At 44.2% G+C, this 144,179-nt stretch overlaps 1 protein-coding gene across 1 annotated transcript; it reads right to left on the bottom strand.

Annotated features, from left to right (window-relative positions):
• Nucleotides 1–59,766: 59,766 nt before the first annotated feature.
• Nucleotides 59,767–105,810, bottom strand: NOX1 (NADPH oxidase 1). Its single transcript, XM_040405796.1, has 13 exons — nt 105,665–105,810; nt 101,691–101,786; nt 92,674–92,784; nt 86,644–86,728; nt 85,120–85,262; nt 79,939–80,120; nt 76,609–76,774; nt 75,903–75,995; nt 70,857–71,092; nt 70,590–70,752; nt 63,882–64,028; nt 61,554–61,678; nt 59,767–60,424 (listed from the first exon to the last, which is right to left on the bottom strand). The coding sequence occupies exons 1-13, from the start codon at nt 105,707–105,709 to the stop codon at nt 60,298–60,300; spliced, it is 1,719 nt and encodes a 572-aa protein (XP_040261730.1). The 5' UTR covers nt 105,710–105,810; the 3' UTR covers nt 59,767–60,297.
• Between the last annotated feature and the right edge of the window lie 38,369 nt (nt 105,811–144,179).

The raw sequence follows: 144,179 nt of genomic DNA, 5'->3' as shown, positions 1-144,179 counted from the left end.
GATTACAAAGATACTAATTTTATATAGTTTTTTGAAGTTTTAACAAATTTTTTTAAAATAAAAATCCTGTTTCTGAAAGTCATATTTTTTTTTTTTTTTCTGGCGATGATCTTGTGTGGGGGCTCATTTATTTTTAACACTTATAGGTGCAAAATACTTTTTGACTGCAGTTATTGTAAGGCAAGGTGACAAAAATGGCTTTTCTTGCAGTTTTTTTTTATGTCTTTTTATTGGAGCTTTTCAAATATGTGATACAAGTATAACATTTGACAGTCAGGCACATATCACAGTGAATGAGACATGTGGAGAATAATCTCCATAAAAAATAAACACAAACGTATTGAAAAAATGAAAACATTGAACATAATAAAATAATATAAAAGAACAATATAAGTACAATAAGGCCCCTTTCACACGGGCGAGTATTCCGCGCGGATGCGATGCGTGAGTTGAACGCATTGCACCCGCACTGAATCCTGACTCATTCATTTCTATGGGGCTGTGCACACGAGCAGTGATTTTCACGCATCACTTGTGCGTTGCGTGAAAATCGCAGCATGCTCCTCATTGTGCTTTTTTCACGTAACTCAGGCCCCATAGAAATGAATGGGGTTGCGTGAAAATCGCAAGCAAGTGCAGATGCAGTGCGATTTTCACACCCGGTTGCTAGGTGACGATCGGGATGTTGACCCGATCATTATTATTTTCCCTTATAACATGGTTATAAGGGAAAATAATAGCATTCTTAATTCAGAATGCATAGTAAAATAGGGCTGGAGGGGTTAAAAAAATTAATAAAAAAATTAAACTCACCTTAATCCACTTGCTCGCGCAGCCCGGCTTCTCTTCTGTGTTCTTTTTTGCTGTGTGCAGGAAAAGGACCTGTGGTGACGTCACTCCGGTCATCACATGGTCCGTCACATGATCTTTTACCATGGTGATGGATCATGTGATGGAGCATGTGATGACCGGAGTGACGTCACCACAGGTCCTTTTCCTGCACACAGCAAAAAAGAAGACAGAAGAGATGCCAAGCTGCGCGAGCAAGTGGATTAAGGTGAGTTTAATTATTTTTTATTTATTTTTTAACCCCTCCAGCGCTATTGTACTATGCATTCTGTATTCAGAATGCTATTATTTTCCCTTATAACCATGTTATAAGGGAAAATAATACAATCTACAGAACACCGATCCCAAGCCCAAACTTCTGTGAAGAAGTTCGGGTTTGGGTACCAAACATGCGCGATTTTTCTCACGCGAGTGCAAAACGCATTACAATGTTTTGCACTCGCGCGGAAAAATCGTGCATGTTCCCGCAACGCACCCGCACCTTTTCTCGCAACGCCCGTGTGAAAGAGGCCTAAGGATGTCTTTCATTCCACTGTTCTTATCCCCACCTCGCCCCTACAAAGAACCTGATTCAGTCCCCCAGGGTCTCCTTTATTCCTCCAAGAGATAACACTGAACCAAAGATGCGTGTCCAAATACCCCGATTCCCTGTCCAACCCACCAGAGTCAGTCCTCCATCTTCCACTGACCTAAGGTATTCCTCAGAGTCTTAATTTGCCTAACGAACCTTGAAAATCAACCTGGCAGTACCTTTCCGTATATCTAAATGCAGTCATCAGATCCTGTATTTCCGCCTCTGTGTAGTATGATTCAATAAAGGTTTCCCACTTATGAAATAAATACTTTGTTTTTCATGATGTCTTTCTGCCTCTGTAAGGTCTATTGTAATTAGCTTTCTCATTAGCAAAAAGACTACCAAAAGAATAACATGTATTATCTTAGGAAAGGCAATCCTTCCTTAGCCCCTTCAGTAGGTCTATATTGGTGGAATAACAGGGTTTGGGGCATATATGGCAAATCTATTTTCCAGATGCCTTGTATGTATGTAATAATATAATGCTAGAAGTCTATTGACCGTGTGAACATCTAAACCCCATGCCATAGGTCAGTGAAAGGTAAATTACATTTAGGATAGGCCAGTCTATCAGGGAAGTGTGGTGACGGAGAGATATTAAACCCATAAAGCGCTGAGTGAATGAGTTTAAAATAGGTTTCCCGCCGTCTCTCATTGATCACGTTTTTACGTATTTTGCCCCATACCTCAGTGATCTTGGGGTCTCGGATTAGTTCTAACTTGCCAGGGGATGAAAAGTTTTTTTAAATTTATATTCAGAAAGTGGTTTTGTATCCCATTGTAAAGCGTAGAGATAGTTACCCTATGTGTATCTGGGCCAATTATGTCATCTAGAGGGTGTGTATGTACTTCAGAAGAAATGTTGAGGGCTCTTGAAGTGCATAACCCATAGAGTTGAAGATTATAAAGGAAAAGGGCATCTTCTAAGAGAAATTTCGACTTAATCTCCCCTGGAGTTAGCCATCTACCCAAGTCCTTGTCCATAAGATCCCTGGTCTGTCGCAATCCACATTCCTGCCATCTATTGATCACTCTGTGTGGCTATTCCTGCTGTCCTTCAGGATGTTACCAAAATGGCATATATTTGGATATTAAAAAAGGTAATTTAAATATTTATATGAAGAAACGGGCACTCAAGTCATGGGGAGTTGCATGAAAAAAGTTTATATAAACATATCACTATAACATTAAAATTAACATTTAAAACATAGCATTTAAAACAAATCAAATCAACATTCGAATATAAATCGATGTTATAATCGACTCTTGAGAATAATATTCAAACAATATTGATTGAAATATTCAAAAGGATCGGTTGTTAAGAGCATCGATTGTTGGGAAAACCACAAAAAATCGAGTGATAGGAAAAAAGGGGGGGAATCGTAACAAAGTCCTCCAGGTGTTATTCCCAATGGTAGCATATATGACCACTTATACTTCCTTTGTTAGGATATGTAACCATTCGTAGCTTCATCTAAACAAATAAACGAACATATGGATAGAAACAAGCAGTCTCTTTACCGTGTCTTCGCCACTTCCCAGTGTTTTTTATTCAGCGAGACAAACCGCACGCTTGATCAGCGATAATTTATTTTTCCAATAGTCCGATATAATTGTAGGTTTCGGTAGCGTATCAAGCGAAACTTACGAGTGGTAATCCCGTATATTCGGAGGGTAATTGCGTACCTGGTGGCGTCTCACGTGGAGTCCCGTGTGGTTTCTGTACGTCACCTATTTACGAATTACAGCGCGCTGTTTCTTTCAGATTATATCATCCGTAATTGCTGTAGTCAAATTGCCATACGCGTTTCGAGGTTTACACACCTCTTCTTCAGTGGCTTTTTATATAGTTTTAAAGGGTTTGGTTCAAACATCCATTGGTCCAGATTTAACTAAGAGGAGTGGTTTTCAGCAGTTTCAGCTGCTTTATAATGTGGTTCTTCCCATCTCATTAGTTGACATTTTAAAACAGGTGTTAATTTAAAATACATATATTAGTTAAAAATAAAAGTAAAATAAAATATTAATTGAAAATAATATCCAGACAGTATTATAGGAAGGAGATAGGTATAATATAGAAATGGAAAAGAATATACAGTACAGACCAAAAGTTTGGACACACCTTCTCATTCAAAGAGTTTTCTTTATTTTCATGACTATGAAGGCATCAAAACTATGAATTAACACATGTGGAATTATATACATAACAAACAAGTGTGAAACAACTGAAAATATGTCATATTCTAGGTTCTTCAAAGTAGCCACCTTTTGCTTTGATTACTGCTTTGCACACTCTTGGCATTCTCTTGATGAGCTTCAAGAGGTAGTCACCTGAAATGGTCTTCCAACAGTCTTGAAGGAGTTCCCAGAGATGCTTAGCACTTGTTGGCACTTTTACCTTCACTCTGCGGTCCAGCTCACCCCAAACCATCTCGATTGGGTTCAGGTCCGGTGACTGTGGAGGCCAGGTCATCTGGTGCAGCACCCCATCACTCTCCTTCATGGTCAAATAGCCCTTACTTTCAAAGTTTTCCCAATTTTTCGGCTGACTGACTGACCTTCATTTCTTAAAGTAATGATGGCCACTCGTTTTTCTTTACTTAGCTGCTTTTTTCTTGCCATAATACAAATTCTAACAGTCTATTCAGTAGGACTATCAGCTGTGTATCCACCTGACTTCTCCTCAACGCAACTGATGGTCCCAACCCCATTTATAAGGCAAGAAATCCCACTTATTAAACCTGACAGGGCACACCTGTGAAGTGAAAACCATTTCAGGAGACTACCTCTTGAAGTTCATCAAGAGAATGCCAAGAGTGTGCAAAGCAGTAATCAAAGCAAAAGGTGGCTACTTTGAAGAACCTAGAATATGACATATTTTCAGTTGTTTCACACTTGTTTGTTATGTATATAATCCCACATTTGTTAATTCATAGTTTTGATGCCTTCAGTGTGAATCTACAATTTTCATAGTCATGAAAATAAAGAAAACTCTTTGAATGAGAAGGTGTGTCCAAACTTTTGGTCTGTACTGTATATATATACATATATATGAAATGTGAGAAATGACAGAAAAACCGCATCAGGGGTGTATATGGGATATCTGTGCGGTTAATATACTACTTAGTTTTTCAACTAGTACGATCTAATATTTCGCATCATATATTGATTGCTTCCTTTCAAGTCTTTTCTCACTGACTTTTCCCTCAAAGCATTTCAAATAATAAGTAAAATATTATACTACATCCTCCACATCCTCAATATATTATTCGAAGACGTAATGAAACACCTAGCAAAGGTTTCCATCTCAATTGGAGCCGGAAGTAACATAAAACGCACAGAAAAACGCACCAAAACCGCAATTGCGATATTCAAATAATTCGGATGTATCTCTATCTCATCATTCTGGACTACCTTAGGCATAATTGCCAACCATTCTTAGAGGAATATAATCGATTCTCCCCAGGAAGTCTTTTTAGAGCCTTATCTATTGAAAAATTCCTTCGAAAGAATTCCCTCGAAGGAATTAACTCGAGAGGTCCTTCTCGAAGAAATTATGAAAAAATTCCCTCTCGGACATCCTCTCGAAAATCTTCTCAGGTTTTCCTGAAAAAAAAAAAAAACTTTCGAGTTTTCTACTAGATGATACATACTCCAAGGCTTTTTTAAAACTTTTATGAGATATATTTCCAAACAGGGGTGTTCGGATTGACTAAGTAGACAGGGGCCTGGGACCCCTCCCCCGAGAAAGCATGGAGGTGCTGACACTCCATGCTTTAAATATTTTCCTCATCTCTTTCCATGCTACTATTGTATCTCGCAACAATACTTATGATTTAACCCAAGTGGGGAGTTTAGCATATCTTGTGTGTAACAGTGCCTTTAATTCCCATCTACCCTCTAATATATTCTGGAAATTTACGCCCCTATCTGGTTTACACAACATGAGCTTTTTTACAGATATTCTTGGACGTTTCCCTGTGCATATGAATTTCCGGAAAGCTGACTGTAGTTTGTTGACATCGGTGTGCTTCAGTAAGAGGGGTAAAGTTTGCAGTGGGTAAAGCAATCTGGGAAAGCTGATCATTTTTGTCAAATGGCTGCGACCTAGAAAAGTTTGGGGCAAATTCTGCCATTTTTGTAACTCTGAAAATATCGTATGCACCAAGGGGGGATAATTTAAGGTATATATGGATTCAGGACATTTCCCAGTTTTGCATCCCATGTAATTGATGCGGTTAGCTGGTAAGGTGAGAGGGATTCATCAGGATGAGAATTTAGATTGGGAGATTCCAGTGCCTAAACTTAACAGTTCGCTTTTTTGAGTGTTTACTCGATAACCCAAGAAGCTTCCAAATTGAGCGATAAAACCAAAAAGCTTTTGCAGGTGTTGGGGGTTATTCAAAAATGGATTTGATACTCACCAATAATGTATTCCAGTTTGACCAACAGTGGTACCGCCAGGTATTGGGTACAGCGATGGGCACGCCAGTGTCGTGTACGTTCGCTAACCTATACCTGGCGGCAGGGGCGGACTGAGAACCCTCAGGGCCCCCGGGCAAAATAAATCAAGGGCCCCCTTACAGGCCCCACCCATGTTCTGCTGCAAGCCGCACCCTTGTCCCGCCTCCATTCACCGCCTCCAGCCACACCCTACACAATCTTTAATAAGATTTCAAAGTTAAAGTGACACAAAAGGCACCCAGACCACTTCAGCTCATTGAAGTGGTCTGGGTACAGTGTCCCTTTTGCAAATCAAACTGCAATGTTATAGAGAAACTGCATTGTTTACGTTCCAGCAATAAGTCGGCCTCTAGTCGCTGGCAGCCACCTGAGGGCTTACTGGATTAAAACAGACCTTTGGTCTGGTATCTGACGCTGGACGTCCTCACACCCTGCATGATGATCTCCAGGGTCCAATTTTTCCCCATAGGAAAGCATTGATTCAATGCTCTCATATGGGGTGATTTAATCTCAGCGTCCATTAGTGAGCCTCTGTTAGAAGCAGTGTGGGCATAACTACTGTGAAGGGGGCACATATCTGGGCATAACTACTGTGAAGGGGGAACATATCTGGGCATAACTACTGTGAAAGGGGGGGAGGCCCTTCACAGTAGTTATTAATCCCTTTCAGCAGTCTCCCCTTCAGTGAATGGGGACTGCTGAAAGGGGTTAATAACTACTGTGAAGGGCCTAGCCGTCTGGGCAACCCCACAGATCATCCCCCCACCCACCTTGTACTTGTTCCACTGATCCGCTACTTGCGGGCTACATGGGCATGAGTTCAGTCACTTCGGTGCGCAATCCCATCCTGAGGCGCGTGATCCCGCGAGACCTGTGACCTACAGCGGCAGGTCTTGCGGGATCACGCGCTGCAGGACGGGATTGGCCACCGAAGTGACTCAACTCATTCTTGCGCAGCCCACAAGTAGCGGAACAATTACAAGAGGGGTGGGGAATAGCCAAATAAAAAAATATTTTGAACCAAAAGGTGTTATGGGGGATCTGTGGATGGCACTGTTGTGGGGGGATCTGTGGATGACACACTGTTATGGGGGCTCTGTGGATGACACACTGTTATGGGGGCTCTGTGGATGACACACTGTTATGGGGGCTCTGTGGATGACACACTGTTATGGGGGCTCTGTGGATGACACACTGTTGTGGGGGGGGGGCTCTGTGGATGACACACTGTTGTGGGGGGGGCTCTGTGGATGACACACTGTTATGGGGGCTCTGTGGATGACACACTGTTATGGGGGCTCTGTGGATGACACACTGTTGTGGGGGGGCGCTCTGTGGATGACACACTGTTGTGGGGGGGGCTCTGTGGATGACACACTGTTGTGGGGGGGGGGCTCTGTGGATGACACACTGTTGTGGGGGGGGGCTCTGTGGATGACACACTGTTGTGGGGGGGATCTGTGGATGACACATATATAGCAGCATATACAGTGTCATCCACAGATCCCCCATAACAGTGTCCCTGTGAGTGAACGATCCCCAATACACTGCGCATGCGCGAAAAAGACGACTTGGCGCAGGCGCAGTAGAGGTTAACAAGATGCAAACAAAAATAAAGGTTAACAAAATGCAAATATCTAGACCTCTTCAGCACCTCTGTGACGTGTAACTGACAGTATTATGTCTATATCGTGGAAAATAGTTTTAAGGAAATGAAATAAAGATTTAAAATGTTATATTAGTCAGCAGTTCAAGCTAGACGTAATGCAAAACTATCTCCCACGATATAGACATAATACTGTCAAGTAAACGGAACACCGGCATCTGGTGTTGTAATGGCAGCGGGGCCCGGTGCAGTCACTGTATTCTATTACACCGGGCCCCGCTCACTGTAATACTAATATTCCGATGTGAACAACTTGAAATCCTCTGCTATCCTCTCCCTCTCTGTACTCACAAACTCAGTAGCAGGCCGGGCGGCAGCGCAACTCACTGACGTCACGCGCCTGCTCCTCCCACTTTATGAATGAAGTAGGAGGAACAGGCGCGTGACGTCAGTGAGTTGCGCTGCCGCCCGGCCTGCTACTGAGTTTTAGAGATGGGAAGTGAACCGTAGGTCTGGAGGGACTCGCTCCTGGAAAACACAGCTCTGCTGCAGTGGAGCAGACTGATGTAATTACACTGTATAGTTATTGCAGGGATTTAGATAATGGTCTAAGAGTTTATTAGTTAAAAGAATCAAATGAGTCAGAGACTGTGTCACCAAGTCCCTGCCAGGCTTCCTGCTCTGCTACATTGCTGCAAGCACCCTGTACACACACAGCTCTGCTACATTGCTGCAAGCACCCTGTACACACACAGCTCTGCTACATTGCTGCAAGCACCCTGTACACACACAGCTCTGCTACATTGCTGCAAGCACACTGTACACACACAGCACTGCTATATGCAATACTATACCACCCTCCCGGACGGACTTGTCGGGAGACAGGGAGCCGCAGAGCAGGAAGCCTGGTAGGGACTCGGTGACACAGTCTCTGACTCATTCGATTCTTTTAACTAATAAACTCAGACGATTCTCTGAGTCCCTGCGACTCCCCCTGTGCTGTGAGTCAGTGCTGGTTGCCTCTGATTGGTTGGAGGGTGGGGAGGGGCGGGGCTAGCTTCCACTGTCGGCTCCTATTACACTGCCTGCTGCTGCCTCTATGCTACTGAGGTTGTGAGTACGGAGAGGGAGAGGATCGCAGGGGATTTTCAAGTTGTTCACATAGGAATATTACTATTACAGTGAGCGGGGCCCGGTGTTATGTTATTCTGGGGCGGGCCCCCATCCCGGCCGGGCCCTCGGACCATGTCCGAAGTGCCCGACCGGTCAGTCCGCCCCTGCCTGGCGGTATTTGAGGAGACCTACGTCTTCTCTGTGGATAATCCCTTTCTGAGATATATCCACTTGTTCCTACGCTATGTCGATGATGTATTCCTGGTCTGGTCGGGCAGCGAGGAGGTTTGTCAGCGATTTGTACAGTATCTTAATTGCACCAAACAGATGAATATGAAGTTTACTTTGAACTTTGGCAGTGACTTGCTGGACTTTTTAGACGTGCGAGTCACCACCGTGGATGGTGCCTTATGTACGACTGGTTTTCGTAAGCCCACTGCTACCAACTCGCTGCTCCACCAGACCAGTTTCCACCCCGCTGCGGTTAAGGATGCAGTCCCCTTTGGGCAGTTCATCCTGCTCCGCAGAAATAAGCACTGACAGTGGTTATTTTCGTCAAGCTCACCAGTTGAAGGAGCGATTCTTAGAGGGGGGTTACCCGTGGAGGGACGTTCTTGCAGCATTGCATCGGGCTGGCAATTACACTCCTCACAACCTCTTGGCTGAACGAATCAGGGAACGTGAAGGTGACAGGTTTGCCTTTACATTCAAGTTTAGCCCTGCCGCTGATATAGTGAAACAGGCAGTTTTGAATAATTGGGACCTGCTAAAGGGCGATTCTAGCTTTGGGGACTTGATATCTAGGAGGCCTTTAATAACCTTTAAGAGATGTCATACCCTTAAAGACAAACTAGTTCACAGTGTGGTCAAGCAATCGAAACGAATGGATTGGCTACAAAGCAACAAGCCAGTGGGGAATCATAAATGTGGGACATGTTCCTTTTGCCCCCGTAACTCACAAAGTAAGATTCTGCATTTAGGAGGTGTTATACATAAGGTAACATAGTAACATAGTAACATAGTACATAAGGCCGAAAAAAGACATTTGTCCATCCTGTTATCCTGCAAGTTGATCCAGAGTAAGGCAAAAAAAAAAAACTGTGAGGTAGAAGCCAATTTTCCCAACTTTAGGGGAATAAAAAATTCCTTCCCGACTCCAATCAGGCAATCAGAATAACTCCCTGGATCAACGACCCCTCTCTAGTAGCTATAGCCTGTAATATTATTACGCTCCAGAAATACATCCAGGCCCCTCTTGAATTCCTTTATTGTACTCACCATCACCACCTCCTCAGGCAGAGAGTTCCATAGTCTCACTGCTCTTACCGTAAAGAATCCTCTTCTATGTTTGTGTACAAACCTTCTTTCCTCCAGATACAGAGGATGTCCCCTCATCACAGTCACAGTCCTGGGGATAAATAGATGATGGGAGAGATCTCTGTACTGACCCCTGATATATTTATACATATTAATTAGATCTCCCCTCAGTCGTCTTTTTTCTAAAGTGAATAACCCTAATTTTGATAATCTTTCAGGGTACTGTAGTTGCCCCATTCCAGTTATTACTTTAGTTGCCCTCGTCTGGACCTTCTCCAGCTCTGCTATGTCTGCCTTGTTTACAGGAGCCCAGAACTGTACACAGTACTCCATGTGTGGTCTGACTAGCGATTTGTAAAGTGGTAGGACTATGTTCTTCATCACATGCCGTACACCTTTTGTAGTGTACGCCATAGTCTGTGTATGCCAAATGTTCTACATTGGGAAAACCATTAGACCACATTTTGAGCCGGTACGTGAGCACCTCGGCTCGATTAGAACTGGTCGAGGTTCTCCCCACCTTGTGGAACATGCATGTGCCGCACATGGTGGGGATCCGCAATGCCTCTCTTTTGCGGGCATAGAGGCAGTGGGGCCCATCCCTAGGGGTGGTGACCGCCACCGTCTCTTGCTGCAGCGGGAGGCATGGTGGATCATAAAAAACAATGCTACTGGCCCCCATGGCTTAAATGACAAAAATGATATGGCAGTGTTTTTATAACTCCGCTATTGGGACACTTACTTGCCTACTCCGTCTTTCCGCTCCTACTCCCATGTCTGTGCCCGTCTTCTCACTAGTCACTTGTTACTATTTTTGGCTATATTAGTGCCTGTATGTATCGATATGCTCATATACACATGTGTCCTTTTCTCAATGTGGTTTTACTTTGTTTCTGTTTATACATGGAGCGTCCTGCCGTCACTATGGTGATGGTCGGGGTGACGCCTATTAGTAGCACGTTCGGTGCGCAGAGACGTCATAGCGGTCCGATGAAGCGCTAGTCCAGCGCGAAACGGCCGTCACCGCCGATCCCCTGCCTGTTCTGTTTGTCTTTGCTTATGAAGGAATAAAGCCTGGAAGTTTTATTAGCAACTTGGTGAGTGCCACATTTATCCTCTCACTTATCACTGCCCTTATTCAAAAATAGGTTTACATCATCTGCAAATAAAGCAATCTTTGCTTCTCTATGACCTATTTGGATTCAACTGTAGTCTTCTAAGTATCGTACCATGGGTTCTAAGGCTTAGTCAAATAAAAGGGGAGAGAGGGGACACCCTTTCATTAAGGAAAAAGGTTCCGATAGGAAGCCCGGTAAATGGATTCTAGCGGTCAGATTAGAATAGATCCTTCTTAGGTAGTTATGAAAAGGTCCCATTACATTCATTACATCCAGATGGAAGGGTAGTGGGACCCATTGTATTCAAGGAAGAAATGTGGCGGGGAAAAAATCCTGAATGATCGTGATCAGCGATCACTTAAACGTTTGGGGAAATCGATTCGAAGTAAAACAGTAGAACTCAGGGCTATGTTTAATAGTGAAAGTAAGAGCATTGCCACACACACAATGCAAAGGGATTGGGACTGAACAGCTGTATAGCCGTAAGAAAACCACTAATCAGTGAGGCAAACCAGAAAAAAAGGCTTCAATTTGCTAGGGAGCATAAAGATTGGATTCTGGAGCAATAGAAGAAGGTCATGTGGTCTGATGAGTCCAGATTTACCCTGTTCCAGAGTGATGGGCGCATCAGGGTAAGAAGAGAGGCAGATGAAGTGATGCACGCATCATGCCTAGTGCCTACTGTACAAGCCTGTGGGGGCAGTGCTATGATCTGGGGTTGCTGCAGTTGGTCAGGTCTAGGTTCAGCAACAGTATGTGCTCCAAGAATGAGGTTAGCTGACTACCTGAACATACTGAATGACCAGGTTATTCCATCAATGGGTTTTTTCTTCCCTGATGGCACGGGCATATTCCAAGATGACAATGCCAGGATTCATCTGGCTCAAATTGTGAAAGAGTGGTTCAGGGAGCATGAGACGTCATTTTTACACATGGATTGGCCACCACAGAGTCCAGACCTTAACCCCATTGAGAATCTTTGGGATGTGCTGGAGAAGGCTTTGCGCAGCAGTCATACTCTACCATCATCAATGCAAGATCTTGGTGAAAAATTAATGCAACACTGGATGGAAATAAATCTTGTGACATTGCAGAAGCTTATCGAAACAATGCCACAGCGAATGCCTGCCGTAATCAAAGCTAAAGGCGGTCCAACCAAATATTAGAGTGTGTGACCTTTTTTTTTTGGGTGGCGACTTTCTATGGGGACAGGCAGTGTATAATCTCAACCTCCAGGATATATATTTTGAAAAGTAATGGACTAGGATTGGTGAGTGTGAAAAATGGGAGTAACCTCTACCATCAGTTTATTTTTATTTTTTTTCTTTCCAGATCATAATATTAATACATAAACCAATATTAGTCACATCGGTATGCCTAGTATGACAATCATAAACATCATTATAATAAAATTTTACACATCATCCTAAGTACACCCCTGCGATAATATGAATAATAACTATATCAACCCCCCCCCCCCCCCATTGGCTGTCGTCCACTCCATTCATTGAAGTATAGAATAATATCAGTATTAAATATAGCTATGTAGTTCTGCGTGCAACTCTCCGTTTCCTTTCAATATCCTCATATACTCTAATTTGTTGAAGATATAAACCCCACTCCCTTGTCGAGGGCGGGGAGACAGAGCCCCAATACTTTATCAATATAGCTTTAGCCACCATCAATCCCCGCATCCAAATCCGTCTGACCTGGGGCGGGACTTCCACTTCTGACCCATAATCTCCAAAGATCACTATCAAAATCCCCGGGTTATAGTTCATTGAACACTCCTTTTGTAGGGTAGAGAGAACCTCATCCCAATATTTTCTTATTTTACTGCAGCTCCAAAGCAAATGGACATAGTTTGCGTTAACATATCCACATTTAGAGCAGCAACAATCCCGGTCTTTATTTTGGGGGAATTTTCCTTGGGTTTTGGGCGTATAATACAGTCTATGGAGGATCTTAAATTGAATTAAACTATGCGCACTGGAAACTGTCGCCTTTCTCATGTTCCTATAAATAGTAGACCACTGTAGTGGGGGGCAATTCAGCTCTTGCTCCCACTTGCTTGGGCTTTTGAAAGTGTTACAGTTGCCAGTGCCATTCAGAGTTTAGCATATAATCTAGATAACTTCACCTTTTCATACTTCTGAGCGTCACAAAAATCAAAAAATATATTCTCTCGTGGGAAAATGCGACCCCTATTCCTAGAGGCTTCAAATATATGTTTCAAACGTGTATACATAAATAAATCTAATGGTGAACTATCAGTAAAACCAAATTCCAAAAGTGATTTAAAACGACCCAAATAAAAAAGGTGAGACACCCTGTTGATACCATTACGTAACCAATAACCAAAATCGGTAATTTTGAAGAATTCCTCCAGCCCCCTGTTCTCCCACAAAGGGGTGAAAACAAACGGACCGGAAACTTTAAGGATCTCCTTCAGTCTGTTCCACACCCTCTGTAGTGAGCAGGGGATCAGCAAGGACCTCCTCATTCCCATAAACCCAGTCTCCAAACATGCAAAGATATTCTTTATTGGTTTATCAAAAACTTTAGTCAAATATCGTGAAAGTAAACTCTCTTTTGAATAACAACAACGCTGACTCTGTGCACATAAATAATAACCTTGAAAAAAAGGTAATGACAGCCCACCATCTGCCTCCGACAACCATAGATATCTCTGCTTTATACGGACCCTCTTCCTTCCCCAAATTAGATCGTTGATCAAAGTCTCCAGTCTATGTAAGAAGATATCATCGATCCAGATGGGGGAGGCGCACAACGGGAACAAAACTATCGGTAAAATAATCATCTTAATCAGTGCTATTCGATCCGTCTGTGCCAGTATCAATTTCCGCCAAGCGCTGATTTTGGCCCTGACTTTATTCAAAACCGGGGCCAAATTAAGCTCATAAAACCTATTTATAGGAACCCCAATCTTAACCCCCAAATAATCCAAGGTATCATTAGGGACCAAAACACGAACTCGCTTCCCCTCATCTACAGCTTTCCGGTTCAGTGGGAGGAGCGATGACTTTGTCCAGTTGATTCTATAGCCTGATAGTTTACCATAGTCTTCTATTACCTCTATCACATAGGGGAGAATTTTTCATCCCTGGTCCAGGAACAGAATCACATCATCGGCATATAAGCTTATTTTATCGCTCACTCCCGCCACCCCGAAGCCATCTATACGACTATCTAAGCGAATCCGACAAGCCAACGGTTCAATAAAAAGAGCGAAGAGGAGAGGAGACAGGGGACAACCCTGTCTCATCCCTCTCTGCATCATAACAGGGGAAGAACTAATACCGTTGACACTGATACATGCAACTGGGTGTTCATATAGCATTTGGGTCATGTAACGGACCGTTTCAGCAGACAAGGGGTTAAAATCCGTTCAGGCGATAAGCCCCTTTCTGAGAGACCGGCACAGCTACTGCAGAACACCCAACTCCCGAACTGGATACAAAGTAGCACTCCAAACTGGAACCTCACGAATAGCTGCTAGCAGACGAACAGGAATCAGCTTACACTCCTGGCAATCAGTCTCTAACAGCATACAGCGGATCCTCCCAATAACGAGACAAGGCTCCGTGTTGAGGGTCAAGCAGTGGTCTGAGGTGCTGGCACACCCAGCCTGGTTTTTATTACAGTTGTTGCAAATACAGGTCCGCCCACAGGGGTTTGAAATACAGCCAATCAATATGTTACAACACATACAATGTAAGTACACGCCCCTAGGGGACCAGAAGGAAGACTTGTGACATAGGACAGATATGCAGCACTGTAGGATACACAGAGACAATACATCCCCACAATGCATCATGGTTTCCTCCTCTCTGCCCTGGAGACACCCGAGGCGTAATCCAATTATCTCTCAAGACAAAGAGAAGTCACCAATACACATGTGCAGACAATAGGACAGACATCACCCTTTAAACACACAATGGGACAATGGCACAATAGAAACACACCCAGCATTTTCCTCCCAAGCTGACAAGTTACACTTAATATAAAGTGTTACAACTTTGTGAGTTTACATTGGCCATACATATAACTTACATCAATTTAAACAGTATAACTTGGGGACAAACCTATCCAAAATTCACTTGAATAGGTTCAGGGGTTTAAAAGTTAGTATATGGCCCATAATCCTGGGGCAAGAGGCCAGCAGCCAGGCCTCTCCAAAACCCAGTGGCGAGGTTGGTTTCGCCACACATCTCCCCCCCCCCCCAGGGAAGACTAACCAGATACCTGACCTCACGCCGGTCGGTACCTGAGTTAGTCTGGCAGCCCACCCACAACCCAATACTGGACCTGTTGCATTTGGTAGCCTGTCTCTGTCCAGTGAGTCCACCAAGGTTATGTTGGAAGCTGGTACTCCCGGTCTCTGTGTTGCTCCCTGGCTTAGAGTCTGGTTGTTGGAGGGGGAGACTGACTGTCTCTACCCCCTGTGCTGTAGGTGCAGAGACCACGGTCCCATCTGCACTGTTGTGGGGGTTACTGTCTCCCCCTGGTGCGTTAAGCTGCCGCTGGGGAGAGGGGGTAACGAGCTCCTCTCCCATACATACTTCCAGCCGCTGGGGAGGGCGACCGACCGTCTCCGCTCCCAATACAGTGTCCTGCTGCTGGGGAAAGGAGACTGGGCTCTCTATTCCCTGCTGGACACTCTGCCACTGGGGAATGGAGACTGGGCTCCCAATTCCCAAAAAATCACTCTGCTGCTGGGGGGCAGGAACAACTACCTCTGCCCCCTGTAACTCAGCCTGCCGCTGGGGAGGGAGGATGCTGCTCTCCTCTCCCTGCATTTCACACTGCCTTCCCGGCATATCACTCTGTTGCTGGGGGGCATGAACAACTACCTCTGCCCCCTGTAACTCACACTGCCGCTGGGGAGGGAGGACGCTGCTCTCCTCTCCCTGCACTTCACACTGCCGCTGGGGAATGGACACTGGGCTCCCAATTCCCTGCACTTCACACTGCCGCTGGGGAGGGAGGACGTTGCTCTCCTCTCCCTGCACTTCACACTGCCGCTGCGGAATGGAGACTGGGCTCCCAATTCCCTGCAATTCACACTGCCGCTGGGGAATGGAGACTGGGCTCCCAATTCCCTGCTGGACACTCTGCCGCTGGGGAGAGGAGACTGAGCTCTCTCTATCCCGCAACTGTAACTTCCGGTGGAGGTCCACCCAACGTGGCAGCTGATCATCACCTTCTGCCCGGTATAGTAGGGTCTTGAACACTAGACTCCTCACGAACTTCACGTATTTCTCAGCTGGATTGGGTCCGAAGAAGTTCAGCCGCAACCACATCATACGGTCAAATTCCTCCACAGAGTATCTGTACTCCACTGCTGGTTCCATCCTGGTGCTTTTAGGGTCGCTGTACTGAGACATGCGTTGCCCTTAAGTTGTACAATCCAAAGAAATGGTGTCTCCTGTAGCTGTCCTTCTGGCTGTAGGAACGATCCCGCTGCTTGCCACCAATGTAACGGACCGTTTCAGCAGACAAGGGGTTAAAATCCGTTCAGGCGATAAGCCCCTTTCTGAGAGACCGGCACAGCTACTGCAGAACACCCAACTCCCGAACTGGATACAAAGTAGCACTCCAAACTGGAACCTCACGAATAGCTGCTAGCAGACGAACAGGAATCAGCTTACACGCCTGGCAATCAGTCCCTAACAGCATACAGCGGATCCCCCCAATAACGAGACAAGGCTCCGTGTTGAGGGTCAAGCAGTGGTCTGAGGTGCTGGCACACCCAGCCTGGTTTTTATTACAGTTGTTGCAAATACAGGTCCGCCCACAGGGGTTTGAAATACAGCCAATCAATATGTTACAACACATACAATGTAAGTACACGCCCCTAGGGGACCAGAAGGAAGACTTGTGACATAGGACAGATATGCAGCACTGTAGGATACACAGAGACAATACATCCCCACAATGCATCATGGTTTCCTCCTCTCTGCCCTGGAGACACCCGAGGCGTAATCCAATTATCTCTCAAGACAAAGAGAAGTCACCAATACACATGTGCAGACAATAGGACAGACATCACCCTTTAAACACACAATGGGACAATGGCACAATAGAAACACACCCAGCATTTTCCTCCCAAGCTGACAAGTTACACTTATTATAAATTGTTACAACTTTGTGAGTTTACATTGGCCATACATATAACTTACATCAATTTAAACAGTATAACTTGGGGACAAACCTATCCAAAATTCACTTGAATAGGTTCAGGGGTTTAAAAGTTAGTATATGGCCCATAATCCTGGGGCAAGAGGCCAGCAGCCAGGCCTCTCCAAAACCCAGTGGCGAGGTTGGTTTCGCCACAGGTCATTTCCAGAAACAAATTCCCAAGGCCAAAATGGGACATCGTAGCCCACAAAAAAGGCCACTCCATCCTGTCAAACGCCTTCGCGGCGTCTAAGGACAGAATGGAGTGGTCCATACTGCCCCCAACAGACAAATTCAAATCAACCCTATATAGACTCATCTGTATTTGGCGTCCCGGGATAAAGCCCGTCTGATTGGGGTGTGCCAGACACGCTATAACCCTCTTCAGACGATTAGCCAAGATTTTTGCGAAAATCTTATAGTCCGTATTTAGGAGTGATATGGGTCTATATGACCCCATATCACATGGATCCTTCTCCTTTTTTAAGACCAAGATAATCACTGCCTCTCCAAATGATGGAGGTAAAGAGCCGGAAGCGCGGGATTCATTCAAAACTAACAGCAGGATCGGCAAGAGTGATTTGGCGTGGTATCTATATAATTCAAACGGCAATCCGTCTGGCCCGGGAGCTGAATTATATTTTAGGGAGGAAAGAGTCGCCTGGAGTTCCTCCAAAAGAATGGGGGAGTCCAACATCTCTCTATCTTGAACAGATAACTGGGGGAGCTCTGATTTTTGAAGATATTGATCCATGTCAGTACGGCTGAACATAGACTCAGATTTATAAAGGGTAGAATAATATCTCACAAATTCCTCCCTTATCTCCTCTGCAGATCTCACCCCAGCACCCTGTGAGTTCCTAATTTCCCTTATACTAGTAGCCTCTCTCTGGTTGGCCACCAAACGAGCCAAAAACCTGCCCGTTTTACCAGATTCGCAAAAACGATTCTGGCCTTGGAATAGGAGCTTATGTTGTGCTTTTTTATAGAGGAGCGTCTTAAGCTGTAAATTAGCCTCCTTTAACTGATTGATGTATTGCTCCGTGTGGGAGTCAATTAATGCGGCGCGTAAACTCCTTATTGAGTCTGTCAGTTGTTGCTCCCTGCGCCGTACTTCCATTCTAAACCTATTAATTTTACTGAAATATAAGCCCCTTATATGGGCCTTCAAAGAGTCCCACACATAATGAATATGTGTTGAGCCTACATTGAAGCCCCAGAATTCCTGAATATCCTGGTCTAATCGGGATTGCTCCCCTATCACATCAAGCCAATGCGGGTTCAATTTAAAGGTTCTTCCTGTAGTTGGAGCATCCGCAAACACAACAAGAACTGGGGTGTGATCCGAGATTCCATGGGGTTCATACCTCATTCTCAGGACGCGACCGCACAAATCCCAACTTGCAAAGGCCAGATCTATACGGGACATTGACCCGTATGACTGGCTAAAACATGAAAAGATTTTTTTATTGCTATAGAGGTGGCGCCAGATATCAACCAGCGCCAGCTCCTGGCACACAGCAGTCAAAGGGGATCCAGTGCGGCCGCGCCCAGAAAGCGGAGAGAACCGGTCCAACTCAGAATCAGGTACTGCATTAAAGTCACCTGCCACTAATAACGCACATTGATTTTTTGTGGATATATATTTGGCTAACTGTAAAAAAAACGTTGCTTTAAATGGTGGAGGAATGTAAAAAAAAGCCAATATGACCTCCTGCCCTTTCCAATACCCATGGAGGAATACATATCTCCCTTCTTTATCAATCATACTATCTAATGGTTGATACTACATCCCGCAATGAATATATACGCTGACACCTCTTGCATAAGAAGAGTAGCAAGCGTGGTACTCAAGAGAAGCCCATTTCCTTTTTAGTGTATAGATCCTATCTAATGTAGCGTGGGTCTCCAATAGTACCACAATCGCAGGCAGATGGCGAACCACAAGATCAAATACCACCGTCCTCTTCACTCTGTCTCCCAGCCTCCTCACATTCCAGAATAGAATGTTACACAACATATCCTATGAATGAAGGTATTTCCAAGTCCCCCATCTTAACAGAGAGGCACGCATATCTACAAAGCGAACGACGGCAGCCAATCCCTCCCTTAAACCCACCCCCGAAAAACCCCCCTACATGGTTGACAAGGCATTTCACAATACTCATCAACCTCTCTCCTTCGACCAAACCTCCCCCCCGCCACCTCCCCTCATTAACCTCCCTCCTCACCACCTTTCCATACTATTTCATAGGCGCCTTGAATCCAACCATTGCACCGCCTCCGTCTGTGTGGAAAAGAAACGCACAAAATTATTATATACCACTCTCAGTTTAGCGGGATATAGCATTGAATACTTAATCTTAGCTGCAATCAATCTTTTTTTCACATAAAAAAAAGATCTTCTTTTATTTTGGGTCTCTCGCGAGAAATCGGGAAAAATCAATATCAGATTACCATCAAATTGTATGTCCGTTACTTCTCTTTTACGTCTAAGAACCTAGTCCCGATCCTTTGAGCAAACAAATTTTGCCAGGATTGCCCTGGGAGGGGCCCCTGGAGGAGGTTTTTTGAAGGGGATTCTATGGGCCCTTTCCACACAGAAGGTAGATACATCATAATCTGGGCCCAAACTTTCTACCAACCACTTCTGAATGAAATTCGACGGGTTATCCTGTTCTACCCCTTCTGGGAACCCTACTAACCGCAGGTTATATCTACGAGACCTATCCTCCAGCTCTACCACTTTCCTTCTTAACCAAGCGCGGTCTTCATCTACCTCTTCTAGTCTGTTCTTTAATACACCATTCTCTACAGTGACCAAGTTGACTGCAGACTCCAATTCCTTCACCTTTAGTCTCAACTTCGTCATTTCGTCTCTTATTATGGTGACGTCACCTTGTACTACTGCGAGGGAGGAGGCCAACTCTGCCACCAAAGTACTAGTAGCATTTACTACTACCATCTGGGTTAGTCTCCAGATATCCGGTAAACCAGTGGTTTCTAGAAAGACAGGTAGTATTTTATCTCTTGCTCTGGTTTTCGTTTTCCCTTGCTCTCCACCTGACCTGTCTTCCCTGATCGTCATGATAGAATTCATGTCCTCTCCCACAATTTTCGCTATCGTATTATCATTTTGAGGTATTTGCCCCAGTTCCTGAAAGAATCCTCTATTATTTTCATTTGGCCCATAGATACAGTAGATGCCAATTGGTTCCCCTCCTACTCCGAGTCATGTGATACAAGCTTAAAAGGGAAATTTGTGTGGATCGCCCCTGACCCAGAGATTTCCTCATCCTAAAAAATCTCTCTCTACTAAGTGGGTTTCCTGCAATAATGCAATGTCCGGATGAAGATGTTTTAGATGTCACAGAATCTGGGACCGTTAAATTGGGGATCTACGTCCCTTCACATTCCATGAGATCTTTCGCATAGCGCATAGGGAGGGAGACAGGGTCGGGGCATGACTTCAGGCAAGTCCCAATCAGAAATACATCGTGTAATCGGCGCAAGAAGGAGCAATGCAAACACATCCTGTATAAGATAGAGAACAATAAGTAACATAAAAACTAAACTGAAAAGAAACATAAGACAATTGACATCTATAGTGAAAATTCTCACATTTCCACATAGTGATGCTATGGACTTCTCTTTTTTCGGGGAGTATGAGGTCACTTCAAGCCCCCACCCCCACCCCACCAACTTCTGATTATGCAGCACAGGTGTCCTACCAAACTGAAAACATGACCCTCAGGACGCAGGGCTGTTACAAGAGTATTACAGTAGACTAAGTACCCCAATATAGTATAAATTGGATTTTAAAACAAAACAGGCAACGATATGGCTAAATGATAGCATGTGCTTCCTGTTGTAAGTTGACATTTCTGCTTAGTCCGGTGATTTGGGTCTTCTTTCCCGCCTAGTAGGAGGCTGGCTGCGTTTGGAGGATTTTCATTTTGGAGAATGATGGGTCTCAAAACCCATGGACTTGGACTGCTGTGGAGATCGGCGATCTTGTCTGTTATCACCATTTGCTGACTTTTGAATGGATGGTAGTGCTTTTTCTGCCTCATTTTCTGATGTGTAGGATGAGACCCTGCAATCATCATTATAGATCCGCAAAGTTGCAGTATTTTGTAATTGGAACTGTGTCCTTATTCAATATAAAAATGTGCAGACTGTACTGAAGGCTCTTCTTTTCCTTGCCACTTCTGCAGAGAAGTTCTAAAACAGTAAGAGCTTCGCCCCTACCATATCCAAAGGAACAGTGCATTTGCGATAAGCTTTCAAGATAGATGTTTTATCGTTGAAGTCTAGAAACCTCATGATGACTTGCCTGGGGCGCTGGTTGCCTTAATCCGAACATGGTCCTCGAAGGCGAGGGTGTGCTCTCTCTATTCAGCAGGTGCGGTTAATACCGAGGGCAGCCAGGAGGTCTGTTTCACATAGAGAGTGTAGATCTTTTCGAAGAATGGATTCTGGTAGACCTATTATGCGTAGATTATTTCTGTGGGTACGATTTTCAATGTCGTCTACTTTATCATTTTCACTGATCCCTGTGCGCAGGCGGTTGCGTAAGGCGTCATAGTCATCTACCAAGAAAGACATTCTCTGCTCCAAACTGTCAATTCTTTCAGCATTTTGTTCTGTTTCTGCTTGTCGGCGAGATAAAGAGGCCTGCAAAGTCTTTTTTGTATGTCAGGGGCAAGGTGTTTTGCCACTTCCAACGCCAAGAGTTTGTGATCTATGGAAGTAGTTGTTTCATATCTCTCAGTAGGTGGATAGGGAGTGGTGCCTATTTTGTCTAATTGCGTTTCTTGGATTATTGTACAGTCGTGGCCAAAAGTTTTGAGAATTACATAAATATTGGAAATTGGAAAAGTTGCTGCTTAATTTTTTATAATAGCAATTTGCATATACTCCAGAATGTTATGAAGAGTGATCAGATGAATTGCATAGTCCTTCTTTGCCATGAAAATTAACTTAATCCCAAAAAAAACTTTCTACTGCATTTCATTGCTGTCATTAAAGGACCTGCTGAGATCATTTCAGTAATCGTCTTATTAACTCAGGTGAGAATGTTGACGAGCACACGGCTGGAGATCATTATGTCAGGCTGATTGGGTTAAAATGGCAGACTTGACATGTTAAAAGGAGGGTGATGCTTGAAATCATTGTTCTTCCATTGTTAACCATGGTGACCTGCAAAGAAACGAGTGCAGCCATCATTGCGTTGCATAAAAATGGCTTCACAGGCAAGGATATTGTGGCTACTAAGATTGCACCTCAATCAACCATTTATAGGATCATCAAGAACTTCAGGGAAAGAGGTTCAATTCTTGTTAAGAAGGCTTCAGGGCGTCCAAGAAAGTCCAGCAAGCGCCAGGATCCTCTCCTAAAGAGGATTCAGCTGCGGGATCGGAGTGCCACCAGTGCAGAGCTTGCTCAGGAATGGCAGCAGGCAGGTGTGAGCGCATCTGCACGCACAGTGAGGCGAAGTCTTTTGGAAGATGGCCTGGTGTCAAGAAGGGCAGCAAAGAAGCCACTTCTCTCCAAAAAAAAACATCAGGGACAGATTGATCTTCTGCAGAAAGTATGGTGAATGGACTGCTGAGGACTGGGGCAAAGTCATATTCTTCGATGAAGCCTCTTTCCGATTGTTTGGGGCATCTGGAAAAAGGCTTGTCCGGAGAAGAAAAGGTGAGCGCTACCATCAGTCCTGTGTCATGCCAACAGTAAAGCATCCTGAGACCATTCATGTGTGGGGTTGCTTCTCATCCAAGGGAGTGGGCTCACTCACAATTTTGCCCAAAAACACAGTCATGAATAAAGAATGGTACCAAAACACCCTCCAACAGCAACTTCTTCCAACAGTCCAACAACAGTTTGGTGAAGAACAATGCATTTTCCAGCACGATGGAGCACCGTGCCATAAGGCAAAAGTGATAACTAAGTGGCTCGGGGACCAAAACGTTGACATTTTGGGTCCATGGCCTGGAAACTCCCCAGATCTTAATCCCATTGAGAACTTGTGGTCAATCCTCAAGAGGTGGGTGGACAAAAAAACCCCCACTAATTCTGACAAACTCCAAGAAGTGATTATGAAAGAATGGGTTGCTATCAGTCAGGAATTGGCCCAGAAGTTGATTGAGAGCATGCCCAGTCGAATTGCAGAGGTCCTGAAAAAGAAGGGCCAACACTGCAAATACTGACTCTTTGCATAAATGTCATGTAATTGTCGATAAAAGCCTTTGAAACGTATGAAGTGCGTGTAATTATATTTCACTACATCACAGAAACAACTGAAACAAAGATCTAAAAGCAGTTTAGCAGCGAACTTTGTGAAAACTAATATTTGTGTCATTCTCAAAACTTTTGGCCACGACTGTACTGCTCATGTTATATTCCAAGATATTAGCAATATGATCAGATTCAGGTAGTTCTAGGTTATGGTTCCCTTCCTCCGGTTTTTGACTGGTGCGCAACACATAATGGTCCATAATTTATGTGCACGGCCGGGCTGTTGTGAAAGAAAATAACACTGAGCCGATGTATATTCACTGTATTAACCCCTTCCTGCCCAGCGCCGTTATAGTACGGCGCAGCGGGACGTGACTTGCCGTCCAGCGCAGTCATACGCAATCCAAAATCATACCAATCAAACCATTATCTCATCCTGCAAAAAATGAGACCCTACCTAAGACAATCACCCAACAAAATTTAAAAACTATGGCTCTCAGACTATGGAGACACTAAAACATGATTTTTTTTGTTTTAAAAATATCATTGTGTAAAACTTAAATAAAAAAAAAGTATACATATGCTCTATAAAAAATATCACATGACCTAATCCCTCAGGTGAACACCGTAAATAAAATAAAATAAAAAGTGTGTCAAAAAAGCCATTTTTTGTCACCTTACATCACAAAAAGCGTAATGCCAAGCGATCAAAAAGTCATATGCACACTAAAATAGTACCAATCAAACCGTCATCTCATACCGAAAAAAATAAGCCCCTACATAAGACAGTCCCCCCAAAAATAAAAAAAACTATGGCTTTCAGAAAATGGAGACACTAAAAAAGATTTTTTTTCAAAATTGCTTTATGTAAAACTGAAACAAACAATCATATTTAGTATTGTCACGTCTGTAACAAGCTGCTCTATAAAAATACCACATGATCTAACCTGTCAGATGAACATTGTGAATAACAAAAAATAAAAACTGTGCCAAAACAGCTATTTTGTTACCTTGCCTCACAAAAAGTGTAATATAGAGCAGCCAAAAATAATATGTACCCTAAAATAGTACCAACAAAACTGCCACCTATCCCTTAATTTCGAAAATGGGGTCATTTTATTGGAGTTTCTACTCTAGGGGTGCATCAGGGGGTCTTCAAATGTGGCAGGTTTATGTGTTTCTATACATCATTATATTTCTAGTATCTCTCCATAAGCATCCTTAGAGACTATCTCATTAGTCTAACTTATTATATTGGATATAGGGCAAATTTAGGGGTGCAATAGGTTTAGGTACGGGGACAGGGCACCCCCACCATTAGGAGGTATCCTTGGGCTGAGTAAGCCATAGGGTCATAACTAGGGACAAATTCTTGACCCCTTTTACATCAATGACCCATATACCCCCACCAGCATTGCTTATATACCTCCCCTTGCATTTTTACCCTTGATGGAAAAAACGTCATTATTTTTTGTTTTTCTGTGGAAGTATCTGGCACGGTATTAGTCTGTGTAAGTGATTCACACTAGGGCTGTTTCGGCCTATTACCCATCTATGAAATTAAAGGTATTTTTAACTGAGCACATTTAACTTAGATATGGGTTTCAAATGTGGCATGGAACTTAAAATTATCCCAGTGAAATCTGCCCTCTAAAACCATATGGCGTTCCTTTCCTTCCGCGCCCTGCCGTGTGCTCGTACAGCAGTTTACAGAAACACCCCATATGTGGTCGTAAACTACCGAATCAAGGCAATAAATATTGAATTTTGTTTGGCAGTTAACCCTTGCTTTGGGAAATTTTTACAATGGATTAAAAATGTAATTTTTTGTAGTTGTAAATCGATGTATACTGTAAAATTTTTATAAAAACTATAAAAAAAATAACTTGATTTGCTACTGGAAAAAAGGGCTTTAAATGGAAAATCTGCCCAAAAAGTGAAATTCTGAAATGTGATCTCCATTTTCCATTAATTCTTGTGGAATACCTAAAGGGTAAACAAAGTTTGTAAAATCAGTTTTGAATACCTTGAGGCGTGTAGTTTCTAAAATGGGGTCATTTTTGGGTGGTTTCTATTATGTAAGCATCACAAAGTGACTTCAGACCTGAACTCAGGGCCGGGCCGACACAGAGGCTGGGGAGGGTTGGGTGGATGTCTGATTAATATCAAACATACATATCTAAATGGCGCGAGGAGGGGGGGGGGGCGCACTTGGGCAGCTCAGCCTCTGTTGGTGGTCGACTTTGTCCCAGCCCTGCCTGAACTTCTAAGCCTTCTAACGTCCCCAAAAAATAAAATGTCATTTTCAAAATGATCCAAACATGAAGTAGACATATGGGAAATGTAAAGTAATAACTATTTTTGGAGGTATCACTATCTAATTTTTTTGGGTAAATTTTTATTTATTTTTTTATAAAAATTTAATATTTTGACAGAATTTTACCACTATCATGAAGTACAATATGTGACGAGAAAACAATCTCAGAATGGCCTGGATAAGTAAAAGCGTTTTAACGTTATTACCACATAAAGTGACACATTTCAGATCTACAAAAAATGGTCTGGGCAGGAAGGTGAAAACTGGCTCGGGGTTGAAAGGGTTAACCGCCTTGTATGCAGAAATATCATTCAGATTGTCCTCCAGAGGAGAGCAGACAGTTATACAGTCTGTTCTATATTAGGTAGTAGGAAGACACCGTATGGCCAGTTCTGGTATTGCAGTTCGTGATTACGCTTGTAAGGAGTGTAATCAGTCAGGAGTATTGGCTGCAGAATCTGAAGCTTCTGGCTACAAATGCCACTATCAATCCCCAGGACTAGTTCCTGAGACGTGTTGGTGAGCTCTGAGTTTACCTCCTGTCTTTCCTTCACAGTGGGCTGAGGGCTACCATGCGCTGAAGCAGGACAAGATGATGGCCTTTGTGTGGCTGGTTTTACACAAAAAAGTTTGTTTCACCATTTTCTGAAAGTCATATTGTTTCATATGTATCATTTTGGGGTACATGCAACTTTTTGATCTCTCACTACACTTTTGTGAGGTGAGGTAACTAAAAAATGGTTGTTCTGGCACCGGTTTTATTATTTTATGGCATTCACCTAATGGGATATTTCATGTAATACTTTTATAGAGCAGACCTAATATTTAGTTTAGCATTTTTTTTTTTTTTTTTGTTTTATACAATAAAAAGTTGTTTTTGCCCCTTTTTATTTATTTATTTTTATGGCGCTCACCTGAGGGCCGTATCATGTAAAATATTTATAGAGCCAGATGTTACAAATGCAGCAATACCAAATATGTGTATTTTTTCTTTATATTTTTTTTCCCATTGCAAATGGTGGCTTGATGAAGAGTTAGGCCGGGTTCACATCCCTGTTTAATTTTTCATTCTGATTTGTCAGAAGAACAGAAAAATAAAGAAAAAAAAAATGGATAATGTATTTTAAGCATACATTTTAGCCATCTCTGTCGGATATCCGTTATTTTGGATGGAAAAAAAGTCCTGCATGCAGGATCTCAGACAGAAACTGCTGGAAGGCAGTTATCCTATAAGTCAATGTTCAATCTTTTAAACAGGCCTTCAGACATAAGTTAGGATTGTACTGAAACCAGTGATTTGCAGACAACAGTTTCGGGGTGATTGCCCCTCACCGATGCAGAGGAGAAGTGCCTTAGTCAGTAGGTGGCAGTAGAGGCACAGCTTTCTTCTCTGGAAAGAGAGCTAATCTAATAGCAATAAGACAAAACAGGCCTAATTGTAAAAACTCCAGAAAATCTAGCACAAATATGTGAGTCACTGCCTACACATTTCAGGCAAAGTTGTTGCCCTTAATCAGAGCAATTCATTCCAAAAAGCCTGTTTTGCTTTATAGCTATCGGATGCTGGAATCCTCTTTTCTTCTAGTTGCAAAAAATAGTACATGTAAGCATAGAGGAAGGTCTAATGCACAGGACCAGGTTACGACTCCAGTTCTTCAGCGAGCTGTACTATGGCACTCAAACCACTGAAAGGGCCCCTACAGTACCAGCATATGCCTCTGTTTCCATGCAGAGGGATACATCGTTTTCTTTTTATGATTCCAAGTTCCAATTATATCAGTTCGGCAGGATAAAGAGGGCAGAATAGCTCTATTCATATGGCATTCAACAGATCATGATATGACAGCACACATATGACATGGTGTGCTGCTGTATTGGCTACATGTGTATGAGGCCTAGGTGTTCAAATAAAAAATTTTGAAAACCGTGTGAATATTCCTATGGCCGAACTTCAACAAGAAATGTGATTTATTACGAAGTACTTCGAATCGCATTTCATTGTATGTAGCGAGTGCAATGATGGGGAACGTCGATCGTGCTGTTCCTGTCATGGAACCCCTCAGATGCCGCATTCAACGCTGATCGCAGCATCTGAGAGTCACATTGAGGCCTTTCAGGGGTTAAAAAAAAGTACATACGTCATCCGTTTGACGCCTCACCGCGTCCACCCAACATGATGACATGGTGACGTCATCAAGTCAGCATACTTGAGATTTGGTGCGCTTTGTACAATCAAGATGGCCACGACGGCCTCTCCGTGATCAAATGGATGAGGGGAATATGTTCTATATTATCGTTACCACGAAGCGCGAGGAAATTCGCCTTCATGACTAATCAAATTTTTCCTTAAATTCGGATTGAAGTCCAATTCGTTAACTTTAATTCAATCAACACTAGTCTTAATCACACAACAGTATTCTTGCCAAAATCAGGAACGGAACCTATTGAGAAAAAGTAAAATGGAAAGATTTGCATTCTGTTGTTTGAGCTAACTTCTGATTTTGGTTAGCAATACCGATAAAACTACTGATGTGAATACTGTCATGTGAAAGAGGCCTTAAAGGGGTTGTCCGGCCATATGCTGTATATTGATGACCTGTTGTTGGGATCAACTGTTTGAAGAAGAGCGCCTCTTCCTGTTCATTACACTGCAATTCGTCTTTGGGAGCCAATGCGTAGTGTAAAAATCAGGATCCATAAGAGCGCCACCTCCTTGTCAAACAACTGATCGGTGGGGGTGCCAGTTGTCAGACACCCATTGATCTGATATTGATGACCTATCCTGACAATAGGTCATCAATATATATTGTTGAACATCCCCTTTAAGGTGCAAAAATCCGATGTGATTTTACCGCAAATTATCACTGTTTTGCCATACAGTTTTTTGTTGTTTTGCTTATATAACTGAAGCCATTGGTTTCAATGTAAATACCTTCATAGGTGTGTTCTGGTTTGAATTGGCAGTTTCAGTATGCAGTAGAAAAAGATGTTTTCTCGATCTAATGAGACTATCCTATGCACAGGATATACACTCACCTAAAGAATTATTAGAAACACCTGTTCTATTTCTCATTAATGCAATTATCTAGTCAACCAATCACATGGCAGTTGCTTCAATGCATTTAGGGGGGGTGGTCCTGGTCAAGACAATCTCCTGAACTCCAAACTGAATGTCAGAATGGGAAAGAAAGGTGATTTAAGCAATTTTGAGCGTGGCATGGTTGTTGGTGGCAGACGGGCCGGTCTGAGTATTTCACAATCTGCTCAGTTACTGGGATTTTCACGCACAACCATTTCTAGGGTTTACAAAGAATGGTGTGAAAAGGGAGAAACATCCAGTATGCGGCAGTCCTGTGGGCAAAAATGCCTTGTAGATGCTAGAGGTCAGAGGAGAATGGGCCGACTGATTCAAGCTGATAGAAGAGCAACGTTGACTGAAATAACCACTCGTTACAACCGAGGTATGCAGCAAAGCATTTGTGAAGCCACAACATGCACAACCTTGAGGTGGATGGGCTACAACAGCAGAAGGCCCCACCGGGTACCACTCATCTCCACTACAAATGGGAAAAAGAGGCTACAATTTGCACGAGCTCACCAAAATTGGACTGTTGAAGACTGGAAAAATGTTGCCTGGTCTGATGAGTCTCGATTTCTGTTGAGACATTCAAATGGTAGAGTCCGAATTTGGCGTAAACAGAATGAGAACATGTATCCATCCTCTGATGGCTACTTCCAGCAGGATAATGCACCATGTCACAAAGCTCGAATCATTTCAAATTGGTTTCTTTGAAAATTCTCTTTTTATTGAAAAATATATCGAAAATACATACTACAACATTATGCAGTGACATATACAAAGTGGTTGATATCGTACATTGCTTTGAGTATACATAACAGCTTGAAGGACTGTAGATATGGACCTAAACAGAATTCCGTATATAAATAACAGGACAATACTAATTTCCTATTTTTCACATATAGACAGAATAATCCTATCCCATTATACAAGTATTATGCAAAGGTTACAGATGCATCTTACCAGTACATTAAGGTCTTGTAGTATGACTGGTGAACATAATGACGCAGAAATAGAGGAAAAAGGGGAGGGGAAGGATATGGGGATAGGGACAAGGAATAGGAGGGAGGGAAGGATAAAGAGGAATAACCAAAAACAACAATCCATCCATGACACTCGTTCGCATGCAGCATATTAGATATCTAAAGTGCATATTGAATGTATTCATATTCACAGGTATTATTTTATCAGTGACTCAGACATGGTCCAGAACGCGTACCATTAATGTGCATATATACCCTCTACCAGTGAGCTCATAATGTACCACTGCTAGAAGACCCGTGTGCCGTCTGACTATTCGGAGGGTCATCCCTAAACATGAGCCAGGGTGTCCAAAGCTTCCCATATTTATTGTGATTCCTGTCCTCCCAACTCGCCAGCTCCTCCATGCGACAGATATGGTCCACCTTGTTCAGCCATGCCTCCACAGTGGGGGGTTCTGTGCGCAACCAGTGCTGCGGGATGAGCAGTCTGGCAGCCTGGAGTAATTGGGTGGTTAAGCATCTTTTTGAGGGAGAGAAAGAGGGAGTCGGGAGCCACAGGAGCACAAGAGTAGGGGGCACCTCCACAACTACATGTGTTATTTTCTGAATAGTGGATAAGACCCCTTCCCAGAATGGACGGATCCTAGGACAAGACCAGAAGATGTGAGACAGAGTACCTGTATCTTCCAAACACCTCCAGCATTTATCGTCCTGTCTCATACCCCTGATAAACATTTGCTTTGGAGTCATATACCACTGGGTAAGGACTTTGTATGTGTGTTCCTGTATCCTGGTACACCTTGAGAAACCGTGGGAGTGCGCATGTATTCGCATAATGTCAGTTTCATTCAGATCCACCTCAAGTTCAGCAGCCCAATGCCTCAGGTATTGCGGTGTTCCAGGGGAGCGGGGGTTAACCAAAGCCAGGTAACACAGGGAGATCAGTTTACGTGGGATGGACTCAAATGTTAAAAGTTTCTCAAACCAAGACTGTGTAGGTTTATGTCTATTACTCTCTATTAGTGGTCTGGATACTGAGTTAAGTTCAATCAGTTCTAGAAAATTACACTTTTTTTATAAGGTTGTGTAATGGGTGTTGATCAGATAGGTCACCCGAGGTCGCCCCCAGGAATTCCTCTGTTGTGAACTTGCGTAGTCTATGCCAGGTCGTTGCTATTTGTTTAGTATTTGGCCGTATAGTGAAAGGAAGAAGATCCGCTGGCATAGATGGAGAGGGGTTATTTAGAAGGTTAAGTTTGCCATTTAACTGTTGAATTACTGAAGCGGTTCCCCTAAGCAGAACTTGCGACCTAAGATTAGAAGTAGTAAGACCCCATAGGCCCGCCCTCTAAACAGGTGAGAGTTGGGCAAGTTCTAAGTCGCATCCCCAAGTCTGGTATTTAGTGGCATGTAGCTGAATCCATCTTTTTAAATGAATCGCCTGATAGTATAGGTGTGCGTCTGGTAACCCAACCCCCCCCGTGCTCCTCCACTGTATCAGCCTGCTATGGGCCAATCTAGCGGATTTCCCACCCCAAAGGAATGTTCTAAATAACCTCCTGACCTGGCAAAAGAAGGACATAGGGATAAAAACGGGCAACATTTGCATCACATAAAGGAGCCTGGGCATTATGAAGGCCTTCAGAAGGTTCTTTCTACCCATCCAAGAGACATATGGGATTTTAAGCGAGTGAAGCTGCTTCTGTACATCATTCAATAGGGGTTTAAAGTTCAAACTGAAAGTTTGGTCCAAATCTGCTGGTAATTTAATTCCTAAGTAGGAAAGATGAGAACCCTGCCAGATAAACGGGGTTGTGCCTTTTAAAGAGGAAATCATTTTGCTTGGCGCTGAGACGTTCATCGCCTCTGACTTCGTATAATTAACTTTAAAGTTAGAGATCCTCCCATATACAGTTGCAAGAAAAAGTATGTGAACCCTTTGGAATGATATGGATTTCTGCACAAATTGGTCATAAAATGTGATCTGATCTTCATCTAAGTCACAACAATAGACAACCACAGTCTGCTTAAACTAATAACACACAAAGAACTAAATGTTACCATGTTTTTATTGAACACACCATGTAAACACTCACAGTGCAGGTGGAAAAAGTATGTGAACCCCTAGACTAATGAGATCTCCAAGAGCTAATTGGAGTAAGGTATCAGCCAACTGGAGTCCAATCAATGAGATGAGATTGGAGGTGTTGGTTACAGCTGCCCTGCCCTATAAAAAACACACACCAGTTCTGGGTTTGCTTTTCACAAGAAGCATTGCCTGATGTGAATGATGCCTTGCACAAAAGAGCTCTCAGAAGACCTACGATTAAGAATTGTTGACTTGCATAAAGCTGGAATGGGTTATAAAAGTATCTCCAAAAGCCTTGCTGTTCATCAGTCCACGGTAAGACAAGTTTGTCTATAAATGGAGAAAGTTCAGCACTGCTGCTACTCTACCTAGGAGTGTCCGTCCTTAAAGTTGACTGCAAGAGCACAGCGCAGACTGCTCAATGAGGTGAAGAAGAATCCTAGAGTGTCAGCTAAAGACTTACAAAAGTCTGTGGCATATGCTAACATCACTGTTAGCGAATCTACGATACGTAAAACACTAAACAAGAATGGATTTCATGGGAGGATACCACAGAGGAAGCCACTGCTGTCCAAAAAAAACATTGCTGCACTTTTACAGTTTGCACAAGAGCACCTGGATGTTCCACAGCAGTACTGGCAAAATATTCTGTGGACAGATGAAACCGAAGTTGAGTTGTTTGGAAGAAACACACAACACTATGTATGGAGAAAAAGAGGCACAGCACACCAACATCAAAACCTCATCCCAACTGTGAAGTATGGTGGTGGGGGCATCATGGTTTGGGGCTGCTTTGCTGCGTCAGGGCCTTAACGGATTGCTATTATCGAAGGAAAAATTAATTCCCAAGTTTATCAAGACATTTTGCAGGAGAACTTAAGGCCATCTGTCCACCAGCTGAAGCTCAACAGAAGATGGGTGTTGCAACAGGACAATGACCCAAAGCATAGAAGTAAATCAACAACAGAATGGCTTAAACAGAAGAAAATACGCCTTCTGGAGTGGCCCAGTCAGAGTCCTGACCTCAACCCGATTGAGATGCTGTGGCATGACCTCAAGAAAGCGATTCACACTAGACATCCCAAGAATATTGCTCAACTGAAACAGTTTTGTAAAGAGGAATGGTCAAGAATTACTCCTGACCGTTGTGCACGTCTGATCTGCAACTACAGGAAACGTTTGGTTGAAGTTATTGCTGCCAAAGGAGGTTCAACCAGTTATTAAATCCAAGGGTTCACATACTTTTTCCACTTGCACTGTGAATGTTTACATGGTGTGTTCAATAAAAACATGGTAACATTTAATTCTTTGTGTGTTATTAGTTTAAGCAGACTGTGATTGTCTATTGTTGTGACTTAGATGAAGATCAGATCACATTTTATGACCAATTTGTGCAGAAATCCATATAATTCCAAAGGGTTCACATACTTTTTCTTGCAACTGTAATTCGAAAAGGGATAGAAGATGCGGAAAGGCCTCGACAGGGTTTGTGAGCATAACCAGTAGGTCATCCGCATAAGCGGCATTTATAAATTCTACAGAACTATCCCTAATTTTGAGACCCTTTATACCGGGGTGTTCTCTTATAGCTTGCAATAATGTCTCCATTACCATGACGTACAGTGTAGGTGACAGAGGACAGCCTTGATGAGTCCCATTTGTAATCGGGAACGATTGGGATAATGTACCATTTACCCTTATACGTGCACTAGGTTCATGGTAGAGGGACATGATGGCATTTTGGAATTGCTCTGGAACGCCAAGTTTATGTAGGGTTTTCCTCATGTAGCTCCAGCTTACCCTGTCAAAGGCCTTTTCCGCATCCACACCCAAAAGGACCAGTGAGGCCTTCTCTTTCTTAGCTAATTGCATTGCTGAGAGAACCCTACAGGAGTTTTGATTTCCCTCTCATCCAGGCACAAACCCGGCTTGGTCCGGATGAATTAGTTTCGGCAGAAGGGGAGCAAGGCGGGAAGCCAGCAACTTTGCCCATACTTTAACGTCTACGTTGAGAAGCGATATCGGCCTATAACTGCCGCATTGGTTAGGATCTTTACCTGCTTTTGGGAGAATTGTGACCGTCGCTTCCAGGGATTGCCTATGGAGAACAGAACCATTTAATAGGGAATTACACCAAGTGGTCATACGAGGGGTTAGGACAGATGATAATTTTTTATAATACCCCACAGAAAACCCATCAGGTCCAGGGCATTTCCCCATTGGCATGGAGCTCAGAATATTTGATATTTCTTCTATTGTGACTGGGGCAAGGAGTTGTTCCCTATCTTTGGTCTCCAGTTTGGGCAGATTGAGGTTCCTTAAGAACTTGTCAGCAGCCTCCTCTATATTAGCTTCTGTGTCTTCATCTGGGCATTTGAGCCCATAAAGCTGACTATAGAACTTATGGAATTCTTTCGCAATATCTGAAGTTTTGTGTAATAGCCTGCCATCTTTATCTTTAATTCCAGCTATATAGGAAGTATCTTTTTTCTGCTTAAGGAGCGAAGCCATAAGCCTCGTCCCCTTGTCTCCATGAGCATAAAAACGGAACTGGGCATATTGGTAGGATTTGGCCTGGTGATAGTTAAGGTGATCTTTTAATTTTTTCCTAGTTAGTGTTAGTTCTTGTTGGGCCTCTATAGTTTTGGATTTTTTGTGCAGAGATTCTAAAGCTGAGATCTTCTCTAGTAATGTATGAAATCTTTTTTGTCTTTCCTTCTTTTTCCGACTACCCAAGGCAATCAGCTCCCCTCTGATGACCGCCTTATGCGTCTCCCAGACAGTAGTGACAGAAACGTCATCCGTGGTGTTCTCCCTAAAGAAGTGTTGTAATTTAGCTTCTAGATCTCTCATTCCCTCCACGTTGTCCAGCAGAGTTTCATTTAATCTCCATTGTCGAGATTGCTGAGGTAATTCAGAGAACACCACGGATGTTGTGACAGGAGCATGATCTGATACTGTCATAGGATCAATGGTGGAGTTACTCACCAGTTCAGAATGGGCATCCGAAATAAAAATATAGTCTAGCCTGGAATAGACCTTATGCGCAGCTGAAAAAAATGTGTAATCTAAGTCAGTGGGATGAGTCAGGCGCCAAGTGTCCAGTAAATGGGCCCTTGCTAGATGTTTATTAATCCTGCCAATAGCCGCTTGAGTCAACTGTGAGGAATGATCTGAAGCGTCTACTAGTGGGTTTAAGGCCACATTAAGATCCCCCCCCATTAAACAAATGCCTTCTGCAAAGGAAGTAAATTTAGTCAATGTAGTCTTCAACCATAGGCTCTGACCCCGGTTAGGACTGTATAGACTTGCCAGTGTTACCAGCACGGTCCCTATTTTACCTTTTACGAACATAAAACGTCCCTCTGGGTCAATCAAGGATGAGACAAGGGAGAAAGGAACCCTCCTGGATATGGCAATCCCCGCACCCCTGGAAGCCTTGGCATGAGAGCTGATGAACCACTGATTAAAGTAGGACTGGGAGAGTTTAGGAACATGGCCTAGCTTAAGGTGTAACTCTTGGAAAAAACAGACATCTGTGCGTCTCTTCTTTAGCAGTCTGATTACCTGTGAGCGCTTTTGGGGGGTATTAAAACCCCATACATTAAATGAGGTGCAGTTAACTGCAGCCATCAGTGTAAAAATATACACATGTGCTTGCAAATAGTGACATACGTGAGCATGGACAGGGAAACAGGGGAAACAAACAGGGTAACGCCTTGTCTTGGACAAGGCCCTTTGATCCCTTTAGCCAGAATTTTGTTAATAAAAGCAAAATATGTAGTCCTGCAAGCAAAAGGGGGTCAAAGGAAATAAAAGAACTCCATGCGGGAGCACAGGAACCACCGGTGACAAGGTGGGAGCAGGCTGACATACTCAGTGTCAGACAGTACTGCTCCTGGCCACAAATCAGGGTTCCCCACACCCACAAAGTGTGCTGAAATTAGTATGCATATGTGAACATAGCACTTTCTTAACCGCCTGAAAGAATCTGGCTATACATATCAGGGAATCACAATATAGTGTATGCACCTACTAACTGACAACCTGAGAGAATGCATTACTTATTTAACCTCTATGGTAATCGCCCATAACAACATTAAGTGAATGCAGCTTTCCACCCTCCACTTAGGGAGCAATGACTTCCCTCATCTTAAATGCGCTCCTATAACATATTGAACATTAACTGAGGAGCCTGCAATTTAAACAACCCACATACAACCTGTGGAGAGTGTTCAAGTAATTCTTTGCTTTGCTCCTGAGCCTTTTCTTGATGGCACCTTCAACCATCTGGAACTATCATGGAGTTCTGGGAGCGGGACGCCAGTGTCCGCTGAGGGCAGCCATGATGGGACATCTTGTGGCGTGGTGTTGAGCAGCTCCCATGCCGCCGGCAGATCACTGGGGGTCCGGATCGTGCACCTCTTTCGTTCCCTGGAAAATGTGAGGCCAAATGGAAAAAGCCACTTAAAGGGGATCTTTCTCTGGCGCAGAATCTCGGTGACAGGGCGCAGGATTCTTCTTTTATTCAGGGTTGAGGGCGCGAGATCCTGGAATAGCAGAATCTTGGCTCCATCATGCTTTAGATCTCCCTTCTCCCTGGCCGCTTTAAAAATCGCAGCGGTATCTACATACCGCAAGAGACCGCAGACCACATCACGAGGGGGTTCTCCCTCCCTGGGTTTAGGTCGCAGAGAGCGATGGATGCGCTCGATTGTGACTGCAGATGCACCTTCAGGGCCCAGCAGGGATGTGAAAATGGCGGACGCTGCTGCAGGGAGCTCTTCATGTGACACTGCTTCTGGCAAGCCTCTGAAGCGCACATTTTTGCGCCTGCTTCTATTTTCCTGATCTTCAATCAGGGCATATGCATGATCCAGAGAAGACAGTAAGCAGAGCTATTATCACCCAGCACTCGGGCGTAATCCAGGATGGCCCCCTGTGTATTTTCGAGCCTCTCAACTCTATGGCCTATGTGTTTAATGTCCTCCTTTATTTCAGTGAGCTCCTGCATCACTGGCTGTATCACTGACAGGAGCGCTTGTTGCAAGAACCTCTTTGAAATAGGTTCAGCAGCTTCAGCCTGTGATCCCTGAGAGCCCTCAGTAGCCGGGCTGTCTGCTCTTTCAGCCTCCTCCACGCTGTCATCAGGGTCAGGCGGCGCCATCTTAGGTCTCTCTGTCAGACCGCTTGTTAAAGTATTTCTCCATCTCAGAGGGACCCCGATCTTGCTTGAGGGGTTCAGGTCTTTCTTTGGGCAGGTATTTGCCGATTTTCCCCATATTTGTGCAGTTAAGAAGCGAAATAAACCACTTTGTGAGGCAAAGAAGAGGAGAGCTCTCCTCACATGCAGCCGATCAGGAAGCCGGTCAAGCTCCGCCCCCTTCAAATTGGTTTCTTGAACATGACATTGAGTTCACTGTACTAAAATGGCCCCCACAGTCACCAGATCTCAACCCAATAGAGCATCTTTGGGATGTGGTGGAACGGGAGCTTCTTGCCCTGGATGTGCATCCCTCAAATCTCCATCAACTGCAAGATGCTATCCTATCAATATGGGCCAACATTTCTAAAGAATGCTATCAGCACCTTGTGGAATCAATGCCACGTAGAATTAAGGCAGTTCTGAAGGCAAAAGGGGGTCCAACACCGTATTAGTATGGTGTTCCTAATAATTCTTTAGGTGAGTGTATACCAGTGCTGATAACTGGGGAGCGGGAGTGTCTCAGACTACAATATGCACAATGTGCATTGGTGGTCTGAGACACTCTGGTCTGTTACCAGCACTGGTACATCTGCACTGTGAATAAGGTAATCTGATTAACTGGCAGCCATTTTAGATATGAAGAAGGGGTATCAAATACACAATGGGCATCATTTATCAAAGACCGTCAATTTACCCGGTTCTCTGATACCCCATGCACTGCTGGACGATGCGCCTAATTTTCTAGCGTAAAGACGCCGCGTGTGCCTACGTTTAGGCGTACAAATGTTTAAAAAGGTGCGTAACGGGCCTGTGTGACTTTTTACACCAAAAACTAGTGTAAGGCGTCTTAATAAATGTCCCCCAATAAGGTAACAGAAGGGCACAAGGTTCACTAACTATGTATTCTCCAGCTAATGTTAACCTTGTATGTAAAACCGTAGGGTTAATTTAACACCTTGACTGGGTGATTTTTGTTTTTTACTCACAGCTTTCCTAAAGCTATAACTTTTTTATTTCACCATTTACATAGCCGTATGAGGGCTTGTTTTTTGTGGGACAAGTTGCACTTTCTAAAAAAAAAAAAAACACAATTCCACAATTTATTTTCATTTTAATACTGAAAAAAAATATCCACATTTTGTAATAATCTATTTTTTTCTTTGCATCGCCATATCTGACCCTCATAACTTTTTTTATGTGTACGGAGCTGTGTGAGGGCTCATTTTTGCAGGGCAATCTGCAATTTTCATTGATACTATTCTGGGGTATGTATGACTTTTGGGGTGATGTTTCGTTTGCTGTATGGGATAAATATTTTTATATTTTAATAATACAAGCGTTTCCACACGAGGTGACGTCTATGATGTTTATTTTTTAATTGCTTATGTTTTTTTATATTTAAAAAAAAATAATTTATAATTTTTTTTACACTTTTTAATAGTTCTTTTAGAGAACTTTAACAAGCAAGATTGCTTTTCTCATAGACTCCAATGCATCAGCATTGGAGTCTATGTGAATTTTACTACTTTCCTATGGAGCTCTGCCACGGGCAGGGGCTCCATTGGTACTAATGTGTGGCAGCCTAATTTCATTCAGGAGGACTCAGGCTGCCATGTGAGATTGTGAAACATTTTTTTTGAACACTGTTTATATTAAAAAGAAAAAATGTGGGTGATTGAGTCAGCACAACCCTGTATGGGTTTTGCACATATACAAACGCAAAATACAAATGCAATAGCACTCTGCAACCAGCATTCTGCCCTGCCTCTATGCTGGATGAGGCATTGGTGTACATTTTGGCCAAAGCGTAATAAGCCACTCACCACATCAAGGTCGTCTCTATGGAGTGGTCCCTAACACTAGTTCCTACCTGTTTATGGGCCATGACAGCCACACAAAGTCCAGGGAGCGCAGGTACAGCATGCACACCATGCACACTCTGCTTTTAACCCCGTCCGGTGGCATTACAGCTTTCATCGGATCCAGGGATGCAAGTACCAACATGCATGCTGAGCCCACTATATACTTCTCCTGGAGCCAAATGGCTACTGGTAGGTGCTATATAAGCAGACTCAGTTTTAAACTGACTTTAAAACCAGCCTCCAGGCGTCACGACCGCTATCCCAGCAGCAGTCGTGTCGCACCAGACGGAGGGGGAAGGGGGACCCTTATCTACGGATGGGAAATAGAATGGCCACCCCTGACTAACCCTAAGCTGGCACCTGTCTGCCCTGATACCCTAGACGGGGTGTGAACCCGTGCGGCGAGCAGAATGCCTAAACCCTCAGTCACCCTAACAAGACTAGACTGGGGAAAGGCCGATGGGAGCACTAGTCACCATCACTCACGTCTAGGAGAACAACAGGGGAAGACAGCAACAAACAAACAATCTATAGCAGAGATAGACTTATCCAGTCACAAGCAGAGAAGGCGATCCCAAACACGACAGTCCACGCCGGACAAGAGCTCCAAAGCAACACCGTCAAACGATCTCCTTCCAAGGTCAGAATAGCACTGGAAGTAAGGACTATATCTGGCAATGACTGCAAGTGAAACTGAAACTAATATAGTAGCTGGGAATGGCAGACAGGACTCACCTGAGAAGGATGCCTACAAACTCCCAGTCAGGACAAAAAGGTTCACAAGGCAAAACCCGGATGACATACCCTGAACCACGGAGCAAACTCACAAGCTATCGCGAGTAGCAAGTCGCTGCGACCTCCTCCTCCCAGACCTGTCTGGATCAGTCACAGTCATGACAGTACCCCCCTTTCTACGAGGGGCCCCCGGACCCTCAAGACCAGGCCACTCCGGATGGGAGCTATGAAAAGCCCTTATGAGTCTGTCCGCTTTTATCTCTGATGCTGGAACCCACATTCTCTCTTCGGAACCATAACCTCTCCAGTGCACCAGGTACTGAAGAGAGCGGCGAACATATCGTGAATCAACAATCTTTTCTATCTGAAACTCAAGACTGCCATCAGCAACCACCGGTGGAGGCGGTAGTGGTAATGGTTCAGGAGGTTTTACATATCTTTTAAGCAGAGATCTGTGGAAGACATTATGGATCGTTAGAGTCTGAGGTAGCTCCAGACGAAAAGCCACCGGGTTAATGATCTTAATTACCCTATAAGGACCAATAAATCTCGGACCTAATTTCCACGAGGGAACCTTCAACTTGATATTTCTGGTAGACAACCACACCAAGTCATTCACCCCAAGGTCCGGACCTTAAGAGCGCTTCCTATCAGCCACACATTTGTATCTACCACCAATTCTCTTCAAACTTTCTTGCACACTCTGCCACACTGAAGAAAGTGAAGACGCAAATCGTTCCTCCTCGGGAATCCCAGACAGCCCCCCCTCACTAAACGTACAAAACTGAGGATGGAAACCATACGCACCAAAAAATGGTGACTTATCGGTGGATTCTTGACGACGATTATTAATGGCAAACTCGGCTAACGGTAAATAAGATGACCATTCCTCCTGATTTTCGGAAACAAAGCATCTCAAATATGTCTCTAGGTTTTGATTGGTACGTTCAGTCTGACCGTTGGATTGTGGATGGAAAGATGAAGAAAACGACAGATGAACCCCTAAACGAGAACAAAAAGCTTTCCAAATTTTAGAAACAAATTGGGTACCACGATCCGAAACAATATCGGAAGGGACCCCGTGAAGCTTCACGATGTGGTCAATAAAAACCTGAGCCAGTGTGTTAGCATTAGGCAATGCGGCAAGAGCAATAAAGTGCACCATTTTACTGAATCTGTCAACAACTACAAGAATAACAGTCTTCCCCGCTGATACTGGTAGATCCGTAATGAAATCCATTGATAGGTGCGTCCAAGGCCTGTTGGGGATGGCCAGAGGTAAAAGACGCCCTGCCGGACGAGTATGATCTACCTTAGAACGAGCACAGGTAGCACATGCAGACACAAAATTCAACACCTCCTGGCGCCACTTAGGCCACCAGAACCGACGAGACACTAACTCAGAGGTTGCCCTACTACCTGGGTGTCCTGCCAGTGTGGAGTTATGGTGTTCTTTTAGTATCTCCAGGCGTAAATTTTCTGGCACAAACAGTTTACCCGAGGGGCAGGAGGCCGGGGCGTCCCCCTGAGCTTCCAACACCCTCCCCTCCAAACCTGAGTGTAATGCAGAGACCACCACCCCTTTTGCAAAATGGGCTCTGGTACATCAACATCACCCCCTCCACGAAAACTTCGGGACAATGCATCCGCCTTAGTATTTTTTGCCCCCGGACGATAGGTTATTACAAAATTAAACCTAGTAAAAAATAACGACCACCGAGCCTGTCTAGGAGTGAGACGTTTAGCAGACTCCAGATATAATAAGTTTTTGTGATCAGTAATCACCGTGACGGGATGAACCGCCCCCTCCAAAAAATGACGCCACTCCTCAAAAGCCAACTTAATAGCCAAAAGTTCCCTGTTGCCAATATCATAGTTCCTTTCTGCAGTAGACAATTTCTTCGAAAAGAAAGCACACGGACGCCATTCACTAGGGGACGGGCCCTGAGATAGTACCGCTCCCACCCCCACCTCTGATGCGTCAACCTCTACAATAAAAGGAAGCGAGACATCTGGCTGTACGAGAATAGCGGCCGAGGTGAATCTCTCCTTCAGAGATGTAAAGGCAGTTTTGGCTGCATGTGACCATTTGGAAAAATCGGATCCCTTTCGGGTCATGTCCGTCAGTGGTTTGACCACCAAGGAATAGTTCTTTATAAACTTTCTATAAAAATTGGCAAACCCCAAGAAGCGTTGCAATGCCTTCAGGTTCTCAGGCAGATCCCAGTCCATAATCGCCCGGACTTTCTCTGGATCCATGCGGAAACCTGAATCTGACAACACATACCCCAGAAATGGCAGTTCTTTTACGGCGAACACACATTTCTCTAATTTAGCAAACAATTTGTTGGCCCTTAATATCTGCAGCACTTGTCTCACATGGATCTTATATGTATCCAGATCCGGGGAATAGACCAGAATGTCATCAAGATATATCACAACAAATCTCCCGATAAGGTGACTAAAAATATTGTTGACAAAATGTTGGAACACCGCAGGCGCATTAGTAAGACCAAATGGCATGACCAGATTTTCATAATGCCCTTCCGGAGTATTAAAAGCCGTTTTCCACTCATCCCCCTCTTTGATGCGAACCAGGTTATAGGCTCCTCTGAGATCCATTTTGGAGAACCATTTAGCACCAGCAACCTGATTAAAGAGGTCGGGAATGAGAGGAAGAGGATAGGGATCTCGGATAGTTATCCGGTTTAATTCCCGGAAATCCAGGCAATGACGCAGGCCCCCATCTTTCTTTTTTTTTTTTTTTAAATCAAATCGTTTTTATTGAATCAATAAATACAGAGTATTACAATAATCAATATGCTGTTTTTTCTTGCTTTATCCACCATGTGGAGTCAGAGTACAACAGTAACCGTACAAATATCAACACACAGTTTTATCCAGTATCTGTACACAGCGTGTACACATGTTAAAACAAATATTTGAAACAAAGAATTATAAATATCTAAACCCCCCCAAAAACCCTCCCCCCCCCCCCCCACCTAACCCTAACACCCCCCTCCCTGACAACTAGTCTTGACCTTCACGAGCCTAAATGACCACGTGGGTATGAGATAGCCAATCACTCCACATTTTATCAAACTTTTGAGGACACCCTCTCTTCACATACACCCCTTTTTCAAGTATCATCATGTCATGCACCTTTCATTCAAACTCACTCAGTGTAGGCGGACTTCCCTGAATCCACCTCATAGCCACCAGTTTCCTGGCCACATATAGCAACCTCCCCACAGCTACCTTGACCAATTCAGTCCCTCCAATCTCAGACACATATCCCAATATACACACCTTAGGGTCTTTTTGGATTCCCAATGTCATTCTGCTATTAATCATATTTCTTACATCCTCCCAATAATTACCAATTACTGGACAAGACTACAGCATATGTAACAAATCCGCACCATCTTCCATACACTTTGGACACTTGTCATCAATTCTTACTCCAACCTTTTTTAGAAACACCGGTGTTTTGTACACTCTATGTATAATAAATAGTTGGGACAGTTTGCCCTGTTCGCTCAAGGACACTTTGGGGACCCCTTCCAATATATCTTCCCACTTATCTTTAGACATAACCCCCACGTCAGCCTCCCATTTTTTCATTCTTGAGAGCGGAAACCCCTCCAGGAATTTTTCCAGTAAAAGAGCATACACCTGTGATATCAACCCTCTTTTTCCTCCCCCTGTCGGGAGAACAAGCTTATGAACCACCTCCATTTGAGCTATCTCACATCCTTTCCGCAGTGTGACCTCAAGGGCATGCCTCATTTGGAGATATTTATAGAACCACCCCCTAGGAATATTAAATTCCTGCTGCAAGTTTTGAAATGACTTACATATCTTGTCCTCAATTAATTGGCCAATTCTCGTCACTCCATAAGTTTCCCAGTTCCTAAGTCCTGGTATGGCAAAAAATTCGGGCAACAGATGATTCTTTCCAATAGGGGAAAGTTCACTGATTCCACCTACACCTCTTAGCTGCTTCACCTTTTCCCAAACTTTTTTCATAAGTTCAATAAGAGGGAGTTTTTCCCTCCCAGCATGCATTCCTGAGCCTTCCAGAATGCCTATGAGGTCCCAACTGCCCAACCAATGCTGCAATATCTGCCCTGTCATATCCGAAGCTTGTAAATCAATCCATCCCTTGAAATGCTGACATTGGGAAGCCAGAAAGTAGATCCATGCATTAGGGACAGCCAGGCCCCCTTCCGACTTAGGATATTGCAATGTCTCCAGTTTAATCCTAGCCTGCCCATATTTCCAAATAAGATCCCTAAATATAGAATGAATTTTCTTGAATCTATTCAGGGGGATCCATACGGGAGCATTATTCAGTACATAAAGCAACTGGGGCATCATAACCATTTTTAAAAGGTTAACTCTACCTACCACCGAAAGAAAGAGTCTACACCATGATCTCACTTTAAGCCTGAAAGTAGCCAGCAATGGGGACAGATTAAGATCTTCAAAATCCGATAGTCTCGGTGTTATATATAGTCCCAGATATTTAAATTTATCCACCCAAGGCACCAGGCTATCTACTTGTCTGCCTGACAGGGCCTGCCCATCTATTGGCATCAAAGAGGATTTTTGCCAATTTATCTGAAGTCCAGAGAAGCCACCAAATCTGTCAATCAATGCCATGGCCGCATCCAGGGACGCACCAGTATCGCCCATAAAAAGCAGAGTGTCATCAGCGTACATAGCCACTTTATTGTGCAGCCCACCGTATCTAAACCCCTCTATATTTGTTGATAAACGGATATGCGCCGCAAGCGGCTCTATTGCGAGAGCAAACAATAAGGGCGATAATGGGCATCCCTGCCTGGTGCCCCTGGCAAGAGCAAAACAATCTGACAACCCTCCATTAGCTCTAATTCTCGCCTTAGGACTAGAGTATAGGACCTTTACCCACTGAATGAACCGCGCTCCAAAACCCATAGTTTTCAAGACCCCCACAGGTAGCTCCATTCCACACTATCAAACGCCTTGGCGGCGTCAAGAGCAAGCAAAGCCCTATCTCCACAATTATCCGCCGGGATATTTAAACTAGCATATAGCCTACGGAGATTGATAGCCGTCGATTTCCCAGGCATAAAACCCATCTGATCCGGGTGTACTATAGTCAGAATTACTTTGGACAGCCTGTTCGCCAACACCTTCGCCAAGAGCTTAACATCAGCCGTGAGGAGCGAAATTGGTCTGTAGGAGTCCGGTATTTTAGAATCCTTCCCAGGTTTAGGTATAACCACAATTATAGCTTCCTGCATCGAATGTGGTAACGAACCTGCTTCCAACGAGTGCTCAAGCACCTTAAGTAATTCAGGAAGTAATATCCCTTGCAGCTTTTTATACACCTCTACTGTGAGGCCATCAGCTCCAGGCGCCTTACCATTCGCCATACCCCCAAGCGCAGCCTCCAGTTCCTCCAGTGAAATCGGCTCTTCCAGCCTTACTCTATCCTCCTCTGACAGCACCGTTAACTGTGCCTCCCCTAGGAATTCATTAAGAGCCTCAGAACTAGAGCCGGTGGAAGCATATAGAGATACATAAAAGCTTTTTAGAATATCTAATATTCCTTTCGTGTCCTGGCTACTATTCCCCCTGTCATCTCTCATTTCCTGAATACAAGAGGAGCCTCTCTGAGCCTTTGATACCACCGACAACAGATGACCCACCTTCTCACCTTCTTCAAAGGATCTCTGACGATAAAAACTTCTCTTTGTCTCTGCGGCCTGCACTAAATGACACCTCAGCTGCTCCTGAGCTACCGCCAGCGCCTCACTATTAATCAGGGTGGGGAATCTACCAAACTCTCTCTCCGCCTCAGCCACCAGTACATGCGCCTTAACATCCGCCTCCCTAGACCTAGATTTATGCTTGTTAATTTCTTTAATCAAGACTCCCCTCAGGAATGCTTTCATGGCGTCCCAAACACCCGGTACCGAGGCCGTCCCTGTATTGATAGCAAAAAATTCCTTAATTTCAAGAGAGATACCGGACAGATCACCCAACACATTTAGCCAATGTGAGTTACATTTCCACAGCCTCGGTCCCTGTCTGAGCACCCCCAGGCACAAGTCTATCTGCACCAAAGAATGGTCAGACAACGACCGAGGATGATAGACAACATCCCTAACCAGTGGCAGCATTATATCATTAACAAGGGCCAAATCAATACGCGATAACGAATGGTGCGCGGCAGATCTGCACGAGAATTCACGCTTATCAGGGTTACGCAATCTCCATACATCATGCACACCTATTTCCCCCATAATATTTCTGAGAGCCACACTCCCCGGTAAACCCCCTGCTCCTTCCACCCGGCATCTATCTAGGGAGTCATTCAGCGTGCAATTAAAGTCCCCAACCAATAGCCACGGCAGCCCAGGGAAGTCCGCCACAAAGTCCATAATCTCTCTTATCAATGGGGATGCAAACGGTGGAGGCACGTACACAGATACCAGCACCACCTGTATTCCATCCACCTTACACACAACACACACATATCTACCATCCGCGTCCACACATTCCTGCATATGTTCATACCTAATGCTACTATGCACAATCATACTAACCCCTCTAGAATGAGAAGAATGGGTTGAATGTAACGCATATGTCACCCAATTTTTATTCATCCAGTGTAGATTTTCTCCAATCAGATGCGTTTCCTGAAGACAACATATAGCCAGTGGAAACCGCCCCAAGTATTGAAAAGCACACTGTCTCTTTCGTGCATCTGCCATTCCTCTCACATTCCAACTTAAAACTCTAATCACCTGTGACATGATAGAACTTCAGACCATACTTGGATCTCACACCCCACTCTAACTTCCTCAGCTCATATTTCAAGACCATATCTCTTCCCCCTAACTCACTACCCATCCACCCACCCCCCTCCCCCCCTTTCCCAATCAGATTTCTATAACTGGGGAACATTGTCCCTTTGATATCAACCTCACACATTAAAACAGGGCCATCTGAGAGCAACTTACCCCCCAACATAGAATAATCATAACAGATTATAACAACATCCCTCAGGTAGAGAATCCTCCCCACATCTGAGAAATACATTTTCACTCTCAGCAACCTACTCCCTCCACAGGATCTACCTTGTGGTAGCATTACATAATACACTTCTTAACTGGTGCAACATTTATAGCAACCTTAGAGTGCAAATGCAAATATAAAGTGAACATAAGAAACTATATCTTAGCCTCCTTCAAGTGTCTAGGGCCCCACTTCTCAATTGTCGCTCGTGGATGTCCAGCCACTGCGCCGCCTCCTCCGGATCTTCAAAAAATCTGGTGGATCCCAATGCCACCACACGCAGTTTAGCAGGAAACAACATAGCATATTGAACTTGTAGACTTCTCAGCCTTTTCTTTATGTCCATAAATCTGCTTCTCCTCCGCTGCGCTTCATTAGAATAATCCGGAAATATGGACACTTTCACCCCATTCAGGACCATCTCCACATTGTCCCTTGATTGCCGCAGGATAGTGTCCCGGTCTTTAAAATGCAGGATCTTCGCCAGTATAGGACGAGGAGGTCTACCTGGCGGAAGCGGCCGCATGGGGACTCTGTGCGCCCGCTCCACCGCATATAGGGAAGATAGACCTTTCTCATGAAATAACTGATACAACCATTTCTCGACAAACTCTGTAGCGTTATCCCCCTCCGTCTTTTCTGGCATTCCCACAATCCGCAGGTTGTTCCTTCTGGACCTGTTCTCCAGATCATCTGTTTTGGCATATAAAGCAGCTATGTCCTTAGCAGTTGTTTTTGCCGCCATTTGCAGAGGCCGAACATCATCCTCTATGGTGGACACCCTCTTCTCCAATTCAGAGGTGCGCTCAGATATCTTGTGTAGGTCGTGCCTAATTATAGACACATCTGACCTCAGGCTACCAACTTGCACAGAGAGCACCTTCAGGGTACTGTTACAGCTGGCCACAGCTGCCATAATATCTTTTAACGTGGGCTCTTCATTAGCCGCAGCTTTGGGGCCTACCGCGCTTTTAGCTGGCCGAGCAGGGGTCAATGGCGGCCAATCCACCGCATCCAGGGCCTCCCCATCTAGGGATCCGTCCTCTTGTTCAGAAGAGATATGCTCGTCTGTCTCCTTTGCCTCTGCCCAGTCGCCCACACCGCTATCAGCGCGGGCAAACTTGCTTAGCTTTGCGGCCGCACTCTGGCTCAGTTTGGACTGTAAGGCCGGCCCCTCTTCCTCCTCGGCGTCATGTTGGCTCACCTCTGGCCTGTCAGATCGCGGCCCCTTGCTGGATTTTCTCGGCATGTCGGAGCTCTCAGAATCACCCCCGCACTCTCCGGTCTCCTCTCACCCACCAGGTAAGATAAAATAATCGAGTCAGACGTTGCTACCACACTAATGATCAGGATGCCGGCAGGAGCTGTGAGCGGTGCGACTTACTCCATGCGCTCTCAGGCCACACGCCCCCATCTTTCTTTTTAACGAAAAAGAACCCTGCAGCCACGGGTGAAGAAGAGGGTCTGATGTGTCCCTTAGCCAAACTCTCCGAAATATAATCTTGCATAGCCTTCCTCTCTGGGCCGGAAAGATTGTATAACCGGGTTTTAGGTAGTTTTGCCCCAGGTAATAGATTAATCGGGCAATCATATGGACGATGAGATGGTAACCCCTGACAACCCTTCTCAGAGAACACATCCATAAAATCTGACAGAAAGGCAGGTAAAGATGTTACAGAGAGTGTAGAGCACCTACTACTCAAGCAGTTGTCCTTACAATGTTCACTCCACTCCACAATCTCCCCGGCCTGCCAATCCACCACTGGATTGTGAGTCACCAGCCAGGGAAGCCCCAATACCATAGGAGCCGGAAGACCGTCCAGGACATAACAAGAGATATGCTCTTTATGGAGGTCCCCTACCTGCAGATGGATATTATGGATGATCTGAGTTAACTCTCTCTGAGTAAGAGGGGAGGAGTCGATGGCAAAAACAGGAATAGTTCTGCGTACCGGTTCCGGAGAAAAACCCAGAGCCTGAGCAAACCGTGAGCAAACCAAGTTGACCCCCGCCCCACTGTCCAAAAAGACGGAACAGATCTCAGTCTTATTGCCCGCCTCAACGGTACCGGACAACAAAAACTGAGACATGCGTATGGGGGAAACGAATACGCCCAGACTGTTATCCTCCGCACAATCTGGGGACTCTAGTTTTCCGGCGGCTCCTTTGTTTGTGGTCTTTTGGGTTCTGAGGGACAAACCTTTACAAAATGACCCCTCCCCCCACAACGAAAACAAACCTCTGACCTACGGCGGAACTTAGGAGGATTCATCCGTCTAGTGGCGCCCCCTATTTGCATTGGTTCGACTGGATCATAACAAACCGATCCCTGGCCTATAGAGGCCTCCGTAAAATTTACTAGTCTCTCCCTGAGTCGTCTGTCGATTCTTATGGACAGAGACACAGTAGCCTCAAGAGACCTAGGGACCTCGTATACCGCCAGCGCGTCTTTTAATTTTTCAGATAACCCCTGGCAGAACTGACTCCTAAGGGCCGAGTCGTTCCATAATGTATCAGTAGCCCACCTACGGAATTCGGAACAATATAGTTCAGCAGACCGGTTCTCTTGCCGAAGTCTACGTAGCTTAGACTCAGCCAGTGAGACCCTGTCTGGCTCATCATAATATATACGAGACCCAGGGCTTCAAAAAACTCCTCCACTGATCGGAATGCCACAGAGTCTGATGGTAGGGAGAAAGCCCAAGCCTGCGGATCTCCTTGAAGGAGAGAAATTACAATGCCCACCCGTTGTTCCTCACCGCCGGAGGATCTAGGGCGTAACCTGAAGAACAATTTGCAAGCTTCTCTGAAGGTTACAAATTGGTCTCTCCCTCCTGAGAACCTATCAGGTAAAGCCACTTTTGGCTCAAGAGTACCTTGGTTTCCCGTAGCAACGGTGGAACCCAAGGATTGCTGCTGCTGCTGCACCACTGTTGCTTTTAATCCTGCCACTTCAAGGGATAACCCCTGTAATTGTTTCGCCAAAACCGTAACCGGATCCATAGTGGAACAGAAAAATACCAAGCAAAACAGCAAGCAAAAAAAAAGGAAATGTCATTTTTTTTTTTTTTTTAAAAGGCCAGATATACTGTCACGACCGCTATCCCAGCAGCAGTCGTGTCGCACCAGATGGAGGGGGAAGGGGGACCCTTATCTATGGATGGGAAATAGAATGGCCACCCCTGACTAACCCTAAGCTGGCACCTGTCTGCCCTGATACCCTAGACGGGGTGTGAACCCGTGCGGCGAGCAGGATGCCTAAACCCTCAGTCACCCTAACAAGACTAGACTGGGGAAAGGCCGATGGGAGCACTAGTCACCATCACTCACGTCTAGGAGAACAACAGGGGAAGACAGCAACAAACAAACAATCTATAGCAGAGATAGACTTATCCAGTCACGAGCAGAGAAGGCGATCCCAAACACGACAGTCCACGCCGGACAAGAGCTCCACAGCAACACCGTCAAACGATCTCCTTCCAAGGTCAATATAGCACTGGAAGTAAGGACTATATCTGGCAATGACTGAAAGTGAAACTGAAACTAATATAGTAGCTGGGAGTGGCAGACAGGACTCACCTGAGAAGGATGCCTACAAACTCCCAGTCAGGACAAAAAGGTTCACAAGGCAAAACCCTGATGACATACCCTGAACCACGGAGCAAACTCACAAGCTATCGCGAGAAGCAAGTCGCTGCGACCTCCTCCTCCCAGACCTGTCTGGATCAGTCACAGTCGTGACACCAGGACAGATTGACTGGTCAGGTGTGTATGACTGCATGGAGATCGCCACGCCTCCAATATATGCTACAAAGAAAAAATGTGGGTGATTGAGTCAGCACAACCCTGTATGCAGGTGCACATCGCTATGGCGAAATACATATACAAACGCAAAATACAAATGCAATAGCACTCTGCAACTAGCATTCTGCCCTGCCTCTATGCTGGATGAGGCATTGGTGTACATTTTGGCCAAAGCGTAATAAGCCACTCACCACGTCAAGGTCGCCTCTATGGAGTGGTCCCTAACACTAGTTCCTACCTGTTCATGGGCCATGACAGCCACACAAAGTCCAGGGAATGCAGGTGCAGCTGGTGTTGGTACTTGCATCCCTGGATCCGATGAAAGCTGTAATGGCACTGGACGGGGTTAAAAGCAGAGTGTGCTTGGCGTGCATGCTGCACCTGCATTCCCTGGACTTTGTGTGGCTGTCATGGCCCATAAACAGGTAGGAACTAGTGTTAGGGACCACTCCATAGAGGCGACCTTGACGTGGTGAGTGGCTTATTACGCTTTGGCCAAAATGTACACCAATGCCTCATCCAGCATAGAGGCAGGGCAGAATGCTGGTTGCAGAGTGCTATTGCATTTGTGTTCTTTTCTTTGTATATGTATTTCGCCATAGCGATGTGCACCTGCATACAGGGTTGTGCTGACTCAATCACCCACATTTTTTCTTTGTAGTATATATTGGAGGCGTGGCGATCTCCATGCAGTCATGCACACCTAACCAGTCAATCTGTCCTGGAGGCTGGTTTTAAAGTCAGTATAAAATTGAGTCTGCTTATATAGCACCTACCAGTAGCCATTTGGCTCCAGGAGAAGTATATAGTGGGCTCAGCATGCATGTTGGTACTTGCATCCCTGGATCCGATGAAAGCTGTAATGGCACCGGACGGGGTTAAAAGCAGAGTGTGCTTGGCGTGCATGCTGCACCTGCATTCCCTGGACTTTGTGTGGCTGTCATGGCCCATAAACAGGTAGGTGTTAGGGACCACTCCATAGAGGCGACCTTGACGTGGTGAGTGGCTTATTACGCTTTGGCCAAAATGTACACCAATGCCTCATCCAGCATAGAGGCAGGGCAGAATGCTGGTTGCAGAGTGGTATTGCATTTGTATTTTACTGTTTATATTAAGTTTAACATCAAGACTGTCATTCTGCATTTTGGCCACAAGATGCTGCTGTTTCTTAATACAGCTAAACAGGTTGCAGTAATTGAATATTCATAAGAGGTGGAGTTGGACTGAGCAAGAAGAAACAGGAAGCAGGAGAGCAGGCATCTTGCAAGGACTGAGTGTGAAACAGAATCTGCTCGCATCCAGGCGTCAGATCGTCCTAGAGTGTCAGGAGCTGCAGCTGAGTGAGGCTGATCACCGTCCAAGACAGATCCTGTCCATAGGAAAAGGATTGTTTTCCGGAAAGGCTAATAAGAGCTGAGGAACGGAGCGCTGCCTATCCTGCAGGACCTCATGTTTGCTGGACAGACTTGGTGTTCGGTTAAAAGTCATCATCGGATGAAGAACAGACTGAGGTCGGTAAGAGCGTGCACGCACCACATTGCAGATTGGCACCTAAGAGACTGAGAACAGGCCTGTAGTTAGATAGGGTCTCTGTATCAGGCTAAAAAGTGCAGGACAGGTGTCTCAGCCGCAGGCTGGGTGTATGTAAATTTATTGCCTTGTCTCCTCATATTTGGGAGTGTGTTCATCACTGTGTTTTCAGTAAAAATTCTGTTTTGCAATAGCTGGTGTCAGAGTTGGTTTCCTTGTTCGTGACTTCGCTGTATTCTGGGGAGCCCTCCCCTGGTTCACGGCTTACAGCCGCACACTCCATCTGGCTTCTCGAAACCCTCACTAAGGGGAACCAATGCACGGTCGGGAGCACCATGCCAGAGGTAATGGCATGCTATGTATACTAATAATGGCACTGAGCATCGATGTTAATTATGCTGAGAAGCAGTTATTAGATCAAAGCATAACATGAGGAGGTGTGCTCCAGGTTCATTCTTATTTTTGGATATTTTATAGTTCCTTTCCTTTTTTTGCTCTCGGGTATTAGCACTCCTCCCATTCGACCCAGGTGATTTTAATTAGCAGGAGACTGAAATACGTCTGCCTAATATCCTTGGAGGGAGGTCACTGAGACGTCTCGTTTTTCCAGAAATTATTTGCATAACTCAAAGTCAGAGGTTCTATTTAAAAAGAGAAGGAGCATTGTAGGTACAAAAACAAGCACATCTGGTTGTCAGATGCATTCGCGCTGTACCATCACCTCACTGGCCACAAAAATACCCTGTAGCTGTGTATAAGATCATGCTCACAATTTTGAGTAGGGGGGGGGGGGGGTGCACAGATTATATGGAAAAGACATGGTGGGTGGGTGTCAGGAGAATGATTTTGAATTAAGAACTTTAAGTGTATTTGTAAACTTGTCATTGTTGGAGCAAATAAATGTAACAATTATGGTAATACATATACATATCTTTATTAAAAGCACACAAAAATGTACAATAGTTAAGATTAGTTTTTATTTTACAAATGTGAGAGGAATAAGCAGCAAAATAATAATAAGCACAAATCATTGTGACCTAGACTGACAGAGCAAAGTCTGACTCTCGTTTATACCTGGGTGTGGAGAAATAAATACGCCATTACGACTGTAGTAAGAAATCCGGCATTTGTTATTTTATTTGTTCATGGCAGTATGTTTCCTTAAGGATGGTTCAGCACACAATTTTATGGTAGTTTTTGTGCAAGTTTTTGAGCCAAAGCCTCAAATCTAGTGCCGCCTCACTGTCCGCTTTCCTGGGCTGCAGCCATGATCTATTGTTGTGGCGGCAGTGGTGATATCTCATATATCATGGAGCCAATGATTGGCTTCAGCTGTGTACTGCACAAGACCCTGACGCCAGTGATTGGCTGCAGTGGTATACTGGATGTCACCCCTGCAGACTGGGGAAAAGGACAGATTGATGGCGCTGGATCAGAGGGGGCTCGGGCAGATAAGTTTTTCATTATTGTATAATATAATGGTATGATTATATATTTATATTTAACTTTTTTTTTTAATGTATTTTTTAGTATATTTTTTAATATGTTCCTCATGAGGTTATAAGAGACATCTGGAGGACATTCACTCTTCATAATTTATTTTTTATTTTGCAATTTCCTCTGTAAATCAAGCGTCTATAAGAGCCCCATTTACATGTGAAAACAAATCCAATGGTGAAATTTGTCACTGGCAGAGCAATCGGGGTCACATGATTACCGGGGCCATTGCCGCTTCCTCTATACACTACATAGAGCTCATGAGTGCTATGTAGGCTGGACAAGAGAAGACAGAAGTTATGAACCGGCAACATACATCTAGAATTTCCCGGGATTAAAGCCCAGGTGATGCTCAAGTAGGGCACTTGGTCATTGTTAGGTTAATGCTGACATTTAGAGAGGTATTCCAGTTTCAGCAAATAAATGTTTTTTCTTTTGTATGATGTCCAACAAACTGTCCGTATCAGTTCCTTGTGGTTTTTGAGATTTCTGTTTGCTGACATTTAAAAGGAATTTTTATAGTTTATTCCTAAGGGACAAGAGTCTGTTCTGGTCACGTGGTGGACACACAGGTACATGGCTCATTAGAAGGCACAGCTCTGATACACAAGTACAGTATGTATATCAGGCCTGCACCTGTCAAACACGCAGGTTCCGATTGAATGACAGCAATCAGAGATCTTGACCATGCTGTCCATTATACACTGCGTGCAGAATTATTAGGCAAATGAGTATTTTGACCACATCATCCTCTTTATGCATGTTGTCTTACTCCAAGCTGTATAGGCTCGAAAGCCTACTACCAATTAAGCATATTAGGTGATGTGCATCTCTGTAATGAGAAGGGGTGTGGTCTAATGACATCAACACCCTATATTAGGTGTGCATAATTATTAGGCAACTTCCTTTCCTTTGGCAAAATGGGTCAAAAGAAGGACTTGACAGGCTCAGAAAAGTCAAAAATAGTGAGATATCTTGCAGAGGGATGCAGTACTCTTAAAATTGCAAAGCTTCTGAAGCGTGATCATCGAACAATCAAGCGTTTCATTCAAAATAGTCAACAGGGTCGCAAGAAGCGTGTGGAAAAACCAAGGCGCAAAATAACTGCCCATGAACTGAGAAAATTCAAGCGTGCAGCTGCCAAGATGCCACTTGCCACCAGTTTGGCCATATTTCAGAGCTGCAACATCACTGGAGTGCCCAAAAGCACAAGGTGTGCAATACTCAGAGACATGGCCAAGGTAAGAAAGGCTGAAAGACGACCACCACTGAACAAGACACACAAGCTGAAACGTCAAGACTGGGCCAAGAAATATCTCAAGACTGATTTTTCTAAGGTTTTATGGACTGATGAAATGAGAGTGAGTCTTGATGGGCCAGATGGATGGGCCCGTGGCTGGATTGGTAAAGGGCAGAGAGCTCCAGTCCGACTCAGACGCCAGCAAGGTGGAGGTGGAGTACTGGTTTGGGCTGGTATCATCAAAGATGAGCTTGTGGGGCCTTTTCGGGTTAAGGATGGAGTCAAGCTCAACTCCCAGTCCTACTGCCAGTTTCTGCAAGACACCTTCTTCAAGCAGTGGTACAGGAAGAAGTCTGCATCCTTCAAGAAAAACATGATTTTCATGCAGGACAATGCTCCATCACACGCGTCCAAGTACTCCACAGCGTGGCTGGCAAGAAAGGGTATAAAAGAAGAAAATCTAATGACATGGCCTCCTTGTTCACCTGATCTGAACCCCATTGAGAACCTGTGGTCCATCATCAAATGTGAGATTTACAAGGAGCGAAAACAGTACACCTCTCTGAACAGTGTCTGGGAGGCTGTGGTTGCTGCTGCACGCAATGTTGATGGTGAACAGATCAAAACACTGACAGAATCCATGGATGGTAGGCTTTTGAGTGTCCTTGCAAAGAAAGGTGGCTATATTGGTCACTGATTTGTTTTTGTTTTGTTTTTGAATGTCAGAAATGTATATTTGTGAATGTTGAGATGTTATATTGGTTTCACTGGTAAAAATAAATAATTGAAATGGGTATATATTTGTTTTTTGTTAAGTTGCCTAATAATTATGCACAGTAATAGTCACCTGCACACACAGATATCCCCCTAAAATAGCTAAAACTAAAAACAAACTAAAAACTACTTCCAAAAATATTCAGCTTTGATATTAATGAGTTTTTTGGGTTCATTGAGAACATGGTTGTTGTTCAATAATAAAATTAATCCTCAAAAATACAACTTGCCTAATAATTCTGCACTCCCTGTACAATACACACATGGACAAAATTGTTGGTACCCTTCGGTTAAACCACAATGGTCACTGGAATAACTAATGAAACTGGCCTGCACCAAAAAGATCATACCCCTAAAAAAAGATTGAAAATAACTAAGGCTGGGTTCACATCGCTGTTTTGTTTTCTGTTCTTTTGAACTGTCAGTAGAGCAGAAAAACAGATTCTGTATTTTAAGCATCCATTATGCACATTTTGTATGTGTTTTAGGCTACTTTCACACGTTTTTGTTGGATCCGGCAGGGCTCAGCAAAAACAATTCCATTATAATAATACAACCATCTGCATCCGTATGAAAGGATCCGGTTGTATTATCTGTAACATTGCCAAGACAGATCCGTCATGAACTCCATTGAAACTCAATAGGGGATGGATCCGTTTTCTATTGTGTCAGAGAAAATGTATTCGTCCCCATTGACTTGCATTGTGGGCCATGATGGATCCATCTTGCTCCGCATCCCATGACGAAAAGCAAACCGCAGCATGCTGTGGTTTGCTCTCCGGTATGAGAACGCAACCAAACGTAATGGAATGCATTTTGGAGCATTCCGTTCTGTTCAGTTACGTTTTGTCCCCATTGACAATGAATAGGGACAAAACGGAAATGTTTTTTCCGGCATTGAGACCCTATGACGGATCTCAATACCGGAAAATAGAAACGCTAATGTGAAAGTAGCCTTAGCCATTTCTGCCTGAGATCCGTTAATTTAGATGGAAAAATGTGTATAATGGATGCTTAAAATACAGGACCCATTTTTTTTCTGCTCTTCTGACTGATCAGAAGAACGGAAAACCAAATGGTGATGTTGATCCAGCCTAAGGTGCGTCCTATGATTAGCCATAACAAGTGTCTTCAAACTTGTAATCAGTCACTCTGCCTGATATTTATGTTTTTTTATTTTGATTGAATACACCTTTATTGCAATCAAATCCTCAAGCATACATACTTAGTACTGTGACGCAGTGCAGGCCATGAGACAGTACAATAAATAATCACAATTGTCTTTCATAGCATGGTATTGTTATGTAAAGCACAGGCAAAGATATTCAGGTTTCTACAGTTGCACATAATATTCAGAAGTTTAAGGTCTATGGGACTGTAGCCAACCTCCCTGAACCTGGCTTCAAGAGGAAAATTGATGACAAATTGAAGAGACAGATAATACAAATAGTAACCAAAGAGCCCAGAACAACTTCCAAAGAGATTAGTGGTGAACTCCAAAGTCAAGCTACATTAGTGTCCGATCGCACCATCCATCACTGTCTTAGCAAAAGCTGACTTAATGACCAAGGAGGAAACCTTTGTTGAAAGCAAATCATAATAAGACAAGACTGGAATTTGCTTACAGACAAGCCACAAAGCTTCTGGGAGAATGACCTTTGGATGGATGAGACAAAACTGGAGCTTTATGGTAAGTCACATCAGCTTTATGTTCACAGATGCAAAAATGAAGCATACAAAGAAAAGAACATTATACCTACTGTGAAACATGGAGGAGGCTCGGTTATGTTTTGGGGCTGCTTTACTGCATCTAGCCCAGGGTGTCTTAAATCTGTGCAGGGTACAATGAAATATCAAGGCATTCTGGAGCAAAATGTGCTGCTCAGTGTCAGAAAGCTTGGTCTCAGTCACAGGTCATGGGTCCTCCAACAAGATCACCCAAAACACAATGACCCAAAACACACAGCTAAAAAGATGCAAGAATGGCTAAGAGCAAAGCATTTGACTATTCTGCAGTGGCTTTCTATGAGCCCTGATCTAAATCCTATTGGACATGTGTGTAAGGAGATGAAACATGCCGTCTGGAGAAGGTGCACTTCAAACCTGAGACGGCTGGAGCAGTTTGCTCATGAGGAGTGGACCAAAATACCTGTGGACAGGTGCAAAATCTCATTGAGAGTTACAGAAATCACTTGATTCCACTGTTTCCTTCAAAAGGATGTGCAACAAAATATTATAGTTAGGGGTTTCACCGTTTTTATCCAGGCCAGTTTCATTAGTTTGTTTTATAAGTTATTCTGTTGAACCACAATTCAAAAGCAATGTCTGATTGTCATTAGTTGATTTTCAGTAATTTTTTACTTTTGTCAATTTCAAGTTATTTCAGTGGCGATGGTGGGTTCTTTCTTTCTTTAATGGAAGGGTAACAGTAATTTGGTTCACGTCTGTATTTGCTGAAGCAGGATGGGCCACATATGTGACTTATACAGTTGCATATAAAAGTATACACAGGTACACCTTCTTTTTTCATCCCCACGGAGCTGCATCATGTTGCCACAGAAGCAAGAAGGTGCAGTTTGTATGTACAGTCCAGAGCAGTTTGCATTTGTGAAGAGGGGAAAGCTGTTAAGGTGTCACCTCGTTTTAGCTTATAGAGATGCGGACATGTCCGGCTAGATCGCCGCTAGCATGTCCGCAATATACCTGTCCCATAGGGCCCTGTCCTTGTATTGTGTTTAAAAAAAGATTTTATATATATGTAAATGATCCTGGTAAGGAGCCCAAGGGGCTGTACGAACCTTCCTGGAGCCCAGCCATGCCCCCCTGTGAAGGAGCCCAGCACCGCCTGCGTCCTCCGAATCTACTCCTTGGCTGGGCTCCAAGAAGGTTAGTGCAGCCCCTTTGGCACCTTACCAGGGTCATTTACAGACAGGTATATTGCGGACATGCTAGCGGCGATCTAGCCGTGCATGTCCGCATCTCTATAGGGTAAAACGAGGTGACAGAATCCCTTTAACTACAGTGCTGCCCCCTCTAACATACTGCAAACAGCCTCCTGAGTCCAGAGTCTTCATCGGCCTCATTGTTGATATGGGCCTGACTAATAGCTGCCCATTATGTTAAAACAGCACAGCAGTCTGGTCTGTGAACTTCTGTGCAACTTTGGGTTTTGACAGCAGGGTAATGGGAGCAGTAGAAAAAAACTGTTATCTAGACTAATAATTGCAGTACTATTCATGTAGTATTGCAAATAATACTTCCAAATTGTGGTGACAGATTCCCTTTAACATTCTCATAAGTTCCTGTTGGGAAAATGTATGCCAGGCGAATATATCTTTGGCATGTGTTCCAGCTACTAAATAGCATACCCCGCACAAAAAACACACAAACGTCTTTATTTTTTTTTTACCATATATGACAGTAGGATCCAACAGAACCAGATTTTCACTGTGTCTGATGTAGATGTTAAACCCTCCATAACATTGTGCCTATAAATATATATTTTTTCACCCCTCAACTAACGTAGTGGAACGGTTATGTATTACCCACGCATTAAAGGGAATGTATCACCTATATTTGTGTTTAATAATTAAAGCCATATATTGATACATAATCTTTTTTTATTTTCTGGTTGTAGATTTTTCATTCTATTTTCAGTACATGATAATGGAGAAAGTCATATTGCCTAAGGCTACTTTCACACTTGCGTTCAGAGCGGATCCGTCTGGTATCTGCACAGACGGATCCGCACCTTTAAATGCAAACGCTGGTATGCGTTCAGTACGGATCCGTCTGCATAACTAAGTAAAAAAAAGTCTAAGTCTAAGTGTAAGTCAAACGGATTTGTCCTGACTTACGTTGAAAGTCAATGGGGGACGGACCCGTTTACAATTGCACCAATATTGTGTCAATGTAAACGGATCAGTCCCCTTTGACTTACATTGTAAGTCAGGACGGATCCGTTTGGCTCCGAACCGCCAGACACCAAAACGCTGCAAGCAGCGTTTTAATATCCGCCTCCTGAGCGGAATGGAGGCGGAACTGAGCCAAACTGATGCATTCTGAACGGACCCGAAGTTGGGGCCGCGGAACGGAAGTGCGGATGCGGAAAGCACACTGTGTGCTGTCCGCATCTTTTCCGGCCCCATTGAAAATTAATGGGTCCGCACCCGTTCCGCATAATTGCGGAACGGATTCAGACCATTCAACGGACGTCTGAGTGGAGCCTAACAAACACTTGATTTCAATAATACGTAGATGCTCTGATGACATATCCCCTTCAAGATTGTGACACTGCATTTTACCCTACCGCCAAGGAAATTTTCAAAGAAAATGGAAGGAAGAAGATACCAGCAGAAATATTTTATATACGCTTCTATAAGAAACATCATTCACCAGTTCAAGGTGTCATGTTGCTGGAACTGGAACAGGAAACGCTTCCCATGATAAACTTAGTGATAATGATCGCACTGATTAATGTCAGTACATGAACATTAAGTCATTCTGTGCGCTATTTACAGCTTGTACATTGACCGGTAATAATATACAGTATCTTGCTTGATATGACCTCACTGTCATGAGTTTTACTTTTCACAGTCTTTGTAAGTGTAAGCCAATAATGCTACGCTTCAGAAATTTTCCTTATTAAAGTAGAATTGCACTTTCCTGGGGTCCATGCTAGAGTATTGATGGCAGCATTGTTGCAGAGTCTTAGCGAGTACTTGAGGGCCACAAAGGAAAACGCCCACTGTAGACCTGTAAGATAAATATATGGCAATAAGTCTCTGGGTAGAAGTTCAGACAATTGTCAGGGTTATAGCATTCAGAGGGCAGCACATTATTGTTTGTGACCCAATGAAGTACAACATCACTGATGAGCTGATGTTATCTTCCTTCAATCCTAACATATTCATAATAAATGTAGTAAAGGAACTTCAGCACCAGAATCTTTTCAGCTTAAAGAGGACCTTTCACCTTGAAAAACATCTCACTGCACTTACTATTATCCCTGGGCACCGCTTCCTTCTCCCGTTATCCCCTCCGGTATCTTTACTCACTAAGTTATAGTAGGCGGAGTCTGCCCTTGTCCTGTGGGCGTCTCCTTCTCCTAGGCTGTAGCGCTGGCCAATCACAGCGCACAGCTCACAGCCTGGGAGAAAAAAACCTCCCAGGCTGTGAGCTGTGATTGGCCAGCGCTGCAGCCTAGGAGAAGGAGACGCCCACAGGACAAGGGCAGACACCGCCTACTATAACTTAGTGAGTAAAGGTACTGGAGGGCATAACGGGAGAACGGAGCGGCGCCCAGGGATAATAGTAACTGCAGTGAGATCCCCGGGCGCCGCTCTCCATGGCAGCATACTTAGTTCACAATGTTTTTCAAGGTGAAAGGTCCTCTTTAATGGTGCATTTTATTTGGCAAAAAGATGTTTAGCAATTGTAACGTTTGGGCTGACAGGCCTTCATCAGACTATTGCCACAGAGCAGACCAGAAGGGAGGAAAGGAGAAAGAAGAGTGCACTGGGAAATGCTCCTAAACATATATATATATACTGTATACTGTATCAGGCTGACAGACAAAAGAATGTCCTTGTGGCATCCACATTATGTCTGTATACCTTTGTCAGCTTTCTGCACCTTTCTATGTAGCTGGGAACTGCATAAAAAACTATAAAAAGCCACAGAAGATTTTCCTGAAGGTGCTCTATGGATCACTGCGACAATGTTATGTGCCGAGGAGCTGGAAATCTCATACATTTAGCACAATGAAGAATTGCAGCTGTGAGTGGACTTTTTCAAAACTGATCAAAATTCGAGCTTCACTTTAAAAACGTGACTAAATAACCTTATTACATTAACTTTAGTGTTTTTACTTTGCTCAACAAACCTGGGATGGGACTCTGCCACGTTTGAAAATTCATTCTCCCAATAGGGTCGCCCATAACTGGTTTTTTGCTTTAATCCTGTAACTGCATCAGTTGCCTCATCAAAGTTAATAATGGCGTGACCAGCCTGGGGAGATAAACATCACATATTATTGCCTGTCTCAGATAACAAATAATCAGCTTAAAAGGCTTCTTTGAGACCCCGAAAAAAAGGAGCCAAGAGTGTTATGAAATAAAAACTAGCAATACTCACCCGCTCAATCCTCTGTTAATCCAGCACCGGTGACCCCAGTGGTCTGTGCTTAAGGCGCTGCGGCCATGATGTGCCCAACTACGCCAGGTGACTGCAGTCACCAAACACTGACCTCAACGGTCACATTGGGTACATGAATACTACAGTAATATTGGAGCACCGGAATGGCAGGTCTTAATTGAACATTGCTTCTTCTTTTTTTTTTACAACATTCCCTGCCTACAGCTCAATTTCTTGGAAGATCCCTTTAATACAACAGCAAGGCAATGAAACCTGAACATAAAACTTCAGTGCTTAAACATGCATCCCACCAGTGGGAACACATTCAAGGCCTGACTATGTATCTATCAGTGGTATCTGTGATACCCAATGTGGAAGCTTCATGAGCAATATGCTATTTCATGATATTAATGAAAAGGATGGAGCTTTTCACTATTACAGTATATGCAAAGAGTATTCATTTATTATGTCTACACAGACAAAATACATGAGCCACCACCTGTTGGTAATGCTTAAAGGGGCTACAATCAAAGGCAGTAGCTCCATGTGTGATATATTCACGATCTGATTCAGAGCCGCACTTTGGTTCCGCTCTTATGACCAACACACTTCACTCGGTCGTGTCTTTTTTGTTTAACAATTATTCGTGAGAAATAAATGATACTCACTCTATCTTTATCCTTTATATATACTGCATGGCTACAATGCCTCCTTTTCAGAGCGCTGAACTGATTTCTATACCATGCTGCGCAACGTTTCGGGGGTTACGCATTAGTAAGGGGGCATTACCCCCGAAACATCACTCAGCATGGGATAGAAATTAGAAAAAGGTGCCATTGTAGCCATGCAGTATATATAAAGGATAAAGATATGGAAAGTGCAACTGGAGTATCATTTATTTCTCACAAATAATTGTTAAACAAAAAAGACACAACCGAGCGAAGTGTGTTGGTAATGCTTAAAGGGGGTTACCTCTTTCATATCATGTAATGCTTAAAGGGGGTTACCTCTTTGATATCATGTAATGCTTAAAGGGGGTTACCTCTTTGATATCATGTAATGCTTCATGTTAATTGTGCTTTACATGTTAATCACAGCTTTACATTCCTACTTAAAGGGAACCTGTCATCAACTTTATGCTGACCTCCCTGAGGGCAGCATAAAATAGTGACAGAAATGATGATGTCAGCGGTGTGTCACTTATGAGCTAAAAGTAAGAGGTTGCTGAGAACCAGCTTTATAATCATTACAGCCCAGGCCTTGAAAAGAGTCAAATCTACCTGAGAAGAGTCCTGGTTATTCATAATCTCCTGCTCTCTCACCCATCTGCTGATGATTGGCAGTTCTCTCCTAGAGAGAAAGGGAGAAAACTCGGTAGAAGACTGTCAGCCATCAGCAGGTGGGCAGGAGAGCAGGAATCCATGAATAACCAGGACTCTTCTCAGGTGGCCGTGACTCTTTTCCAGGTCCAGTCTGCAATAATTGTGATGTTGGTTCTCGGCCACTACTTACTTTTAACTTATAAATGACAGACCGCTGAAATCAACTCACCTGTCTCGACTTTATGCTGCCGTTAGTATGGGCAAAATAAAGTTCATGACAGGTTACCTTTAATAAAAGTCACTGGGCACTTGCCACTTTCTGAAAAAGGGGAATGCTCAGGACTGGTGTGGGCCGGGCCATCACCCCCAGCACACTTGCTCTCATTTATCCCAGTCTACGGGCATAAATAGAAATCTACTCTAGCCGGGAGGATGCGCCTAATTTATAATAAGGCCTGCACCTTGTCATAAATTAGGTGCATCTTCCAGCGCAGGTGATAAATAACCCCCAATGTTGTACAACTTTTTCTTTCTCATAGGAAACACTCTGGAAGTAGTAATACCTTGTTTTTACCGTGGTTGACGGGTTACCTAATGTAGCTGTGGGGCTCTAACCTACAAGTTTTTCAATTAGCTTTACAACTTTGTATATGATCATTCTTGTCACATTGCGTGTACAATGGTTGTTTTTAAAAAAAATATATGAGGGTTTATTACAGTTTGGCAACATGTATGAGATTTAACAAGGTACATACTATGCTGCTGTCCCAGCTGGTCAAAAAGAGTCGATAATTAAGAAATCCATCTTTTCCTGAGTTGATCATCTCCTGTTCCAGGGAACGCAACAGATCAGCAAACCAGGCAAAAGCTCCAGTCTCACGACAGATCCAGTAGAAAAAAATCTGCAAATGTAAAGTTTATATTCTCACTTTTTCAGTCAAATAATGTCCGGTTTTTCTACTCCACTTGCTTATAGGTGGTTATTCACCTTGGGTGACTTTTTTTTCAGACCCCCAGCATGGCTGGACCCATGGTGGTAATCATACTTCATCAGCATTGGTTTTGACACAGGTCATGTGACCACTGCAGTCAATGACTTGCCACAACATTGACATGTCACCTATACGGCACGGGATCCTGTGATGTGCCGCATAGGGGACACTTCACATTATTCTTTTGGATGCACACCTAAAGTTTTTAACATGGATGGCTAAATAAACTTTGACATTTTAAGCTTGTTTTGGGCCTTAGTGACCAAGCAACTTTTAATTGTATTCCAAGAGCTATATCTTTTTATTTTTCCAATGTAGCCATATAAGAGCTTGTTTTTTTCCAGAACAAGTTGTAGTTTTTAAAGGTACCATTTTGGGATACACATTGATTAACCTTTATTAACTCTTTCTAGGTAGAAAAAAAACAGCAATTCCTGCCTTGTCACAATAGAAATCCTTTTGTTTAAAAAAATATATATGGTTTTACATCGCTGCATACTATTTTTTGGGTACCGAATATAATACTTTTATTTCAGTTTTTTATTTTATGGAGTTCAACGTGTGGGATAAATTACATTAACATTCTTTAGTTCCATTTGTTACAAATGCAGCAATACCATGTATGTGGAGGAGTTTTTATTTTTTTTCCATTGAAAAGCATTTTTTCATGGAAAAAGGTTGATTTTTATTTTTTTACTTTAAGACTTTTTTTTAATTTTTTTTATTTTAGTTAAATCTTTAAATCTTACTTTTGATCACTGGATTGGTCAAAATCATATTGGTAAGTGTTCAACACCCAGCATACCCACCAATCAGCTTTTTCGGGAAGCTGCATTGTCAGAAACTATAAACAGCATCCCACTTCAGAAACTACATTTTTATATGGTAAATGCAATTTTGCATATTTATGCACTAGCTGTTAATAGGCCATATTCACAGCCACCATTAGATGGGACTGGTGTCACCCTCTCTATATAGAGAGGAGGAACATAATAGAGTGGAATTAGTCTAGTCTTAGCCAATGAAGAGAACAGATGCAAAATGTGATAGCTGACCAGCTATAGTGTGATAGAAACCAGCCCTGGATTGGGCGTCAGCCAGGGGCAGGCCAAAAAAGAAAAAAGAGAGAGAAAGATGCAGAGTCAAAATTCTGTTGAATTGCATTACAAGAAGCATATAGATTCTACAGCCACATTTTTCAGTAGTTTAATGGATTTAGGCCCTAAGTTTAGAAAAGGCAGAAATTCGCATATGCCCAATGTTCCACATCCCACTGAGGACATTGTAGAAATCTAAATTGTGAGTACAACAGCTTGTTCAAAAAAAGGTACAGGGCATGTGGTGACATTGTACCAGAGAAAGTGTGCACCCTCATTCCTGGATGCTTTTGCAAATGTCAGCTACAGTAATGCAGTGTTAGGCCTCATGCACACGTTTTTCCGTGATCCGTGACCGTTTTTTCGTCCGTGGGTCTTCCTTGATTTTTGGAGGATCCACGGACATGAAAAAAAAGTCGCTTTGGTGTCCGCCTGGCCATGCGGAGCCAAACGGATCCGTCCTGAATTACAATGCAAGTCAATGGGGACGGATCCGTTTGACGTTGACACAATATGGTGCAATTTCAAACGGATCCATCCCCCATTGACTTTCAATGTAAAGTCAGGAGTTAAGTTACCATAGGATCTGAGTTTTCTCCAATCCGATGGTATATTTTAACTTGAAGCGTCCCCATCACCATGGGAACGCCTCTATGTTAAAATATACCATCGGATTTGAGTTACATCGTGAAACTCAGATCCGACAGTATATTCTAACACAGAGGCGTTCCCATAGTGATGGGGACGCTTCTAGTTAGAATATACTAAGAACTGTGTACATGACTGCCCCCTGCTGCCTGGCAGCACCCGATCTCTTACAGGGGGCTGTGATCAGCACAATTAACCCTTCAGGTGCCGCACCTGAAGGGGTTAATTGTGCGTATCATAGCCCCCTGTAAGAGATCAGGGGCTGCCAGGCAGCAGGGGGCAGACCCCCCTCCCTCCCCAGTTTGAATATCATTGGTGGCCAGTGTGCGGCCCCCCCCGGCCCCCCCTCTATTGTAATATCATTGGTGGCCAGTGTGCGCCCCCCCTCCCCCTCTATTGTAATATCATTGGTGGCCAGTGTGCGCCCCCCCCCCCCGCCCCCCCTCTATTGTAATATCATTGGTGGCCAGTGTGCGGCCTCTGTCGGCCCCCCTCCCCCCCTCTATTGTAATTTCATTGGTGGCCAGTGTGCGGCCTCCCCTCTCCCCCCCCCCTTCCCGATCATTGGTGGCAGCAGAGAGTTCCGATCGGAGTCCCAGTTTAATCGCTCTGGGGCTCCGATCGGTAACCTGTTGATCAGTTAGGAAGCCAGCAGTGGGGAAGCCAGTGGCAAGAAGGTAGGAAGTCCTTCACAATGTTGTTAGTGATCCAGGTCTGGATATGTGGACAGAGTCCTCAGATGCAATGGAGCTAGCAGGGTGCGCACTCCATTAGTGGAACACCCTGCTTAGCACCTGTCTTCTATTTAAGGCCTGGAGGTAAGTGGGCGGAGTCACAGGATGGCCCAGCGGCCACTGCGTTCCACGCTGGAGCGCAAGCCAGCGTAACAACACAGGCGGTTGCTGCGTTCCACGCTGGAACGCAAGCCAGCGTATCATCGCAGACGGCCGGTGCGTTCCACGCTGGAGCGCAAGCCAGCGTATCGTCACAGGGAGCCGCTGCGATCCAGGCTGTACTGTTACATAACCATGGCAACCAGGACGCTACTGCAGGCCTGGTTGCCATGGTTACTTAGCAATATTACAATATTAGAAGCATCATACTTACCTGCTGGCTGCTGCTCTGTCTGTGACCGGCCGGGAGCTCCTCCTACTGGTAAGTGACAGGTCTGTGCGGCGCATTGCTTAATGATCTGTCACTTACCAGTAGGAGGAGCTCCCGGCCGGTCACAGACAGCGCATGATGCTTCTAATATTGTAATATTGCTAAGTAACCATGGCAACCAGGCCTGCAGTAGCGTCCTGGTTGCCATGGTTACCGATCGGAGCCCCAGAGCGATTAAACTGGGACTCCGATCGGAACTCTCCGCTGCCACCAATGATCGGGGGGGGGGAGAGAGGGGAGGCCGCACACTGGCCACCAATGATATTAATACAATAGGGGGGGCGGGGGGGCCGCACACTGGCCACCAATGATATTACAATAGAGGGGGGGGCGGGGGAGGCCGCACACTGGCCACCAATGATATTACAATAGGGGGGGCCGCACACTGGCCACCAATGATATTCAAACTGGGGAGGGAGGGGGTCTGCCCCCTGCTGCCTGGCAACCCCTGATCTCTTATAGGGGGCTATGATATGCACAATTAACCCCTCAGGTGCAGCACCTGAGGGGTAAATTGTGCGGATCACAGCCCCCTGTAAGAGATCGGGTGCTGCCAGGCAGCAGGGGGCAGTCATGTACACAGTTCGTAGTATATTCTAACTAGAAGCGTCCCCATCACTATGGGAACGCCTCTGTGTTAGAATATACTGTCGGATTTGAGTTTTCACAAAGTGAAAACTCATCTCTGAAAAAGCTTTTATGCAGACGGATCTTCGGATCCGTCTGCATGAAAGTAACCTACGGCCACGGATCACGGACGCGGATGCCAATCTTGTGTGCATCCGTGTTCCTTCACGGACCCATTGACTTGAATGGGTCCGTGAACCGTTGTCCGTCAAAAAAATAGGACAGGTCATATTTTTTTGACGGACAGGAAACACGGATCACGGATGTGGCTGCAAAACGGTGCATTTTCCGATTTTTCCACGGACCCATTGAAAGTCAATGGGTCCGCGAGAAAAAACGGAAAACGGCACAGCGGCCACGGATGCACACAACGGTCGCGTGCATGAGGCCTTAGGAGAATTTCTTTAAAGAGACATTTTAGCCTATGAACTACCTGTGCAGTTGTGAAACCTGTAAAAATGGTGGAACATGCATTTGTGTAGCATCTGCAAGTCCACAGCCGCAGCTTAGTGATAAGTGCTCTGCCTTGCATGTAGAGATCCTACGTTCAAGTCCCAAGAGAGACTTATATGTTTTTTTTCTCGTCATTTTTTCCCTCTCATTTAATCCTTAATAAAAGGATGCACTATAAAAAATTTATATAATAATAATAATAGGCCAAACTACAGTGGATATAAAAAGTCTACACACCCCTGTAAAAATGTCAGGTTTCTGTGATGCAAAAATATGTGACAAAGATAAATCATTTCAGAACTTTTTCCACCTTTAATGTGACCTATAAAGTGTACCACTCAATTGAAAAACAAACTGAAATCTTTTAGGTGGAGGGAAGAAAACAAAAAAACTAAAATAATGTGGTTGCATAAGTGTGCACACCCTCTTATAACTGGGGATGTAGCTGTGTTCAGAATTAAGCAATCACATTCAAAATCATGTTAAATAGGAGTCAGCATACACCTGCCATCATTTAAAGTGCCTCTGATTAACCCCAAATAAAGTTCAGCTGCTCTAGTTGGTCTTTCCTGAAATTTTCGTAGTCGCATCCCACAGCAAAAGCCATGGTCCACAGAGAGCTTCCAAAGCATCAGAGGGATCTCATTGTTAAAAGGTATCAGTCAGGAGAAGGGTACAAAAGAATTTCCAAGGCATTAGATATACCATGGAACACAGTGAAGACAGTCCTCATCAAGTGGAGAAAATATGGCACAACAGTGACATTACCAAGAACTGGACGTCCCTCCAAAATTGATGAAAAGACGAGAAGAAAACTGGTCAAGGAGGCTACCAAGAGGTCTACAGCAACATTAAAGGAGCTGCAGGAATATCTGGCAAGTACTGGCTGTGTGGTACATGTGACAACAATCCCCTGTATTGTTCATATGTCTGGGCTATGGGGTAGAGTGGCAAGACGAATTATTATTTTTTTTTTTATGAAGAAAAACTTCCAAGCCAGGCTACATTTTGCAAAAACACATCTGAAATCTCCCAAAAGCATGTGGGAAAAGGTGTTATGGTCTGATGAAACCAAGGTTGAACTTTTTTGTCCATAATCCCAAAAGATATGTTTGGCGCAAAAACAACACTGCACATCACTAAAAGAACACCATACCGACAGTGAAGCATGGTGGTGGCAGCATCATGTTTTGGGGCTGTTTTTCTTCAGCTGAAACTGGGGCCTTAGTTAAGCGAGAGGGAATTATGAACAGTTCCAAATACCAGTCAATGAAGAGGAACTTCATCTTTCAGCATGACAATGACCCAAAGCATACATCCAAATCAGCAAAAGAATGGCTTCACCAGAAGAAGATTAAAGTTTTGGAATGGCCCAGCCAGAGCCCAGACCTGAATCCGATTGAAAATCTGTGGGGTGATCTGAAAAGGGCTGTGCACAGGAGATGCCCTCGCAATCTGACAGATTTGGAGTGTTTTTGCAAAGAATAGTGGGCAAATCTTGCCAAGTCAAAATGTGCTATGCTGATAGACTCATACTCAAAAAGAGTGCTGTAATAAAATCAAAAGGTGCTTCAACAAAGTATTAGTTTAAGGCTGTGCACACTTATGCAACCATATTATGCAATCATATTATTTTATTTTTATATTATTTCAGTTTGTTTTCAATTGAGTTGTACAGTTTATAGGTTAAAGGTGGAAAACATTCTGAAATGATTTATCTTTGTCTAATATTTTTACATCACAGAAACCTGACATTTTAACAGGGGTGTGTAAATCCACTGTATATTGAGAAAAATGATTTTTTTTTTATTCTTAGAATCCTAAAACTTATTACTGGTTTATTCACTGGCACAATATATGATTATAAAGAAACCAGCAACGCAAATTAGCTTCTAGGCATAAAAAATGTATTCTCAAAATGATAAGGATATAGACTTTTATTATTGGTTAAATGAGGAAGAAAAAAAAATATGAAAGTCTCTCCCAAGAAACCTAGGATCTCTACATGCAAGGCTGAACACTTATCACTAAGCTACTTTCCACATACAGAAGAATGTTTTTTCTATACTTAGAAAGATATACATATACATATTACTGATGTCTTTATAGTCATATATTGTGCCTATGAATAAAGCAGTAATTTGTATATTAGCTTTCTAAGTACATCCTAATCTGGTAAGTGGTGTATATGATATGTACATGGTAGGAAACAGCTCTAGGACACAGTTCTGCATGCTGATGTCTAGCCCTGTCAATCAATGGGAGAGGGGAGTGTGCAGAGCACAGGGGGTGTTACAAAAAAGTGCTCCAAGGATTCATCCCTGCCTCCTTTTGCTCCAAGATGCTCATTTGCGAGTGAATGAAAATGCAGATATCTCTGCAGCTGTTAAGCATATAGACAATAGAAAGGATTGATCCTGCAGACAGAGCCTCTTTAAGTATCTGAAAAACTGTATGGGAATCTGAGAAAATAAAAAATTACCTTTTTTGTTTTCAAGCGGTGATCTTCATTTTGAAACTTGTACCAGATGGATTTTAAGATTGAGGCAAATGGTGTAACACCAATGCCAGCACCAACCAGCATGCTGACTTCATACGTAAAAACATCTTCACTTGCTGTTCCAAATGGGCCATCTACCTGAAGGCTGATTTAAAAAATGTAAATTGTTGATTTGAAAAATGTAAATTGTTGATTTGACTCTCAAGAAGCACATAACTACTAAATAACTATTATATATAACAAGCTTACCGTGCGGGGTTATCAGCTGTCTCTTGAAAAACCTTAATAACATTATCAGTCCAGTCCCCTGCGGATCGAATATGCACAGAAAACATGTCTTCTTCGGGGGCAGATGTGAGAGTAAAAGGGTGCCACTCCAATCGGGAGACTGAAGGACAGTTAATGAAGATGTACTGACCAACTTCCATCTTAAATCCCCTTTTCTGCATTTGGATTTCAAGCACCTTAGAAGGATGGCTGACCGTCTAGAAATAGAAAAAATTCTCATTGTACAGTAATGAAATCTTTCAGTGGTTTCCCACATAATCATTCATTTCTTAAGGTCCTTTTACATGGGACAAAAGAGGTGCAGATTATCAGGAAGGAAGCTTCCTTCCCAACAATCTGGTGGTGGTGGAGGAGGTGCGCTGCATTTACAGGCAGTGATCTCCTCCAGGATACATGGATGAGGGATCGCTAATGCCATCGCTCTTCCCCATACTGACTTGTTGTTTGCTGGCAGCAGATCATGTTTACATGACACGATCTGCTACCAGCAAACGATGACTTTTGTGTCTTTACAAACGACCGCATTACCCGATGAACGAGCATTTTGCTTGTTCATCGGCGGTACATTTACACCTCCAGATAATTGCTAATGAAATGAGCGTTCCTATATGAACACTCGTTAGTGATTTTCTTTAAAATTCTTGTCCCTCTCCGAATGAAACAACATCAGTCCACCATTACATTCTCTAATGTAGGACTGACGGAGTTCTGTCTCTAGGACATGAGCTGTTGCCATCACCTTTTGTGAATGGTGGATCCTGTGTTATATACAATGCATTTCCAAGGTCTTCAGACTATTTAACTTTTTTCAAATTTTATTATGTTGTGGTATTGTGCTAAAAATGAAAAAAAAAAATGATTTTTTTCTCATCAGTCTGCACTCTTTAACTCATAATGGCAAAGTGAAAATAAAATGGTTGAAATCATTGCTAATTTATTGAAAAGGAAAAACAAAAATATTGCATTGACATAAGTATTCTGACCCTTTACTCTTTACACCTGGATAGAGGGATTTTTGCCATTTGTCTCTGCAGATCTGTTCAAGCTCTTTTAGGTTGGATGGGGCCCCTTGGTGGACAGCCATTTTTAAGTCTCTCCAGAGATGTTAGATTAGGTTCAAGTCAGGGCTCGGGCCCGGCCACTCAAGGGCATTCACAAAGTTGTCCCTAAGCCATTCCTGTGTTGTCTTAGCTGTGTGCTTAGGGTCATCATCTTGTTGGAAGATCTGAGGTCCAGAGCCCTCATATTTTTATTAAAGGGGTTGTCTCACTTCAGTTAGTGGCCTTTATAATGTAGAGAAAGTTAATACAAGCCACTTACTGATATACTGGTATTATCCATTTTGCTTCCTTTGCTGGCTGGATTAATTTTTCCATCACATTATACACTGCTCGTTTTCATGGTTAAAGACCACCCTGCAATCCATCAATGGTGGTTGTGCTTGCAGACTATAGGAAAAAGCACTAGTCTATGTGCGCTCCTATGGTCCCTCCCGGCCACCAGAGGGGCTGTTGATTTTTCCTATAGTGTGCAAGCACGACCACCACTGATGGATTGCAGGGTGGACTGTAGCTATGGAAACAAGCAGTGTATAATGTGATGGAAAATTGAATCCAGCCAGCAAAGGAAGCAATATGGACAATCACAATACATCAGTAAGTGGCTTGTACACTGCGTGCAGAATTATTAGGCAAATTAGTATTTTGACCACATCATCCTCTTTATGCATGTTGTCTTGAAAAACCACACATAATTCATACACAGGCAGGGAATAACTCCTTAAGCCACCATAATATAACTGTTCGTCATGGATAGGATTAAGCCTCTATGACATACAGTGACATCAGGATGTTTGATTGTGTGAACACAGAAGCTGTGCCCGCATGATCACAGGTGGAGCCCAGCACTGACTAACAGCCAGGTTCCCAGTGTAATGGTAGGGATGGGAAATAACTCTGATCCTGGCCAGTTAACCCATAAATGCTGCAATAAATAGCGACCGCTTTATCTTGAAAGTCCCTTTGTCCCCACCTCCACCTTATGGGGTGCTGATGCATTGCTATGGCAGACGGTGGTCCCTAGATCTGCAATGACTGTATGCCTATTAGCCTGTTAGTCTGACAGTGATAGGCTATAATGCATGTAAGTTATACCAATCCATCATAAAAGCAATGACTGCATTGTGATGGCTGCTAGTGGGACTAAAAAAATTTGGAACTAAAAGTGAATGATGTTTATTGAAATGAAAACAAAAATCCAAAAAAGGTGGTTTTAATTTGTAAAAGTTTAAAAACATCCACACATGTATGGTATCGCCATGTTTGTCACATGTTTGCCATGTTATTTAAACTGCATGGAGATTGTAAAAAAAAAACACCCCCCCCCAAAAAAAAAATTATTTAAAAATATTATTAATAATAAAAATAAACATATTTGTTATTGCTGTAATCATACTGGCCCTTCATTGAAGAATGATGGGGAAAAACTAGATTTTTTTTTATTTAAACAGGAGGCTGCACAAAAAAAAGTAACAAAAATGTGAAAAACCAAAAACATTCCTGTGGTATTAACTCCTTAATAGGCTTCATACTTCGTAAGGGGTTAAAACAACAACGGGAAAAACATGACCCCAACAATTGGTAGAGTGAAGAGACCACTCACATGGCATAATGACAATTTCACAGTGGGGAATTTATCATTTACATTGTTTTTGGTGTCAGTTTTAAGACTTTGGTTTGTTTTGCTGTGCCAAATTTATTAAGTGTCTAACAGGTGTGATTGCTTGAATTTTTCGATCTCACATTTTTGCATTATGGGATATTTCTATGCTATGCTTTACTTATTCTCCCACCTATTTATGGGAAGTGGTAACTAATTTAGCTAGCCATGATTAAGAATGCAGGTGGGGGTTCTTATGCTATGCTATCAACTGTCTTATTTTTAATCAAGAGGAAATAAAATAAATTCACTTTCTAGCTCTAGCACTTTCTAGGTGAACACGCAAGCAAAATAATGCAATGTCAAAATATAGGAGGCTACATCAGAACAGAGTCAAGTGCAAAAGCAAAAATACAGAGAATAACATTTCTGTAGGTCCATATGATTGTTCAGGGGAGCCTATACTCACCTACAGGAGCATTACTCATTCTTGGTTTTTGTATGTTTGCTTGTGCACTTTTCTGACGTAGCCTTCCATCTTTTGATACTGTATTATTTTGCTTGCTTGTTCACTGTTATATAGGAATTTAGCATAGGACACTGGACGATTGTCAATGGTTTTTTGTATACATTGTGATTTTTGCTCCTGTAGCCTGTGAAATCTCATCCATGCCATGTGAGTAGTCTCTTCACTGTATCAATAGTCAGTGTCATGTGTTTTTTGTGTATTTTCAAAATATTTTAATGATTTGTCTAAGAATTATTTGTTTTTCAATAAGGCTGGATCCACATCACATTTTTTTTCCATCTGTTCAACGTATATGGAATGTAGGATGTCTTTGTGGTACATGTGGTTCGCTGCCGCCATCCTCCATTGTATGCATTTTTGCTGGGGATTGCTGTTAGCAATGGACCACAGGTGCAGGATTTGCTCCCCCGGTTAGAAATGCGCAACAGCATATGGGGTTTTGAGCATTTTCTGCCTTAAGACCACTTTAGGCCTATTGCACACGACCGTATGGCTTTTTCAGTGTTTTGCGGTCCGTTTTTCATGGATCCGTTGTTCCGTTTTTTGTTTCCGTTTTTGTTCTGTTTTTCCGTTCCGTTTTTCAGTTCCGTTTTTCCGTATGCCATATACAGTATACAGTAATTACATAGATAAAATTGGGCTAGGCATAACATTTTCAATAGATGGTTCAGCAAAAAACGGAACGGAAACGGAAGACATACGGATGCATTTCCGTATGTGTTCCATTTTTTTTGACTTGAATGGAGCCACGGAACGTGATTTGCGGGCAATAATAGGACATGTTCTATGTTAAAACGGAACGGAAAAACGGAAATACAGAAACGGAATAAATACGGAGTACATTCCGTTTTTTTCGCGGAACCATTGAAATGAATGGTTCCATATACGGACCGTATACGGAATGCAAAAAACGGCCAGTAAACGGGGAAAAAAAACGGCCGTGTGCAGGAGGCCTTATTCTGTTATTTTCTTTGTACATGTACTTCTGGAGGTGTGGCAACACCAGGTTTGAATGTGCCTTGATTTTGATCTATGGGTAACCAATGACGCCGTGCGCTCCTGCTGTCAGCAGGAATCCAGCCCGGCATGCCACGGAGCGCTCTCGGCCGTGGAACACGGCCGTGTGCATTCGGCCTTAATGGATGGCAAAAACATGATGTGAACCCACCCAAAGACTGTTTTTATATCTTGGAGGAACAGCTTTGTATTAAATTTCCTAGATCCTTTGGTTTAATACATGCTGGCTGAACCTTTATATATTACTTATAGTCCCCACCTCATCAATGTATTGTCTCATGAAAAATCAAAAAGATATCAAAAACAGTTAATTTATGTTTAGCATAAAAAACTTAACTTAAACAATCTAAAAATCTTGGCCATGCCCCCTGAATGCTGTAAAATAAAAAATAATGGTATACTTTCCTCTGTCTCCGCACGGCCAGTCCGATCTTCCTGCTTGTTTCCAGACTGCAGCTGTGATATACTTCTCCACGTCATTTCTGCAGACTGGAAACAAGCAGTGGCAGGATGACTGGGACAGAGGCACAGAAGATGGCACTGGAGAATGAGCTAAGTAAACCATCATTTTACAGCATTCGGGGGCATTGCCAAGATTTTTAATAAATTCTCCCCTTTGGGGCTCTGCGTCAGAAATATAGGGCTCAGATCATTGTAAAGATATAAAGTATTAGGAAATTAATCAGCACATAATGTTCTAGATGCAAATAAAATAGTATTAAAAGATGGACATTGATTTACAGCTAGGGATGTGAACGTCAGATGTACAGGTACTTACAGTGTGCAGATACAATTACACCTACCTTTATAACAACAACTCTCTGCTGGGAGCGATAAAACCTTAGAAACCTTTCAAGTATATATATTATAATTGGAGCTATAATCCACTTCCATGTCTAGAGTAAAAAAACATAAAACATGATTTTAAGTTGATATTTTTGCCACAAATGCTAAATGTTTTATGATATCTGAATTATGTAATAACACTATTACTAAGATATATTGTATACCTATCTATACACAGCACAGCACTCTGCTGTAGGCAAAGTATTGTAATTCAATTCAGAATATAAAAAAATGTAAAAAAATCAGCGCTAATGACTCAAGCACAATCCCATGTTCTGTATCTATGTTGTAAGGAACTGTAATGTGGTCCCTATGTACTGGTATGACCCCTTACTGTACCTCAGTTGACCTTTTTTCCTCACAGAATCCCTGAGATACAATAAACAGGTGCACGCCCTACCATATACTGCTTAGCAGAGATATTCTCCCATACAGGGGTAGCCGACTCATAGTATACAATGTACAGGGCCAGGAAATATAGTGTGCAGTTAGCATTTACTGCTGCCTCCCCCGCAATAATTTGCATTAATAACCAACAGTACTTGTTGATGTTTAAACCCCTTTTCTTGTACTTTGATTTGTGTAGATATTGCAAAATTATTTGTATTCAAATTAAATATATAAGACACAATTGAGAAGTCCAACCACTTTGCATTACTTTACCATTGGATCATTGCCTTCGAAGCTAGGCATAAAACAATCATCATCATCATCATCATCTTCATCACCGTCTCTACCTTTTTTTTCCTTCCAAACAGTGTATTTATCATGGCAGTCATCATAACTGTCACTTTTAAGACTGTCGTTGGTCTGGCCTCTAACTATGCGACTGCAAATAAAACCGTAATGTTAGAGAAAAAAATGATGTAGCAGAGGAAGAAATAAAGCAATGAAACAGGTTGCCGTATTATTTTTAGACGCACTATGTAAAGTATATGTTAATCTTCCAAATACAGAGATGTGCCGAAAACGATGTACAGTATTTACACATTTAGATCAAGGTATATTGAAAATTTACAACTACAAATTCTTTCATGGAAATATCATATCAATAACATGTATATTTATTTATGCAAAAACGTGGCAGAAAATCTGACAAAAGCAGGACAGTGTTATTACCAGATTCCCTTATAATCATACAGTATCAGACTGGCCCACGGGGAAACAATGGATTCCCCCGGTAGGCCCCTAGTTCCCCACCCCATGCATAAATGGCATATGGCTTAACAGACTGATTGTACTACATACTGAGAGGCAGCCTACAGCATCTCAACCAGCGTAGGCCTCCATATAAAAAACTTAGGTAGATTATTTAAGAGACTAGCCAGTTTATTACAGACACATCAGGTGGCTGAGATGACTTGTAAGAACAGAGGTAGTCTACAAAGTACCCTCTTTCCCCTGGGACTATCCTTCTCAAAATCATTCAGGGACCCCTATAATCAATCACCTTGACCATCTTGCTGCTGTCTGAGCAGGTAGCATTTGGATGTAGTTGTACAGTGGGCCCCTAGTATGAACTGGCATCCCAATCCTACACTGTAATCATATAATGAAATAACCAGTGTTGAGTGCGGTGGGTCACTGTAACAGCTGATCAGTGGAGGTGCTGGGACTTGGATCCCTAGGGATGTGCTGATAACGACCTATCATGAGGATACGCCATCATTATCTTTTCTAGGATAACCCCTTTAAGTTTACTGTCCACTAAAATTCCTAGGTCCTTTTCCATGTCAGTGTTACCCAGTGTTTTACCAATAAGAATGTACTGGTAACTTGTATTTTTCCTTCCCATGTGCATAACTCATAAAGGACTTAAGGGACTATATACAGGAGTATGTGACTATAAATAATATGAAAGTGATAACCAACATGGGTTTACCAAAGACTAACCTGATTTGTTTTTATGAGGAGGTGGACAGGGGGGCGGCTGTGGCTGTAGTGTTTTTGGATTTTGCAAAGGCTTTTGATATTATCCCTCATATATGTTTAATAGGTAAAGTAAGGTCTATAGGCTTGGAAAGTATAGTCTGTAATTGGATTGAAAACTGGCTGAAGGACCGTGTCCAGAGAGTTGTGGTCAGTGATTCCTTTTCAAAATGGTCCGGGGTTATAAGTGGTGTACCCCAAGGTTCAGTGCTGGGCCCTTTATTATTTAATTAATTTATTAATGATATTGAGGATGGGATTAATAGCACCATATCTATTTTTTCTGATGACACTAAGCTATGTAGTACTGTGCAGTCTATGGAAGATGTCCATAAACTACAAGCTGACTTGAACACTCAGTGATTGGGCATCAACTTGGCAAATGAGGTTCAATGTGGACAAATGTAAAGTTATGCATCTTGGTAGTAATAATCTCTGTGCTTCATATGTCCTAGGGGATGTAACACTCGGAGAGTCACTTATAGAGAAAGATTTGGATGTCCTTGTGAATGGTAGATTAAATTACAGCATACAATGTCAATCAGCTGCTTCTAAGGCCACCAGGATATTGTCATGCATTAAACGAGGCATGGACTCGCGGGGCAGGTATTTAATACTACCACTTTACAAAGCATTGGTGTGGCCTCATGTGGAATATGCAGTTCAGTTCTGGGCACCAGTCCATAGAAAGGACACACTGAAGCTGGAAAAAGTACAGAGGAGAGTGACTAAAATGATAAGGGGCATGGAGTGTCTTAGTTTTGAAGAAAGATTAAAATAATTTAATTTATTTAGTCTTGAGAAGAGACGTCTAAGGGGGTACGTGATTAACCTATACAAATATATACAGTAAATGGGCCATACAAAAAATACAGTGAAAAGCTGTTCCCTATAAAATGCGCTCAAAAGACAAGGGGTCACTGCCTCCGACTGGAGAAGAAAAAGTTCAGTCTCCAGAAGCGTCAAAGCTTCTTTACTGTAAGAACTGTGAAGCTGTGGAATAGACTTCCTCAGGACGTGGTCACAACAGGAACAGTAGACAGTTTCAAAAAGGGTTTAGACGAATTCTTAAAAGTAAAAAACATTAATGCTTATAAAAAAATGTGTAGAAATCTAAGTCTCACTTCATTCTGGGATTCGCGTCCCCACCTATCCCTTGGTTGAACTTGATGGATGGATGTCTTTTTTCAACCGTATTAACTATGTAACTATGTAACTTAATATTTATCAGTGATAAACCACTTCTCTGACCAAACCTCCCAAAGCTTACTGTCTTCTGTTGTGTTTACACAGTTTAGTATTGTCAGCAAAAAATGACTGTGTAATCCTTCTGCAATATCATTTATAAATATATTAAAGAGAATAGGGCCCAATAGTGACCCCTGTGGTACCCCACTAGTGACTCAATCTGAGTGGGAACCGTTAATAACCACCCTCTGTTTTCTATCACTGAGCCAGTTACTTACCCACAGCCACACACATTCATAAACCCATGGTTATGCACACTTATACAGGATAGCATCTTTTAGAAAGTCTTCAAATATTTTACCCAGTTTAAACTTAGGCCTATAGGTCTGTAATCAGGCTCACTTTTCTGTGGTTGATATGCTAATAGATGAATACGTTGACAACCGCAGTCTCCACCACCCAGTGTGAACCTGAGCCTCTCTCCATGGTAAAAGACAACAATCAAACGTTTGTAGCTTGATCCTGCAGTCATACTCCCTTCTATCTGTCCCCTACACCCTGCTAACCTAATGAATGTAAGGATGGACTGACAGATTATTATTTTTTGCAGTTTGTTAACATGGAGACACATAAGTCTGCATAGGGGCTGTAGACACAACATTGTATGATACTAATCAAGACTATTTGCTGTTACATTTTTTTTTTTTTTTTAATGCTTTAGTGCAAGAATAAAAATGGCTGCAGAGGTGGGCTAAGTATTTACATAGAGAGGGGGTGTTCTGGGAAACATAGGGAAAAATACGAGTGGAAATTGAAACAATCTGGATATAAATGTCAACATAACAGATGTAGACTAATTGCTGAATGAATACTCACCCAGCTCCATGAATCAAAAGGCCAGCAAAGAAGATAATAAATAGGTGGTGGGTGTACCAGAAAACTTCAAAATAGCACCTGCGGATAAACTCAGTAGATGATGTGATCATTAATATCAGTGCTAGCGTGATCACCACGCCTGTTACACCAGCAATGGAAGTGAAAGCAAAATAAGATGGTGTCTGTGAAGAAGAGAGAAGAAAAACATATTGTGACTTATATGTGCAAAATGCTTGGAAGACTGCAATGACTTGTGCTAGCATCTGCATTGTAAGATTAAAAAAAAGTTACAAAAACATTCTCTATTGGTGTGCAGTGTTTGTAAGGTGGAAATAAAGTGGTTATTAAAACAATAAAATGATTATACTTATCGCTCCTGTTTCCAGCACGGCCATCGCTGCATTTCGGGTGACACTTGGGAGACTTGTGCCCGACGTGGCCTGCTATTGGCTGCTCCCCCCGTTGCCAGATGTTTTGATCCATGGTGCGCGGGGTGGTGTAGCGGTGGCCCTGTGCATCAGGAGCGACACAGGTGACGGGGAGTGGGTTAAGTATAATCTGTATGAGGTACCCGGGCATTGGGGGGCATGTTTTATATTTTGGATAACCCATTTAACATAGTAACACAGTATGGAAGGCTAAAAAAAAAAACATGATGTAGAAGCCAACTGGCGTTGCACTCTACACTTTTAATAAACGTTGCCAACCCAAGCACACTGTTTGGAGTCTGCTGGCTTCCCAGGAGGGAGCAGCCGTATTGCACACCAGCTACATTAGCTACTTCAAGCTATTTCCAGAATTATACATGCTTGCACAACTGACTCTGGTAAGCTTTCTTATATTTCTGATGCTGCTGTCTTATACTATGAGGAGCAGCTTCTCTGTTTTATGTATTATACTCCAGCAATGCATCCAGGCCCCTCTTGGACTCCACCACCTCCGCAGGCAGAGAGTTCCATACAGTGTCCTACTGAGGTGCCTATTTCCACCAGCAAAATTTATTTTGGGGGCCCACCGTACGAATACATACAAATATCACCTGCTCACATAGCTGGGGGGGCCCACCTGATACCAAATAATTGTATATGGGGGTCCCTGCAGCAACTTTAAGAAGGTAGGTTCTGTGGAAAAGAGGATACTGGTAGCTTTCCTTTATGCCTAGAAGTCATCTCAGCTCTGATCGTGTCTATAATAATAATCTGGGTAGTTTCTTTAATAATCTATCAGGTTTTTTATATGAACACAGGCTGGTGGAGCTGCTGTACATTGAATATACAGTCAGGTCCATAAATATTGGGACATCGACACAATTCTAACATTTTTGGCTCTATACACCACCACAATGGATTTGAAATGAAACAAACAAGATGTGGTTTAACTGCAGACTGTCAGCTTTAATTTGAGGGTATTTACATCCAAATCAGGTGAACGGTGTAGGAATTACAACAGTTTGCATATGTGCCTCCCACTTGTTAAGGGACCAAAAGTAATGGGACATAATAATAATCATGAATCAAACTTTCACTTTTTAATACTTGGTTGCAAATCCTTTGCAGTCAATTACAGCCAGAAGTCTGGAACACATAGACATCACCAGACGTTGGGTTTCATCCCTGGTGATGCTCTGCCAGGCCTCTACTGCAACTGTCTTCAGTTCCTGCTTGTTCTTGGGGCATTTTCCCTTCAGTTTTGTCTTCAGCAAGTGAAATGCATGCTCAATCGGATTCAGGTCAGGTGATTGACTTGGCCATTGCATAGCATTCTACTTCTTTCCCTTAAAAAACGATTTTGTTGCTTTTGCAGTATGCTTTGGGTCATTGTCCATCTGCACTGTGAAGCGCCGTCCAATGAGTTCTGAAGCATTTGGCTGAATATGAGCAGATAATATTGCACAAAACACTTAAGAATTCATCCTGCTGCTTTTGTCACCAGTCACATCATCAATAAATACAAGAGAACCAGTTTCATTGGCAGCCATACATGCCCACACCATGACACTACCACCACCATGCTTCACTGATGAGGTGGTATGCTTAGGATCATGAGCAGTTCCTTTCCTTCTCCATACTCTTCTCTTCCCATCACTCTGGTACAAGTTGATCTTGGTCTCATCTGTCCATAGGATGTTGTTCCAGAACTGTGAAGGCTTTTTTAGATGTCGTTTGGCAAACTCTAATCTGGCCTTCCTGTTTTTGAGGCTCAGCAATGGTTTACATCTTGTGGGGAACCCTTTGTATTCACTCTGGTGAAGTCTTCTCTTGATTGTTGACTTTGACACACATATACCTACCTCCTGGAGAGTGATCTTGATCTGGCCAACTGCTGTGAAGGGTGTTTTCTTCACCAGGGAAATTCTTTGGTCATCCACCACAGTTGTTTTCCGTGGTCTTTTGGTGTTGCTGAGCTCACCGATGCGTTCCTTCTTTTTAAGAATGTTCCAAACAGTTGTTTTAACCATGCCTAATGTTTTTGCTATCTCTCTGATGGGTTTGTTTTGTTTTTTCAGCCTAATGATGGCTTGCTTCAATGATAGTGACAGCTCTTTGGATCTCATCTTGAGAGTTGACAACAACAGAGTCCAAATGAGAGCCTCTAGCAATCCACCTTTGTTTACATTTCTCACCTCCATTCAGCCAGTCAGGAACCCAGCTAATGGAACAGGAAAAACTTCCCTGCAGGGGGTCTAGGCCATTCCCCAGTTCAATGCACATTATCACGGAACCAGCAATTTATAAGGAATTATGAATCGCCCGTTCATCACAGACATAAACCATATGCATATTTGTGTCCCTGTGGCCACGATGAACAGGCCCGTTGTCATAGTCTGGCGGTGGGATCCCAGGGAGGGGAGATATACATATCTCCCCACAGAAACCAAATAACGGTACCATGCTTGGACTCTACTGGTAGCCGGAACCCAGGCGGATCCATCCCAGAACCACCTCCCTGTGACATTCTGGTCTGGAGCCATGAGTCCTAATCGGTTTTGTGGCTTATGTGCTGCCAGCCCAGCAGAGGGGGGAAGGGGGGCTGTACCCCTCCCAGAGGCCGGGAGGGGAGGAGCCAGCTACAGATTAAAAGGCTTGTGCCAGCAAGCGGGCGTGTCTTTTCTCTGAAGGAGGGTCACATTGTGCCATGTGTTTAGAGGGACCTGCAACCTGCTGACATCACTGCCCTCCATGTGACTACAGCAAAGGACTCATCACAACCCAAAAGGACTAATCCATCTGGCAAACTGACTTTTGCTCTGTTTAATCCTGTTTGTACCATACCACCTGTATTTGTAACCTCAGACCACTGTATATATTCTCTGTGTATATAGTGTTAATTCTAGTGAGCCCTTAAGGCGATTAAATATATAATTTAATCTTGTGCTGTGTTGTATCTCGATCACGAATTCCCACGTATGTGTTTCGGCCTAGTAATACTCTACCGTGGGTTGGTTTTTTAAGTTATATAATCCCATTAGCGGACCGGGCTTATATCAAACAAGAAACTGGTGGCACTCTTCCCAAGCTGAGAACGCGCTGTTTCACTGGGGCAGTGAAAAGGCTCTCTCAGCTTGTTGCCTCTCTGTGCCCGCGTGGACAGGAGGAGTCTGTGAAAACTGTACCAACCTGACCTTACCCGCTCCTCCAGGAGGGTGTAATGTCACGCCTTGGTAACCAGTGACCATACCGGATCTCGCTGGCTCTATGTAGTTGACGTCTGACGTCAAGCGGGCAGTCGAGGTCTGGTATCCCTCACAAACATGTTATATAAAAGTGGTCAACCCATTTTAGGCCAAGCAACTTTTTTCTTTTACAAAACAGGCTGTATTTTTCAAAATATTATATGAATTTGGTATTGTCATGACAGAATAAAGTCAATTATACCAATATCAATAACCCCATAAACACAAAAGTAGTATAGCTTCTAGTGTTCTCGTCAAACTAAAAGTGACAGGGCGACACACCCCTTCCCCCGCCCATAACCCCTCCCAGTCCCTCCCAAACGACGCCTAAACACCGACCCAAACCACATCTAAACACCGCCCCATTCAATTAATAACAGTTGACAAAAGAGCCAAAATAACTGGACTAATAAAACGCATGACTTTCATTTGATGCGAAAAAACACACTCAGACCACAAGAAAAATGGTTCAAGCCGTAACATGTCTAGTTATACATAAACCGAAATATTGATTATGATGTTGCCGTATTAAAGGGGCCCGGTCACCATGAAAAAACTGATTGATATATACTTTTATGGGTAAAGATACAGCAAAGCTTATCATTTATGATGGGCGGGGGTTATCACTGATAGCAGGCGCACTGTATACAGAGATAGCTTTCAGGCACTGCTATGAATGTCTGTCTATACACCCTTTACATATTACACAATTACGCTGCAGTGGCCACCTTGCTAATACACTATATAGAACCCATTGGTGCGGGAGTGCGTAACACAATCTAGGCCTAGATGCCGTGCATCCAACAGCCGCTGTATGATCACTACATTCAGTAGTAATTTAATAAGCCTCATGTAAATATTAATAATAATTTTTGTTAAAGAGGCCTTTCTATCTTTAATGAAGTGTCTTTTTTTTTACTAAATACTTGTATTCCTCATGAAATAACAAGGCTGTTTCCTTTTTCCTTAGAACTCTATATTGTTCCTCTGTTATTCCTCCTAGAAATTAAGACATAAATGACTAACTGACTCCTTAATATTTATGTTAGCCGTTTGTCCCCTACAATTACATATTTATAAATAACTAGACATTATGCCCCGTTACAATACTAGGCGCAAGAATTTGCCGGACAGGCAGACCAATCAGCACACTGCACTCCACAGGCCGCCCGCACCGCCCACACCAGCGTCGGCCAATCAACGCCGCCCCACATGCCATCTGCACGGGCGGCTTCTGGAGCGCGGTGTGCTGATTTGGCTCCATCAATAATAAAAATAAGTTAGTGCTCTCTGAAGGTGAAGATGAAAATGGAAAAAATAAATAAAATATTGCGGTTGATATAGGCCACATGCTTAATGGGTTAAAGAGTACCACAGCTGGAGTAAACAATGTGATCCACACAAAAAAAATAAAAAAATCTGAGATGGCATACTGGCCAGGTGTGAGCTGTAAAAATAATGAAACAGTTTTTTACTCTGAATGCTCCAATAATTTTATGATGTTTTACCTCACTTTTGGATCTTATTGGGTTGAGCCAATCTCCAGTCTTGTCATTTATGCTTGATAACATTCCTTGAAGAGTATTATTTGTGGACTGCGCACCATCATAAAACCATTCAACGTTAAATAAGTGTGCAATTGTGTGGACAGCTGAAAAATACATATTACAAATATGAAACATCACCAGTACATTGAGGAAAGCTGTTTCTGGAAAAACAAAGGGAAGTTAGAGTGACTACTAACACAACTTTAACTGGGGATGTCCAGCATATTTTCAAGGCCTTAAACAAAACCTATACATTTTCTCTTCTTAAGGGCTTTCCTAGAGGTGAGGGGGCCCATATCAATGATTAAACGGTTTTCCAATTATAATTATCAGCCATTTTGCTTCGGGAAAAGCTTACTTACAATATTTACTATTCCCTTAAAACTACAGTTGATGCCTTATCAACTACACTTAAAGAGGACCTTTCACCACTCCTGACATGCATCTTTTAATTGCTTCAAGCATTCCCCATGTAATAATAATTCTAGAGCATCGAGTCTTATGGCTCTATGTTGTGCCATTCCTCTATTATCTGCACTAGAAGTTATGGATGAGTTCTTAGCAGTCTGCAGTAAGGGTACAGAGGGGTGGTAACCAGTTGGGGGGGGGTGTACCTGCACAGTCTCACTCTATCCAGTCAGTGCTGCCATTGTCAGACTGTGCAGAGGCACACCCCCTCTGTACCCTTACTGCAGACTGCTAGCAATTCATTCATAACTTCTAGTAGAAATACACGGGGAATGCATGCAGCTATTAAAACAGGCATGTCAGGAGTTGTGACAGGTCCTCTTTAAAGAGAGTCTGTCAGCAGTTTGGACTATGCTGAATGAGGTAGAGGCTGGAAAGAGTCTTACAAACATACTTTTTGTGGAGTTTGTTTTTATCAGTAGTAGTGTGAATATGCACATTTGTTCTGCCAGACTCTGTAGTGCAATGGAAGCAGAGGTAGTAACAGCTGTAGCATCCAACCAGGAAATATAGATGGGGCTTAATGGCCCTTTGCAGTCTATGCCTACCTTATTACAGATCTGTACAACATGGATCTGTATTGCAGCTGTGGGCATAAGGCCTAACAGGATGACAGTAAAAGGCAAACTTTATGTGTAGGGCATGCTTCTACTTAAAGAGATTTTCTGGTCTAAAATAAATATATGTAAAGAGGTTTTCCTGTACTATCTTCAGTATAGATCATCAATATCTGATTGGCAGGGGTTTAGGAAACAGCTGAGTGCTGTATTTGGATAACCTAAAAAATGATTTTTACCTCATAATAAGAACAATGCAATAATAAAAACAATTGCCCCTAAAGGTGTACATAGCCTTTAACGCTTGGTATGATTTACTCTAGAGTAACTTCCTCCTGCTTGTCATTCCATAACTTTCAAAGTTAATTCCTATCCTGGACTAATAGGCTTTAAATAATTGATACAATTTTATGCTAACATGATGAAGAAGCAGAGACAGATAAAAAGACTAAAATCATACCTGTCAATAATGCAATTGTATAACCCAAGATCTTATGAAAAGCTATATTGTTATCAAGCTGTTTCCTCACTGAACGTCGACAACACTGGAAGAAAACACATTGCATTGTGAAGTATTTGAAGAATGTCTGTGAAGGTTCTCATTTATCCAGGTCATGGTATATCTGTAAGGAATAAATCCAGGCAACTGGACTTACTGTACAGTAAGTCCAGTTGCCTTGATTTATTCCTTACAGATATTTTAAAAATGTTCATTCATTTTCAGCTGACCGTGGACAGCTCCTGATGATTTAAGGGGGACCTGTCTGCCGATTATCTCAATGTTTTTCATGGAGCAATCAAGCAACTTGAATTTCTAATTCTATTCCGGGTTCGTCCAAAGCAGGACAAAGTGGTCCACTCATCACGAACTGACAACTATCTCTGTAAGCACAATCACAGAGAGAAGGCCATCAATGACTGATAGGACTGACTCCTTGACTTTAAAGCCCAGAACGAGCAGGAATTTAAATGTATACATTACAAGTTTTACAGAATCTTTTCCCATAAAACTATATATCAGTCTGCACAGCTCCTCCTGCCCTATCACATGCTGTCTGCAGCTCCACGTGACAGGGTCCCTTTAAAAATGGAGGGAAAAAAGCAACTATGTTGAAAACCTGAGCATATTCCCTGGATTAGAAAGCTACAGGTCTGTATAGTGTCATTGGTTAATGGACTGATTGTACCAGTAAATCTCTATATGAGGGACAAACCATTCAAATGACACTAGCAGACCTGCATGCCAAGGTAGAAACCGAAAAATGTGCAAAATGACCAGTTTGATTGAGAATATCCATGAGAATGTACACTGCTCAAAAAAATAAAGGGAACACTTAAACAACACAATGTAACTACAAGTCAATCACACTTCTGTGAAATCAAACTGTCCACTTAGGAAGCAACACTGAGTGACAATCAATTTCACATGCTGTTGTGCAAATGGGATAGACAACAGGTGGAAATTATAGGCAATTAGCAAGACACCCCCAATAAAGGAGTGGTTCTGCAGGTGGTGACCACAGACTACTTCTTAGTTCCTATGCTTCCTGGCTGATGTTTTGGTCACTTTTGAATGCTGGCGGTGCTTTCACTCTAGTGGTAGCATAAGACGGAGTCTACAACCCACACAACTGGCTCAGGTAGTGCAGCTTATCCAGGATGGCACATCAATGCGAGCTGTGGCAAGAAGGTTTGCTGTGTCTGTCAGCGTAGTGTCCAGAGCATGGAGGCGCTACCAGGAGACAGGCCAGTACATCAGGAGACGTGGAGGAGGCCGTAGTAGGACAACAACCCAGCAGCAGGACCGCTACCTCTGAGTTTGTGCAAGGAGGAACAGGAGGAGCACTGCCAGAGCCCTGCAAAATGACCTCCAGCAGGCCACAAATGTGCATGTGTCTGCTCAAACGGTCAGAAACAGACTCCATGAGGGTGATATGAGGGCCCGACGTCCACAGGTGGGGTTGTGCTTACAGCCCAACACCGTTCAGGACGTTTGGCATTTGCCAGAGAACACCAAGATTGGCAAATTCGCCACTGGCGCCCTGTGCTCTTCACAGATGAAAGCAGGTTAACACTGAGCACATGTGACAGACGTGACAGAGTCTGGAGACGCCGTGGAGAACATTCTGCTGCCTGCAACATCCTCCAGCATGACCGGTTTGGCATTGGGTCAGTAATGGTGTGGGGTGGCATTTTTTTGGAGGGCCGCACAGCCCTCCATGTGCTCGCCAGAGGTAGCCTGACTGCCATTAGGTACCGAGATAAGATCCTCAGACCCCTTGTGAGACCATATGCTGGTGCGGTTGGCCCTGGGCTCCTCCTAATGCAAGACAATGCTAGACCTCATGTGGCTGAAGTGTGTCAGCAGTTCCTGCAAGACGAAGGCATTGATGCTATGGACTGGCCCGCCCGTTCCCCAGACCTGAATCCAATTGAGCACATCTGGGACATCATGTCTCGCTCTATCCACCAACGTCACGTTGCACCACAGACTGTCCAGGAGTTGGCAGGTGCTTTAGTCCAGGTCTGGGAGGAGATCCCTCAGGAGACCGTCCGCCACCTCATCAGCAGCATGCACAGGCGTTGTAGGGAGGTCATACAGCAAAGTGGAGGCCGCACACACTACTGAGCCTCATTTTGACTTGTTTTAAGGACATTACATCAAAGTTGGATCAGCCTGTAGTGTGTTTTTCCACTTTGATTTTGAGTCCAAATCCAGGCCTCCATGGGTTGAAAAATTTGATTTCCATTTTTTTATTTTTGTGTGATTTTGTTGTCAGCACATTCAACTATGTAAAGAACAAAGTATTTCAGAAGAATATTTAATTAATTCAGATCTAGGATGTGTTATTTTTGTGTTCCCTTTATTTTTTTGAGCAATGTATTTGATCATACAATCCATTTGGCTTTTTTCACTTCACTTTTCTTTACATTATTGCCGATTCCTGATCTGAGTGTGTCAAAGGTTGTCATGAGCTTGTATTCCTATACTCTCCTTTGCCTCTGAGAGTTGAAATTCTCTTTCAATACTATGATTTTCATGTATGTGATGATTAAACAAAAATGTTTCGGTATAGGAAGATCTTTCCTTTTTTCTTTTATTGTATGGTGATGCGAGTTCATTCTTGTTCATTCCCTCCAACTACGTCCCATTCCTAACTAAGGATACCTAATCCCCTAATTAACAATTCAATTTATTTTTTATTATTTTTTTAAACTTTTATATAAAATGGAAGTGCAATGTGACTGGGGGGTCAGGGGTAAAGAATGAGGAGCAGGGGGTGGTTAACACAGTGGGCACAGTGACAGGGCACAAAAGCTACAAAGCTCTGCTCTTCTCAACGCTCGCTGGCAAGATGAGATCGGAGCTGTGTCTAATACATTTAGACCTGTCGCCAAGCAGTCTGATGCTGTGACTGGTTAGTCGGATATGACTGACCAATCACAGCGTCTGACGAATGGGGGCCACTCTGATCACAGTCCTGTCACAGTGTCTTTACACACAGTGACAGTTGCAGTTCATGACTGATAAGCCACCCTTCATTAAGGGGTTAAAGAAATTGTCTTAACTTATTCATTATTCACAAGATACCCCTTTAAAGGGGTATTCTGGTGTTCAGATATGAAACTTGAAATACAACACGATACAACATCCTAATCATATATATGTAGCTTCATCAGCAGCCCATGTGGGTAGCAAACTACGATACACATCTACCAACTGCTAAAGAGAAAGTCTCCCCCTCACGTGCATCACACATTGTGCTTCATGACTGCTCAGCCTCTTGCAATAGTTCTCAGTTACAGCCTCCTCGAACTGAACATGCTCGACCAGCAAGCTGAAGCTGAACCTGGGCAGGGAGTTATAAGCATCCCATTTTAGGCAAGTAAGTGCTGACGGATTATGTGGGAAACTATTGGAACCGTTTTCTGGTGTAGAAAACTCACAAGTATGTGGGCTAGGCCAGTTTTTTCACTGCAATTTGCACCGTTTGCCCCGTTTAAGCCATGCTTGCCTCATTTCTACAAAGTGGACAAGAGGCAGGCACAGGAGACGCAGTACTCACCAAGCCTTGTCTTCTCATCAACCCGCTTCTCTTGCTGCAGCCAGCGGGTCTAAGCACCAGCGTTCCGTGCACGCCTCCTGCTGGCCTCAGCCTGTTCCTGCCAGGCATTCTTCCTCTGTCTTTAGGGCACACACTCCTGCTAACTCTTAAAGGGCAAGCACACACATGTGGCTGGCCACCTATGTCTATTTAAGGTGCCTTCCCCAGGAAGGTTTAGGTTTCCTAGTACTAGTTAAGGTGTGCTTATTCTGACTGCCCATGTACCAAACTCTGCCTGTTTACTGATTCTCATCCTCTGTTGCCTGTCCTGACTACTGCGTGTTTACTCTAATGACTCTGAGCTGCCTACCCTAACCTCAGACTTTCTCTGACATTGGCTTGCTTCCTGACTAGGAGTATTGCCTGAACCCTTGGTGCTTCGGACTAGTGTCTCTGACCCCTGTGGGTCAGCTGCCAACTATACCAGGACTATTCCAAGAGGTAGCAGCCTGGTGGCTTCCTTGCAGAAAAGCCCAGACCCTTGTACAGGGGTTAAAGAGGGAAGTCCAGGACAACACCCTTAGGAATAGACCAAAGCCAAACCGGTTGGTTGGCATAGTGGTTCCACAACCATTGTCCGTTACAAGGAGTTAAGTTTTGTATACCACAATACCCCTTTAACTAGAAATTATTGCTACATCACTAATGTGAGCCTCAGGTATTATAGACCTAGATAAGTAAAGCTCTGTTTACATTTTATTTGTTAGCTATGTCCTATGGAAACCCCTTGGCACACACAATGAACATATTCATAGAGTGTCCTATATGCCTTTTTGTTGTATAGAATAGTGGAGAAGTTTATACTATTCCATACAGGTCATAACACGAAAAAAAGTTTATCGCACAGTCTACAGTATTTTTTTTACCATGGGGTCCTAGTGTATATGTAGAGAGATTGTCAGAATGTATATTTCCGATGGAAGACAATAATGAGGTGTGAACAGAGCACAATATTTGAGGTTACGTAACATGTTCACAGACTGGTCTGAGGAATTTCATCACCTTCAATGCATCGAGGAGTTAGTAGCTGAAACTAAGTACTCATCCGAGTCACATACTACTACATGGCATAACTACTTGTTGCTTCTCTAGATCAAAGCCATCTATTTAAGGAATATATACACTCTTTTTTTTTCTCCACACTTTACACCCCCTCCCCCCAACCCTATCCTGGACTATCGTTGCACCAGATTTCCACTAAGGTAACAGTTAGACAGTGAGGTTAGCCGCAGGAGGCCAGGCCATGCCCACCTACAGCAGCCGATAGTCACCTGATTTTATTGCATAATCGTGCGCCCATTGGCTACCGGGGGTAGGCATCACTGTGGCTTGCCCCTATGTGGCCAGCTGCACTGACAGTCTAAACCTTAAAGGGCTTCTGTCACCCCACAAAACTCTTTTTTTTTTTTTTTGGATAGTTACATTCCTTATAGCGCGATATAGGAGAATATAATCTTATCACTTACTTTCATGCGGCCGTTTCTTTAGAAAACGAAGTTTTATGATATGTAAATCCGGTCTCTACCAGCAAGTGGGGCGTCTACTTGCTGGTAGCCGCAGCAGAAAACCGCCCCCTCGCCGTGTTGATTGACAGGGCCAGCCGTGATCTCCTCCTCCAGCCGGCCCTGTCAGTATTTCAAAAATCGCGCGCCTCTGTTCATTCGGCGCAGGCGCTCTGAAATGAGGAGGCTCGTCTCCTCAGAACTCCCTCAGTGCGCCTGCGCCGATGACGTCTTCTCTTTCGGTGATGTCATCGGCGCAGGCGCACTGAGGGAGTTCTGAGGAGACGAGCCTCCTCATCTCAGAGCGCCTGCGCCGAATGAACAGAGGCGCGCGATTTTTGAAATACTGACAGGGCCGGCCGGAGGAGGAGATCACGGCTGGCCCTGTCAATCAACACGGCGAGGGGGCGGTTTTCTGCTGCGGCTACCAGCAAGTAGACGCCCCACTTGCTGGTAGAGACCGGATTTACATATTATAAAACTTCGTTTTCTAAAGAAACGGCCGCATGAAAGTAAGTGATAAGATTATATTCTCCTATATCGTGCTATAAGGAATGTAACTATCCAAAAAAAAAAAAAAGACTTTTGTGGGGTGACAGAAACCCTTTAAAGGTAAATTGACAAATGGCATATTTGCCATGTTTTGGCAGCAAGCACATAGATTTTAGCGCGCTTTGCTAAAATGAACGGAGCATTGATAGAAATTTCTGCAACAAATCTGTCACAAATAGTCAGTAAACCCTTACTATTTAGCAGTTTGTCATTAACAGTTTTTTTTTTTGGTTTCTTATTTTTATTATAGGTTGTTTGCCCCTAGCATATAATAACTTCCCTAGTTATGTTTACAATAAAGTTTAAGAATAATATAATAATCGCACTTACTGAACAGGTTCCACGTAGAAATGACAGTAGATTTCGGCAGACAGGTAAAAGAATTAGTAAACAGTTAAAATTAAGACAAGCAGCAGATCCTCGGGCCCAAGCAAGGGCAGACTGAAATAAATAGAAACACAGAAAATCAGTTTAAGCAAATCCCTTCAGTGTGGGTAAAAACACTATACACACTATACATGAGTCCGTTTTCACTCTCTTGATATATTTTGAGTTTGTGACCAGAAGACTAGTTCTCTACTCCTGGGGCTTCCATGGCTCTGTCTGCATAGTCCCATTCTGGACTGGAACTCTGGACTGATACTTTCTTGGGGCTCAGCCTGCCACTCCCAGTGTCTGATCACTGCTCTGCCTGTCCAAACTTCATCAGTTTTACAAAACTTGCATAGGCTACCAGTCATGTATTCCTCCTACACTGATGTTCTTAACAAAAAGAAGGCTGAGTCCCCATCGGCCCTATAATTGTCCAATTGAGTTGCTTCCGGGGACAACACCTCCTCAAGGTTATGTCTATCTCCTATCTCTTTTGGATACACAAGCCGAAACAGCTTTCCAGGTCCGTAATCAAACCTGTACATCAGCGCTGATTCTTTACCACCCTGATGTTTCCAAACATTTCCGTCTGGAGGTGGATGCATTATCCATAGGGGCTGGAGCTTTGCTAACATAATGACTGCTGCTGTTAAAATGTTTTTCTGCCAAGGTCTTCTTGATAGCCCCAAGGAATTACACTATAAAAGACAGAGAATTAAAGGGGTTGTCAGCTTTATTTATATTGATGGCCTATCCTCAAGATTAATATCAGATCGGCCGGGTTCCGAATTTCCGAATCACCCCCTGCTACTCTCCTGCAAATGCTGCCTTCTCTTCATTGTTTACTTGCTTGCTGTCGCAACCGCCGCAGTGAGCAGGTGTTATTACAAGTAAGCCATCCCATTCACTTAAATGGGACAGATCCTTCCTATTCAAGTGTGTAGGAAAGAGCCATCCCATAGAAGTGAATGGGACAGCGGAGTTGTAATTACACCTGCTCACCTCTGCCGTTGTGACGGTGACTGAGCAGGTAAACAATCAAGAGAAGGCAGCACTCGCACAAATGTAGCCTTCTCTTCAAACTGCTGATTGGCGGAGGTGTCGGGAGTCAGAGGCCCAGAGATCTCTTCCTGAGGATAGGTCATCAATATAAATAAAGCAGAAAACCTCTTTAATTGCTATTAAGATGGCTTTAGAGGAATGGCGTTACTTGTACGAGGGAGCTTGACACCCAGTAATTATCTATACTGATCACAAAAGCTTGACCTATTTACAGTCTGCGCAGCTGCTAAATTCTCACCATTGTATCTTGCACTTCCAGTCTGCAGATACTAAGGAGGATGTTCTATCCACTTACTTTGACCCCACTGATCTGATCATCTAGAGGAGGCTCAATATATCAGTTCATCTGGTCCAGCTGAGGAATACTCCACCAGACAAAACATTTATCACTTCAGCCAAGAGGAGACAGGTTCTGATTTGGGGACATCGGTCCAAAATTGCTGGCTTTAGTAAAACCGTTAAATTGATCACATTGCTGGTGGCCTTCCATGACCAAGGACATCTGAGATTTTGTCTCTGCATGTTACTACATGTGCTCAAAATAAGAATCAAAAAGAGAAACTTACAGGATTCCGCCTTCTTTTGCCCATACCCGAGGTTCTGTGGTAGCACATTGCAATGGACTTTATTACCCATTTACCCCCTTTCTCTAGTTGTACGGTCATTTGGGTGGTGGTTGATCATTTCTTTGATGGCTCACTTTGTACCTCTGCCTGGTCTTCCCCTAGCTAGCCTGCCATTTAAAGGAAATGTGTCACCAAAAACTTTATCTGCGAGTTAAAACCAGGTAGTAACACATATCCTTTTTTGCTAATTTGTTTTTTATTTTCCGATTACAGATATTTTTTTAATTCTATTTCCTGAACATGATTGTGTGAGCTGTCATCTTGCCCGAACTGTTCTTACAGCATTTAGAAAGCATTAAGAAAACTGCTTTATGGCAGTCCCACGGGCCATAGACCTTATTCACTTCTATGGAAGAGTTTTGTGGGAAAAACAGCAATACTGCCACTGCGTTGTTACATTATAAATTTTACGGAGTTCATTTTTCTGTATAAATAACATAATATCTTTATTCTCTGGGTCAGTACGATTACATTGATATCCAATACATATATATTTTTTTTTTACGTTTTACAACTTTTTTGCAATGAAACCTTTTTTTAAAAAGAAAAAAAAATGTTTTTGCATTGCAGCTTCCCAAGACCTATAACATTTTTCTTTTTCTTTCTATGGAGTTGTGTGAGGGCTTGATTTTTGCGGGCCGATTTATATTTTTCATTGGTATCATTTTGGAGTAAATGGCGCTTTTTGATCGCTTGTTATTACGTTTTTTCAGTGGCAACTAAGAATAAATTAGCAATTCTGTTTTTTTTTTTTTTTTTTTTTACGGCGTTCACCGTAAGGGATAATTTACATGATATTTATATAGTCTGGGTTGTTACAGATGCAGCAATACCAAACATATGGGGGAGATATTTTTTTTTTTGCTATTTTTTTTATTGAAAACCGTATTTTCATTGGGAAAAAAAAAAGCGTCATTTCTTATGGGATTTTTTAAATTGAATATATATTTTTTTTTTTACCACTTAATAGTCCCACAAGGGCACTATAACAGACAGCTTTTTGATTGATTTTAAAATGCAATGCATTATACCTATAGTGTATTGCAGTGATGCCCGACCTACGGTCCAGTGATGCCCAACCTACGAAGCTGTGTTATGCTATACAGGGGGTGCAGTGCCGCCGGTATCAGGCAGCGAACTGTGAGTGAAAGCGCATCTTGGCTGGTCATTGTCATTCAGTGAATCATTAACTGAATGGCTCAGGCGGGATTAGCTCAGCCAGCAGTGACAGAAACAGAGGAGGGGAGGTCACATGGGCAGCGCTGCAGCAGGGGATCAGCCTATGAAGTAACGTGTGTGCTCTGAGTCAGGGAGTGTGCGCGCACCTATCTCACTGACTTGTACGCTTGCTGCCAGCCGAAGCTCACCCTCCTCCAGGTAGGAAAAAAAAATTACATCTTTGCAGCCGCTCGCTCTTCTCTAGTCCTCCTGAAAATGGCTGTGTGCCTTGTGGTGAATTGAAGTGACCACCAGTGTTGTGTGTCACAGACAGTGTGTGTGCAAATATACACTGTAGCCGAGCTGAGCCTGCTGCTGCTTCAGTTAAAAACACCACTGTGGTGTGTGTGTGTGTGTGTGTGTCAGGGCATTATTACTGTGAAGGGACACAGAGAGCATTACTACTACAAATAGTGTAATAAATTACACTATTACAATTAAGGGGGCACAATGGGCATTATTACTGTGAAGGGGACACAGAGGGCATTACTACTGTGAAGGGGTACAGAGGGCATTACTATTATAAAGGGGACATAGAGGGCATTACTACTAAAAAATGCCCAGATGTGCCCACTTTACAGTGGTAATACCCAGATGTGCTCCCTTTACAGTGGTAATACCCAGATGTGCCCCCTTTACAGTGGTAATGCCCAGATGTGCCCCTTCACAGGGGTAATGCCCATATGTGTCCCTCCCACAGGGGTAATGGCCAGATGTGCCCACTTCACAGGGGTAATGCCCAGATGTGCCCCTTCACAGAAAAAATGCCCAGATATTTGCCCCTTCACAGAAAAAATGCCCAGATATTTGCCCCTTTACAGTAGTAATGCTCACACATGACCCCTCACAGTGTTTGCATTTCTTTCTGGCAAAGCTACCTGGTTCTGGCCCGCGAAATTTATACCATGTCTAGTGCGGCCCTCAGGCGAGAAATGGTTGGGCACCACTGGTGTATTGCATTTTAATGTCAGTGCTATTCTGGCATTGACCAGCAGGCTGCACCAGAGAGGCGCAGCCTGCTGTAGATTACTCAAGGCAGGTCGGGGGCCTACATTAGACCCCTGCCAGCCTTTACACACATCGGCACCCCGCAATCGCATTTGAGGGGTGCCGATGGGAGACAGAGGGAGTCCGCTCCCTCTGTCAGCACTTTACATGCGGACGGCGCCATTGCCCGCGGCATGTAAAATGTTAAACAGCCCGGATCGGCACTCCTGCTGGTCCGGGCTGTTAGATCAGGGCCTTGGCTCTCATGTGAGAGCCGGGCCCCTGCTCCCCGCGGGTCCCATGCAGCACTTAGACTGGGCCACCATAATAAAGCGGCAACCCAGCCTAAGGCCCCTTAGTGACCGCAGTAAAAAGGCATATGGGTGGTCACTAAGTGGTTAAACAATAAGTCATTTTCTGATGACACATTTTCTTTACTTATTGAACACATCTTCCAGTGGAGCGCATTAATCAGATCCTAACCAACTATTTGTGACACTTCATTAATGTATATCTAGATGAATGGGCTGCTTTGCTACCTTGGGCGGAGTTTTCATATAATAAACATGCTAGTGAATCTACAGGAAAGCCCCTCTTCCTCATGACATAGTCATCAAGTGAGGGTTTCTCTTCCTCTTTCTATTCCTTCTAGAGTACTGGCTGCTGACTCATCTGCTGAATTTTTTTTATTGTATTTAGCAGCAGACTAAAGCGGTTCTTCTGAAGACCACCATTCAGATGAAGAGATTTGCTGACCATAGATGCAGAGCTCCACCACAACACACCTAGGGACAAGGTTTGGTGATCCTCTATGAAAATCAGAGTTCCCTTTTACAAGCTGGCACCTTGTTTCTTTGGTCCTTTTGAAGATTACACAGCTGAACCTGGTATGTTACAGGCTGTATCTTCTTGCTTCTCTGAGGACACCTAATTCTTTTCATGTCTTTCTCAAGCCTATAATCTTCAATCCCTTTTCCAGAGGTTCCACTCCTTCTGCCTCTATGAACAGTTTTTTAGGTGTGTATGAAGTAAAGGATATCTTGGTCATGTAGAAACTCAGAGGCAAGACCTTTTTCCTGGTGGACTGGAATTGCTTTGGTCCTGAGGAGACATCCTGAAAGCTTTGGAGAACAGTCAAGCCCCTGTCCTCCTGAAAAGATTTATTTGAAAGAAGAAGTCCAAAGAAGAGAGGGAGCGAAAGGGTAGATAATACTGTTATGGTGACGCTCCATTCCTGCTGCTGTTCAGCTGTTGAGGGTGGGCATTGGTGCTGCATCTCTCACCCTTTTTCTTCTGCTCCGGCTGGGGGCCTCTGGGCTCCGGTCCTGCCGCTCCTATGTGTCTTCTGGAAGGCCTTGGCCTGCTCCTTCCAGCAATGGTCCACATTCTTTGTTCTTAGGTTGAGCACATTCTGATTTGCTCCTGCCTATGGCCGGCCAATTGCGTGCATTTCCAGGTGGAAGGGGCTTGAGTTTTAAGTTCCTAGTTTGCTAGTTCACAACTGAAGGTCTGCTTTTTCTGTTAGCCTGCTTGTGTATAAAACTCTGCTCGTTTATCGACTCTGACTCTCTGAGATTTCTGTGGTTTGCTAATTATTATAGGAAATGTATTTGTTTTTTCAATTTATTCAGTTTTTCCTCTATTGTCAAGCCTTTGGCTGACCTTATGAAAGAGGGAAGTGATCTTCAGAATCGGAGTTTTGAGGCTGTTTTGGCTTTTAAAACTTTGGAGCAGGCCTTAATGTAAGCTCCAGTTCTGGTTCAGCATAACCTTTCTTGTCCCATTATTGTGGAGGCAGATGCGTCTGAGGTGAGAGAGGGGGGAGTTTTGTCTCAAGGGTACACTTCACTTACCAATTTGTGCCCTTGTGCTAATTTCTCCCATACATTTTGCAGGCGATTGGGAGCTATTGGCTATTGCCCATTTGAAGAATGGTGATATTTTTAGGAGGGGGTCAGACACCAAATTACTGTTTTGACTGCCCACAAGAATTTGACATTACTTGAACCAGCAAAGAAATTCAAACCCAGACAGGCTAGGTGAGCTCTGTTCTATACCAGGTATAAGTTTGTGATAACTTATAGACTTCACTTGAACTTTGTCTGTTGTCTGTTCCAGAGATCATAGATGCATCTATCTATGCATTTTATCACTGATCGGCCTCTGTCTGGGGGTAAAACAGTAATTTGGGTGATGTTGGATTGTTTCAGTAACATTTACTATTTTATTCCATTTTTGAAACTGCCGAATTCCAAGACCTTGTCCCATTTATTTATTAAGCATATTGCTCGTTTACATGGTATTCCTGAAACCATCGCTTCTGATACGTTGCGATTTTAAAGCCTTTTTGTGATAAGCTTCAGATCCACTTGTCATTTTCTTCTGCATTTTACCCTGAGACTAATGGACAGACTAAGCAATTTAATCAAACCCTTAGGCCCCTTTCACACGAGCGAGTTTTCCGTGCGGGTGCAATGCGTGACGTGAACGCATAGCACCCACACTGAATCCTGACCCATTCATTTCAATGGGTCTGTGTACATGAGTGTTTTTTTTCACGCATCAGTTCTGCGTTGTGAAAAACGCAGCATGTTCTATATTCTGCGTTTTTCACGCAGCCCTGGCCCCGAGCACTCGTGCGGAAAAACTGAACACAATTGCAGACAAAACTGACTAAACTTGCTTGCAAAATGGTGCGAGTTTAACTGAACGCACCCGGACCGGACCTAATCCGTCTTTGTGAAAGAGGCCTTAAGCAGTATCTTAGGTGTTATATTACTGTTCACCATCATTTTTTTTAACTATGGGTTTCATCCTCGTGTTGGGTTATTTTCTGAGAAACTGGATGTGGAGATTCTGTGCACAGTTTGGACCCAGGTTTAAGAGAACCTGAAGAAAACCCCTTTTTAAAAAATAAAAAATAAAAATCGAAGTTGATAAGAAACGTTCTATGGGGTTTTTGTTTTCTGTGGAGCAAAATGGTTGTCTACTAAAAATTTGAGTGTCAAAGTATCTTTGCCTTTCCAAGTTGGTTCCCTGGTACATTGGTCCTTATGAGATTGTGGAAATTATTAGTCCTGTTTCTTTCCAATTGCTTCTGTCCTCATCATTTAAAATTCACAATATGTTTCATAAATCCCTGCTCAAAAACTACATTTGCCTATGACTCCTTATAAGGAACCTCCTCCTCCTGTTCAGGTGGAGAGAGACCTGTAGTATAAAGTACAATGCATTGTGGATTTTCTTAGGGTATGAGAATCCACAACATGGTATCTGGTGCATTGGTAAGGTTATGGACCTGAGGAATGTTCTTGGGTTTCAGCTTGTTCTATATTTGCAGATTGTTTGGTTTGTTCTTTTCATAAGAAATTTCCACTTAAACCTAGTGCTAAAATTAAAGGTCCAGTGGCCCCTCATAGAAGTGGTGGGGGTTACTGTCAGGAATTTATCCAGCCATGGCTGTTCTCGCAGCATGGCTATGCTGACCAAGTCCTGTGAGCGCTCTACCTATCTGTGAGCGTGGATGCTGAGCCAATCAGGTGCCTTATTTGGTGTCCGATTCGAGATTGACCATACTGCCTCTTTTGCTTGCTTAATTACTTTTTCTATCGCATTATACATTGCTTGTTTTGAGGGGTTACGAACACCCTGCAATCCAGCAGAAGCTTGCACACTATAGGAAAAAGCGCCAGCCTATGTGCACTCCTATGGTCCCGGCCACCAGAGAGTCAGTACCTTTTACCTATAGTGTGAAAGCATGGCCACCACTGCTGGATTGCAGGGTGGTCTTAACCCCTGGATACGAGCAGTATATAACGTGATTGCAAAATTAATAAAACCAGCAGTGTGGGCAATATGGACAATCACAATACATTAGTAAGTGCCTTTTATTAACTTTGTCAACATGATAAATGCCATTTGCTAAAGTGAGACAACCCCTTTAAGTCTCGTAATGACTGTTTTGCCTGTGATTTTGATCATGGCTCCTGTTTCTCTGTGTGCTCAGAATGGTGCTGCATTACTGTTGGACTATCTAATGTACTTACCGTGGCTTGTTTCTGGATTAATCCCTGACTAATGTTTTTTGTTTCTATTGACTCCGATTCTGACTTGTTTTACTCTTCTGCTACTCCCTGACATCTGAGAAATCTGCTGTTTTCTGGTGCGTTACTTTGCAGATGTAATCTGGTTCCCTAGCAGCCAAGTCCAACTGGCCTCACAGTAAGATCTGGTGATCACGTAGGGGTAAGCCTTAGATCTACGTACTAAGCAGAGTGGTGAAGGAAGACAGGTAGCAGTGCCCTCAGAGGGTGACCCTGTATTCTTCCTTCCTCTTTTTCCTTATACTGAGCATGCACACATAGCTGTCAGTAACTGATAAGACAACTCATTGGACTCCTAAACCCAGAATAAGCAGAGATCTTTATGAATAAGTTTCACATTATAGTGAATCTTCTCCCATATATCAATTTGTTCAGCACCTCCTGCTCTATAAAATGGTGCCTGAAGATTGGATAGAATTTTCAACCTGTAAGCTTATATCGCTTTTATTATGCTTGTTAATAAAAACAAAATTTACAAGAATTTTCAACCTGACAGAGTCCTTTGTTGTTTTGTCCTATGGCAGTGGTAATTGTGGTCAAAGCTTTCCCAGAAAATAATAAATCTAAAACATTTGAACAGAGTTTGTAAAAACGAAAAGAAGTGCATGACTGTATTATGGCTATGTTTTGTATTGAGCCATTATAAATTACCCATAGGGGTACTTCTATTTAATACAGTGTGGCACACAGATGTTTTAGTTACTGTTGAGTTTGACAGAAAAAAAATCAGCTCCATGACATGTTATACTACAGACAGCTTCTGGGTAAGAATATATCATACAACACACAGCGCAGCATGATACGGTTTTATATGGCGCGAATGAGGTTTATATGCATCGCTATACAACCCATGAGATATACAGTAAAGGTGCCTGTAGTGTCAGTTGGTGTACATATAACTAGCACTGAGTCTCTAGTATATACATTAGTAAAAAAGGTTTTCCATTTTCATATATACAATGTATTGGTCAATACTTACTCCCAATAAAGCTCTTGTATATGCATATTGTTCCTGTTTTTCATATGTCATAAAGAAATGAATAAATAGGAAAATATTTAGTCCAAGCCAGGCGATCTGCAAGATATGAACAAAAATGTGTGGACAAAAAGTTATGAGAAAAAGGTGAAGAACTATGGCGAAATGGGATGAAAAAAAACCTGGTAAAAACAGAAAACACACATTACAATCAAGATAATGTACTTACTATGTAAAAAAATATAGCATACGGTACATAATATACATATTATATTCTCATTTACAACCCTGTAATTTTTTTTTTAAAGCAATTGTGTGTGAAAACCAGAGAGATGATCTCAGGAATGAGTCAGAGACGCACACCAATTATTATGAATGTGATCACTAGTATATGTGACCAGAATTAAAGAAAAAAAGTAGAACTCATCTGCCTAAGGCCTCATGCACACGACAGTATTTTTTCACGGTCCGCAAAACGGGGTTCCGTTGTTCCCGTGATCCGTTTCCGTTTTTGTTTCTTCCTTGATTTTTGAAGGATCACCAGACATGAAAAGTGAAAAAAGTCAAGTTTGCCTTGCAAATGATAGGAAAAAAACGGACACGGATCACGGACGCGGATGACAATCTTGTGTGCCTCCGTGTTTTTTTTCACGGACCCATTGACTTGAATGGGTCCGCGAACCGTTGTCCGTTAAAAAAATAGGACAGGTCATATTTTTTTGACGGACTGGAAACACGGATCACGGACGCGGATGACAAACGGTGCATTATCCGAGTTTTCAACGGACCCATTGAAAGTCAATGGGTCCGCAGAAAATCACGGAAAACGGAACAACGGACACGGAACACAAAATAACGGTCGTGTGCATGAGGCCTAAATGGGTTGTTTCACCTCACCATGTGACTTATTATGTGCAAAATGCTAATATAAGTATATTAGTAACTTACTTTCTTTGTCAATTATGGCTCCCGTTCTTATTACACTGAAATTTGCTTTTCGTTATACCATGCTCGTCTCTAGGGGTTATGGCCACGCTTGTGCAATAAGCAGACAAAAACACTGGCCTTTCTGGTGCCTAGGATATGGTAGTGAGGGTACATAGACTCTTGTGCATGCGCAGTAGCTCCCATTCCCAGCCACCTCCTATCTCCTCTAGCAGAAGCTCCGCTCCCTGTCCACCACGTATCTCCTCTAGTTAGAACAGAACAGCTATAAGGCATGGAGCTGTTCTGTTCACTTGTAGCAGCAGAGAATAAAGTATCATATGTTCAGGCCTTGCAAAACATAGCCCTGGACTTGTAATAGACATCGCCACTGCTAGCTGCTCTGCCGAGGCTGCTAATTAGTGTGATATACTTGCAGCCTTTGGAGAACGAACACACAGCCATCAGTCAGCTCTAAAACAGTGCCCAGAAACCAGCCTAGCTCAAGGGCTCAATCATGACGTGAGACAACCCCTTTAAGTGCCAAGCCAATTTTGGTGACAATGTTTTTGTTTTTTTGGGACAAGTTGTATTTTTTAATGGCAATGTTTGATAGTCCATATTGTGAAAATTGACAAATATTATTTATGGGCCGGAATGGGAAAAAAAAAAACGTGCAATTCTGCCATTGTTTTTATGGTTTTCGAAAACAAAAATTAAATGCCTTTCGTTGATATATTCTGAGACTTATAACTTTTTATTTTTCCATCAATAAAGCTGCATTGAGTTTTTTTTTTGCAGAATGAGCTGTAATTTTTATTGACCAACGGTATTCACCATGCTGTATAGATAACGTGATATTTGGAAGTGGGGGTATCATTTATGTTTGTGTTTTTATTGCTTATATTTTTGGTTTTTAAACTGTACTCAATTATTTTTTACTCTCAACTAGGGAGCTTGAACATGCAATCACTTGTACAGCAGACTTCTACAGCTTTATCCTATTACATATAGTATATGTGAATAATTGGAGCACTAAGATGGCAAGCCTGAAAGCTTTCACCACTTGGAACCCCTGATTGTGTCACTGGGAGCAGATTGGGGAACATAGGTAGCCCCTTCCCTTTGTCTAACCACTCAGTTTAAATGTTGACTTGACAATCTAACCTGGTCAGACATTTGTATGTAAAGGTTCCCTGGCCCACAGCCATAAACAACTTTTTAACACTTTTTACTCCCTTCTCCGTGGCCTGGGACATCTCATAGTCCCATTGCTTTTAGTATCACTCTTATGCTGACGATACACAAATCTACCTCTCTAGTCCAGACATCACCACCTTACTATCCAGAATCCCACAATGTCTATCTTCTATATCATCCTTCTTCTCCTTTCGCTTTCTAAAACCTAACATGGATAAAACAGAATTCATCATCTTTCTACCATCTTGCTCAACCCCCCCAACAGACCTATCTATCACGATCAATGGCTGCACACTCTCCCCGGTCAACCAAGTCCGCTGCCTTGGAGTGACCTTGGATTCTGCCCTCTCCTTCCGACCGCACATCCAAGCCCTTTCCACCACCTGCCGCCTCCAACTCAAAAACATCTCCCGCATCCGCACTTTCCTTAACTTTGAATCTGCGAAAAATGCTTGTACATGCCCTCATCATCTCCCGCCTAGACTACTGCAACATTCTCCATCTAGCACTCTCGCACCCCTCCAATCTATCCTCAACTCTGCTGCCTGACTAATCCACCTCTCCCCCTGTTACTCCTCTGCCTCTCCCCTTTGCCAATCCCTTCACTGGCTCCCCATTGCCCAGCGAATTCACTTCAAAGTACTAACAAATACATACAAGGCCATCCACAACCTGTCCCCTCCCTACTTTCCAGATACATCCCCACACACACTCTACGATCCTCACAAGACCTCCTTCTCTCCTCTCCTCTTATCACCTCTTCCCACAATCGCCTCCAAGATTTCTCCAGTGCATCCCCCATACTCTGGAACTCGCTACCCCAACATATCAGACTCTCACCTACAGTTGAATCCTTCAAAAGAAACCTGAAAACCCACCTCTTCAGACAAGCCTACAACCAGTGACCCTGCTGCCTCTATACCGCCATGACCAACTTCACCCGCACCTACTGTGTCCTTCCCCCATACCATGTAGATTGTAAGCCCTCACGGGTAGGACCCTCTCTCCTTCTGTACCACTTTGTAACTCGTCTTGTTTATGATTAGTGCAATTGTCTGTATTATGTATGTATACCCCTTTTCATATGTACAGTGCTATGGAATAAATAAGGCTTTAATAAATAAATAATAATAATAATAATAATAAATAGCAGTCAGCCAAAGCAGCATTTGGATGACATCTATTTAAAGAGGACCTTTCATGGGTCCAGACATTATCAATTAAGTAGAGAGTTGTGTAGGGCATAGTGCAGGAATGTAAGGTCACTTACTAGTTTATCTGTGCGGTGCTCTGTTCCCCCGCTGTGCCCCCCTTTTACTTTTCCCGCCTGGTATGGAAATTAATATCATCGGTACAGGGAGGAGGAGACTGCCCTGTTTCTCAATGGGCGTCTCCTTCTCCCGGGCTGTAGCATGGTCCAATCGCAGCTGAGAGTGTCACAGCGAGGGAGAAGGTCAGCTTTTTTTTAGCTATAAGAATTGAACCTGATGGGAAAAGAAGCTGCCTGGTTGAGTGTTACTGCTGTATAGGCAAATTAAGTTTTGGAAATCCCATTATAGGGTCAAAACTATTAAGCCTGGGCTACACTGTGACTTTTTGTAGTGCGAATGATTTTCACTATTGACAGCTGCAGTCCACAAGATTACATTTAACTGAATACATTCATTTGGACTGCAGCTGTAGTTAAACAGTTAAATCAGTCGCGCTACAAAAAGTCGCAGTGTAGCCTCATCCTTAATGAACTGAGCAGGCAGCAACTCCCAGATCAGCTCTCCAAACTCTTTTCTTTCAGTCTAATCCAGATTTCCACTTCTAGGAACATACATATACATAAGTATGAAATAGTTACTTACCAGAATTACTGCAGAGAACCAGTTATTAGCAATCCAGTTTCCCATGTTGCTCTGTATCTTCTGTCTGTGCTTCCCTAACTGCTGTACTTACCTCTTCTTATGCTGAACACTGACTACTTTGTGTTTGCATTGCTCTGTCTTTATTGAGCATGTTGCATATATTAGTCACTCCTTTTTCTGTAACAGGTGAATTCCCATTGAATCTCTATAAGGAAATAGAAGAATTCCACCTAGTATTGCATCAATCTGACAGTCCTGGCCTTTCAGCGATTTCATAGTTGGAGAACTGGTTCAGTGCTCCAGCGTAACTTCAAAAGAATTTACTCCTCATCTCTCAATAGAGCTTTATTGTGTAACAGCATTAGGTCACCACAGGTTTATTTAGGAATTTTCCTTTTTTTACTAGAGTGACCATCAAAAAATTACACCCAGTAATGCCAAAAAGATAGTAGACTTGTTTTTCCCTAGTCTTAGGAAACCCCTTTAAGGGATTATCTGTATTGTTTCAACTGTCAATAAGGGATAATCACTGAAAGGAAACCCTAATCTAAAATATAACTTTTATTTGGTAATTTAAAACATTATAAAAATTACTTTTACAGGTGCACTCTGCGGTCATACTAAACCCTCATACTGATGTAAAATTGAAAGATTAGCCAACATATCCTACTTTGGAGGACATGTCTGAGCCCGAGCACCGCGCCAAGGTTTCTCAAGTAGCTCGGGACCTAACGCTAAACCTACCTGTGCCGTATGGGCAATACCAGAAGCCAGTGGGCAAATTACAAGAGTGCAAGGTCCGACTCGTGGCAAACTCCCAGTTACCTCCAGCATGCAGCCATGCTTACAATGGGAGGAGGCAGAGAGCTCTGAGCTCCACCCAAGACTGGCTGATATAGCTCAGGCCTCACATGTGCACCAGAATGTTGCCTGTAGATGGAAATAAAGGCACATTCAGACTAGGAGTTTTGACACCTCCAAACAATTCTATATATAAACTACAATATGACTTGGTAATGAAAAGCAGGAAGTGCTCAACCCCATATGCAGTGGCCAGTGGCGTCTCTAGCTTTCAAATTTTGGGGGGGCACACTGGGGGCCTGGACAAAAGTAGGGGGGGGCAGCTATAACAACGATACATTTACACAAGTACGCTTAGAAATGCTGCAATACTTTACCCAATACCTAAAACCGCAACAGGGAAGAAAAGTCCAGCTGTCTGTGGATGACACTTTTATAGAGAGGGGGATCTGTGGATGACACTGTTATGGGGGGGATCTGTGGATGCCACATACCGTATATAGCATCTTATGCTATATGTGTCATCCACAGATCCACCCCATGACAGTGTCATCCCTATTTCCCCCTCCATAACAGCGTCATCCACAGATCTCCCTCCCTATAACAGTGTCATCCACAGATCTCCCTCCCTGCCTCTCACAGGAGTGTACATATATAAAATAAACATATTTCACATGAAAACGTACAGTTACTTGGCTTGGCCCTTGGGGATCTCGGACACCACTTCAACACTTGGCCGGGGGCTCGGCGGAGCTGATGTTGTGTTTTATCCTAATGAGAAAGATTTCATAATAAGGATTTGGAGAAGGGGCAGAGGGATAGCAGAGCAGGGAGAGGCTGGTGCTGCTACTAGGGGGTCATACCATGGGGGAGTAATAAAACCCACCATAATGCCCCCCAGTAGAAATAATTCTCCTTATAATGTGCAAAACATACCCCCTTATGCCCCCAGTTGAGCTAATGTCCCCCATAATGTGCCAGTATAAAATACCCCTATATAGTGCACCAGTAAATGCCTCCATAGTGCTCCTCTCCCCCCTTCCTGCTAGTGCCCCCCATAATGTACCAGTATAAAATGTCCCATATATCGTGCCCCAGTAGATGCCCTCAGTGTCCCCCATAATTTGCAAGTATAAAATACCCCTTCTTAGTGCCCCCCGTAGATGACTCCATAGTACTCCTCTCTCCCCTTCTCCATAGTACCCACCATAATGTGTCCCAGTATAAAATGCTACTGTACAGAGCCCCCCATATAAAACACCCCTTCTTTGTGGCCTCAGTAGATGCCCCTATAGTGCCCACCAATAATGTGCCAGTAATAAGTGCCCTCAATAACGTGCCAGTAACAAGAGCCCCCCAATGTGCCAGTAATAAGCCCCCATCACGTGGCAGTAACAAGAGCCCCCATCACGTGGCAGTAATGAGCCCCCCATCACGTGCCAGTAATAAGCCCCCCATCACGTGCCAGTAATAAGCCCCCCATCACGTGCCAGTATTAAGCCCCCCCATGTTCCAGTATTAAGTCCCCCCATCATCATGTGCGAGTATTAAGTCCCCCCATCATCATGTGCCAGTATTAAGTCCCCCATCATCATGTGCCAGTATTAAGTCCCCCCATCATCATGTGCCAGTATTAAGTCCCCCATCATCATGTGCCAGTATTAAGTCCCCCCCCATCATCATGTGCCAGTATTAAGTCTCCCCCCATCATCATGTGCCAGTATTAAGTCCCCCCATCATGTGCCAGTATTAAGTCCCCCCCATCATGTGCCAGTATTAAGTCCCCCCCATCATGTGCCAGTATTAAGTCCCCCCCATCATGTGCCAGTATTAAGTCCCCCCATCATCATGTGCCAGTATTAAGTCCCCCCATCATCATGTGCCAGTATTAAGTCCCCCCATCATCATGTGCCAGTATTAAGTCCCCCCATCATCATGTGCCAGTATAAAGTCCCCCCCATCATCATGTGCCAGTATAAAGTCCCCCCATCATCATGTGCCAGTATAAAGTTCCCCCCCATCATCATGTGCCAGTATAAAGTCCCCCCCCATCATCATGTGCCAGTTTTGTAATAAGCCCCCCCAATGTGCCAGTAACACTATTGTAAAAAAAAAACAAAAAAAAAACACTTATACTTACCTAAGTGTCAGCGATGCGATGCAGCCTCTTCCTGTGTCCCACGCTGTAATGTAAGGCTCAGGCGACACGATGACGTCATTGCGCCGGCCTCTGATAGGCTGCCGGCCTAGTGCCTGCAGGCAGGGGCGTACATAAAAATCACTGGGCCCCATAGCAGGAATCTAAATTGGGCCCCCATTCCCCTTTTATAGCCCCTCCCTTTGTTCCATGAACTATTCTTGCTGCTGCGTTTTATAATTTAGGCCATCAGGGCCGGAATGGGATTACAAAACAGCCCTGGCACACAAAAGAGGTATAATAGATGCAGATGTATATTATATACAGCAGTGTACAGTTATGTGAGGTACGCGGTATAATAGATGCAGTGTGTACAGGTATATAGTATATTCCCTAGTGTTCTGATATGTGAGGTACAGGGTATAATAGATGCAGTGTGTACAGGTATATAGTATATACAGCAGTGTACTGATATGTGAGGTACGGGGTATAATATATGCAGTGTATACAGTATATACAGTAGTGTAATATGTGAGGTACGAGGTATAATAGATGCAGTGTGTACAGATATATAGTAAATACAGCAGTGTATTGACACCTCGTACCTCAGATATCAGTACACCGCTGTATATACTATATATCTGTACACACTGCATCTATTATACCTCGTACCTCACATATATAGTATATACAGAAGTGTACTGATATCTGTACACACAGCATCTATTATACCTTGTACCTCACATATCAGTGCACTGCGGTATATACTATATATCTGTACATATTGCATGTATAATACTGTGTAATATATGCAGTGTGTGTGCATGTATGTGTGTGTATCTATATATATATATATATATATATATATACAGAGCAGTGTATTGATGTGACACATAGAAGGTATAATACTGTAGATGCAGTGTTTATAGAAATATGTGGTCAGTTATGCATTATAGTCACTGTGAGGTACATGAGGTAGTGGTAACTGTCTGAAGTAGTATACATGAGTGAGCAATGAGTAAAAACAGGGCATGGAGGGGAGGTAAATGATGAAAAGTGGAGGACCTCCTCTTACCTCTCCATTCCAGTCTGTATGGATCAATGCAGAGCTGCTTGTGAACTTTTAATACTTGCTGTTAGGGGTTGAAGGACCTGTGATGATGTCATCACAGGTCCTGGCAGATGTACCTTTGAAACCTAGGAACTACACCATTTTTGGTGCAGTTCCTTTGCTAGATTCTGCAGGACCTGTGATGTTGAAGATGATGTCATCACAGGTCCTGGCAGATGCACTGTTCTAACCTGGGAACTACACTTTACACTGTGCAGTTCCCTTACAGGACCTGTGATGACATCATCAAAGGTCCTTTAGCTTTAGAAAGGTAAACAGGAGTAATTAGGGGGCGGGGCCTCTCCTCCACTTCGGTGCCTGCCTGCAGCCTATCAGAGGAAAGGGAAGGGACACGCCTCTCCCTCCCCTGCACCTCCGCTGGCATAGGCAGTTTACAATGGAGATGAGCGCAATGGAAGCGCTCATCTCCCTGTGCCCGGCGGCGGCGGCTGCTCACTTGGGGGGGGGGGGGGTCATTTTAGTTGGGGGGGCACATGGGGGGGCACAGCATGATGTAGGGGGGGCCGTGGCCCCCTCTGGCCCCCCCCCTGGCGACGCCACTGGCAGTGGCGCATCTATATACCGGGGGAGCAGATCCTGCACTTGTGGTCCGCTGCTAATGGCAATCCCCAGCAAAAATACATACAATGGAGGATGCCTGCAGCGGACCACAAGTACCACAATAGACATCCTACACAGGATAGCAAATGTGTGGATGTGATAAACAATAGAACTAAATAAAAAAAACTTTTACAAAGACAGGTGCACTCTGCAGTCTTACTAAACCCTCATACTGATGTAAAATGGAGGATTAGCCAACATATCCTACTATGGAGGACATGTCTGAGCCCGAGCACCACGCCAAGGTTTCTCAAGTAGCTTGGGACCTAACGCTAAACCTACCTGTGCCGTATGGGCAATACCACGCCAATTTGTAGTTTATATATAAAATTGTTTGGAGGTGTAAAAACTCCTAGTCTGAATGTGCCTTTATTTCCATCTACAGGCAACATTCTGGTGCACATGTGAGGCCTGGGCTATATCAGTCAGTCTTGGGTGGGGCTCAGGGCTCTCTCCCTCCTCCCATTGCAAACATGGCTGCATGCTGGAGGTAACTGGGAGTTTGCCGCAAGTCGGACCTTGCTCTCCTGTAATTGGCCCACTGGCTCCTGGTATTGCCCATATGGCACAGGGGGCATTACAATAAACTTTATAAATTAAAAAATAAAACACCATACTAAATATTCTAATTATTAACAATATATCACCGAATTCATTTAATTTTGCCACCAGATATTATATATATATATATATATATATGTTTTTATTATTATTTATTTAAATATATGTATATATACATTTTTAAAAATATATTTAGAATATATATTGAGATCTAAATATATATATATATACACACATATATTTTAATACATAATTATATATATATATATATAATTAAATATGTAATTATATATATTTTATATATATGATACATTAATGAATTATATATATCTAAAGAATCTACTGTATATATAAAAAGAGAAATATATATATATTAAAAAAATTATGTAATAATGGCAATATATGTTATTATATCGATTGATATATAAAAATACATAATATAATAATATAAATATTTAGATACATAAAAAAAAATCCATAAAGATTGACATTTTTGTATATATATATATATATATATATATATATAGAGAGAGAGAGAGAGAGAGAGAGAGAGAGAGAAATAGGAAAACCGGACAGCACTCCAAGTAAAAAACAAGTGGTTGTTTATTCACCCATGTGGTAGGCAACGTTTCAGCTCATACAAAGAGCCTTTCTCAAGCAATGAACACAAGTGCATCTCGGGGTATATATAGTCCAACCCCTCAATAAAGTGATCAACAGAGCAATAACATCAATGATCATATTATGTGAAAATAAAGTGTAACAAGTGCAATAGTGCACTTACATAGTGTATATAGTCCATGTGAGGACATATCCATATAAAAATAAAGTGCATATATATTAGCAATCATAATAAATCGCATAATAAAGTGCAAAGTGCCAACAATGGAAAACAGGTGTATAGCATCAATAGATATGAATGGGAGGAGCGATGCGATGCATGGAGATCTGTAAAACAGAAGGAGGGGGACAATGACATACCCTATAAGAACACCTGGGTCCCGCATGTAGACTATCGCCAAACCCGGCGTTCGGAAGTTACTGTTGCGCAGGTGCCAGGTTGCGTCAAAGACCTACGTCATGAGGTCACACCCTGCCGTATGTGGAGCATGCGCTCTAGCTATCGGCCATACCGGCGGCCATTTTACAATGGGTCGAGACCTCCCCCGTGCGCGCATGCCCATTAATGCTAAACTACGGGCAGCGCCATCACGGAGTATGGCAATATACACCACATCATGGATACAGGTTATTATAGAGAATATACGGGGAGGCTGTATCTCGTCAGAGGTACAGACCCTCCACCCGGATGGGCTCAATGTGTCGGCAAGCATGACGGGACTCTCCACGCCTATCTCCACAGAGCCCGCAATACATCTCCAATATAGCAACCTTTTATGGAGCTCTCTTGATAGTCAAAGGCCAATATATAAAAAAATTAAATGTATATTTGACACAACCTGGAATACAGCAAAATGCTGTCAATAATATGCAATAATATAAGCATGCGGACGCAGTGTTCATATGCAGGGCACGTCCATTCCTCATTCTCCAGCATCCATCCCATCTGTGAGAATAAAAGAAAAAACAATAAATATGGCTTGTTTGTGTTCATGATTCATTATGCATAACCAGGATCACAACTATACCACATACACAAATACATTGTAGGGCAAACTGCTTCCCTAAGAATACAATCCTGGATTATAATCCATATTGAGCCCATTAGGTTTCAAGCAATCCAGAGTGTATATCCAATATAACTCCTTCTTTTTCAACATCAGTACTCTATTGCCCCCACTTCTAGGCATGGGGACATGATCTATGATCCAGCAATTGAGGTCCTTCTCCGCATGATTGAAGTCACAGAAGTGTTTTGGCATAGGTAGATCTTGTCTTTTTTTGCGTATCGTGTACCCGTGGTTATTTAGATGCGTCTTTAAATCAGTAGACGTTTCCCCCACATATAACAACCTGCATGGGCAGGTCAAAACATAGATAACAAAATTAGAGTTACATGTGAGATGGAAACGTATCGGATAGGAGACTCCTGTTGACGGATGTATAAATAGTCCACCCTTACAAATGATTTTACAATTGACACAACATAAGCAAGGGAAACTTCCCTTGCCATGTATAGTCAACGCAGTTTGTGTCAATCTGGATTTAAGATCAATGTCAGCTTTCACTAACTGGTCACGCAAGTTTCTTGATCTACAGTATGAGAAAAGTGGAGGGGATCTAAATTCGGGAACCCCACTTAGGCAACCCCCCAGGATCCCCCAGTGTCGTTTGATGATACAATTAATCTCCTCACTCTGTTCAGTATATTTGGAGATAAAGGGAATCCTGGCCCAGGACCTATTGGTCTCCCTCCTCTCCAAGATACTACTCCTATCCATAGTATGGACTTTATCAATATGGGAATCAAGTAACTGGGAGGGATACCCCCTTTTTTTAAAATTTCTTAGCCATCATTTTAAGGGAATTTCTGGTTCAGAGACAATTCTCTTGACTCTGAGAAATTGAGAGAAGGGTAAATGAAATTCAGACAGTTGGGCAACACTGCCAGTCCATATGAGGAAGATGTCGTCGATATACAGTACAGACCAAAAGTTTGGACACACCTTCTCATTCAAATAGTTTTCTTTATTTTCATGACTATGAAAATTGTAGATTCACACTGAAGGCATCAAAACTATGAATTAACACATGTGGAATTATATACATAACAAACAAGTGTGAAACAACTGAAAATATGTCATATTCTAGGTTCTTCAAAGTAGCCACCTTTTGCTTTGATTACTGCTTTGCACACTCTTGGTATTCTCTTGATGAGCTTCAAGAGGTAGTCCCCTGAAATGGTTTTCACTTCACAGGTGTGCCCTGTCAGGTTTAATAAGTGGGATTTCTTGCCTTATAAATGGGGTTGGGATCATCAGTTGCGTTAAGGGGAAGTCAGGTGGATACACAGCTGATAGTCCTACTAAATAGACTGTTAGAATTTGTATTATGGCAAGAAAAAAGCAGCTAAGTAAAGAAAAACGAGTGGCCATCATTACTTTAAGAAATGAAGGTCAGTCAGTCAGCTGAAAAATTGGGAAAACTTTGAAAGTAAGGGCTATTTGACTATGAAGGAGAGTGATGGGGTGCTGCGCCAGATGACCTGGCCTCCACAGTCACCGGACCTGAACCCAATTGAGATGGTTTGGGGTGAGCTGGACCGCAGAGTGAAGGCAAAAGGGCCAACAAGTGCTAAGCATCTCTGGGAACTCCTTCAAGACTGTTGGAAGACCATTTCAGGGGACTACCTCTTGAAGCTCATCAAGAGAATGCCAAGAGTGTGCAATTCCACATGTGTTAATCGTTAATTTCTAACGATAATTTGTTTTCCCTTAGTCCTAACAGCAGCACAGATGGGGTTAACTGCCCCCTGTGGACTGGTAGGACCGGCGGAATTTTTAATGAGCCCAAGAACCAATAACAAAAGTTCCCACTCCCTCAAAAGGAGGGAACTACCCCCCAACCACCGTGTTTTCAGCAAGCATACGTACTTAGGGTGGGAAATTTGTGTGCTGCTGTTAGGACTAAGGGAAAACAAATTATCGTTAGAAATTAACGATTCCCTTACGTCCTACCAGCAGCACAGATGGGGAGATAACAAGAAGAACCCCTAGGGAGGGCCTTCCTGCCTGGCAGAATCAAGAATGGTCTGCCCAAAGGCCGAAAACTACGCAAACCTCGCACCAACTCTGTAGTGCGAGATAAAGGTTGATTTGGAGCTCCAGGAAGCCGACTTACAGATTAGCTCTAAGGGAAGTTGGTTTCTTTCTGCTACTGAGGTTGAAACGGCCCTAGTAGAATGGGCTTTAACAAACTCTGGAGGGTCCAGAGTTTGAGACAGAAAAGACTCCCTAATGGCTTCCTTGATCCAGCGACTAATGGAAACCTTAGATGCTTTACGGCCTTTAGATTTACCGGCAAACAGGATGAAGAGATTCTCATCAATCCTGAACTCCCTGGACCTATCCACATAGGTCTGGAGGCATCTCGAAATGTTCATAGGATGTCTGACAGGAACATCGGAGGAGGCGGAGGAAAATAAGACTGGTAAAGAAATTACCTGATTGATATTTTGAAAGGATAACACCTTAGGTCTGAAGTAGGGTAAGAATTTTAGGAGAACCCGGTCCTGCAAAAAGGTTATATATGGATGCAGAGCCGAAAAGGCTTGTAACTCCGAAACCCTCTTAGCTGAAGTCACAGCTAGCAAAAAGACTGTCTCTAAGGTGACAAACTTGAACCCGACCTCCTCCAATGGCTCAAAGGGGGGAGATGCTAACCCATTGAGCACTACTGGAAGATCGCACTGAGGAATGGGTCTCAGTATTGTAGGCCTCAATCTCTCAGCTCCTTTAAGGAAGCGTTTGATGAGCGGGTCCCGAGAATATGGCCTGTTTAAACAGGCCGAGATGGCAAAAGCTTGTACCTTCAAAGTGGCCGGAGCAAGGCCCTTGTCTAGTCCATCCTGAACGAACTGTAGTATGGCGGAAAGGGGCGGATCTGCAGACACCACCTGGTTAGAATCACACCATAAGGTGAAGATTCTCATCACTCTGGAGTAGGCCTTCTTAGTGGATTCCGCTCTTGAATGTGACAATGTTCTCAGGACCGCCTCAGAGAGCCCTTCTACTCTGGGAAGGGACTGATCAACCTCCAGGCTGTCAGGTTGAATCTGTGCAGATCTGGGCAGAGATGTGTGTCCCACGACACCAGGGTCTGCTCCGGGGGGAGTCTCCAGTATTGTCCCCGACTCATCTGAATGAGCTGGGTAAACCAGGATCTCTTGGGCCAGAACGGAATGATGGCTATTACCGAGGCCTGATCCTGACGAATCTTCATCAATACCCTCGGTATCATGGAAAAGGGAGGGAAGATGTAAGCCAGCCTGAACCTCCACGGTATCGGCAGAGCATCTATCGCCAGGGGGTTGTCCTCCCTGTATAGAGAGCAGAACCTTTGTACCTTGGCGTTGAACCTGGTTGCCATGAGATCCACCTCCGGTAATCCCCATCTCAGGACTATCTGCTTGAAGATCTCCGGACGCAAAGACCACTCCATGGTCGGTAATCCGCGGCTTAAATGATCTGCAATCATGTTGAGGGACCCCCGAATGTGGGTGGCAGATAGATGGGATAGGTTCAACTCTGCTCACCGTAGAATTACCCCGATCTCTGCAAGAAGGGGTAGGGATCTCGTGCCTCCCTGTTTGTTTATGTAAAGAACAGCAGTCATATTGTCTGACTGTACTTTCACCGCTTTGCCCCGGATTTGAGGGGCGAAGTGAAGGAGGGCTAGCCGGATAGCTCGCATCTCTCGGAGATTGGAGGAGAGACGCTGCTCCATAAGAGACCAAGTTCCCCGAACTGTGGAACCGTCTAGATGAGCGCCCCAGCCTACTAGGGACGCGTCTGTAGTCAATATGAGCCAAACTGGTTGGGTCATAGACTTCCCTGCAGGGAGATGGAACCACCATCTCAGGGAATTTCGAGTTTGGGAGGATAGAGAGTATAGGGAATCTAGCCCCGTAGGGCTGCCGTCCCACTTGTTCAAAACTTCTGTTTGAAGAGGACGAAGGTGCCATAATGCCCAAGGGACTGCATCTGCAGCCGCTGACATGAGCCCCAACATCTTCATGGGAGTCCGAATGGATACTCGTCGTGGTACAGATAAGAACCTCGCCAGGTCCTGTACCCGGGACTTTCTTTCTGATGTCAACTGAAGAGACATCTCCACAGAGTCGATTATGAAACCTAGATATTGTATTGAAGTCGAAGGGCTCACCTTCGATTTCTGACAGTTGATGATCCACCCTAGGCGGAGCAGAAAGGAAATTGCCAAATGAAGATGGTGGGTGAGAACTGGAACGGTGGCCGCCAAAAGGAGCCAGTCGTCCAGGTAAGGGACAATGGTCAGTCCTTGAAGTCTCAGAGCTGCCACCACCGCTACCACCACCTTGGTGAAGATAAGGGGGGCACATGAGATTCCAAAGGGGAGAGCGGCAAACTGGAAATGCCTGAGAACCCCGGAAATCTGGACCGCGATCCTGAGATATTTCCGAGACGCGGGATGGATCGGAATATGGAGATAAGCATCTTTGAGATCCAGTGTGGCCATCACATCTCCGAGTTTGAGAATGTGGCTGACTGACCTTATGGTTTCTATACGAAACCTTGGTCTCTTTATGAATCGATTGAGATGTCTTAAGTCGATTATCATCCGGAGATCGCCTGTCTTTTTGGGAACCAGAAATACTGGTGAATAGATCCCTAGGCCCTGCTCCCCTGCCGCGACCTCCTCTAGAGCCCCCTTTGAAATATAGTCCTGGATGTAGGATTCTAAAATCTTTTGCTTGGCAGGCTGAAAGCCCCGATTGATGAGGAATCTTTCTTGGGGGAGAGAGGCGAGATCTATCAGGTACCCGGAGGAGATGATGCTTAGAACCCAGGGGTCTGCAATCTCCTGGGACCAAATCTCTTTGAAATGGGCAAGGCGTCCTCCCACGGGGATCTGGGGAGCGGGTACGGGGAAACCCAGAGGCGTAACGGCGGGGACAGCAGGGGGAAACCAAGAGCCTCTGAGAGGCCCGCAGTCAGGAGGGATTGGCCTCCTTAGTTGGTCTGCGGGGGCGCCTCGAAAGTCTTCGCTGCCCCCCCAGTTTCTACGGGAAGTAGCCTGTTGGCCCTGTCTGCTGCCTCGATGCTGACTGGGGCGTCCTCGAAAGGGCTGCTGAGGAAGACTCTTGCCCTTCTTGTCAGAGAGGCCCTCCATGATTTTATCCAGCTCGGACCCAAAAAGCCGATCGGGCTTGAACGGAAGCCCACATAAATTATATTTTAAAGCATTATCTGCCTTCCATGGTTTTAGCCATAAGGGTCTACGGGCCGCAGAGACTAGGCCCATGGTCTAGGCCGCTAGCTTTACCTGCACCTGCGAAGTATCGCATAAAAAGTCCATGACCAGATTCACAGTTTTGAAGGCGGCCAGGATATCATCACGGAACACACTCTGGTCCACGTCGGTCTGGATTTGGTTTAACCTACTCCTCAGGAAGGACGACACCTCAGATACTGCTATAGCAGTGGAAGCTGAAGCTGCAGCGGCTGAATAGCCTCTTCTTAAAGTGCACTCCGCCCTCCTATCAAGAGGGTCTTGCAGACTCGACCCATCATCTGCGGGCACCAGAGTGCGTCTAGATAACTTGGCTATGGCCATGTCAACCCTGGGAATGGAACCCCACGATTCCATTAAGGGTTTCGCCATCGGAAACATCATTTTAAATTTGCGAGTCAGGACTGGTCCTTTCTCCGGTTTCTTCCATTCAGTACGCATGACTGAACGGAGGGTCTCATCCACTTTGAAGACACGCTGTGCCCAACCAGCGGGATCGGAGGACTCCCCAACGTCAACATCCTGGTCCCCCGACCGGATGGACTTTAGAAGCTTTTGAGTTTTTTCTGGCAGAAAAAAACATGAGGTTAACTCTTCCTCGTCCGAGGAAGATGAGCCCACTGAAACAACCGCGGGTCTCTCGCTTGGTGCGGTGACCTCCATAGGAGTCTGGGAGGGTCCCGGCAACCTCTCATTTAAAAGCTTAACCACCCCCTTAATAGAATCATCCACATAGCATCTGGCCCATTGATACATCTCTTGCATCGTGGGTTCCGCAGTGGTACGGGAACGGCAGCTGTCACATCTTGAGTATTGTCAGTCGTCATCTAAGGGGGTATCACAGTTGAAGCAGGCCAAATGTTTGCGTTTGGCGGTGGCCTTCCGCTGGTCAGTGTCTCGTGGAGAAGACATGATTGTGAAAAAAAGGAAGAGGAGGATTAAACCCCTATTAAGCAATAGGAAGACAAAAAGGAAAAAAAAAATAAAAATTATAAATTTTTGAGAATAAGCCCACCAACAGAAACAAAGTTTCAGTCTCAATATCACCAGAATGATAGAGAAAAACTCTCTCAGCACAATCAGGACTCTGGAGGCTTGCTAACAAAGCTGCACACCAGAGACTGAGTGAGGGTAACTGAGGGCTTATAAGGAGGTGTGAGGGACCGCCCAAGGGTAGAGCCATTGCAGCCAATTAATCAAGCTTGATGCTGCCGCCCACTACCCTCCTACTCTCTGTCACTCTTCCCCCTTTCTTTTTTTTTCTTTTTTTTTAACCTGGGGAAGATATTCCCCCCAGAGATCAGGGAATTAATCATTCCCTGCAAGAAAAAAACAAACAGAATGTACACTCAACGGTGTCATTGCCTTCCTCCCTCCCCCCTCCCCTCTCCTGTAGGGATGCGAGCGCTGTAGCGACAGCTGACGGCGAGGGAGCCGCAGAGCGGTGACGTCACTGGTGACGTCATCCAGGGAGACCGCAGCGTGAGTCTCGGAAGCGGCGCCGTCAGCACACAGCCCCGAACCGCATGAGGGGGAGAGAAAACCTGAGGAAAGATGAAGGTTAGAGGGGGAGGAAGGGACATAAGATAAGGTAAATAGCCTTAAAGATACTGGAAAATATAAGGGGAAGAAAAATGTCATATCCCCTCCTATGCTCCCCCCATTTGAGAAAAAAGGAGGGGGGAGCTGCACGCCAGTCCACCTGTCCAAAGGACAGAAAAAAACACGGTGGTTGGGGGGTAGTTCCCTCCTTTTGTTATTGGTTCTTGGGCTCATTAAAAATTCCGCCGGTCCTACCAGTCCACAGGGGGCAGTTAACCCCATCTGTGCTGCTGGTAGGACGTAAGGGAATTCATAGTTTTGATGCCTTCATAGTCATGAAAATAAAGAAAACTCTTTAAATGAGAAGGTGTGTCCAAACTTTTGGTCTGTACTGTATATAACAATATAACAAAATAATAGCAAAGACAGGTGCACGCTGCAATCTTACTAAACCCTCAAACTGATTTTAAAATTGAGAGATTAGTCAACATATCCTACGGTGTAGGACATGTCTAAGCCCGGGCACCATGCCAAGGTTTCTCAAGTAGCCCGGGACCTAACACTCTCCTAACTGAGCCGTATGGGCATTACCAGGAGCCAGTGGGCAAATTACAGGAGCATGAGGCTGACTCACAAACAACTCACCAGTTACCTCCAGCATGTTACCATGCTTGCAGTGGGATGAGGGAGGAGTCTGCGAGTCCCACTCAAGACTGGCTGATATAGCCCAGGCTTCACAGGTGCACCTAAATGTGACCTGTAGATGGAAAACAGGCACATTTAAATTGGAGTTTATGCACCTCCAGGAATCTCTATATATACAAACTGAAAAGACTAGCGTGGTATTAGCAGGAGATGCTCAAACCCACATGCAGTCGTGCATATATATAGGGGAGCAAATCCTGCACTTGTGGCCCGTTGCTAATGGCAATCCCCAGCAAAATGCATACGGTGGAGGATGCCTGCGGCGAACCACAAGTACCACAATAGACATCCTACACAAGGTAACAAGTGCGGATGTGATAATTAATATAACAATATAACAAAATAATAGCAAAGACAGGTGCACGCTGCAATCTTACTAAACCCTCAAACTGATTTTAAAATTGAGAGATTAGTCAACATGTCCTACGGTGTAGGACATGTCTAAGCCCGGGCACCACGCCAAGGTTTCTCAAGTAGCCCGGGACTTAACACTCTCCTAACTGAGCCGTATGGGCATTACCAGGAGCCAGTGGGCAAATTACAGGAGCATGAGGCCGACTCACAAACAACTCACCAGTTACCTCCAGCATGTGACCATGCTTGCAGTGGGAGGAGGGAGGAGTCTGCGAGTCCCACTCAAGACTGGCTGATATAGCCGGTCCTACCAGTCCACAGGGGGCAGTTAACCCCATCTGTGCTGCTGGTAGGACGTAAGGGAATTCATAGTTTTGATGCCTTCATAGTCATGAAAATAAAGAAAACTATTTGAATGAGAAGGTGTGTCCAAACTTTCAGTCTGTACTGTATATAGATATATTTATATTCATATATAAATCAATATAAATATATCTTTAAAAGAATTATTACCGTATTTTCCGGCGTATAAGACGACTGGGCATACAAGACGGCTCCCAACTTTTCCAGTTAAAATATAGGATTTGGGCTATACTCGCTGTATAAGACTACCCCTCCAACGCTATTTACTTTGGCATCAAGATCTGCAGGTAATTGTTGTGCAATTTTCGTCTTTTGCCTCAGTACCATATGATACCTTTCCAAGAATCTAGTACACCAGGATACAGTGGCCTTAAAGAGGACCTTTCACCTGTATAAACTATGTTAACTGAGTATGCTGCGATATACAGCGGCGCCCGGGGATCTCACTGCACTTACTATTATCCCCGGACGCCCCTCCGTTCTCCCGTTATAGGCTCTGGTACCTTTGCTTTTTAAGTTATAGTAGGCGGGTCTTCCCTTGTCCTGTGGGCGTCTCCTTCTCCTAGGCTGCAGCGCTGGCCAATTGCAGCGCACAGCTCACAGCCTGGGAGAAAAAAACCTCCCAGGCTGTGAGCTGTGCGCTGCGATTGGCCAGCGCTGCAGCCTAGGAGGGGGAGACGCCCACAGGACAAGGGAAGACCCGCCTACTATAACTTAAAAAGCAAAGGTACCAGAGCCTATAACGGGAGAACGGAGCGGCGCCCGGGGATAATAGTAAGTGCAGTGAGATCCCTGGGCGCCGCTCTATATGGCAGCATACTCAGTTAACATAGTTTATACAGGTGAAAGGTCCTCTTTAAATCTGTTGCTGTGATCTGGGTTAGATTTGACCCACTGAAGTGCAAACAAACGTATTTTATTTTGTGTCACTACATAACCATTTTGGCGATGCTCATTCGCCATGTCTGCTACATGTTTTTCGAGTTCTGGCCAATGTGGGGTGCCTCTTCTTAATGCACACTTACTCCTTGGCATACTCTTTTCTGTTACTCCATATTGTCTCCATATTGTCTTGCAGCAGCGCAGTTATTATGTTCCATTGCAAAGTTTACAACTTTAAGTTTGAAACTGGCTTCATATTTCTTTCTTCTTTTTTTTATTTCCTTTATTGAAATCCAAGAAACAGTACAAGTGGAGGCCAAACCTCACGATAATAGTAATAGTAAATAGTAACAGAAAATAGTAACAATAACGTCACTGGGTATATCTTAGCATGTGTTTGTAATAGCATCATTCCAATTATACATATCTTGTTAAATATATCTTTTTGTCCGGAATAAGTTAGCATAGTGTGCAGGGATGAGTTGGTATGGGTGCAGAATGCAAATGGTTGCAAGTATTAAGGATGACCCTGAACAGAGTAGGAAGATCATTGTAGGAAGAATTCAGAGCTTCAACTCTAATGGATTTAAAAATCCTAGATTTGAGCATGAATTTGGGGCGATTCGTTAAGGCTCCTAAACGCTTTCCAGTCCCTCCACAACTTCTTGAAATTTTGGAAGTTTCTCAGTTCCCAGGATGAGATTTCTTCGAACCTGTGGATTTGGTCGACCTTTAATAACCATTGGTCAATGGAGGGGGTTTCTGTGGAAAGCCATAGTTTCGGAATTAGGAATCTTGCTGCAGCTAGCAAATGTTTGAAAAGTTCTCGGTTAGAGATCTTCTGACCAGGTTGGAGAAGACTCAGGAGTGCAATTTCTGGGGAAGGAACTAGATCTGCTCCGCATATATGGTTGGCTATTTGAAATACTTTCTCCCACCAAGCAAAGAGGCTGGGGCAATTCCACCATACATGTATGAAGGAGCCTCTGTTTGATAGGCATCTCCAACATTTATCGCATCCAGAACTTGAATATCTAGAAACAATATCTGGCGTCTTGTACCATCTAGTCACAATCTTATAACCGTTCTCCTGAATACGAACGCATCTAGAAGATTTATGTGGAGATTGTAGGATGATGTCAATCTCTTTAGTTGTGAAAGTATGTTTTAGGTCTTTCTCCCATTGGCCCATGAAAGAAGGCAGGACATTCGAAGTATGGGATCTGAATCTGCTGTAAAATTGCGATATGATTTTTTGGGGGTTTTGTTGGTTTTCTATCAGGCTTTCAAACCATGTTAATGGTCTTATTAGGTCCCCTAGAGAAATGTGGAGGGATAGGTACGTTTTGATGAAGTATATTGGATTATTGAGCGTATGAGAGGAAGGAATTGCTAGGATCGCCTTCAATTTATTTAGTGAAGGAGGAATATTGTCGGTGTACAAGTCTCTCAACCTAATATCAGAATCTCTAAGGTGTGTGGGTAGACTATCTTGTAGGGCTTTAGGGGTGGTATGTAGAATATCTCCCACTCGGAGGAGTGGCGATGGGAAAGGGATATGAAGGAAGGTAGATTGGAACCATTTCCAGGCGTTAAAAGTGGCCTTAATCAGAGGAGTTACATCTGGGGGAAAGGGAAGAAAGCATTTATGTCCTAACATGAGAGCTTTAAAAGATGAGTTGATTAAAGTTTGTTCCATCTGGACCCAAGATTTATGAGGAGAGTTTCTCAGCCAGTCTACAGTTCTAGCTAGTAGGACAGCCTTCCCGTATAGTTCTGGGTCTGGGAGGGCTATTCCACCCAGTGCCTTGGGTCTATTTAGGGTCTTATATGAGAGACTGGCTTTTTTTCCATTCCAAATGAATGAACTGAATAAAGATCGAAGAGAAGCGTAGTATGAGGAAGGGACAGGAATGGGGAGAACCTGAAGTAAGTAGGTCAGCTTGGGTAGAACTAGGGACATAAGTAAATTTTTCCTACCGAACCATGAAAAGATTGGTAAATCAAGGTTTTTAAGGGAGGTGGAAATATGGTTTAATAGGGGCGGATAGTTTAAAGCATACAGTTGGGAAGGATCCTTGCTAATCTTAATACCTAGGTAAGTTAAATGAGGGCTTGACCAATTAAAGGGAGAATTATGCTCCAGATGTTTTGCCAAGGAGGTCGAGAGGCCGGAGTGTATAATTAGGGATTTACTGTGGTTCACTTTAAAGTTGGAATATTTGCCAAACATCTCTAAGTGGTGATAGATCTTGGGGAGAGCTACTGAAGGGTTACTTATCATCATCAGCAGGTCGTCGGCAAAGGCTGCCGTCTTGTGTTCCTGATCTCCGAGAATTATTCCCCTGATATCTCTGTCAGATCTGATGGATTGCAGAAGGGGTTCCATAGATAAAACGAAAAGAAGGGGGGATAAGGGACAGCCCTGCCTAGTTCCATTACTAATTAGAAAGGGGGAGGAAATAATATTGTTGACCGAAATAGAGGCGGAGGCCTTTGAGTACATGGCATCTATGACTGATAGGAAAGATGTCGGAAATTTTTGTGCAGAAAGGACCGCTTTCATAAAAGACCATTTAACCCTGTCGAAAGCCTTCTCAGCATCTGTGCTGAGAAGGACTAAAGGCAATGATTTCTTCTTTATGTGAAAGAGGATGTTGAGGACTCTAGCTAACAAAGCCAGTCTGATCTCTATGAATCAGGGTGGGTAGGATAGATGCTAAGCGGTTTGCTAGCATTTTGGCCAGCAGTTTAAGGTCAATGTTAAGGAGAGAGATAGACCTATAGCTGGGGCATAGTGTTGGGTCCTTGCCCTCCTTAGGGATTAAAACAATATGAGCTTTGGTCATGTCGCTGGAAAGAGGGGTGTTGGATAGGGTTTGGTTGAAAAGCGGAATTAGGTAAGGAATAAGGATATCATGAAATGTAGAGTAATATGAAATAGGTAGGCCATCTGGGCCGGGGCTTTTCCCTTTGGGGGAGTTACGTATGGCCTCAAAAAGCTCTGTTGGTGTAAAGGGCGAAGTCAACATTATTCTATTCTCCTCAGTTAGAGTTGGAAGATGTAACTTTTCTAGATAGGTAGAAAGAGGAGACAAGAGTTCAGGTGAGGAAAGAGGGGAAGTGGGAGTATCCAGATTGTATAGTGATTCGTAAAAGCTTCTAAATTGTGATGCAATTAAGTCTGAGTCAAAGATGTGTGAGCCTGATGTAGTTGTAAGTTTGTGGACAAAGTTGTTTGATTTCCTCATCTTAACCCTATTCATCACGAACCTAGACGCTTTGTTCCCGTGAGCAAAGATCTTGTGTTGTGAGTTAAGATAGTATTTTGCTGAGAGAGTGTTAAGAAGATCTTTAAGGGAACGCATATATCCGTTTAGTTCTTCTAGATGGGTTTTGAGCATTGAGACTTTATGTACTTGTTCAAGTCTAGTGATATTCTCATGTAGCTCGTCTATTTGTTTGTTCCTCAATTTTTTAAGATATGCTCCAATGCTAATACACTGACCTCTAATAACCGCCTTGTGAGCGTCCCATAAGGTCTGAGAGGATATTTCTGAGGATACGTTTAGATTGAAGTAATCTTCTAGGACTTTTTTAATTTTTGATCTGGAATCAGCGTTACCCAACAGTTGCTCATTTAACCTCCAAGATCTATGGGATTTGTTTTCCTTAGGTGAAGTAAGGGTCAGGTATATAGGGGAGTGGTCGGATAGGAGGATATTACCTATACTAGTGTCTTTACAATGTTGAAAGTGGTTTTTGGATACAAAGAGGTAGTCCAGACGCTGATATGAGTCATGGACTATTGAGTGAAAGGAGTAGTCTCTAGTGTCTGGGTGAAACGTGCGCCAAACATCAATAAGCTGGGCCCTCCATAACTTCGAAGTCAGGGAGCGGACAGCTGACTGAGAGTGTGCTGATTTGCCCGATGAAGAATCCAATAAGGGATTCAGTACCAGATTGAAGTCTCCTCCCAACACTAAAGTACCTTCCCTAAAGTTGTTTACTTTATCCAAAATGTTTTTCAACCAGGGAATTTGTTTCCTATTGGGAACGTACACATTGACAAATGTGTAGCTTTGGTGGAGGATTTTTCCTTTCAGCATTATGAACCTGCCTTCCGGATCTAAATCTTGGTCTATAAGCTGAAAGTGAACTCCCTTCTGTAGCCCTATGCTAACACCTTTAGAGTTTGAGGAATTGGAGCCACTGTGAAACCATTGGGAGAAGTATGAGTATGAAAGGTTGGGAAAATGGCCTAGCTTCAGGTGCGTTTCCTGCAGAAATACCACCTTTACCCCCTCTCTCCTCAGCATCCCAAATATCTGACTCCTTTTAGATGGCGAGTTGAAGCCTCTGACATTATAGGATGCTATCTTAAGGTCATCCATCTGGGATACGAGGGGAGATAGAGTCTGCGCTGGTTATGGTGTGGTGGAAATTTTTTAGCTTTATGTGGAAGAGATTAGTATCTAATATTGAGGAGAGGTCCAACCTTTGATGTGCAGCCCATACCAAAGTCATCCTTCTGGGGTCTTCAGGTGACGTTGTAACAATAAGAACATGGTAACTAAAATAACAAGAGAAAAACAAGAGGCATAAGCAATGAATCTGCAGAGACATTACTCAGTAAGGGGGGGAATATGGGTATACCCTTGAGACAGCAGAGCTTTATCAAAGATATCTTAAACAAGTATCAGAAATAGGGAGCGAACCTATGGAGCGCATCCCATTCTGATACTACCGACCGTACAATAGGAGGAATGAGAGATGAGAAGTTCTCTTCATAGCGGGGGTCAAGAAGCGTGAACAACCAGTAATCCCTGTTGTCTAAAATGCGTATAACGTGTGGGTCGTGGGAAAGGCAGCCTAACATGAAGTCAGCTATGTGTGCCAGATTACCAACAGGCAAGACTTCGCTGTCGTCATCAGAAGGTGAGCTGACCCTGTAAAAGACTGTAGGTGAGGGCCTGCAGGTGGGCTGACCCTGTAAAACATTATATGCGAGGGCCTGCAGGTGAGCTCACCCTGTAAAACATTAAATGCGAGGGCCTGCAGTTGAGCTGACCCTGTAAAACATTATATGCTAGGGCTTGCAGGTGAGCTGAACCTATAAAACATTATATGAGAGGACCTGCAGGTGAGCTAACCCTGTAAAAAATTATATGCGAGGGCCTGCAGGTGAGCTGACCATGTTAAACATTATATGCGAGGGCCTGCAGGTGAGCTGACCATGTTAAACATTATATGCGAGTGCCTGTAGTTGAGCTGGCCCTGTAAAACATTATATGCAAGGGCTTGCAGGTGAGCTGACCCTGTAAAACATTATATGCGAGGGCTTGCAGGTGAGCTGACCCTGTAAAACATTATATGCGAGGGCCTGCAGGTGAGCTGACCCTCTAAAAAATTATATGCGAGGGCCTGCAGGTGAGCTGACCCTGTAAAACATTATATGCGAGGCCCTGCAGGTGAGCTGACCATGTTAAACATTATATGCGAGGGTCTGCAGGTGAGCTGACCCTGTAAAATATTATATGCGAGGGCCTGTAGTTGAGCTGACCCTGTAAAACAGTACATGCGAGGGCCTGCAGGTGAGCTGACCCTGTAAATCATTATCTGCGAGGGCCTGCAGGTGAGCTGACCCTGTAAAACATTATATGCGAGGGCCTGCAGGTGAGCTGACCCTCTACAAAATTATATGCGAGGCAATATATGCGAGGGCATTATATGCGATGAATAAGCATGTTGATATGAAGGAAGAGGAGGAGCAGGATGAGAAAAGTAAGATTTAACCATATACCCTTTTTTGTGGTGGAAGGGGTGCATGGGAATATTATATGTGAGGGCCTGCAGGTGAGCTGACCATGTTAAACATTATATGCGAGGGTCTGCAGGTGAGCTCACCCTGTAAAATATTATATGCGAGTGCCTGTAGTTGAGCTGGCCCTGTAAAACATTATATGCAAGGGCCTGCAGGTGAGCTGACCCTGTAAAACATTATATGCGAGGGCCTGCAGGTGAGCTGACCATGTTAAACATTATATGCGAGGGCCTGCAGGTGAGCTGACCATGTTAAACATTATATGCGAGGGCCTGCAGGTGAGCTGACCATGTTAAACATTATATGCGAGGGCCTGCAGGTGAGCTGACCCTGTAAAATATTATATGCGAGTGCCTGTAGTTGAGCTGGCCCTGTAAAACATTATATGCAAGGGCCTGCAGGTGAGCTGACCCTGTAAAACATTATATGCGAGGGCTTGCAGGTGAGCTGACCCTGTAAAACATTATATGCGAGGGCCTGCAGGTGAGCTGACACTCTAAAAATTTATATGCGAGGGCCTGCAGGTGAGCTGACCCTGTAAAACATTATATGCGAGGGCCTGCAGGTGAGCTGACCATGTTAACCATTACAGGGAGTGCAGAATTATTAGGCAAGTTGTATTTTTGAGGATTAATTTTATTATTGAACAACAACCATGTTCTCAATGAACCCAAAAAACTCATTAATATCAAAGCTGAATATTTTTGGAAGTAGTTTTTAGTTTGTTTTTAGTTTTAGCTATTTTAGGGGGATATCTGTGTGTGTAGGTGACTATTACTGTGCATAATTATTAGGCAACTTAACAAAAAACAAATATATACCCATTTCAATTATTTTTTTTTACCAGTGAAACCAATATAACATCTCAACATTTACAAATATACATTTCTGACATTCAAAAACAAAACAAAAACAAATCAGTGACCAATATAGCCACCTTTCTTTGCAAGGACACTCAAAAGCCAGCCATCCATGGATTCTGTCAGTGTTTTGATCTGTTCACCATCAACATTGCGTGCAGCAGCAACCACAGCCTCCCAGACACTGTTCAGAGAGGTGTACTGTTTTCCCTCCTTGTAAATCTCACATTTGATGATGGACCACAGGTTCTCAATGGGGTTCAGATCAGGTGAACAAGGAGGCCATGTCATTAGATTTTCTTCTTTTATACCCTTTCTTGCCAGCCACGCTGTGGAGTACTTGGACGCGTGTGATGGAGCATTGTCCTGCATGAAAATCATGTTTTTCTTGAAGGATGCAGACTTCTTCCTGTACCACTGCTTGAAGAAGGTGTCTTCCAGAAACTGGCAGTAGGACTGGGAGTTGAGCTTGACTCCATCCTCAACCCGAAAAGGCCCCACAAGCTCATCTTTGATGATACCAGCCCAAACCAGTACTCCACCTCCACCTTGCTGGCGTCTGAGTCGGACTAGAGCTCTCTGCCCTTTACCAATCCAGCCACGGGCCCATCCATCTGGCCCATCAAGACTCACTCTCATTTCATCAGTCCATAAAACCTTAGAAAAATCAGTCTTGAGATATTTCTTGGCCCAGTCTTGACGTTTCAGCTTGTGTGTCTTGTTCAGTGGTGGTCGTCTTTCAGCCTTTCTTACCTTGGCCATGTCTCTGAGTATTGCACACCTTGTGCTTTTGGGCACTCCAGTGATGTTGCAGCTCTGAAATATGGCCAAACTGGTGGAAAGTGGCATCTTGGCAGCTGCACGCTTGACTTTTCTCAGTTCATGGGCAGTTATTTTGCGCCTTGGTTTTTCCACACACTTCTTGCGACCCTGTTGAATATTTTGAATGAAACGCTTGATTGTTCGATGTCTCACTATTTTTGACTTTTCTGAGCCTGTCAAGTCCTTCTTTTGACCCATTTTGCCAAAGGAAAGGAAGTTGCCTAATAATTATGCACACCTAATATAGGGTGTTGATGTCATTAGACCACACCCCTTCTCATTACAGAGATGCACATCACCTAATATGCTTAATTGGTAGTAGGCTTTCGAGCCTATACAGCTTGGAGTAAGACAACATGCATAAAGAGGATGATGTGGTCAAAATACTCATTTGCCTAATAATTCTGCACGCACTGTATATGCGAGGGTCTGCAGGTGAGCTGACCCTGTAAAATATTATATGCGAGGGCCTGTAGATGAGCTGACCCTGTAAAACATTACATGCGAGGGCCTGCAGGTGAGCTGACCCTGTAAATCATTATCTGCGAGGGCCTGCAGGTGAGCTGACCCTGTAAAACATTATATGCAAGGGCCTGCAGGTGAGCTGACCCTCTACAAAATTATATGCGAGGCAATATATGCGAGGGCATTATATGCGATGAATAAGCATGTTGATATGAAGGAAGAGGAGGAGCAGGATGAGAAAAGGAAGATTTAACCATATACCCTTTTTTGTGGTGGAAGGGGGGCATGGTAATATTATATGTGAGGGCCTGCAGGTGAGCTGACCATGTTAAACATTATATGCGAGGGTCTGCAGGTGAGCTGACCCTGTAAAATATTATATGCAAGGGCCTGTAGTTGAGCTGACCCTGTAAAACATTATATGCGAGGGCTTGCAGGTGAGCTGACCCTGTAAAACATTATATGCGAGGGCCTGCAGGTGAGCTGACCCTGTAAAACATTATATGCGAGGGCCTGCAGTTGAGCTGACCATGTTAAACATTATATGCGAGGGTCTGCAGGTGAGCTAACCCTGTAAAATATTATATGCGAGGGCCTGTAGGTGAGCTGACCCTGTAAAACATTACATGCGAGGGCCTGCAGGTGAACTGACCCTGTAAATCATTATCTGCGAGGGCCTGCAGGTGAGCTGACCCTGTAAAACATTATATGCGAGGGCCTGCTGGTGAGCTGACCCTCTACAAAATTATATGCGAGGGCCTGCAGGTGAGCTGACCATCTACAAAATTATATGCGAGGCAATATATGCAAGGGCATTATATGCGACGAATAAGCATGTTGATATGAAGGAAGAGGAGGAGCAGGATGAGAAAAGGAAGATTTAACCATATACCCTTTTTTTGTGGTGGAATGGGTGCATGGGAATACAGTGTATTGAGTACATTAAACAACACATTTAAAGTTCCTTTGTTCATCCGCTTTCCTCTGGTGGAGTCGAGAAGTCAGGGGCAATCCAGGCCTTGTTCATTTTCAGTTGACAGGCGGATACGCTTATTTGTTATAATGCCACCAGCAGCACCCGCTCAGACAAAACGCTGGTGGCAGGGCAGGCCAGCACCTCCAACGCGTAGAGCACCAGTTCATGCCACGTGTCCAGCTTGGATACCTAGTAGCTGTCAGGCAATGAGGGATGACTGAGTACGCTGACACAGTCTGCTACATACTCCTTCACCATCTTACAAAACTTTTCCTTCCTTGTGACATTAGGCCGCGCATCAGGGTGAGGGTGCTGGCAGGGTATCATGAAACTGTCCCAGGTCTTGGAGAGTGTTGCCCTGCCTCTGTTAGAACTGCTGTGTGTTCCCCTTGTGTCATGGTCTTACCTGCTTGCTGCTCTCCTTCGTTTGACATGTGCTGGCGGCCATCTTGGTTTCTGGGTTTCTTGTAGCCTTCCACCCTGCGGCTCCTCCTTCCCCTGGGAGGAGCTGGATGCCTAGCTCATATATATAGGAGGTCTGTGGCTTCAGTTCCTTGCTTGGTCCTCTTGTGTTCACATGCTTCTAAGACTGCTGCTGCTTCTGGTTCCTGATCCTGGCTTCGTCTGACTACCCTGCTGGTTCCTGATCCTGGCTTCGTCTGACTACCCTGCTGGTTCCTGATCCTGGCTTCGTCTGACTACCCTTCTGGTTCCTGACCTCTGGCTTCGCAAAGACTCTGCTCGGTTTAACCATCCGTTTGGACTTTTGCGTTACAGCTTTATTTTCAATAAAGCCTTCTTATTTTCACTTATCTCTTGTTGTACGTCTGGTTCATGGTTCCGTGACATTAGGACCAAGCCATGAATTCTGACGGTACAGGGCCATCCTCGCTACCTACGCTGGTTGCCAGACTTGATCAGCAGGATCACCTGTTGGGTCGGTTCGCTGTGGCGTTGCAAACCCTGCTTGAACGCACGGCTCATTTCGCTCCCGTTGCCGATGGGTCGGTTGTCGCTCCTGGGCTCGCTCCTACTGCCGCTCCGGTTGTTGCGCCAGAGTCTACCCCGACACCTGTTGTTGCGCCTGCGGTGTTTCGGGGTATGACCGGTTCTGCCCCTCTTCCACAGCGCTTTGGGGGAGAGCCAACTCAGTGCCGAGGTTTCCTTAACCAGGTGGGCATTTATTTCGAGTTGCTGCCACATGCCTTTCCTACTGAGAGATCAAAGGTGGGCTTCTTGATCTCGCTGCTCTCGGACAAGGCCTTGGCCTGGGCCAGCCCTTTATGGGAGAACAACAATCCGGTGGTTGCCGAGTTTTCCGGTTTTGTTGCTTCTCTTCGGAAGGTATTCGATGTGCCGGCTCGTGCTGCCTCTGCTGCGAAGCTCCTTATGTCCATCAGACAGGGTTCACGATCCGTAGCTGAATACGCCATTGAGTTTCGTACCCTGGCAGCAGAGGTGGGCTGGAATAATGAGGCTCTGGTCGCTGCTTTCTCTCATGGTCTCTCGGATGCCTTGAAGGATGAGGTTGCAGCTAAGGACCTACCAGTTGAGCTCGAGTCTCTTATTTCTTTCCTGATTTTGATTGACACCAGACTCAGGGAGAGACCTTCCTTTAAGGAGAACCTGCGGAGGTCTTCTAACAGATTGGTGCCTACGTTTGCTGTCCCACCCGTGCCTCCCTCTCCTCCCACGCCTCCTGGGGATGACTTGTCTGGGGGTGAACCCATGCAGCTGGGGTTTGCTCGCCTGTCCGAGGGGGAGAGGGCACTCCGGAGACGCGAGGGCCGATGCATGTACTGTGGTCTCGGTGGGCATTTTCGGTTGGCATGTCCGAACCGTCCGGGAAACGCTCGTACCCTGAGATCCTGTCGGGGGCAGATCTTGGGTGGAGTCTCCTCGTCCCCGGTTTCCCGTGTTGACAAACCACTGATCACTGTTGTCCTCTCCTGGGTCGGGGGCTCGGTGACGACCCAGGCGTTGGTGGACTCTGGTGCTGGTGGTTTGTTCATTGATAGTGTGTTCGCTGCCGCCAATTCCATTCCTCTGCAGGCTCGAGGTTCCCCACTGGCTCTTGAGGCGATAGACGGCAGACCCCTTCTGCCGCCACACGTGACTCATGAGACCCTTCCAGTGGGGATAGCCATTGGTGCCGTTCACAGAGAGTCGGTCTGCCTCCAGGTTATTTCGTCTCCACACTACTCGGTGGTCTTGGGGTACCCCTGGCTCCAGAAGCATAATCCGACTTTCGATTGGAGATCGGTCGAGATCCTCTCGTGGTCACCGCAGTGTGGGGCTAGTTGCATCCATGGGTCTGTCAAGTTGCTGTGTACTTCCTCGGACTCTCTGTTGCCTCCTGAATACGAGGAGTACCGGGATGTATTCGATAAGGTGCGCGCGGTTGCCCTACCTCCGCACCGCCCATACGATTGTGCCATAGAGTTACAATCTGGTGCCGTTCCTCCTCGTGGCAAAGTCTATCCACTGTCGGTAGCGGAGAATGAGGCCATGGAGGAGTACGTGAGGGAGGCGCTTTCACGCGGACACATTCGCAAATCTTCGTCCCCGGCAGGGGCTGGATTTTTCTTTGTGAAAAAGAAGGGCGGTGAGTTGAGGCCTTGCATCGATTACAGGGGTCTCAATCGCATCACGATCAAGAACGCTTACCCGATACCCTTGATTTCCGAGCTGTTCGATCGCCTTAAAGGGGCCACGGTCTTTACCAAACTCGACCTGAGGGCGGCATATAACCTGGTAAGGATAAAGGCGGGCGATGAGTGGAAGACCGCGTTTAACACCAGGACCGGTCATTACGAATCCTTGGTTATGCCCTTTGGGTTGTGCAATGCGCCCGCAGTCTTTCAGGAATTCATCAACAATGTTTTCCGTGACCTGTTGCAGCAGTGTGTGGTAGTCTATTTGGATGACATCTTGGTATATTCTGAATCCATGGAGGCCCACATTCTGGATGTCAGACGAGTGTTGCAACGGTTACGAGAGAACAAGCTGTTCGGTAAGCTTGAGAAATGCGAATTTCACCGATCCCAGGTAACCTTCTTAGGTTACATCATTTCCGCTGAGGGGTTCTCCATGGATCCTGAGAAGGTTTCGGCTGTCTTACAGTGGCCCCAGCCCAGTGGTCTTCGTTCCCTGCAGCACTTTTTGGGCTTCGCCAATTATTACCGGAAGTTCATCAGGGACTTTTCCATGCTGGCCAAGCCTCTCACGGATCTGACCAGGAAGGGCAGTAATTCCCAGGTCTGGCCGCTCGAGGCCATCCGAGCTTTTGAGGCCCTAAAGTCCGCCTTTGTGTCGGCTCCGATTCTGTCGCATCCCAACCCTGGGTTGCCCTTTGTCCTCGAGGTGGACGCGTCTGAGACGGGAGTAGGCGCCCTTCTGTCTCAGCGTAGAACACCAGAGGGTCCTCTGCTTCCTTGTGGGTTTTACTCCCGGAAACTGTCTTCCGCGGAGTGCAACTATCAGATTGGTGACAGGGAGTTATTGGCCATCGTGCAGGCCCTTAAAGAATGGAGGCACTTGCTCGAGGGTTCGGTGGTTCCGGTTCTCATCCTGACGGACCACAAGAATCTGACCTACCTTTCTGAGGCCAAGAGATTGACACCACGTCAGGCCAGATGGGCTCTGTTCTTGTCACGTTTTAATTACGTGGTCTCCTACCTACCCGGTTCCAAGAACATCAGGGCGGATGCCTTATCACGGCAGTACTCCGAGCTGTCCAGGGAGGAGTCGATTCCGACTTTGGTCATACCTCCGAATCAGATCCTGGCCGCCATTCGCACCAGCCTGACCTCTCCCCTGGGTGAGCAGATTTTGGCGGCTCAATCTGGTGCTCCCTCTGGGAGACCCAACGGCAGATGTTTTGTGCCTGAGGAGTTGCGCACTCGGTTGTTGCGAACCTACCATAACTCCAAGACCGCGGGGCATCCTGGAAAGAATCAGCTGTCCTGGGCTGTTTCACGTCTGTTCTGGTGGCCTTCCCTACGTTCCGACATCGCCGCATATGTAGCGGCATGCTCCGTTTGTGCCCAGAGTAAGTCCCCTCGGCACCTTCCGTTGGGCCTTCTGCAACCCATAGCCACCGGGGAGCGCCCATGGTCACACCTGGGGATGGATTTCATTGTGGACCTCCCTGCATCCCGAGGCCATACGGTCATTCTCATGATTGTGGATCGGTTTTCCAAAATGTGCCACTGTGTTCCTCTCAAGAAGTTACCCTCTGCACAAGAGTTGGCCACGATTTTTGCCAGGGAGGTCTTCCGGTTGCACGGTTTGCCTAAGGAGATTGTGTCGGATCGGGGGAGTCAGTTTGTGTCCAGGTTCTGGCGCGCCTTTTGCTCCCAGTTGGGGATTCATCTCTCCTTCTCCTCGGCCTACCACCCTCAGTCCAATGGGGCCGCAGAACGATCCAATCAGGCCTTGGAGCAATTCCTTCGTTGCTATGTCTCCGATCACCAAGACAATTGGGTTGACCTCCTGCCTTGGGCTGAGTTTGCCAGGAACACGGCGGTGAACTCTTCCTCTGGGACGTCTCCCTTCATGGCCAATTATGGGTTCCAACCTGCCGTGTTACCGGAGGTATTCTCTCCCCAGGATATTCCGGCTGTGGAGGATCACCTTTCCGTCCTACGTGCTTCTTGGGTACAGATCCAGAAGTCCCTTGAGGTCTCTGCGCAGCGCCAGAGACTCCAGGCTGATCGCAGACGAGCGCCTGCTCCTTCCTACCAGGTCGGAGACCGTGTATGGTTGTCCACCCGCAACCTCAACCTTCGAGTGCCCACTCCCAAGCTGGCGCCTCGCTTTGTTGGTCCCTTCCGAGTGCTTCGCAGGGTAAACCCGGTAGCCTATGCCCTTGCGCTTCCTCCTGGCATGCGGATCTCCAACGTGTTTCATGTCTCCCTGTTGAAGCCACTGGTGTGTAATCGTTTCACTTCCTCGGTTCCTCGGCCTCGTCCGGTCCAAGTGGGCAATCGTGAGGAATATGAGGTGAGCAATATCCTGGACTCACGCCTGGTCCGCGGTCGGTTGCAGTTTTTGGTCCATTGGCGTGGTTATGGTCCAGAGGAGCGTTCCTGGGTTCCCTCCGCAGATGTCCATGCTCCTGCCTTGCTCCGAGCCTTCCACGCACGCTTCCCTCAGAAACCGTTTTGTGCTCCGCGGAGGAGGGGCCCTTGAGGGGGAGGTACTGTCATGGTCTTACCTGCTTGCTGCTCTCCTTCGTTTGACATGTGCTGGCGGCCATCTTGGTTTCTGGGTTTCTTGTAGCCTTCCACCCTGCGGCTCCTCCTTCCCCTGGGAGGAGCTGGATGCCTAGCTCATATATATAGGAGGTCTGTGGCTTCAGTTCCTTGCTTGGTCCTCTTGTGTTCACATGCTTCTAAGACTGCTGCTGCTTCTGGTTCCTGATCCTGGCTTCGTCTGACTACCCTGCTGGTTCCTGATCCTGGCTTCGTCTGACTACCCTGCTGGTTCCTGATCCTGGCTTCGTCTGACTACCCTTCTGGTTCCTGACCTCTGGCTTCGCAAAGACTCTGCTCGGTTTCACCATCCGTTTGGACTTTTGCGTTACAGCTTTATTTTCAATAAAGCCTTCTTATTTTCACTTATCTCTTGTTGTACGTCTGGTTCATGGTTCCGTGACACCTTGTCTCCCCTCCTCGGTTGCCCAACTAAGTACGGACTCTGCCGCCAGCATTGTCAGATGGAAATCCATGTTGTCTAAAATGCGTATAACGCGTTGGTCACGGGAAAGGCAGCCTAACATGAATTCAGCCATGTGTGCCAGAGTACCAACAGGCAAGACTTCGCTGTTGTCATCAGGAGGATGACTTTCCATCTCCTCATCCTATTTCTCCTCTTCTGCCAACCCACGCTAAACAGATGGAATTAAACTTCCATGGGTACTACCCTCTGTAGCGGAGGCAACCGTCTCCTGCTCCTCCTCTTCATCGTCCAATTCGCGCTGAGAAAACGGACGGAGGGTGGTCTGGATTTCAGCCTGTGTAATGTCTTCTTCCCCCATTTCTACCTCTTCCACATGCAAAGCGTTGTTCTTAATTGTGAGCAGCGAGCGTTTGAGTAGACACAGAAGTGGGATGGTTACGCTGATAATAGCGTTATCGCCGCTCGCCATCTGTGTTGATTCCTCAAAGTTTCTTAAAACTTCACAGAGGTCAGACATCCATGCCCACTCCTCGCTTCTGATTAGCGGAAGCTGACTGGAAATGTGACGACCATGTAGCAGCTGGTATTCCACTACTGCCCTCTGCTGCTCACAAAGCCTGGCCAACATGTGGAACGTGGAGTTACAGCGTGTGCTCACATCGCACAACAGCCGGTGAGCTGGCAATTTCAAGCACTGCTGCAGCATTCACAGACCGGCTGAAGCTGTCGATGACTTGCGGAAATGTGCACACACGCAGCACACCTTCACCAGTAGCTCAGGCAAATTTGAGTAGGTTTTGAGAAACACGCTGAACCACCAAGTTTAAGACGTGGGCTAGGCATGGGATGTGTGTGAGCTTGCCGAGCTCCAAAGCCGCCACCAAGTTACGGCCATTATCACACACAACCATGCCTGGTTGTAGGTTGAGTGGCGAGAGCCACAGCTCAGACTGTTCTCTTATCCCCTGCAACAGCTCTGCGGCGGTGTGATGTTTGTCCTCTAAGCATATCAGCTTCAGCACGGCCTGTTGCTTCCCCACTACAGTGATACACTGCTTCCAGCTACCAGCTGATGGCTGACTGGTGCTGCATGTGGATAATTCGGAGGTGGAAGTGGAGGAGGAGGAGAAGTGGGGGTTGGAGCCACTAACGTAGGTGCTGGTGGAAACCCTGATCGACGTAGAGCCCGCAATCCTCGGCGTCAGTAGCACCTGTGCCATCCCAGGGTATGACTAGACAGGCGATTGGCCAGCACATACCATAGGGGAAGAGGAGGCAGTGGTGTGATCCGCAGACACAGATTGTGGACCCAGGCGTTCGTCCCACTTATTACGGTGATTGGATGCCATGTGGTGGATCATGCTGGTAGTGATCAGGTTGCTAGTGTTCATGCCCCAGCTCATTTTGGTGTGGCACAGGTTGCAAACTACTATTCTTTTGTCGTCCACACTTTCCTCATAAAAGCGCCATACTGCGGAACACCTTCCCCTTTGAAAGGGAGATTTCTACAAGGGGGTGCTCCGTGGAATAGTTGCGGGCCTGTGTAGTGTTGCCCGCCTTTTCCTTTTGCCACCCCACTTCCTCCTCCAGCCTGTTGCGGTGCTGCAGATCCCTCCCCCTCTGTACTGCTGTCCTCGCTCGGCTTTACACCTTCCAAGGTTGGGTCAGTGACCTCATCGTCCACCACTTCCACTTTCTCACTCTGATCATCCTCTTGATTTGTTTACTTAACCACAACTTTAGTGATTGACATCTGTGTCTCATCCTCTTCATCAACCTCTTGAGACAGTAATTGCGGTTGACTCATTGGCAACTGTGTCTCATCATCATCCACCTCATTAAACACTAATTGCCGTTCCCCACCGTCATGTTCTTGTGACTGTGGATGTTCAATTGGTTGAGAATCAGAGCGCAAGATCTCATGTCCCTCTTCAAACGTGCTTGGCGAGAGGGCCAAATCAAGTAATGGCGATGAAAAAAACTCCTCGGAATATCCGAGTGTGGGATTCACTTGTTTGGCCAGACTCTCCATGGTGGGAGGAGGATCAGGGTGAGGATTCTGTTGACCAGACTCTTGGCTACTGAGACTGGACTTGGTGGAAGACAGGGTGGTGCTTAACCAACTGGAAGCATTATCTGCTGCAATCCAACCGACCACCTGGTCGCACTGGTCTGACTTCAAGAGTTTTGTCCTGCAACGCCCTGCAAACTGGGACATGAATCTCTGGCCCTGACACACAGAAGGTATTGCACAGATGTCACAAGTCACTGCAGACACCCTCTATAGAAAAAGTATGGGGAAAAAAAAATATTTTGCTGCCACCACACAGAATAGTCTTTAAAAGGACTTTTGGGTCTTTGAAGCGTTTTTCAACTAAATAGATTGCGATCACACTCCCTACACTCTCTGTCCCTTCCTAAGCGCAGCTCTCCCTGACTAATAATGAGCCGAACACGCGCCATCGGGTGCTATATAGCACCTGATCACGTGTTCCGGCCAGCCAATCACTGTAGTGCCAGTAACCAACAAGGCTACGGCATTACAGTGATTGCAGTACTTACCTGCACGTTTATTGGCTGCATAGCAGCCAAGAAACCTGTGGGGCGGAGACTCGAGCATGTTCGCTCAACACTAGTCGTGGACTCATTCTCTTGAATGGTTTTGAGATACGCGTAAAATGGCAAAAAATAGGACATGTCTTATCTTTTGCCATATTTTGCTTCTTATGATCAAAATAAAACGCAGTAATATGCACGTCACTCTTAGGCAGACACTTTTAGGGTGAACATTTGAATGTCACTGTTATAGAAACATAGAAACATAGAATGTGTCGGCAGATAAGAACCATTTGGCCCATCTAGTCTGCCCAATATATCTGAATACTATGGATAGCCCCCGGCCCTATCTTATATGAAGGATAGCCTTATGCCTATCCCATGCATGCTTAAACTCCTTCACTGTATTTGCAGCTACCACTTCTGCAGGAAGGCTATTCCATGCATCCACTACTCTCTCAGAAAAAGTAATACTTCCTTATATTACTTTTAAACCTTTGCCCCTGTGGATGTCACTGTTAGGGGGAACATTTGGATTTCACTGTTATGGTGGCCCTGTCAATCACACTGGTAGGGGGAACATTTGGCTGTCACTGTTATGTGGCGCTGTGGATGTCACTGCTATGGTGGCCATGTCGATGACACCGGTAGGGGAAACATTTGGATGTCACTGTTATGGTGGCCTTGTCGATGACACCGGTAGGGGGAACATTTGGATGTCACTGTTATGGTGGCGCTGTGGATGTCACTGTTAGGGGGAACATTTGGATTTCACTGTTATGGTGGTCCTGTGAATGACACTGGTAGGGGGAACATTTGGATGTCACTGTTACGGTGGCGCTGTGGATTTCACTGTTATGGTGGCCCTGTCAATCACACTGGTAGGGGGAACATTTGACTGTCACTGTTATGGTGGCGCTGTGGAGGTCACTGCTATGGTGGCCCTGTCGATGACACCGGAAGGGGGAACATTTGGATGTCACTGTTATGGTGGCCTTGTCGATGACACCGGTAGGGGGAACATTTGGATGTCACTGTTATGGTGGCGCTGTGGATGTCACTGTTAGGGGGAACATTTGATTTCACTGTTATGGTGGTCCTGTGAATGACACTGGTAGGGGGAACATTTGGATGTCACTGTTACGGTGGCGCTGTGGTTGTCTCTTTTAGGGGGAAATTTTGATTGTCACTTTAATAGGAGCAGTGGCTACTGTCATAGTGCTATTATGCACAAAAGTAAAAGAATGGAGCCATTGTCTACAATCATTGTACTAGATTATTTATTGATCAATGCTTAGTTAAAGATTTACAGTTTACTATTTGCTCAATTACAATCTAACTCTACCTTTTTTTTTTTTTATTAAAGGTTTATAATCTACAAGATAGTTGTTGGCACTAATTGACTTATACTACATCTTTTCTTTACTAAACAGGTAAATAAACAAATTATTCATCATAAAAATGTTTTCCGTCACCAGAATTAACCCTAGAAAAAAAACTGGTTGACATTAGCGATCTGCTAATGTCAGCAGAATCTAAATCTGCTATTTCTATCTTTATTGATGGCCCCCCTAATGTACAATTCTTCCATTTATAATATGCAAAATATGCAACGCCCCCCCTGCTCCTAGAGGCTTTGTTCTCCTACCTCAGGTCACGCACTGCCGTCATTGACTGACTGCCCTGCATTAGTATTATCCTGCCGGCCCTGTGTGCTGGTTAAATCTCGCGCTTGAGTTGTACTGTTTAACCAGCACACAGGAATGGCAGAAGACATACACTTGCCTGTCAATCAAGTACGGCAGGGCGTGACTTGAGGTTGGAGAACGAAGCCTCTTGCAGCAGGATCAACGCCCCCCCCCTGCTCCTAGAGGCTAATTTGCATATTGTAAAAGGAAGAATAGTACATTAAGGGGACCATCAATAAACATAACAATAGCAGATTTAGATTCTGCTGACATTAGCACATCGCTAATGTCAGCCAGTTTCTTAGGGCTAATTCTGTTGACAGAAACTTCAAACTGGCTTTAACCATCTGTGTACGAGAGGATCCTGGAGGTGGGACTGAGCTACTGGGCGTGTGTGTCCACTGACTCTGAAAGCATTGGAGACCCGACCCACGCCTGACCCCTTTTAACTAAAAAGAGGATGTATATTATGTGAGCCTGTCTCAGATACTACTACCTCACAGCATATTAAAGACACTTCAATTTACCCAATAACAGGGATCTCAACTCTCCCGGAGGTTCAGGGAGTCTCCCGCTATTAGATAGCGGCTCCCTGACACCAGCATGTGAGACAATATATCCGGAAAGGTTTATCTCAGTCAGATAGCAGAGCAGAGAGACAGAGAGATGAGAGAAGTGACAGGACAGAGTTTAGATTACAGGTTGAATTAACCCTTTAGGGTCAAATTGGCTTCTCAAGGAGATATATATGTTAAAGGCATCCCTCCTTCTGTCTCATTCAGTAGCTATAGAACTATTGAGAGAGATGCATTTTTTTGAAAATACACTTACACATTTAACCCTCCATTTTAATTATATTATTTACCCCAGTGTTAAATTCACACCCCCTGGATGCTTTAATCATATATATAAATATGATAATTTGGGGCAGGGAAATGAGCCCAGTCCTCCACACCATAGAGCAAAGTGTGCAGATACTTCATATGTTTGGAAAATGTAATAAAAAGTTCGTGAAAAAAAAAAAAAAGAAAACCTCCCTGAAATGAGAAGTGCACCTCCCTGAAATGAGTTTTTGCAGGTTGGGATGTCTGCAATAATAACTAGTAAATAAGAAAACTGATCATGAAAAAGCAGTACACAAGTTCAGTCAGGTTCATAAATATCTTGGTGTTACTCACATCTGTGTTGTGACATCCATTTAAAGCTGAAGCCGTGAAGCCCTGCCGAGAACATTGTATGACATATCAACAGTGACTGATGGAGCCTGTGGCAGCAGGGCAAGATAGGTGACCACCTTGCTAGAGGTAAGGGGGGATAACTTTTTATTTTAGAAAAAAAAACTTAAAGGGGACCTGTGACCTCTCCTGACTTGTCTGCATCCTCCTTGTAACAACAATTCTGGAGCATCTATTCTTATGACTCTATGGGGCAAATGTACGGGCCCACCGGAGCGATTAGCTTGGGGGACACATGGGGGCAATGACCCCCCCTTTTTTATTGCATTTATATTAGGTAGCTCTTGCTCTCTCTACCCCCCCCCCCCCTTTTTTCTCTCCCGCCTTAAAATTACCTCAGTCAAGGTGTTAAAGAAGCTGAATCCGGTTGGAGCTGGTTCTGTTTACACTGAAGAATTTGGATGGCAACTGAAGCTGAGCTCCTAATTGGTTGCTGCCTGTTGCTGGGGGAGATTTCCAGCTCTCTGATTTGTTCCTGCCCGCACGGCGGGAATTTCGCCCCCTTTATATTTGCAGGTTCGGCGCTACCTCAGGGCAGTCAACGCGGATCTGGACAGTGCTGGCCAGGATGGAGGATCCGCTGTGTCATCTCACAGTGAGAGCAGAGTCTGCCGGCGGTGTAGACTGGCTGAAGACCTGCCTGATGATGCCGCCGTCGCTTCTGCCGCCGCCATTGCCGCTGAGAATGCCGCCGCCGCTGTTGCTGATTCCGGCTGATGAAGAGAAGGGGCCGGAAGACAGAAGAGCCATGCCGGAGCTGCGCACAGAAGAGCCATTGGTTACCCAGTGCCGGGGGGAGGAGTTGTCTGCGCTTCCTCGCAAAAGAGCTCGTAAAGCTAGGAGCGCTTTTACTCCTCCCCCTCCGGAGGCGGGGCGCCGGCGCAACAGCAGGGAAGATAGTGTGGCCTCAGGCCAGAGCCTGAGGTCCTCCAGGAGCAGCTTGAGAAGAGGACGGAGCGACGGTTCGCTCTGTACAAAAGCTCCCAGCACCAGCAGGGGGCAGCGTCATCATCAAGCGGCCGGAGAAAATTTACGTCATCAGCAAGCTGCAAGTGAAAGTTTATCAGCACAGGCCAGCGCTTCTCAAGGAGCCCAGCAGGAAGATTTAGGGCTGCCTGTTGAGAGGCTCCCATCTCCAGTGGGTGAGCTGTCTCCAGGCCCCTTAAGAAGATCACCACACCAGTCAGCTGCAGCCTCTGGTCTAGTCCAGGAGGGACAGCCTGTGGGTGAGAATTTCAATGTTCTGTTTGTGTCTGATTCACTGTTGTTAGCTGGTTTGGTTAAGCTGCTAGTGAAAGCTACTGGCAGACGAAGGGTTAATTCAGCTTCAGATGTCTGGAGCTTTAAGTCTGTTCAAGTAGTTAAGCTGCCTAGTGTTGAGAGTGGCGGTGTTTTACCTAATGTTGAAAAAGGTGCTGGTGTAAAGGAGACTTGTTTTAAGGAAGCTTGAGCTTGTGAGGTTTCACCGCTTGGTTTTCATTTGAGTAGTAACATCAAAGAACGTGTTTGGCGGATGGAATATGTGGAGTTAATGTCATTATTGCCGTCCGCCAAGGAGCAGGTGGTTAGAAAAGAAGATAGAGTGGATGATGAAAGAAAGCGTTTTCTCCCCAGGTCCTTTAATAATTGGCTGCAAACCTTTTGTATTTATTCTGCAGTACTGGGTGAGAAGCATCCTGAACTTTGTTCGGGTCTCTTTCAGCATCTTGACATATTTATAGAAGCTTACCGGAATTTTGGCAGAATGGCGTGGTTCCAGTATGACGTATGCTGGCGGTGCATCCGTCTCTTAAATGGGGGATGAAGGACATTGGTCTGTGGGTGAATTTGATGTTGTCCCAGAAAACAGCTCCAATTAAGTCATCCAATCCTTCACAAACTAATATGAGAAAAGGTGTGTGTTTTGCCTTTAACGAATCCACATGTAAATGGTTAAGTAATTGTCGTTTTAAACATGAGTGTTCTTTTTGTGGAGGTACGCACCCCATGTCACATTGTTTCAAAAGTAACTCCCAGTCTGGCCAGCAGCAACCAAATAGCAGGGAGCAAGTTTCAAAAAGCATCGAGTCCTGTGAGGTTAGCAGAAATGCGACCGTGGCTCGTCCGTTATCCAGATCGTCAGAAAGCTGAGTTGCTTTTTAAGGGGTTTCAGAATGGTTTTGATGTTCTGCAGTTCCTGGGTGTTGGTTGCTGCTGGGTGGAGAATTTAAAATCCGTATCTATGCATAAAGAAGTAGTTAGAAAAAAATTACAAAAATAACTTGATTTAGATAGAATTGCTGGTCCTTTTACAGAGCCTCCTTTTGAGAACTTTAGGCTTTCTCCTTTGGGCGTTGTGCCAAAGAAGGAGCCAGGTGAATTTAGGCTTATTCATCACCT

The sequence above is a fragment of the Bufo bufo genome, chromosome 8 (genome assembly GCF_905171765.1).
Source record: "Bufo bufo chromosome 8, aBufBuf1.1, whole genome shotgun sequence".
NCBI classification, from domain to species: Eukaryota; Metazoa; Chordata; class Amphibia; order Anura; family Bufonidae; genus Bufo; species Bufo bufo.
Note: the sequence above shows the minus strand (reverse complement) of the source record. Positions and strands in the feature narration are given on the sequence as shown.

Bases quoted from the DNA above. Each gene is read 5' to 3' on its own strand.
- NOX1 (XM_040405796.1), bottom strand. From the start codon at position 105,709: ATGGGAAACTGGATTGCTAATAACTGGTTCTCTGCAGTAATTCTG. The intron at 85,263-86,643 runs GTATGATTTTAG...TGTATTTTTCAG, and splicing joins TACAATTGCATTATTGACAG to CTGTCCACACAATTGCACAC. The intron at 61,679-63,881 runs GTATGTACCTTG...TTATCTCCCCAG, and splicing joins CCAGCTGGGACAGCAGCATA to GCTGGTCACGCCATTATTAA.